Source organism: Staurois parvus, unplaced genomic scaffold, assembly GCF_062004578.1.
Source record: "Staurois parvus isolate SC_StPar_1 unplaced genomic scaffold, SC_StPar_1.0 ptg001260l, whole genome shotgun sequence".
Classification (NCBI taxonomy): Eukaryota; Metazoa; Chordata; class Amphibia; order Anura; family Ranidae; genus Staurois; species Staurois parvus.
The window spans coordinates 27,157-150,156 of NW_028319056.1; the positions used below are offsets into that span (position 1 = coordinate 27,157).

Here is a 123,000-nt window from a genome sequence, read left to right on the forward strand (position 1 = left end):
TTAAAATGTCACGTAAACTTTGCATGCATTTCAGCCATTCCTACAGCACACCCTCCTTGAGCTGCAGCGGCAGAACGGAATTCCACAGCATCGCCTGATCTGCGACGTTGCAACAAGGTGGAATTCAACCCTACATATGTTAGACCGCCTTTACGAACAGCGAAAGGCCATCACCGATTTCCTGATGTTACAAGCGGATAAAGGTACTCCCCTATGTAACTTAGATGTCAGCCATTGGCAACTCATGCGTGACACCTGCCGCTTGCTCAGGCCCTTTGAGGAGGCCACGCTGTTCGTGAGTCGGCAGGACTATGGGATGAACGACGTCATTCCTCTGTTGCACGTCCTGGAACAAATGCTGTTAACAATGGCTGGTCAGGGTGCGGTAGACGTGGCGCACAGATCTCAACGCCACATGACCCCTGTGGGGCCAGGACAGGAAGAAGAGGAGGAGGTAGAGGAGGACATTGGTGCTCAGGAATTATTGAGTGAAATGGGTGGTTTTTCCACTCAGCGGACAGGAGTGGAGGAGCAGGAGCATCTGGTAGAGGAGGAGGAGACAGAGGACCCAGATGCACCGTGGCAGTATGCTGTGGAGATGGAGGCAGGGAGTCCCTCGCATTCCTTGGCACAAATGGCCCATAGCATGCTCGGTTGCTTGCGTAGCGACAGCCGAATAATAACCATCAGACAGAGGGATGACTTTTGGCTGTCCACCTTGTTGGACCCTCGCTACCGTTCAAAAATGGTGGCCTTTTTCACACCTGCTGAGAGGGAGGCCAAAATAAAGTACTATAAAAACCACCTATGTAGTCAGTTGGTCTCTGCCTTTCTGCGCCAACGTCCATCCTCAGACACTGTGGGCCCTGTGCGCTCGCGTTCCGCTGCCATGGCAGCAGGGGAGGGGTGGGGTGGTAGGAGCAGTGGCAGCTCCACCAGCAGCAGCTGCCTCAGTCTGCAGTCGATGATGAGTAGCTTTCTTCACCAGCGCAGTGAGGAAACTACTAACCAGCCACAGCAGCAGCAGCATCAGGTGGACCTGGAGCAGGAGCTCAAACAACAGGCTTGGGCCTACTTGGACAGCACCCTGCCAACCGAGGTAGACAATCCCCTTGACTACTGGGCAACGAAACTTGACCTTTGGCCCCAACTAGCTGAATTTGCACTTGAAAGGCTGTCATGCCCGGCCAGTAGCGTGGCATCGGAGCGCGTGTTTAGTGCGGCAGGAGGTATTGTAACTCCGCGGAGTTATATTTAGTAATAACCTAGCCGTTCAAGCCGCTCACTGAACACCTCGGGAATTGCTTTGTATATCTGTCGCCTTTGAGGCCGCTGTCTGAACAGCTCATGAATTGCTTTCTATATGTGTCGCCTTTGCGGCCGCTGGCTGGACAGCTGATGAATTGATTTGTATATATGTACTTATTGTCCGCTGTCCGGACAGCTCATGAATTACTTTTTGTATATAGCCTTCCAAACCACTCTCAGAATAAGTCATGATATTCATGCTGTGTATAGCCTTATAGGCCAATGGTCAATCAAGTCATGATTGTTATAGTGTGTATAGCCTTATAGGCCGCTGTCTTTACAACTTTATAATTCCATGCAGTATATAGCCCTATCGGTCCCTTTCTGGCATCCAGTTGCTGTAGCCCCCATCACCACACTGTGCCACGGGCCCCTGTACCGCCTTCTCATACTGCTGCCAGATCCATCCTCTGCCATGTGCGTCTTTGTCGTCTGCTCACGCTGCTGGGTTCCAGTTTTAAACCTAGGCCTGTGTATGGCTTCCGAATACTGCTGCCTCCACCGCCACCCTGCGCCATGTGCCTCTGTCGTCTGCTCACGCTGCTGACGGCTTCCGCTTTTTAAACTAGTCCTGTGTATGTCTTCAGAATAATGCTGCCTCCACCGCCACCCTGCGCCATGTGCCACTTTCGGGTCTCCTCACACTGCTGCCAGGTCCATACTGATTCATGGCCCCCTGTACCGGCTCCTCATGAACGTGGTTCAGCGGGTTTGCATCACTTAACGGCAAATCGTTGACAAATGCTGGGACGTTCAGTGTTGTGCGCATTAAGCCAGACACCAAAGGGCAGCACAGACCTGTTATTACTCGCTCAAGCATGGCTGAACAAAACCAGTCTCTACCACAAATTGGACCCAGACCTGCCCAGGGTCTCGTAACTAGATTGCACGGGGGAGTAGAGTCCGTTATCGGAATTAAATAGACAAAACGCCACACCAAAAAGAGTGGCCATTTCCAACACTTATTCCAGAAAGAGGAACAACCTGTTTCATATACGGCCCGTAGACGTTTCACGTCTGCCACATTCAGCCGATTTAAGACGCAAGCTCCACTTCCTGTGGTCTCTGACCGTCGATATACCTTTAAGTGTCAGCTTTGAAGCTATATTCCCTCCGGAGCACTGACACTGGTGCCCTTCCGTCAACATGCCTTTAAGTTTCAGTTTTCAACCATATTCCCCACAGAAGCCAAACTCTTGGGTATCCCAGAAGCTGCTCAGCGGGTCAGGGCAATAAAGCTCCCGGTTCGCAGGTTGTTCCGTCTTATGGATGGAAGTACGACGGTATATGATCTTCTTCGCACCCACGGCATTACCTCATAAAATTTCTGCATTGCATCTGCAATCACAACGCTGACTTCCCGGATCGCCACTCAGCCATTGGACTCTTGATAGTCGTCTCCCCACACTGCTGCTGGGGGGACTTTTTAACCTAGGCCTGTGTATGGCCTTCAATTGAAGCTGCTTCCGCTCCGCCACTCTGCCATTGGACTCTTGATAGTCGTCTCCCCACGCTGCTGCTGGGGGGGACTTTTTAACATAGGCCTCTGTATGGCCTTTAATTGAAGCTGCTTACGCTCCGCCACTCTGCCATGGGCCCCTGTACCGCCTCCTCTTGCTGCTGCCAGGTCCAGAGTGTGTCATGGGTCCCTGTACGGCCTCCCATTGCTGCTGACTTCATCGCCAGACTCTGCCATGTGCCACTTCCAGGTCTCCTTACACTGTTGGTGGGTTCCATTTTGTGATAGGGTGCTGTATGGCCTTCCATTGCTGCTGCCTCCACCGCCACCCTGCGCCATGTGCCTCTGTCGTCTGCTCACGCTGCTGCCAGGTCCATACTGATTCATGGCCCCCTGTACCGGCTCCTCATGAACGTGGTTCAGCGGGTTTGCATCACTTAACGGCAAATCGTTGACAAACGCTGGGACATTCAGTGTTGTGCGCATTAAGCCAGACACCAAAGGGCAGCACAGACCTGTTATTACTCGCTCAAGCATGGCTGAACAAAACCAGTCTCTACCACAAATTGGACCCAGACCTTCCCAGGGTCTCGTAAGTAGATTGCACGGAGGAGTAGAGTTCGTTATTGGAATTAACTGTGAGGGACTTTTAAACCTAGGCCTGTGTATGGCCTTCAATTGAAGCTGCTTCTGCTCCGCCACTCTGCCATTGGACTCTTGATAGTCGTCTCCCCACGCTGCTGCTGGGGGGACTTTTTAACATAGGCCTCTGTATGGCCTTCAATTTTAGCTGCTTACGCCCCGCCACTCTGCCATGGGCCCCTGTACCGCCTCCTCATGCTGCTGCCAGGCCCGTAATCTGCCATGGGCCCCCGTACCGACTCCTCATGCTGCTGCCAGGTCCAGAGTGTGTCATGGGTCCCTGTACGGCCTCCCATTGCTGCTGTCTCCATCGCCACACTCTGCCATGTGCCACTTTCAGGTCTCCTCACACTGCTGGTGGGTTCCATTTTGTCATAGGGTGCTTTATGGCCTCCCATTGCTGCTGCCTCCACCGCCACACTGTGGCTCCACACTCTGGTTTTGGCCCCGTGACTGCCCAAATGAGTGAAGTGTGCAGTGATTCTAAGATCGACGGCACTCATCTGCATGTCATACTGACTGACAGTATTATTTCTCTTCCCCAGCAGACTCCAAGGGCATTTAAATTAAAGGTACAGTGTTCTGCACTAATATAAAGGCTCTCTGAAGCCTAGAAACACCCTTTTATAAGTTAAATTCGCAGCGAATATATTCGGCTCGAAGCAAATTTATTCCGCGAATTCGGCGAATCAGCCGAACCAAATTTTTGAATAATTCGCTCATCTCTAATTACAATCAAAAGGGAGGGGATAGCATTGACACTGTTGCCCAAATATAAGCACTACCCATATTTTGGCAATAATGTCACCACCATCCCCATCCCTTCCCTTCATGTAGCTGATGATAGCTGTCATTCAGCTAGTGGTTTTCTAAGGAAAAGACAAATACTCCAGGTAGCCTTTTTTTGTAATTGAGTATTCGTTCATGTGGAGGGGAACTGTGTTTTGGGACAACCTTATTAAAGGGGGGTTTACATATTTTGATAAGCCCCTATACTTGCAGACCCCTCACAACCACCAGGACAGGGTTGTGGGGAAGAGTACTACCTTGTCCTCATCAACAAGCGAAAGAGGGAAAGAGGTGCCTTTCCAGTTGTGCCCCCCCCCCGTTTATGTTGAGGGCACGTGGTCTGGTATGGTTTAGGAGGATATGCAAAGTCAAAGCTAAATCTCTCCAGCCAGCAAAGCTCGCATTTTCTGCTGATTGGAGAGACTAGTGAGTGTTTGTTTCTCTTCAGAAAGACTACTGCTTCCACAAGTAGAGCCACTGACCCTCTTTTCAGCATGCTGACAGTGGACAGGCTTGTTTACTCATGTTGTGGTTGATTTACACACCACCTATACAGGCAGCTTAAGCTCTCCAATCATCAAAGCTCACACTCCATGTTGATTGGAGAGAGTGTTGGACCTCTGTTGAGAGATAGCAGCTTTCACATAGAGGGCAAATGTCCATCTTTGCAGCATGCTTTGCAGGGGACAGGCATTTTACGTATGTTGTATCTGCTTTATACATCTTCTGTAGAGTCAGACCTAAAGCTCTCAAGAAAGCAATATATGTATATTTCTTAAAGTGTTCATGTTGTTTTGTCCCACCCGAGTGCACCACTCCATACAATATTGTAAAAGATTTATACTGGACTAAAAGGCAAGGTGTAATAACCAGGGGCGGACTGACCATTTGGAAACTCGGGCACTGCCCGAGGGCCTGTCATCAGTAGGGGGCCCCATGAGATGCCCCTGGTACCTTTTTCATAGGCTTTTTTGAGTTTAGGCAAGGACACGGGTCCCATGATCCCCTATTGCCCGGGGGCCCCAGGAGTTGTCAGTCCGCCCCTGGTAATAACCTACTATGAGTAGGTGTAAAATGTACCTGTAAAAAGTGTCAGGGTTTATACTTCTCTCACCCCAGTCTTCCACCCATGGCTCCTAGACAGAGATATCACACTGCATCTGACTAGACCCTGGAGAATACAGAACAGCTGAAACCTTGCAAGAAAAGGCTGTTGCAATGGACTGGATTGTCCTATTAGGTTTTGCCTGCTCTACATTCCCAGAAGTCTTTCCCGAAGGACGGTGTACTTGTGCCAAGCAATACAGAAGACTTCCAGAATTGCTAAACGACATTCAAGATGAAAAACTCCATTATTCCCAATCGGTCCATTCATACCTGAGCGCCTTGTTAAGCTTGGATATGTACGTGAGCTTCTTTGAACACTCAACATGTTGATAAGCCAGCGATATTGCTGTTGGTTCCGGGATTCCCATCCCGTGAGATCCTATCATGCCATATTGTTTGCGGCTGTACAACAGGTATTTCCACATGATGGGTGAAGTGGTGATATGACATGTGTGCCATTTTATCTTTTCACAAAAGAGAGAGAAACTCAGATCTCATCCTGATCTTGTGACAATGCGATTCTTGCATTAGTCACGGTATCTTCAGCCGATGTCCCCATATTCCCATTGTTTATTAATGTTTAATTATTCTTTGATCTGCCAATTAAAAAGCTCAACACAATGGAACAATTAAACCCGGCACGTAAATCATTCCATTAGAAAAGCTCACTGAAAATTTTCGGAATATACATAATAGATAATTACATAGGAGATGCGACCCATGTGCTCCATTGTTATACAGGAATGGGTGGTGTGCGCACGTGGGACGATGGGGCTGTTTGATGTATATATTGTGTATGTTTACTCAGATCTCTGCGGGTTATTACCTGCTGGAAGTCTGCGGGGCACATGTGTAAGAGATGAGAATGGAAGCTTATGTGCCGGTTGCTCCTTCCTCTCCTCCTGTGCCATGGTTGGAACTTGTTGTGTTTGTTGGGAGATTATTACAAAGATAAGAAAATATACAAGTTGACATTTTTCCATGTGAAATGCAGCATCTGATTTACAGCACGGGCTTGCAAAAACAACACAAAGTATTTCAGAAGAGGAGAGTAGCAATGAACTGAACTACCCTGGGCTCAGCAAGCTTCAAAGAAGTTCAGATGTTGAACCTGAACTCACTGAAATCAATAGAAGCTGAATCTGTTAAATTAAAAATGCCCATAGACCTCATAGGCAAGGTGGTGTCAAAAAATGAGATGGGACACTGCCCTGGGGAACATGCACATTCTGCAGCAGGAATAAAAAAATAAATGTGTAGCTTCCCCCTAAAAATCCATAGCAGACTGTCAATTGGAGCATGCAGTTTGGCTGGTCAATAAATTGTGGGGGGGGGGGGGGCTTCCTTTCTGAACCATACTAAGCCACATGATCTCAACATGGTGGATACCTTTCCAGGGGGGGTCAGACAAGGGCTTCTTCCCTACAACCTTGGCCAGTGATTGAGGATCTGCAGGCAAGGACTTATTGGAACTTGGAATCCCCCTTTAACAACAAGGGGCCCCCAAATACTAATTCCCCAGTGTTAATGAGTATTAGGTCATTCATAAGGACAAGGTCAACAAAACAACCAAATGTTTGACAAGTCCATTATGAAAGTAAAAATACACAATAAAGTCTTCCTGTAAATCCGTTGTCAATCACAATGCCCACCAACTTGCTTAAAAAAAAGCAAAAAAGCACACATGACCAATCCGGACAGTATTCATAGCTGAATGACCACTTATGAGCTGTCATCCGCTATATAGGAGAAGGGATGGGGATGGGTTACAATATTGATCTAACATGGCCATATTTGGTCAATGTCATTGGCCAGTAACCATGTCAGCACTGTCCCTGCATCTTGGGTTACATGGCAGGGATTCCTGGTGATGTCAGCAGTTCCTAGGGATGCAGGGGGTGCAAGCACCCACTGTCTCTTTAGCAACCACTGAGGAGTGAGAAGCTGCCATATATACAGGTACTGTAGATGCAGTAGAAATACTGCTTCAATACATGCGATTCAGCTCCTGCCAAATGAGCAAAAGTTTGGTCTGGACCTAGGTTTGGACTGAACCATTGTCTCTTCCTTGCAGTATTGTTAGGAGAGGAGAGTTAGGGGTATGATCTAAGCCCTCCAGCAGCACAGAATATTATATGAGAGGAGAGATAGTGGAAGGAGAAAAGTCCTCCAGCAAAACAGTGTGTTTCAGGAAAGGAGAGTTTTATATAGAGGAAGGAGAAGAGTCCTCCAGAAGCAGAGAGTATTTTAGGAGGGCAGAGTTGGAAGAATAGAGGAAAGAGAGAGGTGTGCCAGACTAAGTGCAGTAAAATCATAACAGTTTATTGCACACAAGATATTAAAACTCACAGGACGTGGGTAAATATCAGGTATAAGAAGGAGGACGTCATCTGAGCTGCACATCACGGGCGGATGGCTGCAGTGCCAGGGTATTCACAATGGCTGGCGCTCTAGGCGGGTCCCAAAGGAAGGAGCGAGGATGGCAGGCACAGTTACCGGGAGTCGCGGTGCAAGGAGGAACCGTGCTCAGGGCGGGCGCTGCTGGTCTCTCACATCAGCGTGGGTGATGGGGCCAGCTTGAGGTGCATCCAAGATGGCCACCGAGCGGAACTGACGTCAAGACGTTGCTGGGAGTCGTCCAAGGGTGCGGTGACGCGTTTCAAGGCAACCAGCCTTTTCATCAGACCTGATTGGCCACTGGAGTGTGCCAATAAATAGGGGATGGCGGGGGGTGGGGTGACTAAGGTGGCGGGCTAGTAGATCGAAAAAAGATAATACATGCGGGCTAGTAGACAGTAGTAGAAACCGTAATAAACCGCTGCAACATGAGGAACATGTGGAAAAGGGGAGGAGGATGGGCTAAGGAGCGATGTCTGGGCAGGATAAATAGCTAGTTAGGCAGAATTAACATGTATAGATAGCAATGTGTGATTGGGTTTGGGCACATATAGAAACACAGCAGGGCAGGGAAAAATGATGAAAAAGAGGAAGGAAATACCAAATAATTGGCAATAAAAAATTATTAAAAAAAAATTAGATTAGAGGTGTGTTAAATTTGAATTAAAAATGTATAATATAGTAAAAAATTATTTAAAAAATTGTTTATTATATGAAAAGAGGGGATATGGGTAAACAGAAAATTATAACATGTGAGATTAATGGAGCACATATCTGGATCTATTAGGAGGGTATAGATATGTGGTGGGACGGGACTAAAAAATGTGCGTGTCTATATATGTGCCCATTGGATGGGCATGTAGAGGATAAAAGATTAAACAAATGATATTAAATTACACATGAGATGTTAAATTACAGATGAGATGTTAAATTACACATGAGAAAACCATTGCCGTGATGTGTTGGACAATGATGACAAATGGTAATAATGATTATTAATAATGATAGTAAAAGGACCCGAGAACATGGGTTGCTGTACTGCAATATCTAAATATATAGTGGTGTGTGATGAGTGAGGGAAAGGAGTGATAGTGTGGGGTGGGTGGGTAGAGGGGGGGGGGGGGAAGGTGACAAGGTAGTGTAGGAGGTAAGTGTGTACGATGAAGGGTGGAGCAGGTATAAGGGGGGTAGGTTGTTAGATGATGGTATGTATCTCGATCTCTTCATTGAGGCCCCTAGGTGCAAGGGTATCTAAGGTGAAGATCCAATAGGTCTCCTGTCGGCATAATAATTTAAAGCGTTCGGCTAGGGAGAGGTGGTCTGGTATGGCCTCGATGACCCATACCTGCAGATGGGAAGAAGATTTTGAATGAAACTCTGAGAAGTGGCGAGGTACACTGTGTTTGGTGATGCCGTCATCAACTAGCCTACGGTGCTCACCAAATCTTTTTCGCAGTGTTCTAATGGTACGTCCCACATACAAAAAGTTGGAAGAAGAAGTAGAGTCCTCCATTAGTGTAGAATATTTTACGAGAATAGAATAAAATAAGACCAATATAAGCACACCTGACATAGCTGGTGAGTGAGAAATAATTTTTGGATCTTTACATAGAGAACATTAAATGTAATATATGAGTGCCTTACATTAAGAGTTCCTGTATTTTAACCTGGCTAACTTTATTGCAATTGTTATTCAGTGTTTGAGAAAAGCAAATTGTCCCGCCATGGCTGTAATTCTCACATGCTGTAATCACAGCACAGACATGAAATACTAAGACAGCTCATCACATATTTTATGAGAGTAGCTGTGGAAACATGGAGATCCCTGACTGCCTTGGCAGATACCTCTACTCCTTTTTCACATACTACCTGTTTGAGTGGTTCAGACGAGTACTGGGCTGTATTTAGAATAAAGTGATCAGTTGAGGTAAGACTTTTTTCCTGAAAAGGGAGATTAGATGGATATTTATGACTGATTCCTCTTTGTTCCCACTTGTGAATGTAGAGGTAAGTTATGGTTTATGGCAGGCATCAGCAACCTTGTACATACTAAGTATCAATTTACAGTCATTAAACAACTGGTGTGCCTGTGAACAACAACGCATCGTAGTTGTATTGTGTATTTTTAATTGTTGCACTCATAGTTGTACTGCTAATGGCAAGTTTAATTGCACCTGTGAACCTCGGATATGCCCCAATTCCTGCACCTGTAGACCTTAGATGAGCCCCAATTCCTGCACCTGTAGACCTTAGATGAGCCCCAAGTCCTGCACCTGTAGACCTTAGATGAGCCCCAAGTCCTGCACCTGTAGACCTTAGATGAGCCCCAAGTCCTGCACCTGTAGACCTTAGATGAGCCCCAAGTCCTGCACCTGTAGACCTTAGATGAGCCCCAAGTCCTGCACCTGTAGACCTTAGATGAGCCCCAAGTCCTGCACCTGTAGACCTTAGATGAGCCCCAAGTCCTGCACCTGCAGACCTTAGATGAGCCCCAAGTCCTGCACCTGCAGACCTTAGATGAGCCCCAAGTCCTGCACCTGCAGACCTTAGATGAGCCCCAAGTCCTGCACCTGCAGACCTTAGATGAGCCCCAAGTCCTGCACCTGCAGACCTTAGATGAGCCCCAAGTCCTGCACCTGTAGACCTTAGATGAGCCCCAAGTCCTGCACCTGTAGACCTTAGATGAGCCCCAAGTCCTGCACCTGTAGACCTTAGATGAGCCCCAAGTCCTGCACCTGTAGACCTTAGATGAGCCCCAAGTCCTGCACCTGTAGACCTTAGATGAGCCCCAAGTCCTGCACCTGTAGACCTTAGATGAGCCCCAAGTCCTGCACCTGTAGACCTCAGATGAGCCCCAATTTCTGCACCGGTAAACTTTAGATGAGCCAAAATTCCTATACCTGTAGATTTAAGATGAGCCACATTCCTGCACCTGCAGACTGCAGAATATTCATTGGTTACTGTGGACTATTCTATAACAAAGTGCAGAGCTGAAATCTATAAATTATAAATAATATACTGTGATTACAAAGAAATATTAATGTGAAACAGCATAATTTTTCAATCAAGAAAATTCCCCCCAAAAATCCAAAATTCCACTCCCTCTGATGTTCATGGTGATGAAATGCGTGGGAGGACCAGAGGAAGTGAAGCAATCATGCTGTTTGGAACTCAGAAATCGTTTACTGCTGATCATGGAAGGAGGTTTGATGCTCGGATAAGCCAATATGTAAAAGACTTCCCTGTGAATTTTATTGAAAAGGTGGTCAGACTAGCTGCTAAGGTGCCTTGTATGCACGCACTGTGGTGTTTGGTGCCAGATGATTCTCCCCTTCAGTGGAAGATTGCTTGTGGAGATCTTCATTTCTTAATTTTTCAGTTGTTATAATAATTTGGTTAATGGACATTTGGTGTTGGACTTTGCATTTTGTATTTTGTTGGGAATTTTCTTGATTGAAAAATGATGTGGTTTCACAATAATATTTCTTTCTTGTAATCACAATATACAGTATTATTTATAATGTGTATATACACTATATTGCCAAATGTATTGCGCTGCCTGCCTCTACCCGCACATGAACGTTAATGGCCCCCCAGTCTTAGTCCGTAGGGTTCAATATTGAGTTGGCTCCACCCTTTGCAGCTATAACAGCTTCAACTCTTCTGGGAAGGCCGTCCACAAGGTTTAGGAGGGTGTCTATGGGAAGGTTGGACCATTCTTCCAGAAGCACATTTGTCAGGTCAGGCACTGATGTCGGACGAAACACACAACAGACAATTCTAAGGACCAGAACATCAGCATAAAAAAAGGTAAAAAAGAGAAAAAACTTGTGTGTTGCTTCCCCCCCTCCCCCAATATTTACCTGAACTCAATCCAGCATTTGCACGGAGCTCTCCTGGGTCTCTCTCTCTTCATTGACTGAGACACAGCTGTGGGAGCCATTGGCTCCCATTGCTGTCAATCACAGCTGGTTAGGAGAGAATGAAGGGGGGGCTGAGCTATGCTCTGTGTCTTTTAGACACACAGAGCATGGCTCGGAAATGGAAGGAGTGCCGACGAGGGACCTGAGAAGGAAGAGGATCGGGGCTGCTCTGTGCAAAACTATTGCACAGAGCAGGTAAGTATGACATGTTTTATTAAAAAATGATCATTTTGTATCACTTTAATGACACTACGATGTTGATTTACTAAAGGCAAATAGGCAAGGGCATTTGCTTCAGCACTTAATGAGAGGAAGCTAACGTCCGTCATCCAATCATGTGCAAACACAAATGCTGTTTTTATTCTTTTTGTTTTCCTTGCATGTGATTGGGTTTTCTTTGCAAAATGAAGCTTCACCTCATTTACAAAGCTCTGGAACAAATGCCCCTGCAGAGTGCACAGTCTAGTTTAGTAAATCAACCACTACATATATTCATTAATATTTGGATTGTAAGCTTCTATGACCAGAGACCTCCCAATCCTCTTATATCAAATATTGGAACTGGTCTGTCTCCTCCTATTTTGTAAAGCACTGTGCAAATCTCTGGTGCTATGCAATTAATGTATACTAATAATATTAAAATGTTTATTTTCTAGGTTTCTGTGCCTTACAAGAAAAAAGAAGATTCATGATTTTATCACTTATCATTCCTTGTGACTAATTCCTCCGAAGGAATATGGAACAATAGTGGGTGTCTCCATATTTATCGGTGACTGAAATTTTCTACTCTTTCCATGTGACATGTGCCAACCTATTGTTTGTAAATATATGCTTGTAGTAGATGGAAGATGGAGTAGAGAAAACATCCATCCCTTGGGGCTCAGGAACCTGTCAATCCTCATTCCCAGAATAAGAGGACGGTCCCACATCCCTGCTGGGTCAGTGTGTCAGCAGATTCTACAGCAAAAGTACTGCAACAGAGAAGCCTAAAGCAGACGGAGCTTCAACTTCTCCATAGAGAGCTGACACCATCTTCATCTGACTCCTCACCATAAAGATCTGGCTCCATCCTCATCCAGCTCCTAGCCATAGAGGTTTGGCTCTATCCTCATCCATTTCCTAATCATACAGCTGGCACCATACTCGTCTGACTCTTCACCATAGAGAGCTGGCACTATCCTACTCCTTACCACAGAGTGCTGGAACCATACTCCTCTAACTGCGAACTATAGAGTGATATCTCATTCCCCATCCAACTGCTCACCATAGAGAGCTGGCTCTATCCTCATCCATTTCCTAACCATACAGCTGGCACCATACTCGTCTGACTCTTCACCATAGAGAGCTGGCACTATCCTACTCCTTACCACAGAGTGCTGGAACCATACTCCTCTAACTGCGAACTATAGAGTGATATCTCATTCCCCATCCAACTGCTCACCATAGAGAGCTGACTCCATCCTCATCCAAATCCTCACCATAGAGAGCTGGCATCATCCCCATCCAATTCCTCACCATAGAGAGCTGGCACCATCCTCATCCAGCTACTAACCATAGTGATCTGGCTCCATCCTCCTCCAACTACAAACCACAGACAGCTAGCACCATCCTCATCTGGCTCTACACCATAGAGAGCTGACAGCATCCTCATCCAACTCCTCACCATAGAGAGCTGACAGCATCCTCATCCAACTCCTCACCATAGAGAGCTGACAGCATCCTCATCCAACTCCTCAACGTAGAGTTCTGGCTACATCCTTATCCAGCTACTAACCACAGACAGCTGGCACCATCCTCATCTGACTCTGCACCATAGAGATCTGGCACTATCCTCATCCAACTCCTCACCATAGAGAGCTGACATCATCCTCATCCAATCCCTTACAATAGAAAGCTGGCTTCATCGTCCTCCACTCCTAACTGTAGAATGCTTACTCCATCCTCATCCAGATCACCATAAAAAGAGCTCACTCCATCCCCTCACCTGACTCTTCACCATACACAGAGCTCTTCCCATCCTCATCCAGCTCCTCACCATACAGTTGGTCATTCTGCCCTTATCCATTTCCCCACCATATAGAGAGCTAGCTTAATTCTTCTCCATTTCCTCGCCACATAGAGATTCTTCTCACCATTTGGAGAGCTGATTTCATCCTCCATTGATGCCTCACCATATGAAGAACTCTCCTCCTCCTGTTTAGACTCCTCAAGAACCAAGAGCTCTCTTCATCCTCATCTGAATCTAAAAAGAGAGCTTGCCCCATCTTCTTCCAATCCTTCACTATATAGAGTTTTGGTTTCATCCTTTTCCTGCTTATAGAAATAATAATACTGAAGTTAAAGCCTAAATGAAGACCACCACCTACCTCCTACTTATGTCCGGTAAGTCCACAACCAGCTTCCATAAGCATCCGTTAGTCTGTAACCACCTGGCATTTCCAGGACCCATGACAAAGCGCACATAAAACCCACATTTTGCCAAGTGTTTTGGGAAACGTGTTGCAAACACGTGTCACGCTTGTGGTGCCATTAATTGGTAATGCCACCCCAAGCACAGGTAGCAGGCACACATTTGTCACTCGTTTTGTCTGGCGGCAAACACTACAAATTTGTCAAAATGTGCAGTAAAAAAAAATGTGCCAAGCTCCGTCCCAAAAAAGGTTTTGGAGTTTCTTTGGGACATTAGTTATACATAGGGCAGCCCGTTCAAGTGAAAAGGCTGCCCTATGAGCGACAAGCAGAAACACTCCAAAATGCACAGAAAAAAGCAAGCGGGTACGGGATTTCTATCTCCGCTCAGGTGTGAGCCCAACCTAAACGGTCATCAGGAGTACAAGCCCCCACATCCCCAATGCCTTGATAACAAAGTGCATGCTCAGCCCATACCAGGATGATGTGGGGGTAATAGTGGGGCTCATGGGGACCCTACAAGGCAGTGTAACCACTCCAAAGATGGAAACAAAGAGAGACACTTAAAAAGCACAATGCAAAGAAGTGACAACATGCAGACAGAAAGCAAAATCCATACATTGTAAGTGCAGTATGCTGTAGTTATACACGGCACATGAAGGTCTCAGAACATTCCAAAGCACCCCAGCTTTGCTTACAGCTGCGTTCTGTGTAAAAGAGCTTGCAATCCACAGAGATATCTTTCACGTGCAGCATCCATGAGCTGAGCATGGCAAGTCTGTCTGGTTAGATGTATAGACGCCGTACATGAATCAACATGCTGGAAGTACATATATATGTCAGATACACATTGCTCACAAGGAGGGAGGGACACGCTGCTCTACATATACAGTTTATTATGTTGTTGCCTGGAACACCTGTACATCCCGTGCAGGAAAAGATGGCTCCATGCACAGGTGTGTGCTTAGCTATGTCCATGTGAATGAGAACAGAAAAGATTATCCACATCAAAAAGTGAATTCAAATCAATTGATTTGTTCTTAAATGTTGATAAGGCCGTGCTTCCTTTATACGTTTATTGTCACGAATATTTTACCTTCTATATGAATTAAATGTACTACTGTGGTGAGATATTAGAGTGTAAGCTCCTCTGGTACAGAGACTGATGTGACTGTGGGGGAGGGGACATTAGAGTGTAAGCTCCTCTGGTACAGAGACTGATGTGACTGTGGGGGAGGGGACATTAGAGTGTAAGCTCCTCTGGTACAGAGACTGATGGGACTGTGGGGGAGGGGACATTACAGTGTAAGCTCCTCTGGTACAGAGACTGATGTGACTGTGGGGGAGGGGACATTAGAGTGTAAGCTCCTCTGGTACAGAGACTGATGTGACTGTGGGGGAGGGGACATTAGAGTGTAAGCTCCTCTGGTACAGAGACTGATGGGACTGGCTCAGTGATCTCTGTACAGCACTGTGGAATATGTCAGAGCTATATAAATGTTTAATAATAATAGTGTGTGACTGTGGTGTGTATGCATTTATTTATTATTTAATCATATTTTTTATTTCAGTTTTGCCATTTTCTGTCCTCCCCATTGAAACTGTACCAAACTCTTCAGTTTGCGGGTCTCCGTCGGTGTCCAATCGTATAGTAGGTGGTACAGATGCTGCGGAGGGAATGTGGCCTTGGCAGGTCAGCCTGCGGTATAATGGACGTGCTATTTGTGGAGGATCCCTCATCTCCAATCAGTGGGTGATGTCTGCTGCTCACTGCGTCCAGTTGTGAGTCTTCTCTTTTCCTTAGCATGCAGCGTGCACTTTCTATCTCTTCTTTTTTTTTTCTCTCATCTTTCTCTCTTTCTTGCGCTCTCTCTCTCCCTCCCTCTCTCTCCCCCCTTCATTCGCTCTCTCTCTCTCCCTCCTTCATTCACTCTCTCTCTCTCTCCTTCATTCGCATGCTCTCTCCTTCATTCACTCTCTCACTCTCGCGCTCTCTCTCTCTCCTTCTCTTTCTCCTCCTCTCTTCCCCCCTCCTCTCTTCCCCCCTCCTCTCCTCCCCCCTCTCTCCTCCCCCCTCCCCCCACTCTCCTCCCCCCTCTCCTTTCCTCCCCCCTCTCCTCCCCCCTCCCCCCCCTCTCCCCCCCTCTCTCTCCCCCCTCTCTCTCCCCCCCTCTCTCTCCCCCCTCTCTCTCCCCCCTCTCTCTCCCCCCTCTCTCTCCCCCCTCTCTCTCCCCCCTCTCTCTCCCCCCTCTCTCTCCTCCCCCCTCTCTCTCTTCTCCCCCCTCTCCTCCCCCCCTCTCTCTCTCCCCTCTCTCTCCCCTCTCTCTCTCTCTCTCTCCTCCCCCCTCTCTCCCCCCTCTCTCTCTCCCCTCTCTCCCCCCCTCTCTCTCTCCCCCCCTCTCCCCCCCTCTCCTCTCCCCCTCTCTCCTCTCCCCCCCTCTCTCCCCCCCCTCTCTCTCCTCCCCCCTCTCTCCTCTCCTCCCCCCTCTCTCCTCTCCTCCCCCCTCTCTCCTCTCCTCCCCCCTCTCTCCTCTCCTCCCCCCTCTCTCCTCTCCTCCCCCCTCTCTCCTCTCCTCCCCCCTCTCTCCTCTCCCCCCCCTCTCTCTCTCCTCTCCTCCCCCTCTCTCTCTCCTCTCCTCCCCCTCTCTCTCTCCTCTCCTCCCCCTCTCTCTCTCCTCTCCTCCCCCTCTCTCTCTCCTCTCCTCCCCCTCTCTCTCTCTCCTCTACCCCCTCTCTCTCTCTCCTCTCCCCCCCTCTCTCTCTCCTCTCCCCCCCTCTCTCTCTCCTCCCCCCCCCTCTCTCTCTCTCCCCCCCCCTCTCTCTCTCTCCCCTCCTCTCTCTCCTCTCCTTCCCCCTCTCTCTCCTCTCCTTCCCCCCCTCTCTCCTCTCCTTCCCCCCCTCTCTCCTCTCCTTCCCCCCCTCTCTCCTCTCCTTCCCCTCTCTCTCCTCTCCTCCCCCTCTCTCTCCTCTCCTCCCCCTTTCTCCCCCCCCCCCTTCTCTCTCCTTCTCTCTCTCTCCTTCTCTCTCTCTCCTTCTCTCTCTCTCCTTCTCTCTCCCTCCTTCTCTCTCTCTCCTTCTCTCTCCCTCCTTCTCTCTCCCTCCTTCTCTCTCCCTCCTTCTCTCTCCCTCCTTCTCTCTCCCCCCTCTCCCCCCCCCTCTCTCGCTCTCTCTCTCTTACTCTCTCACTTAATCCTCCCTCTTACATTGTAATCTCTAATGAGCAGGGCCCTCTGATTCCTCCTGTATTGAATTGTATTGTAACTGTACTGACTGCTCTCAGGTTGTGAAGTGCAGTACAAACTGTTGGGCTATATAAATCCTGTATAATAATAATATAGGTAATCTTGTTAGACTGAGTATACAGCTCAATGTAGCAAGCATGCCTTCTATGTCCAGATGATGTAACATAAACAATGTTTGTCTTCATTTCAGTTCATCATTGCCCTCTCGTTACTCTGTATACCTTGGGGCATACAGACTGGACAGCCCAACTGCCAATGAAGTGGGGGTGAGAGTGATCAAGATCATTGTTAGTTCCAAGTTCAGTGGCATGGGAAGCAGTGGAGACATCGCTTTGCTGGGACTGGCAAATCCCATCACCTTCACCCAGTTCATTCAACCCATCTGTATCCCGCAGGCGTCTATGGTCTTCTCTCCGGGAACAAATTGTTGGGTCACCGGCTGGGGAGACACAAAGTATGGAGGTAAAAATAATTCTATGTTCTTGTATCAATGCATCTAGCCAAGTCTGAGACAAGAAAGAATCCAAAACTGTGTTATACTTGACATGTCTTAAGCTGGCCATGGATAGAATTTTAAACAAAAATTCTTAAATGTTTTAGGAATATTTGTCCAAAATTCTCAGAATGATAAGGGATGAGGGATAAAACCCTGCAGTTGAGTCACAGTTTTACTGCCCCCAATCCCTACCCCTTTTAGCTGCTGAGGCAGCAGCCAAAGATGTACACATGCCGCAGCAGGAATTACACCCCCTGTTGCTTTTTGATGGGCACTATCGCCTGTCAATCGAGACCTATTCAAGTAAATGGGGCCATTCTGCAAAGTGCCCCGCAACGACCTGCTTCTGCGGGGTCCAAGGGGTTAGAGAATGAGATGAGAACAGTGTCTACTTTAACACCTTGTTTGCTGCACTGCACAAGGTTGCAGGGCACTTGCAGAGTGGCCTCATTCACTTGAATGGGTCATACATAGCAGGGGCTACACACACCAACCATGACAGGGCGTAGGAGCCGGCACTACAGAGGAGACTTCGGCTTATGTTCCTCTTGCTCCCTACTACAGCTCCAACTTTACAAGTAGTCCCTCTGTATTGCACTCTGTTTGATGCTCTGGGATGGAGGGTCAGCCCTGACCATGATCTACCAGTCACCTGGCCGATATCTACTGGTAGATCACAATCTACTGGTTGCTGACCCCCGATCTAGAGTGTTCCTAGGCAGGTGGCACTTGTATGAAGACCTCCTTAGGTAATGCCTTATGAAACAATGGGCAGCCTCTTGGGAAGAGTTAAGTGAATACCAAAATCCCTTGATAAGTCTGGAAGAGTTCCTAGACAAGCTGTGTTTGCATGTAGTCCACCCCAGTTAATGCCCACGTGTGATGCTGAGCCTCCGTGATTGAAAGAGACAGTGAATGAAGGGATGGGTCAGGTCCAGGGGTGGACTGACCATTTGGAAACTTGGGCACTGCCCGGGGTCAGTAGGGGGCCCCATGAGATGCCCCTGGTACATTTTTCATAGGCTTTTTTGAGTTTGGGAAAGGACACAGGGGCCCCATGATCCCCTATTGCCCGGGGGCCCCATGAGTTGTCAGTCCGCCTCTGGTCAGGTCAGAAACAGTCAGGTTGACGAGGGAAGGGCTAGATGATGTGTGAGAGGTCTTCTAGCTAGGAAAAAAGGTGGGATCTATCTGACTTGCTCCAGTGAATGAACAGGTGTGCCAAGGACAGTCAGGCTGAGGTAGAAGGAGCTAGATGATGCTGAATGTTCTCCAGTCGTGAAGTGACTGATCTAGCTGACTTGCTGCAGCTTCTACTGCACATTGTGAGAAGCTCCCAGTGTGCAGTGAAATCAAGAGTAAGGCCCCTTTGAGACGGGGCAGATTAGTCAGCGTGATCCACCTGCTCAGCGGGGGATCTCTCCACTGGTCCCTGCTGAGCATCTGGATGACAGGTCTCTGTCCGCTCTGCTGCTGAAGAGCAGATACAGAAACTGCTCGCTGATTTCAATGGGACAGTCAGATGGAAATGGACCACCTGGTGGTTTCACCCTGATTGTCATCTGATCGGCCCGATCTGTTTTTGGCGTACAGGATCAGGTCAGATGTCGGTGGGTGTCAGTGGACTCTTGTCTGCTGTCACCCGCCAGTCCATAGAAGTCTATGGATCGATAAAAAACTGAGAGGGGGACCCCATCGGTCTGCTCGTGTGAAAGGGGCCAAAGTGATTTCAGTCCAGGAGAGGAGATGGTACAACTGTGCAAGACCAGAGGTCAGCTTTAAGCCCACATTTTATGAACTGCCCCTTTCTCTCAGGAAGGTTACTAGCCCTAATAATGTAGTTATTCCTGCCGCCTGTTCTAGTTTCTGGATGTGCTGATGCAGAGAACACTTCATTCACACCTCCCTTTGGAGCAATTAGCCTCAAAGATAATCTAAATAGTTCTGATGACTCCTACAATGTGACTGCCTGTTCGTCCAGGCTCACTTTCCAGTCCGGTGACTATTGCCATTGCTGCCATTCCAGTTACCTGTAAATGTATGTCATTGGGAACAAAACAATCTGTACATCCCTGCACCCTGTGCAAAGTCTCCCATTGATCTCTGTAAAAACACTGCTGAGAAATGCCAGAAATCCAGTGAGCTCCATACGTCCTGTTTTGAGCTGACAACAAGGTGTCATTGCTACACTGAAATCCCAACCTGTGTTGTCTCCCTCTCTGGCTCGTCCTTCTCCATACCACACCTACAATTATCACCTTACTGGCATTCTGTGCTCCCCTACATGACTTGATAGACCCCCCATCATCCTTCCTGAAGAAAGGGGGTGCTGTGACAACACTCAGTTGGTTAACTGGTATCGGCATAGAAGAGACCACATGTCACCAGCACACAATGGATGCAACATTTTGAGACTTGGTAGGACCTCTTCAATAAAGGGGTCCAGCATGGTGTCATAAATTACACATACATAAAAAGTGCATTTATAAATGAAATGCACAGCTATTTGTCCTGATAAGCTGCATATACATTTACTCTATGTGAATGCCAGCTAAATCAAATATTACTAGGCTATTTTCTCTCCAGGTCGAATGTCCCCCCTTCTTAACCATTTCAATACCGTGCAATTTTCCCCCTTCCTGCCCAGGCCATTTTTCACGTTTCAGCGCTCTCACACTTTGAATGACAATTGCGCGGTCATACAACATTGTACCCAAACTAAAATTTTAGCATTTTCTTCACACAACTAGAGCTTTCTTTTGGTGGTATTTAATCACCGCTGGGGTTTTTATTTTTTGCTAAATTAACAAAAAAAGACCAAAAATTTTGAAAAAAAAACACGTTTTTCTTTGTTTCTGTTATAAAAGTTTACAAATAAATAATTGTTCTTCATAAATTTAGGCCGAGATGTATTCTGCTACATGTCTTTGGTGGAAATAACCCAAATTAGGATGTATTATTTAGTTTGTAGGAAAGTTATAGAGTTCACAAACTATGGTATAGATCTGAATATTGATCAATCCTGAAGTACTGACAGCCAATCTAATTTCTTGAGGTCTAAGAATGTCAGAATAGTACAGATATCCCCAAATGACCCCTTTTTGCAGAGTAGACAGTCCGACGTACTTAGTAAGAGGCATGGCGAGTTTTTTGAAGTTGTATTTTTTTTGTCATCATTTTTCGGAAAATGAAAAAATTAAAAAAATTATTTTCACTATTTTTTTTTTTTACATACTGTCACCAGTGCAGTACAGCGTCATAATATAACTGGCATGGCGGTGAACAGGGACACTGACTGGTGACAGTATGAAAAAAAAAAAATATATATATATATTTTTTTTTTTTTTTAACTTTTTTTTTTTTTAACTTTTTTTTTCATATTTTACTATGACCAAAGTAGTACAATGTTACCATAGTAACATTGTACTACTTTGGGGAAGTGATCAGTATTTTTTTTTTTTTTTTTTTTTTTTACACAATTTGCTTATAGCAAAGAAATACTTTGCTATAAGCAAGCATTTACCTGAATGAAATGGATTCATTCAGCTTTTTTTTTTTTTTGTGCTTAGCTGTGATTTGGTCACAGCTAATCACATGACATGTGCATGTGATTAGCTGTGACCATTCACAGCTAGGCACTAGTATACAATGGATGGCATCATGAATGAAGCCATCCATTGTATACAACTGTCATGTGACCTGCTGTGATTGGTCACAGCAGGTCACATGGTACCTGCAACGGGGGACGGTACTCATATCTGTCATCGGCCGTGTCCGAGGTACACGGCCGGTGACAGATCGAGCCACTGCGCCGCTCTGCATTAGCGCAAACGGCGCATGTGCGGGAGCACGCCAAATGGCGTGCACCCGGAGTGCAGAAGCAGTTTTGAAGCCGCCAAACGGCCATTGGCCGGGGGCTAATGGTTAAGGATGGCGTGAATTGGAAAAAAATTCCCAATTATGGCCACTAGATGGAGCTGATGATGATAGAAAATAAGTACCTATTTAATAAGATTGTCAGCTCCATCTACTGACCATAATGCAGAAAAAGAATTAAATGTCTTTAGGCTATTTTCTCTCCAGGTCAGATGTTCTTCTTCATAAGGATAGCGTGGATTGGAAAAATACCCAATTATGGCCACTAGATGGAGTTAATGATGATAGAAAATAAGTAACTAGTTAATATACTTGTCACCTTCATCTATTGACCATAATGCAGAAAATAATTTAAGGTTATTAGGCTATTTTCTCTCCAGGTCAGATGTTCTTCCTTCATAAGAATAGCATGAATTAGAGAAATTCCCAATTATGGCGACTAAATAGAGCTGATAATGATAGAAAATAAGTACCTAATTAATACGATCATCAGCTCCATCTAGTGACCACAATGCAGAAAATAATTAAATGTTGTCAGGCTATTGTCTCTCCAGGTCAGATGTTCTTCCTTCATAAGGATAGCATGATTTATATGCGGTGCATGGTACCGCTACCCATTCACACAAAAAAAAAAAAGTTTAGTGTAAAAAAAAGACAGAAGACAATCTTTGACTTTTCCTTTTGTTAAAAATAAAAGTAAAAAAAAGTCCCCCAAAGTAGATCCAACGTCAATCACAATGCCCGCCGCTGCCGCTACCCAAAATATGAAAAAAAACTGCTCCATCGCAACGCAGGCTAATGGCCATCTGACAGCTGCTCCCCCGATGACCGTTCTTAAATACTGTCATGATGTCACAAGGGGTCGGGTGTTAACCCCGCCCCCTTGTGACATCATTCTAGGCTGTGATTGGCCAAAGTATTGCACATGACCTGTAGTCAAGTGTATTGCTTTGACCAATCACAATGCATTATCAGGGCGCAGTGGATTGTGAGGCGCAGCAGTCAAATAGCCGGCGAATTCCCGTACCGTTCGTGTGTTCTCCAAACACATGAATGGCCCATGTTCGAGTCGAACTTAGGCTTCACTCAAGCATGTAGCCCATCACTACACGCCACACTAACTCCGCCACACTATATATCACTGATCTCTGCCATTACCAGTATAGCATCTATATGCCCGCCGCTACCCGAAATATGAAAAAAAACTGCTCCATCGAGACGCTGGCTTCTGGCCATCTGACAGCTGCGCCCCCGATGACAGTTCTTAAATACTGTCATGGTGTCACAAGGGGGCGGGATTTAACCCCGCCCCCTTGTGACATCATTCTATGATGAGATTGGCCAAAGTATTGCACCTGACCTGTAGTCAGGTGCATTGCTTTGACCAATCACAATGCACTGTCAGGGCTCAGTGCATTGTCAGGTGCAGAGGTCAAATAGCAGGCGAATGCCCGTACCGTTCGTGTGTTCTCCAAACACACGAATGGCCCATGTTTGAGTAGAATTTAGGTTCGACTTGAGCATTTAGCCCATCACTACCCACCACACTAACTCCGCCACACTATATATCAGTGATCACTGCCATTACCAGTATAGCATCTATAGCTGAGTACCTTCCAGTATATGTACCATAGTTTGTAGATGCTATGATTTTCACACAAACCAATCAATATACACTTATTGGCATTTTTTTAATACCAAATACATGTCACAGAATATATTTTGGTCTAAATTTATGCAAAAATGTGATTTTATTGGCTATTTTACGTATATATTTTATAACCTAAAGTAGAAAATCTTCTTTTTTTTTTTTTTTCCCCCTAAATTTTCATTTCTTTTTTTTTTTTATATAATAAAAAATAAAAAACCCAGTGGTGAACAAATACCACCATAAGAAAGTTCTATTTGTGTGGAAAAAAAAAGGACTACAAGTTCATTTGAGTACAGTGTTGCATGACCGAGCAATTGCCAGTTAAAGCAGCGCAGTGCTGAATAGCAAAAAAAAATGGCCTGGTCATGAAGGCGGTAAAACTTTCCGGAGGTTAAGTGGTTAAATGTTCTTGGGATAATTGGATATCTCGTGGTTTACTTTTCTATCCTAGAGAGAACCAGGATTTTCTGTTGCAGTTGTTGAATCCAAACATCTGTCAACGCCCCGACTACAAATAAAGGGATACTTGGCGCTTAATATGCTGTGTTTAATTAAGATACTTTTGAAATATTTAGCCGATCCATTTACTTTAATCACATTAATCCATTTTCACTCTATCCTAATCCTCTGATAAACCTGGTAGTCCAGATCTCTTAATCTTTTTTTTTTTTAATAAAACAGTCCCTGACTTTGGTGGTAATGGGTTTTGTTAATCATGTGGTTGGCGCCCATCCAGGGGAAGTGTTCCGGGCACGGTGCCACTTAGTAACTGAGCCAGTTCACAGAAACCTCATGTATGTACTCTTGTACATCGGTGTGTGCTTTGGCACAGGTACAGCGTTTGATCCCTGTGGTGAATTGCTGTGAACATGTTGTTTCCAAGATCCTGACAAGTCTCGGTGATTTATTTTATTGCCGGTGGTTTGTGTGACGGGTTTTGATCGATGACTTTAAAGGTTGGCTCCAATCAAAGCTGAACTCCAGGCAAACCATTCAGTGCATGGATGAAATATATACACTGCTCAAAAAAATGAAAGGAAGACTTTTTAATCAGACTCTAGCATCAAGTCAATGAAACTCCTGGGATATGGATCTGGTCAGTTAAGTAGCAGAGCGGGTTGTTCATCAGTTTCAGCTGCTTTGGTGCTGATGAAATTAACAGGTGCACTAGATGGGCAATAATGAGATGACCCCCAAAACAGGAATGGTTTTACAGGTCTAGGCCACTGACATTTTTTTCCCTACTCATCTTTTCTGACTGTTTTTCACTAGTTTGCATTTGTCTAGGGTCAGTGTCACTATTGGTAGCATGAGGCCATACCTGGACCCTACAGAGGTTGCACAGGCAGTCCAACTCCTCCAGGATGGCACATCAATACGTACCATTGCCAGAAGGTTTGCTGTGTCTCGCAGCACAGTCTCAAGAGCATGGAGGGGATTCCAGGAGACATAAAGTTCCTCTAGGAGAGTTGGACAGGGCTGTAGAAGGTCCTTAACCCGGTATCTGTTCTTTTGTGCAAGGAGGAACAGGATGAGCACTGCCAGAGCCCTACAAAATGACCCCCAGCAGGCCACTGGTGGGAATGCCTCTGACCAAACAATCAGAAACAGACTTCATGAGGGTGGCCTGAGGGCCCATACATCCTCTAGTGGGCCCTGTGCTCACTGCCCAGCACCATAGAGCTCATGTGACAGACGTGAAAGGGTCTGGAGAAGCCGTTTAGAACATCATTCAACATGACCGTTTTGGTGGAGGGTCAGTGATGGTCTGGGGAGGCATATCCATGGAGGGATGCACAGACCTCTACAGTCTAGACAATGGCACCCTGACTGCCATTCGGTATCCGGATGAAATCCTTGGACCCATTGTCAGACCCTACACTGGTGCAGTGGGTCCTGGGTTCCTCCTGGTGCAGTGGGTCCTGGGATCCTCCTGGTGCAGTGGGTCCTGGGTTCCTCCTGGTGCAGACAATGCCCGGCCTCATGTGGTGAGAGTATGCAGGCAGTTCCTGGAGGATGAACAAATTGGTTTCATTGAATGGCCCCCCACGCTCGTGTGACCTAAATCTAATAGAACACCTCTGGGATATCATGTTTTGGTCCATCCTATGCCGCCAGGTTCACCTTTACATTGTTAGACATGCATTCAAGCACGTGGGGGCCATACACACTACTGAGTACCATTTTGAGTTGCTGCATTAAAATTTCAGCAAAATGGACTAGTCTGCTGAATCTTTTTTTTTTTTTTTTTTTTTTTTTCACTTTGATTTTCGGGGTGTCTTTGAATTCAGTCCTCTGTAGGTTGATAATTTTCATTTCCATCAAACAATGGGGCATCCTTATTTTCCTAACACATCACCCCATCCATGTCAGTATAGAGATCCAGCAGGAGATTCTTCCCTATTGAGATCTGATGGTTTTTCAAAGTATTCCTTTCATTTTTTTGAGCAGTGTATAACAAAGTCCAGGACACAGTATCCCCACTAACAGTCGGCCTTAGGCCCACCCAGTAAATGGGTGGTCCCACTCACATACAGGAGTTGCCTGCCCAAACCCCATCTCTTAATTATTTGGAGACCTCTCCTTATTTCCATTAGGGATGATCTAGTTTCTGGTGTGAACTTGGTCCGAACCCAGTTCACCAGAAACTGTAAGAAGTTTACTGCCGACCCATTCAACTGCAGCCTGGGGCATTCCCCACATACATAAAGGGGCAAAATTGTGCCTGATGATGTTGACTTAATATGGCCTCATGGTCAATGTCATCACCCTAACCCAGTTCAGAAGAACCCATGGGAAGCCATCACATGATTACATTACCACCAACCCATAAAGCTGCAGCCTGGGGCATTCCCTGCACCATAGCCACACATACATAAAGAGGCAAGTTTGCGCGTGATGTCATTGACCTAACATGGCCATATGGTCAATGCAATGAAAAACACAGTTCATAAGAACCCTTGGGAAGCTATCACATGATTGAATAATCTGTCCAAATCCCATCTCTAAATTATATGGAGACCTTTCCTCATCTCCATTAGAGATGATCTGAGTTTGGTCTGAACTTGGTCTAAACCAAGTTCAGCAGAACTTGTAGGAAGCTGTCACATGATGGTATTGCCACCGATCCATTCAGTTGCAGTGTTGGGCATTTCCTGAACCGCATTCATACATACATAAAGGGGAAAGGTTGTGTGTGATGTCATTGACCTAATATAGCCACCTGGTCAATGTCATTACCCTAACCCAGTTCAGAAGAACCCATGGGAAGCTATCACTTGATTGCATAGTCTGTCCAAATCCCATCTCTTAATTATATGGAGACCTCTCCTCATCTCCATTAGAGATGATCTGGGTTTAGTCTGAATCTACTTCAGCAGAACCCATGGAAAACTGTCACATGATGGCATTCTAGTTGTACAGGATCCTCTCCTGTACTGCATTTGCTTACTCTGATTTTAGCTACTCAAAATGTGCATTAAAAAGGTGCAACAAGTCAGAGAGATCCTGCCTCATTTCCTGAATGGAGCATATCCAACAACTTCTAGCTCTTTCCTCTCCAACCTTGTTGTCCCTGGTCCAACCTTTTTATTTATTGGATTTCAGATCTTTAAATCATGGAGGGTCAACATCACATGTGGGCATTACCTGGGGCAGTCTGCATGCAAATGCACCCTGCCTAGGAATGTCCATTCTTCCAAGCTGTCACCTGCCCTTCAAGGTGTTTTGATAATTGTATAATTCCTCCCACTGGAACCAAGAAGACAGAATATAAACAGATTAAACCTCAGCTTTAAAGGCTCCATTTTATTTATCTTATCATATCTCTACTCTCTCCAGTAAACCTAGCTTATCCAAGGACCCTCCAGCAAGTCATGGTGCCGCTGATCAGCCGGGAGTCATGTGACCAGATGTACCATATGGACTCTACGTACAGTCCCTCCCAGACCATCATCAAATATGATCAGATCTGTGCTGGGTACCAGTCTGGGCAGCAGGACGCCTGCCTGGTGAGTGCAAAAATGAAGCCACTGAAAAGTGCTTGCACCAACAGTGTTTCACATCTAAATATCATGGTCCAGTCATTTATAAAACCTGGAGCCAAACACTTCTGTGGTTTTTGATTTTTATGAAGCTTTTTTTATATATATACTGTAGAGTAAGGAATGGCTAACCAGGGGATTTACTAAAACTGGAGCATGCAGAATCTGGTGCAGCTGTGCATGGTAACCAATTAGCTTCTAACTTCAGCTTGTTTAATTAACCTTTGACAATAAAACCTGGAAGCTGATTGGTTTCTTTGCTGCACCAGATTTTTCACTCACAAGTTTTAGTAAATCAACCCTATGTGTCCCATTTTTGAGGAGACTGCTCAAGAAGTTGAAGATGTATTACTTTCTGCTGGTCTGGTGACAAATGCAAAAGATTGGATGCTCCATCAGGACTTCCAGGACAAATAGAAGTGTGGATCACACCAGCTAAACGAAGGTAGCATTTAAAACCTGACAGGGGTTCTAATGCTTTTTACAGTCTATCCAAAACTTAGAGTCTAACTAAAGGCAAAACTTTTTTTTTTTTATTTTGGATAGAATAACCCCTGTCAGTTTTTTTTTTTTGCTGTTTTGTGTTCTATTGGGGAGATTTCCCTTGTCTTCCTGTACCATAGCCACAACAGGAAGTGAGAGGTGATCCCTCCAAAGTGTGTCATCAGGGTCATCAGGGTCACCAAAACTAGTGTCTCCATTGGAAGATTTCCCCTCCTGTGTTCCGATCTCAACCCAAAATGTAGGATTTTCATTTACTTTCACTTTTGGTCATATTAGTAAACAGGACAAATCTAGAGGGTGAATCTTCTAATGGGGACACAGACAGGAATTCAAACCTGACAGGTGTTCTAATCCCTCTCCACTCTATCCAAAACTTAAAAAAAATAGCTTTTAGTAAATTTTGAAGCCTCTTCTCTCCAGCTTATGGGAGGAGGCTTAGTCTATATCTTAGTCTTATAAATCTAATCCACTGATGTGCCCCAGTAGGTCACTTCCTGCCATGATCTCATTCCCCTAAAGCCCACACCCACCACTGTCCGTAGAACAAGAATTGAGGGCAAATTTCTTACAGAGCTCCAGAAAGCAATTTTAACCTAATTATCTTCTTCCAGGGAGACTCAGGAGGACCCCTTGTGTGTCAAGCGAATGGACTGTGGTATCAAGTTGGCATTGTGAGTTGGGGAGATGACTGCGCCCTTCCAAACAGGCCTGGCGTGTACACTTCGGTTTCAGCCTACGAGTCATGGATCAACTATTTCAGGAGCTCACCTCCCAGCTCTTCCTCTGGCCTCTCAGCCTCAGTGCTTCTCTTAGTGGTCTGTTTGATTATTCACAGCTGACTTGTCCCCTGCATTGTCCTTTGCCGGGATATCATGGTTTACAAAGTTTTTTTATTTGTCTCTTCTTTTTTTTTTTTTTTTTTGTCTGGAGTGGAGTTATTAAAGCTAGTGATGTCAACGGGTTAAAACCCTTAAGGTCTGGAACTACCTTAAACTTGATGGCTCTTCTGTAAACAAGAACCTAATCTGTACTCTAACTGGTGAGCCATAATTATATCGTTGGGTTCAGGATAGAACAAAAAAAAAGCCATAAAACTCGGCTCAGTTTACAACCATGTCAAATTCCAAAGTGCTGGGACTGAAGAATTCTAATTATATTGTTCTTAAAAGAGCATGAAACTCTGCCCCAAATGTTTACAACCAATGCCAAATGTAAAAAGCATTTAAAAATAAAGTAGAACTATAGGCAATTCCTTTTTTTTGATCTTAGATAGAGTAAGGGAGGGTTGTAACCCTTGTCAGATTTGTTTTCTTGCTATCTGTGTCCCATTGGAGAGATTTCCCTTCAATTCCTGTCCCATAGCCAAAACAGAAAGTGAGAGGAAATCCCTGCAAATTAAGAGAATCTCTTGTGCCCCCCCAGATCACTGGAGCTAGTTTCATCATTAGAAGATTTCCCCTCTATTACTGTTTTAGGAACAACTCAAAATTTGTGATTTCCTTTCATTTTTAATGACAATGATAAACATGACAAATACGGAGGGTGAATTTCCCTATTGATTGGGTGCAAACAACAATTCTAGGGGTTCTAAAGTATCATCCAAAACTTTAAAAAAAATGCTTTTAGTTATACTTGAAGACTAATATGCAGTATGTGAACTCACTTAAAGGATGACTGCTAATGACTCAATTGTCTTTAAAATCCCCCTTGTGTAGCTGGGGCATTGGCAATTATTAAATCTTTTGATGTCTATAGATGAAGACGTCCAAGGTTCGAGACTATCTTGAATTTGATGACCCTTCTGTAAACCAGAACCTGATCTGTAGAACACTGGTTGTCAATGTGGCCCATGACAGCACCAAAGGGCTGCATATATTGTTCAATACACTTTGTATGTAATTTTTGTGAGGACAGTCAGAAACTGCAGACCTAATAGAGGAAAAGACGTTCAGAGAGTGCGGGCATGCTACATTTTTGTTTGGGGGTATGCTGCAGAAGACAATATAAAACTGGGAACATGTCACATGAGGTTAGTAGAGATCAACAATATTACCCTAATCAATGTTCGCACTACAAACTTCTGAGATCTGAAATGCACATCATATACTAAAGGTCCGCACACGGCCCTTAGGCCACAAGTTGGACAACAGGGCTGTAGAGTTATACAAATCTGGGACTTTAAAATCTGAATTTTGTTGTTGGCTTCAAGATGAATCACTGAAAGAAAGCTGTGAAACTGAGCTAAATATTCACAACCAATGCCATATGTAAAGAGTATTTCAAAATTAGGAAACATGCAGTATGTTAATTTTTAGATGATGGCTGCTAATGTCTTAAAAATCCCTCTGACCTTGTAATTGGGGTCTTGGTAATATATGAAACCGTATAATGTCTATAGATGAAGACATTCAAAGTATGGGACTACATTGAACTTGATGACCATTCTTTAAATCATAACCTCCTCTAAGAATGCTATGGTTCTGGGACTGAATGATCATAATAATATTGCCAGCTCCAGAATGGGGCACTCAAAGAAACCATGACACTGAGCCAACAGCAACACTAATGTCAAATGTATAGAGAATTTAAAAAAATAAGAAAAATATGCAATATGGGAACTTTTAGATAATGGCTGCTAATGGTCTTAAAATACCCTCTAAACGTATAACTAAGGCATTAAAAATGTATAAAAGCTTTAGATATCTATTGATGAAGACCTCTAAGGTCTGGGGCTTCTTTGAACATGAAGTAAAACACCTATAAACTTTGGTAAACAAGGGGGGGGGGGGCAGCCCTGTGGAAGTAGAAAATGTTGTGTGTCGGTGGATGCTACCAATGCCCTGCCATAGGTATTAGTGGGAAGAATAGTGCTCCATCATTCTTATCGATGAGAGGAATAGGGCGCTGTAGTCTGTGGGAGGAAGGGTGCCAAATCACTGGTGTCAGTTTGAGGAATAATGCCTTGTTTTAGTAGAAGAAATCGTGCCCCATTATTGGTGTTTGTGGGAGCAGTAGTGCCCCATTGATGGGGTCAGTGGGAGAAATAGGGTTCTACCATTGGTGTCAGTGGGAGGATTAGTGCTCCATCGTAGGCATCAGAGGAATAGTATCCTATCATTGGTGTCAGTGGGAGGAATAGTGCCACAAGGGCAGGATTAAGGGAAGCAAAAAGCCACACTCAGGCCCTTATGCCACATTTTGGAGACCACTGAACTAAAGTCATGGAACTGGGCCAAATGTTCTCAACCATTGTTAAGTGTATATAGTATTTAAGAAATAAAAATATGCAGTATGTACTGTAAACTTTTAAAGAATACCTACTAATGGCTTAGCGGTCTTCAAAATCCCTCAATCTTATCTGTATAATGCTACAGTTCTGGGAACGAAGAATCGGAATTATATTGTCAGCTTCAGAATGGAACACTCAAAGAATACCTTTACACTGAGCCAGACATTGACAAGCCATGCCAAATGTAAAGTGTTTAAAAATGAAGAATAACATATAGTATGTAAACTTTTAGGTGATGCAAAATCTTGAAGGTCCTCAATACCCTACAAGATTGTTTCAATATGTGGCTTCCAGAAGCTCCATAGAGACTGAACAAATTCTATTTTTTCATTTTTTTTCCTGTTTTAATATTTTATAATGTGCATTTTGTGGATATACAATGTTATGTGAAATGTGCAGCTGAGCTCTGAGAGCAGAATAGAGAAATAGTTTATTAATTGCACTTTGGTTAATCCTTATTTTGAATGTCATTTTCACCATTCTGTTAATAAAACACAACTTTTTGATTTATTTCTGTCCTTTTTTATTAACGTTTACTGTTCTCTTACCTTTTTGTTTTTTAAGCAACTATTTTTTTGAATGGGAATTACTGATGCATTGGACATTAGTTGTATTTTTTGGTGGTGTTCATTTATATATCTTTTGCACTTTTACATGTGGCAAATTGTTTAGTAATCTTGAATCACATTTTTGGCTTTGTGGTCTATATAGACATTTATAGGGAATCAAAGGTAGTGGTGGCATTCCCCCAGCTTGCAAACGTGGGTGGGGAATGCCTCCGCCACTTAGGATTCACTGTCAGCTCTGATAGCATTCAGGCAGGATAGCTGAGGTGTGTTCAGACTTGTGTCCGAACACACCTGAGCTAATATAAGGCCACCTCACCGAAGGGCCAGTAAGGCCCAATAGAGGTGACCTTTATCAAGGTATCAAATGTTCAAGGTCTTATGCTTGAAATACCATGGATTCCTTGGAAGCCTGGTACTCCTGTGGACAGGTGAATTCGGTCCAATAGAACCAGGTAGTGTGAAAGCGTGTTAGCATACTAAAAGCTGCCCAGTTAAGGTTTAGATCAATTCTAAACTGGAGAAAAGTGGGACCGTGAGAGCTTGAAATGTGCTCTGCCTCCATTGATAAATTCTGTAGAACCCAGCCCAGCTAAAGACAGCCAATTGAACATGAAAACCATTCACAATTAAATGTCACAGTCGCTCTTCTGTTATATCAGTTGCTTAGCAGGTAATTCTTCACCTGAACTGTGAATTATGCCTGGAGTCAGAGACCAACTTTTGTCCTACAGTTCTCAATGGAGTTGTCTGTTTCTATGTGGTATTGTTATGGTTATTATGCTCATGGAGGACTGTCCTTGGACAAGTCTCTCAGGTTTCAGTCTCCTTGTGCAAGCCTTTCGTTTGCTTAGTCCACAAGGTTTTCTTGGGGGGATTCAGCACCATTCAGAAGGCAGGATCTCCACCAGAATAAGTAGAAGTATCTCCACCAACTTCACCATGTCACCTGGATAAAATCTGGGGCTTAGAGAGGAAGACTGAGTTTATGGTCAGACCCAGACAACACAAGGCCTCAAGACCTGAGACATCATGACCGCCGTGCAAGTTCTGCTGGTGTTGGTTGGTAAGTAGAAGACTCTCAACTATAATCCGATCTGTAAGCTACCATTACAGGCTAATTACAACAAACACTTCAAGGATCCATTGGATTTAATTAAAGTCATATTAAATCCTGACCATAACATTCTTTCTCTCTCTTTCTGTTGGATGTCATGCAAATAGTAGTAAGTATAAAGTTCTTTCCTTTATTTTGACCCAAAGTATTTTTTATTGTTTTTGACGTTCCTTTTGCTGTTTTCCTCTCTGTAGTTTATTCCCAAACTTCCAGTCATGGAGTCCATGCTGTGTGGCTTCATGAGTTGGGACTTTGTGCCCCTTTAGGAGAATGCACATGCAGCCATATCAAATAATGTGTTAAATTGTTTTAGGTATTATTTTGCTATAGTATAATGCACTAAACCTTTTGTTTTAGAATGCACCTTGCTATCTATAAAGATTCCATAAAATGGAGTCTCTTGTTTTCAAGACTCTTGTAGGAGGGTGACTTGGGATTCAGGTCTTCTTTGGAACCTGACCACAATAATTTTTTTTTAATTGATAATTTTGTTTAGCCACTTGCCTACCGGCCACTTTAACCTCCTTCCTGCCCAGACCAATTTTCAGCTTTCAGTGCTGTTACACTTTGAATGATAATTGCGCAGTCATGCAACACTGTACCCAAACAAAATTTTTATAATTTTCTTATAGTGATATTTAGTCACTACTGGGGTTTCTATTTTTTGCTAAACAAATGAAAATAAACCAAAAAGTTTGAAAGAAAGTTTCTTAGTTTCTGTTATAAAGTTTTCTAAATAAGTGAATTTTCTCCTTCATTGATGTGCATTGATGAGGCTGCACTGATAGGTGGCACTGATGGGTGCTGATAGATGGCACTGATAGCACTGAAGGGCACTGATAGCCAGCACTGATGGGCTCTATTAGCCAGCATTGGTGGGCACTATTGGCCAGAACTGATGGGCACTATTGGCCAGCACTAATGGGCACTGATGGGGTTACACTGATAATCAGGGCAGGGTCTATCAGTGCCCTGACGATTCGCGTAGATGTCCCCTCTGAGGAATACCACTTACCAGCTGTCCTCTCCTCTCGCTGTCAGCATGAGGAGAGGACTACCAATAACCAGCATTTCCTGTTTACACTGTGATTGGACACAGCTGATCACATGGTAAAAGGCCGCTCTGATTGGCCCTTTTACCTCATTCCAAGATCAGATGTATCCAAAGGATCATGCAGGTGTGAGCCCCAGGGGGCACGTGGGGGATGTGGTTCTGGGAGGATGTCCATGTATGCCCTTCAGAACTAGCCAACCACGCTGTAGCTGTCTTTTTGGCTATAGCTCAATTGGGAACTGGATATTTATTTAAATCAGCAGGCCTAAAATAAATTGACTAGAATACAATTTACCACCTTGTAGATATTTACTTTTTCAGGTATCTTTAAGGCTGGCCATAGATGGATCTTCTTTTTTTTATTCAGCAAGTAGGCTGAAAAAAAAATGTGGATTCCTCTATCCACTCAACAAAGGTAGATTGAGAAATTCTCCCCGTTGAGATATTGTATTCTGACCACAGAGACTCCCGCTATCAGAATACGCTGACCCAGGGGCAAACTGACCATTTGGAAACTCTGGCACTGCCAGAGGGCCCGGGGTCAGTAGGGGACCTCATGAGATGACTCTGGTACCTTTTTTCATAGGTTTTTTTGAGTTTAGGCAAGGACACAGGGGCCCCATGATCTCCTATTGCTCGGGGGACCCCATGAGTTGTCAGTCCGCCCCTGCGCTGACCATTGACTGCAGCCACTGTTCAGGAAAAACTTTTCCAAGAAGCCTGCTTGACAGAAGTTGACTGTTAGATCAACTTCTCTCAAATGTGAATGGTCACACATGTCCAGCATGGACTAGCCTAACTTGGATCCATGTGCAGCTACTCTCGCGTGACAGAAGTCCATCTCGTGATCATGGGCTATAGCACGGCTGGTGCTGAACTACTTTGCACCCTAGGCAAGACCAGCTACTTTCCCCCCCCTCCCCCAAAAAAAAAACTTTTTTAAAAAAGCATAGAAAATATTACATCAACAAAACATGAAACTGCTAAATTGCTTTTAATGTTCAAACACAAGTACCATAACATGCCACCAGCACCAATATTACAGACAAAATCAGTGTCCCGGACGGACTGTATCTGTGGCTGGTAGTGGCAGGGTGACAGTTGCAGTGAGTGGAGGATGATGGATCCACACTCTGACAGATCCCAGCCTGGAATTCTCCAGGCAATGGGGGGAGGTAAAATGCTGTGACCGCAGGCAGCCCAGCCAACACACACAGAGAACACCTGAACTGAGTGATTCCACCCAGTGACAGATTCAACACAACACACCACCGACACTGACACAGATCAGCAGGCCCAGTAGGCACTAGAAGAGCAGGCTGTGGGATCAGGATGATGTCATCACTCTCTGACACATTGCACATGTGATGGATGGCTCACACCTCTCTCTCTCTCCCTCCCCCTCTCTCCCCCTCTCTCTCCTACTCTCTCCCCCCTCTCCCTCTCCCCTCTATCACTCTCCCTCCCCCCTCTCCCCCTCTCTCTCTCTCTCTCTCTCTCTCTTTATCTCTCTCCTCCCCCCCTCTCTCCCCCTCCCCCCTCTCTCTCCCCCTCCCCCTCTCTCTCTCTCCCACTCTCCCTATCTCTATTTCTCTCTACATCCCTCTCTCTGTCTATCTCTCTCTTATTTCTCTCTCTCCCCCTCTCTATCCCCCCCTCTCTCCCCTCTCTCTCTCCCCCCTCTCTTCCCATTATCTCTCTCTCCCCCCTCCCCCCCCTCTCCTCTCTCCCCTCCCTCTCTCCCCTCTCTCGTATTTCTCCCCCCTCTCTCTCTCCTCTCTTCTTTCCCCCTCTCTCTTATTTCTCTCTTCCCCTCTCTCTTATCTCTCTCTCGTTCCCTCTCTCTCTCCCCTCTCTCTCCTCTCTCTTCCCTCTTTCTCTCTTCCATCTCTCTCCTCTCTCTCTCCCCTCTCTCTCTTCCCCCTCCAGTTTCTCTTACCCCACTCTCTATCCCACTCTCTCTCCCCGCCCTCTCTATTTCTTCCCTCTCTCTTCCATCTCTCTCTCCTCTCTTCCCTCTACCCCCCCTCTCCCTCTCTCTCTCTCCCTCTCTCTCCCCCCCCCCTCCCCCCCTCTCTCTCTCCTCTCCATCCCCCTCTCTCTCCCTCTCTATCCCTCTCTCCTCTCACAGAAAAAATACCTTGATCAGTGCCAGGGTTAGGGTCAAAGGCTAAGGTCAGGATCAGTAAATTTTTGGCAGGATGTTTTTTTTTCAAGTAGTATCAGTGTCAGTTGGTGTCAGTGTCTTTTTAGATAGGACAAAAAAATAGCAAAATGTGCAGTATTGTTTTGGGGCCCTACGGGTATAAACAACTAATAACATACACATATGTGGCATCCGTGCAATCATCAGGAGCAAGAGAATTTATTTTGGATTGTTCTTTGGTGGTAGGTTATGGTAGTAATACGAAATATATATTTGAAAAAAAAATATTTATTTTTTTTACTATTTTTGGCAGTTTTCCTCTGATAAAAAAATTAAAAAAAATCAGGAGATGATATCCATTACTATTCACCACCAGCTAAAAGCCCAATTTGTCTTGAAAAAAACACAATGTAATCCACCTGGATGTACTAAGTAGTTGTGATGATATGGACAGTTTTACTAACACATGTCAACGTTGCAAAATTGTACATGGGCATTAGGATTTGTTTTACCCTTGAGTGGGAAGGGGTTAACATTGTGTGTTTAGTATCACATTAAGAGGCCAATCAATGCACCATCTCTCCAACTAAGCAAAACCAAATTCATATTTATTTTTTAGCTGAAAAGCTGTTTCAGCATTTTTATTTTACCCAATGGAAAGGAGGGGGAGAGACCAGTTTATATAGGCTCAAAAATGCCCATTTAAGGCCAAAAATAACCAAATCCCCCTCAGAAGTAGCTTGCTTTTGGATCTTCAGGTCTTAAGCTACAGGCATCTGAGCGCTCATCGGTCAACAGTCACCAGTGAAATACATGGGATCAGGGCTTTTTTTCAGTGGGAACGCAGGGGAATGCAGTTCCGGCACTTCCAGCACTGAATGTATGTAATAGCAAGAGGTGCTGGGATGTGCTGGAGGGTCTATTGATGCTGGGGGATCTATTGTTGTTGGGTGGGGGGGGATCTCTTGTGTGACGTGGAAGGGGCAGTTCCTGCATCTATTCTCGGAGGGAAAAAAAGCCCTACATGGGGGGCAGCACAGTGGCCATATATATATTCAATTGTACTAATTTATTAATTGTTATATAGTTATAGTGTTATAAATTATAAGTTTAGAATTGGATAAATATATAAATTATAATTTATCCCTTAAAAACTATATATCATTTATCATTTCCATAACTATCATCCTATTTTATTCTGAATGAGAAAAAGGTAATCAATAATAACACGTTATAAGATAATTTCCAGTTTATTAGTAAAATCAAACTTTGCGTTAGTTATATAAATTATAATTTATTCTTTTAAAGGATTTATCATTTCCATAGCTATTATCATATCTTATTCTGAATGAGAAAAAGTTAATAAATAATAACATATTTATAAGATAAATTTCCAGTTTATTTGTAAATTCAAACTTTGTAATAATTATATAAATTATATTTTTTTCCTTAAAAATTATATATGTAATTTTTTCATTTCCATAGCTTTTATCATATTTTATTCTGAATGAGAAAAAGGTAATAAATAATATGTTATAAGATCATGTATTATACATTTTTATTATTATTAATTTATTTGTAAAATCAAACTTCGTATTCGCATGGTGTGAAGTGATCACCATTATGATTTCCTCCAGCAGTTCTGCAACAATTATACAGCTCAGCCGGGCTTTCCTCGACCTGCGGATCTCCATCGGTCTCGGCTCGAATTGTTGGTGGTTCAGAGGCGGTGGAAGGGGCGTGGCCGTGGCAAGTCAGTCTGCGATACCTGGGCAGCCATGTCTGTGGAGGGTCCCTGATCAGTCGCACGTCAGTTCTCACTGCTGCTCACTGCTTTCAGTAGTAAGTTCTGGTTTTACACCATAGATACAGTGGATGGGCTCAGGACGCATTTAGTGCAAAATCTGCGCATTTTGGAATTCAAGGGGATTTTTTTTTTTTTTTACAAGAGGTTCGCAGTACATTACTGTGAACATAGTAAGGAGTAGATGAGTAGAGGGGGAGGCTTACCACTTCTGCCAGGGTTTTAATATTAAAGAATAAGGGAAGAAACACCCAACATGTTTCAGGCTCACCATCCTCTTCATCAGGGCTTGTGTTGTAGGTTGAGCCTGAAAAAATACATGATATTCAAAATAATGTATCAGCATACTTTTTTTTACTTTTTTGGACCAGCATGCTTAGTGAATTCACTGATGCACTATTCCAGACTGAGGTCAGGCCTTAAGTACTGAAGGATAGACGTGTTAGTAGAGCACTGGAACCCAAACAGGAGGGAAAAAACTGTAAAACCAGATTTTAGAGGAAACTCTCTGTCAGCTGAGTATTCAAAGGGGCTCCCGAAGTGATCGAAAGAATGTGAGAAAGATGAGAGTGCCAAGAAAAGCCAACACGTTTGGGCGCTTAGTGGTCCCCTTTCATCAGAGACCAGAAACTTGGGTGAGTTCAGGCATGTTTGGACATGAGTCTGAACCCACCTGAGCTATCCAGCCAGGAAGCTGTCACTGCGAATAGCCAATCATAAGCAGTGGAGTTATCCCCTTCCTGCAGCCGGAGCATGTATAAGTGCAGTTGTGGGACAGGGAATGTCTCTGCCACTTGTGATTGGCTGTCTCCAGTGACAGCTTCCTGGTGGGTTCAGACTCGTGTACAAACACACCTGAGCTCATCCATGTTTCAGATCGGATGTAATTATTCTGATCACAGGCTGTATGCTGGAGCTCCCTCCCCTGTCACCATTTTTCTCTTGGTGTCAGGAAAACATGTCAAAAGTGACTCATGCAGGCAGCAGGCAGAAATGACATTTAGTGATCTGGATTGAGACAAGTACACACTATAGAGGGATGTCCTTTGTTTATATTTCGTGTCTGAGGTTTACAACCACTTAAAGACCTTTGAGAGGGCCAATGGGAAGGGACGGGAGGGTGTAAAAGTGTATGCAAACCATGAAAGTTACTCTTTTGCTCCCTTTTTGGTCTTTTACATTGGAATTGGAAAAAGCCTAAGTCTAACTGTTCCTAAAAGTGTTCCCACCTCTTACCTATCCCGCCTAACCTGTATAAGAACAATCTGTGTACTTACCTATGTTTAACCCACTGTGGTCCAATCATGTGATCCTGCACCTCTGGCTCAGGGAGCACTTGAAAATAGCTGGCCCATTTCTGGGAGCAATGAAGTCACCTGTAGGATTCCGTGGCCCAGCTGCTGTTGATACTTCCTCTTCTCCCCTGCAGCAGCCGCTCACTGACACAAGGAACCTGAAGCAGTGGAATGACTTGATTGGACCAGGGTAAGCACACAGATCTTTTTTTAAGGCAGAATAGGTGGGGGAAACGGGGAGGGAATATTCCATTTTAAATTAAAGGATAAGTTCACCTTTAGGAACATGTTACACATCCCCCCGTTTTTAGGATGGATGTAACATGTTCCACTCCTGCAGCTGCTCCCCGATTTCCCCCCCCCCCCCTCTTCCTGTGACAAAAGGCCAGGGATCTTCTCCTCCCACATGGCCAACTCATTCATTCACGGAGTTCTGTGAATGAATGAACTACAAGTACCAGCAGCCTTTGCGGTTGTCGTCTTGTAGTTTTCAATGAACTACCACGGCGCTGTGGAGCACTCTAGGTAGTTCATTGATTCTTCCTGTTGGTGTGTAACTGCCTTCCTGTACGAGGCACGAGCAGACAGCTTACACCGATAGTCTGCAGAAGCCTGAGATTGCACCACTTATCTGCTGATCACAGGTGCAATACTTTCCAGACCCCTACAAATAAAAAATTGTAAATGCACATTTTTTTACCTGCAAAGAATGTGCACTTATTTATTAATTTTGTTAAGGCGACCTTATCCTTCAAAACCATTTTGCTATATCTGTTGATAAAAGTAAAAAAAAATAGCTGCTGAACCTGCCAGAAATTAAGTGTTGTCCTGGGTCCTATAACCTGTGCATTGCTATTAGCCCTGCTCAGTTCTGTATCTGAACTACATAACACCTCCCGTATGCTATGGAGATGAGCAGAGGGAAAATCCTATTCTAAGTGACAATGCAGCTCCTCCGTAGGTACAGTCCAGTGAGAGTTGTCACCCTAAGGCAGGAAATGTGTTACTGACAGTATCACCAGGCGAACATAAACTGAAAAATTGTCTGAAAAAATGAAAACAAATGCAGCTACCACGTCTAAGGATGAGTTAGTTGCAAATATCTTGTAAGTTCTTGGGTTTAGATACACTTTAATATTAGCCAGAACAATTCATGCTTCTGTAGTAGCTGAAAGATGATCCGTTATCTACTTCTGTGTATCATCATGATTTCTTCTTCCAGCTCGATGACTCCCGCTGACTACCAAGTGGCTCTCGGCACCTATAAACTGTCTCTGTATAACTCAAATGTAGTTGTCTCCAAGGTGCAAAGGATCCTTATTAATTTCACATACCAATCTTCTTCTTCCGGGGGTGACATCGCTCTGCTGAGACTCTCCAACCCCATCACCTTCACTAACTTTATCCAACCCATCTGCCTGCCCTCAGCCTCCATCACCTTCTACTCCAACATGGAATGCTGGGTAACCGGATGGGGCAATATTGCCTCTGGAGGTGAGTCTGAGAGCCCAGCTAATGGTTGCAAATATAGATGTAAAGGGGAAGGTGTGTTAGATGTTGGCCAATCCTCCTCTCTTTCACTCTGGTAGCTAATTTGCCTCTTCCTTTTTTGCAGTTTTGTATAGCCATTTAAGATGTGTATATATAGCCAAAACCTTTTTTTTTTTTTTAGTATTGAATCAGGTAATGGAGGATTGGAATCTCTGTTAAATTATGGGAATCTTGGCAAAAGTGCAGTGGTGGAGCTTTCAGCTTCTGGTTGTGAGCTCTCTGGTTCAAATCTGGAACACCCCCGAAGGGCATTAGCATTGAATGTGCCTGAAAGGTGGAGACATGACCCTTGATTTTTGTCTGACAGCCTGCTAATGTCTGAAAAAGAAAGATTGTCTTCAAAGATAATGATAGAAGAAAAGGTTTAATAGAAAATTGGGCAAAAAGTTGGGTATGGCTCAGTGGTAGATTATTTGACTGTAAGTTGAGAGGTTTATAGTTCAGTTTAGGGTGCCCTCTGTAAAACATTGGCCATGCATGGTTCAAAAATGATTAATTGCAACCTTTAATTTTTCAAACAGTGGCCAGCTGACGTCTTTAAAGGAAGAGTTTTTTCAAAGAGAAAGATAGAAAAGGTGGAAAAAATGGAATATAACTCCGAGACATCTCTCAACTACATGTCGAGAGGTCCCCAACTCAATCTAGGTGACCCCTGGAAGGCATTGTCCATGCATGCACTTGAAAAGAAAGAGTAAGATCTTTCATTTTCCAACAGCAGCACATCTATAAAATAAGAGTGTCATCAAAGAAAAAATAAATTAAAAGGATAATAAAGTTGGGTCAAAAAATGTGGAGTATAGCTCAGTGGTGGATTATTTGACTATGGATCAAGAAGTATATAGTTCAGGGTCCAATAGTTCTTTGGTAAATGCACGGCCAATGTCTTTGAGGGGTGCCTTGAACATTTGAATTATACCATTAGTTCAAAAGTTCCAGGTGCCCTTCGAAGGCATTGGTCATGCATGTACCAAAAAAGGTTCATCATGGCCTTGATGAACCTGGCACAACAAGAACAGATGGGGTATAGCTCTGAGAGAAAGAATTTTCAACTACAAATCGAGAGGTCCCCAACTCAATCCAGGTAACCCCTGGTAGGCATTGACCATGCATGTATTTGAAAGCAAAGGGCAAGATGTTTGATTTTCCAACAGCAGCACATCTATAAAATAGGAGTGTCGTCAAACGAAAAGGTTACAAAAAATGTGTCACATTTGGAGTATATTTGCAGTGATGAACTATTTGACTGTGAATTGAGAAGTCTGTAGTCCAGGGTCCAGTAGTTCAAGGTATCATTCAATAGTCCAAGGTGCCCCTTGAAGGCATTGACCACACATGTACCAAAAAGGATTTATGGATTGATGAACCCAACACTACGAAAATAGACCCAGCTGTATATCACATGGCGCATGCACCTTGCAGTGTATGCAGAAAATTTAAAAAAATCATTAGGAGCCTTAGGAATGGTTTTTCTTTTTTTCAAAAGTCTACCTTCTTGTGATTTTTGTTTAATTGACTTTTGAGCTACTGGAGTGTCAGAAGACAAAAAGCGTGTCATCACAAACAAGGAAGGCAAAAACATGGGGTATAGCTCAGTGGCAGAGCAGTGGACTACAAATTGAGAGGTCCCTGGTCCAAATCCATGTTCTCCCTGGAAGGCATTGATCTTGCATGAGATTGAAAAGACTAGAACAACTTTCTGGTGAAATTGCCAGAAGCCTCAGGGCTTGGTTCCCACCTACAGGTATAAGCAACACCGCATACGGTTCTGTGTTTTTCTGCGTGTTTTCAGTGCATTCACATGCGTCACATGTAGGGCAGCCTATTCATTTCAATGAGCTGCCCAACATGCGATAAATGCAGAAAAGACGTCACCGCTGCACATCTTCTAAAGGGCAGTGCGTTTCTCTCCATGTCAAGAAAGCATACAATTTTGCACACATTCCCAACACACACAGATGTGAACTAAGTCTCATGTAAAACCTAATAAATAAAAATGTGTAAACAGGCTGAATTCATAATGCAGAAGAGACATAATGGGGTTGATTTACTAAAGGCAAATAGGCTGCTCATCTTGTAAGTGCTGTTGCACTTTTGCAGGGGAATTTTCCCCAGAGCTTAGTGAATGTGGTGCAATTTAAATTTGCAAAGAATATCCAATTATATGCAAGGGAAATAGAAGAAACAGCATTTTTTCTTGCATGTGACAGTATGATGGAAGTTAGCAGAGCTTTACCTCATTCACTAAGCTTTGGGGAAATTTCCCTTGCAAAGTGAACAGTTTAATTACCTTTTAGTAAATCAACCCCACTATGTCTCTTCTGCATTGAAGTATTCTTGCCTCTCTGTTCACTTTGAGCTGAGCATGAGCAATTAACTTCTGCACCAGCGTGGGAGCGACATTGTCCTGGCTCAGCCAATCAAAATGGCCGAAACCCAGAAGAAGACAAGTCAACGATGCTAGAGACTGGGGAAGGTATTCGTCTACACTTGATCACTGGAGTGGAGAGGAGTATAGTTCCACTTTAATCACTAATTTCAAAGGGAGAATAAATTCATCCGTAAATTGGAGCAGTTAAAGGGATTGCACTGACAATCTTCCTATGATGTACTCATTATTATTTCTCTTTTTTATTTTCTGAGACACGCTTCATTTCTTACATTTTATCACATTGCATTTTCTTATAGAGTGGAAAATATATAAACTCTTTTATGCAGGTCGGGTCAGTGTCATATACTGTATGCCTGGAATTTGCAGGGACATTCCTGCATCGTGGCCCTTTGCCTCATCAATGTTGTGTCCCTGGCCATGCTTTGGGATTGAACTTTACTTGAGTTGTTGCACATACACAGTAACCCAAAAGGCAATAATGGTGGAGATCAAGGCCGTGACTAAGAAGTCCTTACACAAGTTTGCCCACCATTTGTATTTTCATGGACAGTCTGAAAGAATATGGTGGCCGGATGCCTAAGGTCGTCAATTGAAGATGTCTGCCACCCTCTCTGCCCAGTACCACTTCCCATTGCATGAAAAGGATGGAGGCTAAGTCACTGATTGGAAGTGAAGGATGTTTTTTTTTAATGATTAAAGGTGGAGCATTATTAAAAAATATATATACTGTTAAAATGCAGCAGATTACTAAGAGGTCCACCTTAAGATTCTATGGAGAACTGCTGGCATATAATTCATTAAAACTGTAGTCTCTTATTGAAATAATTTAACCCCATTGGCTCCCAGATACATGGATATGGATTTGGTTTTGGGTGATCATGGCCTCTAAATGATGGAATTGTGTTTCTAGAGCTGCTCAGTGTCATGCTGGGTTAATTCTGAGAACTAGCAATGGCAATAATGTCTTTCTGATCTGTTCTGCAGTTGACCTACCAGCCCCAAAGACCCTCCAGCAAGTGATGACCCCGCTGATTAGCAGAAACATCTGTGACCAGTGGTACCATGAATATACAGGATTCAGCTCCAGCAAGTCTATAATTGCATCTGATCAGATCTGTGCTGGGTATATCAATGGTCAGAAAGACTCATGCCAGGTGGGTGACAAATCCAAGTGGACATAAGCCCTATGTGAATGATCTCTACACTGTGTATCATACACTTTTGTTTTTTATAATTATTATTAGGTCCAGGTTTTAAACTACTTCATGTTACACCCATAATCAGGGTGTAACATCAAGCATGGTCACACACATAATCCCCCAAACCTGCTTTTACCCAAGTGCTTCTTCTGGCAGACATTTTATGGATGCTTTATAGCTGTATAGTGTAGCACTACCCCCGGAGGGGCCGCTGTAGATTAGCAGGTCTTTCCCAAAGCAGTGCAGAGGCAGCCGGACATGCAACAACAGTCCACTTACTCTGGCACATTGATCAATCTAGGGATTGTCTTTTTTTAAAGTGTCTTACCTAGCAGAAACTTGTGAGGGAATTTAGGGTGATGTGGGATACTCCAAAACATCAGTCATTGTTAACAGAGGACACTTCACAAGAATAGAAGTACAAGTACAGGTATGATTAAGCATGAGATGGTGTGAAACGCGTTAACAAGTCCTCTATACATGTCTTGGTGTTTTATGTGTCTAATGGATCAATACATTTTCACTATACCCATTGGTCCTCCGGTGTGCAGCTAACCCTTCTTCCTACAGATAGACTGGAACAGTCTACAGGTTCACAGCTGAGGACCATGAAGTAGATTTAGCACAGGTAAAGGCATACTGGAATGGTCTATAGGTTCCCAGCTTTGGACCATGAAGTAGCATTGGCATGGGTATAGAACAGTCTATAAGTTCATGGGTGGGGAACATAAAGTAGCTTTATCACAGGTAAAGGCTTACTGGAACACTCCACAGGTTCACGGTTTTGGACCATGAAGTATCTTTGGCACAGCTTTAGCTAGACTGGAACAGTCTATAAGTTCATGGCTGGGGACCATGAAGTAGCTTTAGCACATATAGCACTAACCTCAAAAAGTCTGCTGGATTTGGTTTGGGTCTCCTTATGCACTACATGGCCAGGCAACATACATTTTCCACACTTTGCTCACTGTAGACAGTAAACAGTTCTTGAGCTTGGTTTTGTTATTTTCTTGAGAGGTTAAACTTGGATAGACACTAGCGGTATATGGGATTCTCGAGGAACTGTAAAACTTGAGTACAACTCCTTAGCAACAGTCTTTCCTTGAAGAGCACTAAAGGCATTCTAGTGTACCTCCTCAGACCCTGGATGATTCCTCCTCTTCATCCAGCTGCCTGAGGGTATCCCTGGGCAAGGGGGCCCAGAAGCTTTAATTGAACAGTCCCAGATGAGAAGCTAGTTGGGTCTTGTACCTGACCGCCCTCTCCCCTTATCTGGCCCAAGGGGTGTAAGAGTGCTCACACTGTCCTTTCCTGTCAGCTTGGTGGGTTGGTGGCTGCCTTCAGGCCTTATCGCTGGGCTGGCTCCTTCCCTGCTGCTCAGGATGTTTTCCCTAGGAGATGGTGGTGCAGCCTTCCTTACTCCATCTTCCACCCAACCCTGCACACCTCTCCCTAGGCTCTGCCACATTTAAGGCTTGTCCTGGCCACCATGCCAAGCTTTCTGCCAGGAGATTGGCCAAGATCCCTAAAACATGCATCCCCCCCCCCTTCCACCTCTCTTCCAGAAAGTTCAGCCAGTTTCTGGAAGGGTGGGAGGGCTCCAGAAACTCTGACCTGCTAGAACCTCCCAGCCTGTTCTGAGGTAACCTCACTACCTCACTCCCAGGCTGACTCATTCCAAGGCTGCCATTCAACCTCTATCTAACAAAAACTAACAAACCTGGAGGTTGTTACACACAGGTAGAGGTAGACTGGAACAGTCCACAGGCTCACAGCTAGGGACTATAAAGTAGCTTTGATTTGCAGCACAGGAAGAAGGCTCTACTCACAGAATCTTGGAATAAGATCAGTCCATAGGTGAAACCTCTTGTATTCCAGAGTCCAGCCCAAAAGGCTTTAGAAGCAAGCCCCACCTCAGCTCACAGATCTGTCCCCTCAGAGAGAAAAAGACAGTCTCCTCAGGACTCCAGACTATTTATCAGCTTCCCAGCCACCATCTGAGAACCCCTCCCCAGGGATTAGTTGGGCCCTGCTCAGTATTCAAGCTGGTCATTTGAATTCTCCCTCCCTAAGCTCCAGAAGCTTCTTCTAGAGGCAGGGGGAAGCAATCAAACTCCCAGCCTGTGAAGCCTTGAACAGACCAGACCAGAAAGAGTCAAAAACTTAGTTTACCAAGCAGTCTAACTAGGAGGTTCCTACAATAGAATGTATGGCCTTATATTGCTACATTGTTTACATGAAATAATTACAGAATGGTTTACATTTTATCATTTTTTTGTATTATTAATAGAGATGAGCGAATTGAACCAGGCGAAGTGGAATTCGTTTCGAATTTCAGGAAAAATTTGATTCGCGTAGAATCCGAATATTTGCATAATTCGGGTGAGCGAATCGGATTTTTCCCGATCAGCCGGCAAAAGTGTCCCTGCAGAGAGCTCCGCTATTTCTGACAGTTCTCTGACAGTTCCTTCACATGTACAGCGGTTGAAACATTGTATCTATTTGTTTCCATTTAGGATACAGATGTTTTTATTCGGAAATAAATAGATACAATGTTTCAACCGCTGTAAATGTGAAGGAACTGTCAGAGAACTGTCAGAAATAGCGGAGCTCTCTGCAGATACACTTTTTGCTGTACTGGAATACTTCTTCTTTTCATTCTTCTTTTCTTTCTTCTCATTCTTCTTTTCATTCTTCTTCTCATTCTTCTTCTCATTCTTCTTTTCATTCTTCTTTTCATTCTTCTCATTCTTCTTTTCTTCTTCATGAAAAGAAGAATGAAAAGAAGAATGAAAAGAAGAATGAAAAGAAGAATGAAAAGAAGAATGAAAAGAAGAAGAAGAAGAATGAAAAGAAGAAGAATGAAAAGAAGAATGAAAAGAAGAAGAAGAATCTTTTCATTCTTCTCATTCTTCTTTTCATTCTTCTTTTCATTCTTCTTCTTCTTTTCATTCTTCTTCTTCTTTTCATTCTTCTTCTTCTTCTTTTCATTCTTCTTCTTCTTTTCATTCTTCTTCTTCTTCTTTTCATTCTTCTTTTCATTCTTCTTCTTCTTCTTCTTCTTTTCATTCTTCTCATTCTTCTTTTCATTCTTCTTCTTCTTCTTCTTTTCATTCTTCTTCTTCTTTTCATTCTTCTTCTTCTTTTCATTCTTCTCATTCTTCTTTTCATTCTTCTTTTCATTCTTCTTCGTTTCATTCTTCTTTTCATTCTTCTCATTCTTCTTTTCTTCTTCATGAGAAGAATGAAAAGAAGAATGAAAAGAAGAAGAAGAATGAAAAGAATGAGAAGAAGAATGAAAAGAAGAATGAAAGGAAGAATGAGAAGAATGAAAAGAAGAAGAATGAAAAGAAGAAGAAGAATCTTTTCATTCTTCTCATTCTTCTTTTCATTCTTCTTCTTCTTCTTTTCATTCTTCTTCTTCTTTTCATTCTTCTTTTCATTCTTCTTCTTCTTCTTTTCATTCTTCTTCTTCTTCTTTTCATTCTTCTTCTTCTTCTTTTCATTCTTCTTCTTCTTTTCATTCTTCTTCTTCTTTTCATTCTTCTTTTCATTCTTCTTCTTCTTCTTTTCATTCTTCTTTTCATTCTTCTTTTCATTGTTCTTTTCATTCTTCTTCTCATTCTTCTTTTCATTCTTCTTCTTCTTCTTTTCATTCTTTTTTTCATTCTTCTCCTTCTTCTTCTTCATGAAAAGAAGAATGAAAAGAAGAAGAATGAGAAGAAGAATGAGAAGAAGAATGAAAAGAAGAAGAATGAGAAGAAGAAGAATGAAAAGAAGAAGAATGAGAAGAAGAATGAGAAGAATGAAAAGAAGAATGAAAAGAAGAAGAAGAAGAATGAAAAGAAGAATGAAAAGAAGAAGAAGAATCTTTTCATTCTTCTCATTCTTCTCATTCTTCTTCTTCTTTTCATTCTTCTTCTTCTTTTCATTCTTCTTTTCATCCTACTTCTTCTTCTTCATCCTCATCCTCTTCTTCTTCTTCTGAGGATGAGGATGAAGAAGAAGAAGTAGGATGAAAATAAGAAGAATTCCAAGCCGGCAAAAAGTGTATCTGCAGAGCTCCTCTATTCTGCAGATACACTTAGAGGAGCTCTGCAGATACACTTTTTGCCGGCTTGGATTTCTTCTTATTTTCATCCTACTTCTTCTTCTTCTTCTTCATCCTCATCCTCATCCTCGGAAGAAGAAGAAGAGGATGAGGATGAAGAAGAAGAAGTAGGATGAAAATAAGAAGAATTCCAAGCCGTCAAAAAGTGTATCTGCAGAGCTCCTCTAAGTGTATCTGCAGAATAGAGGAGCTCTGCAGATACACTTTTTGCCGGCTTGGAATTCTTCTTATTTTCATCCTACTTCTTCTTCTTCTTCATCCTCATCCTCATCCTCAGAAGAAGAAGAAGAGGATGAGGATGAAGAAGAAGAAGAAGAAGAAGAAGAAGTAGGATGAAAATAAGAATTCCAAGCCGGCAAAAAGTGTATCTGCAGAGCTCCGCTAAGTGTATCTGCAGAGCTCCGCTATTTCTGACAGTTCTCTGACATTCACTCCATACAGCGGTTGAAACATTGTATCTATTTGTTTCCGCTATTTCTGACAGTTCTCTGACATTCAATACTCCATACAGCAGTTGAGGAGTGAATGTCAGAGAACTGTCAGAAATAGCCTATTTCTGACAGTTCTCTGACATTCACTCCATACAGCGGTTGAAACATTGTATCTATTTGTTTCCATTTATGGAAACAAATAGATACAATGTTTCAACCGCTGTATGGAGTGAATGTCAGAGAACTGTCAGAAATAGCGGAGCTCTGCAGATACACTTAGCGGAGCTCTGCAGATACACTTTTTGCCGGCTTGGAATTCTTCTTATTTTCATCCTACTTCTTCTTCTTCTTCTTCTTCTTCTTCTTCATCCTCATCCTCATCCTCATCCTCTTCTTCTTCTGAGGATGAGGATGAAGAAGAAGAAGAAGAAGAAGTAGGATGAAAATAAGAAGAATTCCAAGCCGGCAAAAAGTGTATCTGCAGAGCTCCGCTAAGTGTATCTGCAGAGCTCCGCTAAGAAATAGCGGAGCTCTGCAGATACACTTTTTGCCGGCTTGGAATTCTCCTTCTTCTCATCCTTCTTCTTCTTCTCATCCTTCTTCTTCTTCTCATCCTTCTTCTTCTTCTCATCCTTCTTCTTCTTCTCATCCTTCTTCTTCTTCTCATCCTTCTTCTTCTTCTCATCCTTCTTCTTCTTCTCATCCTTCTTCTTCTTCTCATCCTTCTTCTTCTTCTCATCCTTCTCCTTCTTCTCATCCTTCTCCTTCTTCTCATCCTTCTCCTTCTTCTCATCCTTCTTCTTCTTCTCATCCTTCTTCTTCTTCTCATCCTTCTCCTTCTTCCCACCCTTCTTCTTCTTCTCATCCTTCTTCTTCTTCTCATCCTTCTCCTTCTTCTCATCCTTCTCCTTCTTCTCATCCTTCTTCTTCTTCTTCTCATCCTTCTTCTTCTTCTCATCCTTCTTCTCCTTCTCATCCTTCTTCTTCTTCTCATCCTTCTTCTTCTTCTTCTCATCCTTCTTCTTCTTCTTCTCATCCTTCTTCTTCTTCTTCTCATCCTTCTTCTTCTTCTTCTCATCCTTCTTCTTCTTCTCATCCTTCTTCTTCTTCTTCTCATCCTTCTTCTTCTTCTTCTCATCCTTCTTCTTCTTCTTCTCATCCTCCTTCTCCTTCTTCTCATCCTTCTCCTTCTTCTCATCCTTCTCCTTCTTCTCTTCCTTCTCCTTCTTCTCATCCTTCTCCTTCTTCTCATCCTTCTCCTTTTTCTCATCCTTCTCCTTCTTCTCATCCTTCTCCTTCTCCTTCTTCTCATCCTTCTCCTTCTCCTTCTTCTCATCCTTCTCCTTCTCCTTCTTCTCATCCTTCTTCTCATCCTTCTCCTTCTTCTCATCCTTCTTCTCATCCTTCTCCTTCTTCTCATCCTTCTTCTCATCCTCCTTCTTCTCATCCTTCTTCTCATCCTTCTCCTTCTTCTCATCCTTCTTCTCATCCTTCTCCTTCTTCTCATCCTTCTCCTTCTCCTTCCTCTCTCCAAGGGCATTTAAATTAAAGGTACAGTGTTCTGCACTAATTTAAAGGCTCTCTGAAGCCTAGAAACCCTTTTTATAAGTTAAATTCGTAGCGAATAAATTTGCATTGAATCAAATTTCTTCCTCAAATTCGGCGAATCAGCCGAATCAAATTTTTGAATAATTCGCTCATCTCTAATTATCAACCCTGAAGAAGGGGGGTGTCTTTTCCCCTCTGAAACGCAGTGGTTGTATTTGTTTCTCTTAACCATTAAATGTATCAAAAATTTCTCTGCGTGAAATTACCTTTTCTACTATTCTCTGCTTTGTACATATCTGAGAGTTTACCATCTGGCAAACGCTTCATTAGTCGCTGTCAGCGAGATAGCAATCTAGGATTAGAACAAGGTCAACCCATACTTTTTTCCTCTGCTTACGGTATATCCACCAGAACCAATATTTACTTCTATCAGTCCAGTGCTATCATATACACATCAGTAACTTTCATACCTGACAGTCAATATTACATGAATTATTGTATATTAATCTGTATCCTGCAGGGTGACTCTGGAGGACCTCTGGTGTGTAAAATTTCTGGGACCTGGTACCAGGCGGGAATTGTCAGCTGGGGCAGCGGATGTGCGCAGTCATACCGACCAGGTGTCTACACATATGTGCCTCTCTATAGGGCTTGGATTGTGGAGAATGGAGTGCCAGCTCTTCTACCCAGCATATACTTATTTATTCTCACTGTGATAATACTGCTAAGCTAATTCCACAATGTGACAACTGTTTCCTGGAGGCAATTAATGAAAGTGATATTAAGGCAAAACTTTTTTTCACTTTTGCATAAACTATGGCTGGGTTATAACCCCTGTCAAATTTTTTTGCCATCTGTTTCCTATTGGGGATATTTCCCTTCACTTCCTGTCCTATATCCAAAACAGGAAGTGAGATGAAATCCCTACAAAGTGAAAGGATGCCTGGTTGTCACCAGAACTAGTGTCTTCATTGGAAGGTTTCCCCTCTTTAGCTTTTTGGTGACAACCCAAAAATTTCTTTAACTTTTTCTTTCAGTGCTAATGACCATAAGAACAAATAAAGAAGGTGGATTTCCCTAACAGAGGCACAGACAGCAGTAAAACCTGACAGGGGATCTAATCCCTTTCTACTCTATACAAATGTATAAAAAATAGGTTTTGCCTTTAGTTATACTTTAATGAAGAATTGCAGGTAGGGCATTTTAAACATAGTCCAGCTTGGTCCAATCATACTATGCATATACCATACCTGTGGGATCTAGAACAGGGGTCTCCAAGCTTTCTAAGCAAAGGACCGACTCACTGTCCTTCAGACTTTAGGGGGGGCAACATGAATAGGAAATGCCTGGCATCAATGGAAGTAGCCACTGCCCCATTATCCGTATTAATGGGAGGAATAGTGCCCCATCATTGGAGTCAGAGGGAGGAGAAGTACCCTGTCATTGGTGTCAGATGGAGGAATAGTGACCCATCATTGGTATTAGTTGGAGGAATAGTTCCCCATAATTGTTTTCAGTAGGAGGAATAGTACCCCATCATTGGTATCAGTGGGAGGAATAGTGCCCCATCATTGGTATCAGTGGGAGGAATAGTACCCCATCATTGGTATCAGTGGGAGGAATAGTGCCCCATCATTGGTATCAGTGGGAGGAATAGTGCCCCATCATTGGTGTCAGTGGGAGGAATAGTGCCCCATCATTGGTATCAGTGGGAGAAATAGTGCCACATCATTGGTATCAGTGGGAGGAATAGTGCCCCATCATTGGTGTCAGTGGGAGGAATAGTGCCCCATCATTGGTGTCAGTGGGAGGAATAGTGCCCCATCATTGGTGTCAGTGGGGGGAATAGTGCCCCATCATTGGTGTCAGTGGGAGGAATAGTGCCCCATCATTGGTGTCAGTGGGAGGAATAGTGCCCCATCATTGGTGTCAGTGGGAGGAATAGTGCCCCATCATTGGTGTCAGTGGGAGGAATAGTGCCCCATCATTGGTATCAGTGGGAGAAATAGTGCCACATCATTGGTATCAGTGGGAGGAATAGTGTCCCATCATTAGTATCAGTGGGAGGAATAGTGCCCCATCATTGGTATCAGTGGGAGCAATAGTGCCACATCATTGGTGTCAGTGGGAGGAATAGTGCCCCATCATTGGTGTCAGTGGGAGGAATAGTGCCCCATCATTGGTGTCAGTGGGAGGAATAGTGCCCCATCATTGGTGTCAGTGGGAGGAATAGTGCCGCATCATTGGTATCAGTGGGAGGAATAGTGCCCCATCATTGGTATCTGTGTCGGAACTAATGTCCCATCATCGGTATCAGTGGGAAGAATAGTGGTCCATCATTGGTGTCATTGGGAACTATGGTGCCCCATTGTTGTTATCAGTGTCAGGAATCATGCACCACTGTTGGTGTCGGTAGGAGGATTAGTGCAATAGGTAACCAAAGGGTTGCATCTGCCTTGCAGCATTCTGAACACAGGAGGTTGGCCACTCAGCAAGGGTTTCATTCAGAGGCCATTTTGCATTTTTCCAACAAATGCAAAGCAACTGGATGAGCTGGAGAAGAGATACATTGAAATCATTCCCTCCGCCTTGTCCAAGCAGAGAAATCTGCATTCATTAAGAAAACACAACAGATTCTTTAAATGATAACCATGCCAAGTGGCCAACCTCCTGTGTTCAGAATGCAACAGGGCAGCCACTGAGCACGGGACGCTGAAGCAATTGAAGATCAGTGTAGTAGCAGTGTCTAAACAGTGATTTTCATTTTCTAGCCGGATCCCACAGGTATGTTATATACAGAGTTACATTGGTCCAAGCTGGACTATGCATAAAATATCCGTATCTGGAATTCTTTAAACTCACTGTTAGAAAAATAAAACAATATTAATATTTCAAGGAGTCCTCCAGCATTTTTTTTCTTAATAAAATATTATTTTTTTATGAACTTGCTAAATAAAACATTTTATTGTAAAATAAAGTTGTTGGGTCAAGTAAAACATTACCATCCTTTACCTGGAGAATTGAAAGAAGACACAGAAACTGGAAAAAGGTTTTTTTTTCTTTTTAAATATGTTTTCAATATTTTTTTTCATTAATACAAAGTAAGTGAGTACATTTATATAATATATACATTCTCTGATACACAAAAATCCTAATATTCAAAGAGAGAGATGGAGAGTGTACAGTGGTATAATGGCCTTGATAATCCACATACCTGAAGTATAACTGTTCCCAAGGCCAAGAATATAATATATTGCAACTTACCAGTATTGAGATGTGTTGGCTGCATAAGTGTTTTTTTTTTTTTTTAAGCAAATACAGAAAATACCTGTAGATCCTGCCAGTGTCTTTGTGACTTCATGTGAGCTAAACTAAATGCAATACAATGTTATCTTCCTTCTGTAAACTACTAGTCCCATAGAAGGATGTGAGCCCTGATGGTAATAGCATCAACCTCTTTACAGGGAGGATGTGAGCCCTGTTAGTGGCAGCATGGAACTCATTGCAGGAGGAATGTAAGCCCTGTTAGTGGCAGTACTGAACTCATTGCAGGAGGGATGTGAGCCCTGTTAGTGGCATCACTAAACTCATTGCAGGAGGGATGTGAGCCCTGTTAGTGGCAGCACTGAGCTCATTGCAGGGGGATGTGAGCCCTGTTAGTGGCAGCACTGAATTCATTGCAGAGGGGATGTGAACCCTGTTAGTGGAAGCACTGAACTCATTGCAGGGGGATGTGAGTCCTGTTAGTGGAAGCACTGAACTCATTGCAGGAGGGATGTGAGACCTGTTAGTGGCAGCACTGAACTCATTGCAGTTGGGATGTGAGAACTGTTAGTGGCAGCACTGAACGCATTGCAGGAGGGATGTGAGCCCTGTTAGTGGCAGCACTGAACTCATTGCAGGGGGATGTGAGCCCTGTTAGTGGCAGCACTGAACTCATTGCAGGGGGGATGTGAGAACTGTTAGTGGCAGCACTGAACTCATTGCAGGAGGGATGTGAGCCCTGTTAGTGGCAGCACTGAACTCATTGCATGAGGGATGTGAGCCCTGTTAGTGGCAGCACTGAACTCATTGCAGGGGGATGTGAGCCCTGTTAGTGGCAGCACTGAACTCATTGCAGGAGAGATGGGAGCTCTTTTATTGGCAGCACTAAACTCATTTCAGGAGGGATGTGAGCCCTGTTAGTGGCAGCACTGAACTCATTGCAGGGGGGATGTGAGCCCTGTAATGGCAGCACTGAACTCATTGCAGGAGGCATGTGAGCCCTGTTAGTGGCAGCATGGAACTCATTGCAGGGGGGATGTGAGCCCTGTTATTGGGAGCATTAAACTCCTTGCAGGGGGGATGTGAGGCCTGTTAGTGGCAGCACTGAACTCATTGCAGGAGGGATGTGAGCCCTGTTAGTGGCAGCACTGAACTCATTGCAGGGGGGATGTGAGCCCTGTTAGTGGCAGCACTGAGCTCATTGCAGGAGGGATGTGAGCCCTGTTAGTGGCAGCACTGAATTCATTGCAGGAGGGATGTGAGCCCTGTAATGAGTTAATGAAAGGACTTAACTCATTAAAGGCAGGATGTAAGTCCTTTTAGTGGGAGCACTGAACTCATTGCAGGAAAGGTGTGAGCTTTGTTAGTAGGAGCATTGAAATCACTGCAGGAGAGATGTGATCTCTGTTAGTGGTAGACCTTAACCCACTGGAGGAAGGATGTGAACCTGTTAGTGAGAGCACTGAACTCTCAGAACACTGAATTGCAGGAGGGATGGAGACATGACAGTTAGAAGGTAAGCCATACTGGAGAAACGATAGAACTCATTTGGGAGAAGCTGTGAACTTTGGCAGGAAACATGGTGAGCATGAAAGGAAAGAAATGAGTGCTACTGGTGGAGGCAGGTGACTCACTGAAGAACCCCTTTGAAGACGGTAGAAAGTGAAGGTTAAACTCTATTTGTGGAGACAAAACACACATTGAAGAAAAGGGAGCAGTCAGGTTGTGGACCCAACAAGTGGATTGAAATAAAAACTCTTGCACTACAGTGTATATCTAAGGAAGATGACATGAAACATCAATTGAAGACGGCAGTCCCTCAGATGGAAATGCTGAGTTAGGTTTCAAAATACTACCAGACACAAGAGGATAAACAAAAGATTTCCTATAGACTAGACATAAGTTTTGGGGGCCCTGTCCATCGGTCAGTTGATTGAAGTTATCTTCAAGTCTCAACTACTCCGAAGGTGCCTTCTTTTGTTGACGATTTTATTTAGACGTAATTGGGTCCCTCCTTCACTGAACCTAATGGTTGGGATGTATTGCTGGATCCAGGACTTGTAATACTGAACCCTCGTGTAGACTCCCGGATGATTGGGCTCTGCACAGCCAAAACCCCAACTGATAATACCAAACTGCATCTTTACCCCATTTACACCGCACACCAGTGGGCCACCCGAGTCTCCCTAGAAAAATGGAATGAAAGGAGCAATGTTAAACATACTTGGAAACGTTATTGATTGACCCTCCTACAAATCATTTTCCACCTAAGTCATGCTTTCTAATTTGTCTTGGATGAGTTTTGGCCTTACACAGCCTCCTGATCACGTTATGTGCAAACTATATTTATAGATCCCTTTCATAATGCGAATCTGTGATAAGGTTAGCCAACTAACATTTTCAAAAGAAGGTCAGCATGGCCCATATATGCCTACTTTTTGAGGCTCTGACCCAAATTTCTATAGATACTTGTTACCAACAGAGCTGCAATCACAAATTTGCACTGGTTGGCACATACCTGGCATGCGTCTTTATTGCCCTGTTTTAATCCAGCACACATCATGTCATCCTCGATCAGTTTCATTCCAGAGGGCATGCCAATGCTGTACATGGTTTCACAGTGTTGGTTGTCAATCAGAGGCAGCTGAACCTCTTGTAGGGTCTTTGGAATGGGGAGGGGATCTACAGAGGATTTGGAGAATACTTTTTTAATTTATTCAATGATCATATAATGATATTGATGTTCTATTCATGCTAAAGGTTTCATTTTTAACCTAGTTGACCCTCACCATTTTCAGTAATGCTGCCCCAGCCGGTTGCCCAACAGGGGGTCCCCTCTGGCAGATTGATATTTGGAGATGGAAGGGACACAGGGAGGATAAAAATGGTATAGTTGACAGGTTGATTCAGTTCCATCAGTGCAATGTCTGAGCCGGATCCCAGGGGAGAGTATTTGGGGTGCATAAGGATTTGCTTTATTCCTCTGGACACTACGTTGGGGTCCTGAAGGTCTGTGAGCTGGTACACTCCAAGGTAGATGGTGAAATCTGAGGGGTTCACAGGCCTGGGGGACAAGCAAAAGTCAGAAATTGTTATGGCAGTCCTAGCACAAATTTGTCACAGTGTTATGGGGTGAAGAGATAAAACTTTTTTGGATTAAGGTGTCCGTTTATGGACCAGCGGTAATAGATCGCTGCTCAGTTCTCCGGCATTCTTGGAGAACACAGTTCTCCTGTGAATGCAGTTTATGAAGCAGTTCTCCAAACGAAAGGAGAACGGTCTCCAAACGCTGGAGAACGGTCTACAAACTCTGGAAAACGGCTCATTTTACTATAATCTCTCGAGATTATAGTAAAAGATCAGTTTACTAAACAGAGGTAAATTATCTCTGCTTAGTTTTCGGTCCCTCTGATTCTCCAGCTCTGGGCTGAAGAATCTGGAGGGAGAACACAGATCTCCTGAGTGTCATAAACTGTGAATGACCAGAGAATAGCTGAGATCTGTTGAATCGCAGCTATTCTGTGTGTCATAAACGGTCACCTATGGCTCCATGCACACTGTTTGTTTGCCCCGCTCTCCTCAACGCCTTTCTCCAGGCAGGAGAAAAGCTGTATCAAAAACACGCCAAAATCCACATTTTTGCAAACATTTAGATGCATTTAATTGCATCAAGCACATAGGTGCTCATTCATTTCACTGGCTGGAATATTAATTCTAGTCATTGAAATGAATCTTAAAGCATTTATCAAACCTACCGATAATGAACATTTGGACACATTAGGTATTTTCTTGCAGCAAAACTCTCCTCTCCTCCGCCTCTAGGTGCCTGTAAATGCTTACATGTGCTTGGACACATACACTAATATAGGGGGCATTTAGAGGCAGAAAAGAAAGTCAAACACCCTTAAAAGTGGAGTTTTTGAAGTCCATTGTGCACAAGGCCTAAGACTGAATACACATAAGTCTAATAAAAGTAATGTTCTGAAAGTCTCCAGGTGTGTTTTCTTCCATTTGACCAAAAATTGAACTGCTGCTTCCTGTTCATTATCTTTTAATAGACCGGCTAATAAATGTCATCTTCATTATGGGAAAGAGATTAATACTAACAGCTAATACTAACCCTTTTCCTTCTATATCTGAAGTCAAATCGCATGTAATAAAGCTTTCCAATATTGAATGGATAGATTTGTGCAACAATCTTCTTTATGGATTGCTGGAAATCCTTCCTAAATTCTCTAACTGTTCTAAAGGCTAATACGCTACTGGGCATTGCCAGAAAGCATTCCCTTTGGATCTAGTATGGTTTTTAAGAGGGACTCCACACCAAACAATTATAAAAATTGGGAACATTGAGCCCCCTGCCAGCAGACCCCCCACTACTGGGCCAGGGTTGCGAGGAAGAGGTCCTTGTCTTCTCATTAACATGGGGACAGGTTGTCTCCCCCTCCCCCTTCCTGGGCTCAGATAAGGGCCTGGTATGGATTTTGGGGGGCTTGATTTAAAGTATAACTAAAGTCGGTTGGTTTCTAATAGAGTGGAGAGGGATTAGAACCACTGACAGGTTTTTATTACTGTGCCCCCATTTGGGAAATTTGCCCTCTCTATTTGTCCTGGTTACTGCTATCACTGAAAGAGAAAGAAAATTCCCAATTTTGGGTTGTCCCAAGAAAATCAGCCAATGGGGACACTACTTCTGGTGGTCCTGGGGACACCCTGGGATTCTCTCACTTTGGATGGATTTCCTCTCACTTCCTGTTTTGGCCAAGGGACAGGAAGCTAAGGGAAATATCCTAAAAACAAAAACTGGCAAATGGTATAATTCTCCATTAATGATGAAAGGAAAAAAGGTTTGCCTTTAGTTCCACTTTTTCGTTATATATTTTCTATATTCTTCTATTTTGTTGGCTTCCATGACTCTATTTTCTGGAGTTCTTTCTATTTTTCCTATTATTTTTATAATGATTGACAAAGTGTTTTTATTCACATTTTATGTAGACAAGTATTACACTCTTTGTATATTGTTCCATTCTTTTTGCTCCTACAGGGCTCCTTGCTTATTATGTCTGTTCTATAGCATTCTTCTAACTTTGATTCTGTATTTATTTTTAAAGCTGTTTCAGCCATAAGATATTGTTATGATCCACATTCAGATTGCATTTAAGAGGTATTTGACTGGCAGTCACCTCCTGACCATCTGTTCAAACTCTGTAAATGCTGCACTGCCGCACATTGCACACGGTTGCAGTGTGTGTGGCTTGAATGGGTTGCATTTGGTGGTGGTACTGCCTGTTGAATGAATCAGGGGAGTCATTTTTACCATGGCCATGAAGCAAAACACTGTAGCCAAGGCATGTGAACATCCCTAATTCTTTGCAGCTTAAGTGGGGGCATTTAGGGGGCAGGCAGTAAAAACACAGACCAATTGTGTGTTTTACCCCCCAAATGCAAGCCCTAAAGTTATGTTTTAGTTAAAATATATATTATTTTGTATTATATTGGCATGGTTTTGAAGCAACTGTCCAGCTGTCCTCTGATCCTGGCTGTCCTTCTAGCTAGCTAGATTTCTAAAAAAAAGAGAAGTATCCTGCTCACCTCTCTGGTAGCTCATGCCTCTTACCTCCCCTCTATAAGATTCTTTAGCATTTATCATATTTGGAAATGTCAGATGCCTGTATCCCCTGTCACATGCTGTGGTTCCATCTTCTTACCTCTACCTCACTGCTGAGTCTTGTAGTGATGTAGGGGGTCGGGGGATGAAACCACGGCATTTGTCAGGAGATACAGGCATCTAGGGTTAGCCATGCAATCTTAGATTTTTCTAAACAGACAGTATGGGTGGAGAAATTTCTCCTGTTGGCTCTTGTCATTGACAGCCAGCACCAGTGGCTTTTAGAATACCTGAGAAATGGAAACAACTGATTGGCCAACAATTTTTGATTTCTGATTTTCACATTGAACGGTTTTGGGTGAAGTGGTAACAACAGGGCCACCATCTGCTCAAATTTAAGCCAGTTTCTAGGCCAGCTTAATACTTCTGTAATGCTCTCCAGTTTAGCTAGATAGGCTGTTTTTTTTTTTTTTTTCTTTTTTAGACAGAAGCTGAGTAGCAGCCTGGGAAGAGTCAGGCTGTGGCTAAGCCAGGAGTTCACCTCAGGATAGGCTGGAAGGCTCTAACAGGTCAGGGCGTCTGGAGCCTTCCCATCCTTCCAGCAAACTTTTTAGAAGAAGGGTGAGGAGGGAAGAAGGTCTAGATCTGCATGTTTGAGGGACCTTGGCCAATCCCCTGGCAGAAGGCTGGGCATTGTGACCAAGGCAACCCTTAAAAGTGGCAGAACCTGAGCAGCAGGGGAGTGTTGGGTGGAAGATGGATTGAGGAAATCTGAAGTGTGGAGCCTGGGAGGGGGCCTACTTACAGGCCACTGCTGGAAAAGAGGACCTTCACTGCACCACAGTCTCCTAAGGAAGACATTTTGAGCAGCAGGGAAGGAGGCATCCCAGCATAAAGCCTGAAGGCAGCCACACTGATCCAAGCTGACAGGGAAGCACAGTGTGAGTACTCCTACACTGTCTGGGCCAGATAAAGGGAGAAGGCAGCGAGATGGAAAACACAACTAGCTTCTCATCCGGGACTGCTGCTTTAAATTGGCAGCTTCTGGGCCCGCTTACCCAGGGGTAACCTCAAGGCAGCTGGGTGAAGAGGAGGAATCATTCAGGGTCTGAAGAGGTAAATTGAAGGGGCTTTAGCATCCCTTAAAGAGAGACTGTTGGTGTCCACATTTTTTGTACATAGTCACTAAGCAGTTTGTCCTCAGTTTCCGCAGTTCCTCAGGCGTCCCATATACCCCTAGACCCCATTCAAGTTCACTTTAAATAAGACGAAATTACATAAAGCTGCTTATTGTTACTTTAGCTGTATTTGTAAATTTCCACTTGAGCCTCTGAACTTACTTCTCAAAGCAGTGCGCCGCGGTCAGCACCCAAGAGTCAGCAATCAGGGACCCCCCGCATATTGGAAAGCCATTCTTCTGTAAGATGACCTGCCAGGGCCACTGCCCCTTCATGGCATCTTCACCTCCGACAATGCGCAATGGCTGCCCAGAGCCTGTAAATGACAGAAAATAGGCAGGACATATTGGTTTTATAGACCTAATGCACACTGAATTCTTCCTATCGCTTAAATGATTGATGTGAGAACAAGACATATTAGACATACATGTGTATATATACTGTATATATATGAAACTCTGAGGCCTAAAAATGTTCTGGTTTACACAACCCAAAGACTATAACTGTACAGTATGTATACAGAATCACAAACAAGTATCCAAAAGTGGTCAGTGAACAATATGATAAAAGTTAGATGCATATAGAACCAAAATGGAGTGGTGAGAGGTTAGTTTGTCGTAACAGTCTGTTTCCCTAATGGGGAGCTTCACCCTTTCCTTTTGACCATCTCTGGTGACCAGTGTCACAGAAAGTGATGGGAAATCCATAATGTTGCACTCTAATGAGAGCGCCACACAAAGTGTCTAGGCATCCAAAGTCTTAATATTGGTATTAAAGCCTAACTCCAATAAATACTTTGACCTTAAAGTGGACCTTCAGCTTCCCAAAGATGAGCCCACATCTCTGTCTCCTCCACCCATCCTCTGCTGTAAAAGGTTTTTTTTTCTTTTGTCTACCTTTATTTGTATAAATGAGGTCTTCCCCGCCTCCCCATGCATGTTATTCACCTAAGCTGCCCACTGTGCCTCCTGGGATATGCAAATCACATATCCCAAAAGGCATAAGCTTTTATTAAGGAAAGGAGGAGGGGGAGGGGCCTGACGCATCATCGGATGGCGGGCAGGCTGAACCTGGAACAGCCAGCAGCCTAGTGATAACATCATGTAGAAACATGGCAGTGCTGGAGTGAGCGCTGCTAGAAGAGAAGAGGTCCTCAGCTGGACAGCGCTGGATCCGCTGGGTGGGTGAGTATCAAAAGTTAGCAGAACTCACATCCAGGAAGGTAAAACTCAAAAACAAAACCGGGGGGGGGGAGATGTGGAGTTTAAAGTTCCACTTTAATTAGTTTATTTGGACCAAAGCTGGCCCAAACAGACTGTTTCCTTTTTGTTTTTCTAACAGATGTGCCCACCTGGGGCCCTGTATAAACTGTATGTAGCTTAGAGTCTATAATACTGGCTATGGTGCGGTGACTTCTTAGAACAAAGTCAAGTCAGGCTGAGTGGTGCTCAGCCATTTACAGGAAGCCTTCTATTTGTATCAGTGAATACAAGGTTTCCTCTGATTGGCTGGAGAGGTGGAGGTGAGATGAGGTGGAGAGGTAGGTGGACGATGTAACTCTCTACCTCAACCAATCAGAGGAAGCCTTGTATTAATTTATAAAATGGATTTGAGTGTCTGAGCAGTGATCAGCCCGACTCCATTTTCCAGGAATGGGGCGGGAAGACGGTGCCGCTGCCGGAACACCGCGCGGTGCGCTACGTACAGTTTATACAGCGCTGACAGCCGATGCGTTGCTTAGTAAAGGAAATTGTTTGGGCCAGCTTGGTTCATATGGACTATTTAAAGTCATAATAATCAGAATACCCTTCCGTGCTATGGTACTATAGTCTCAAATACTCAGATAAAAAAAGCGTAAGGGTTGTATTGCCAACTGAACCTGTAAAAAATAAAATAAAAAAAAAACTCAAACAAACGTTACAAAATAAATAAATAAATACAGCGCTGAAGATCAGTGCTTGTGCAAATGTTAAATGTATTTTTTATGTTATTTAAAGTCATGGGAGAGATTTACTAAAACTGGAGCACTTAGAATCTGGCGCAGCTGTGCATGGCAGCCAATCAGCTTCTAACCTCAGCTTGTTCAATTAAGGATTGGCTATAAAACCTGGAAGCTGGTTGGTTTCTATGTAGAAGTGCACGAGATTTCGCACTCTCCAATTTTTGCAAATAACCCCCATAGTATTCCTGGCGTTAAGCTTTAATTCATAACAGGGAAATTTGATACACTCAATACATTTCAGGGACTCCAAGATCTCCCCCCTTCATCAGGGCTATAAAATTAATATTAAAATGGTTTGCAAACACATGACTTCCATATGTTCATTCATATCAAAGTGTATCATTTCACATAGAAAATAAAAAAAATGTTAAAAATAAAATATTTATAAAAATATACATCACCAGTAATAATAATAGAGACCTATGGGTTGCACAAAAAGAGCAGATCTCATAAAAACATAATAGTTTTAAAAATAAAATGCACTGGAGATAGATAAAAATGAAAAAAAGGACTGGAAATGCAGACTGGATCCATAATAATATTAAATCTTTGTAAGAGTCCAATCAGCAGCAAAGCAAAAATCTCCTAAAAAAAGCCTAGAAAAATCCAACCTACAGAGTGAAAAACAAACCATTGGATGATGAACCGACAGTCAATAGATAATGAACACTGATTAGTAATACAGAATAAATATTAATTTAATAAATGTTTAATAATTAAATTGATAAATATTCATTTATAATACTTACATTTTCATATTGTAAGTCATAAATAATAAATAAAATATAATATGTTACATAATGTTTTTGTTTGAATTATAAGATAACTGAAGACCCAACTATGCAACTACGTGTAATATAAATCATAATATAAAATAATTAATTTATGTATAAAAGTAACATTATACCCATAGGTTATCATGTATTACTGACACTGTGATTATATCAGTGCACATTATGTGACATTACAAAAAAAATGTTATCTATTTTTTTCTAACACCATTTATTGCACAGCAGATACAATGACAGAATTGCAGTTATATATAAAAAAAATATTGAAAGCAGAAATTGTACATTCTCAAGTATCATAAAACAACATATTTTGTTCAGTATTTTTAAGGTGTTGATAGTGTGGTTTGGTCATCAGGATAGGAAAGAAAGGGGATTTAAGTGACTTTGAACGTGGAATGGTTGTTGGTGCCAGACGGGGAGGTCTGAGTATTTCAAAAACTGCTGATCTACTGGGATTTCCCCCCACAGCCATCTCTAGGGTTTACAGAGAATGGTCCAAAAAAGATATCCAGTGAGAGGCAGTTGTGTGGAGGAAAATGCCTTGTTGGTCAGAGGAGAATGGGCAGACTGGTTCCAGATGATAGAAAGGCAACAGTAACTCAAACAACCACTCATGCAGAATACCATCTCTGAATTCACAACATGCCCAACCTGAGCAGTACAGTGGCTAAATGGTTAGCCCTTCAGCCAGGCAGTACTAGTGTCGTTGGTTTGAATCCCAGCCACAGCACCACCTGCCTGGAGGTTGCATGTTCTCCTTCTGCCTGTGTGAGTTTCCTCCGGGTACTCCAGTTTCTTCCCCCACTCCAAAGACATGTTGGTAGGTGAATCCTGTCTAAATTGTCCCTAGTATGTGTATGTATGAATGTATGTTAGGGACCTTAGATTGTACGCCCCTTGAGGGTTAGGGACTGATGTGAATGTACAATATATATGTAAAGCTCTGTGTAAATTGACAGCCATACAAGTACCTGACATAAATATATAAAACCTTGAAGCAAATGGGCTACAGCAGCAGAAGACTACTCCGGGTAGCAAGATGTACCTAATAAAGTGGCCTGTGAGTGTATATTGTATGAATATAAATAAAGCCAATTTACAGTATATATACATCCATATACATATGGTGACTGGTTTGTGGGTGATTTTGTAGACATGAGAGGTAATTACAAATTTGCAAGACTTGTATTTTTTAAAATATGTAAAAAAAATGTAAAAACATATATATATTTGTGTGTGTATTAAAGGCACCTATGACAAAACGTAGATCCAGGTAATGTGTATCTTTCTTTTTTAAAGTGTATATAAAGCCAACACTTTTTTGGGGTATATAGAAGGGAAAGATTTAAACCCATCCATGTCTCTTTATCTGGCTGGTAACCTGTTACGGGTAATTTCCCTTTACTTGCAGTCCTGGGGACACAACAGGAATTTGAAAAAAAATACAAAAAGTGAAGGGAAATCCCCTTTTAGTTATCACCAGATCCAATGTCCCCATTAGGAGATTTCACATCTATTCCTGTTTTGCTGACAACTGTAACATTGTGACTTCTGTGTTTTGAAATACATTTTCCTTAAAGGGAAAAGTGTTTTTAAATGAAACCAGTTGTTGGTTATTTTGTACTTACTGAAGTGAAACATCATCGTAAGCAGTAAGATCTTCTGCATGATGCTTCTGTGGTTGTTATGGTCCTCTACCTTCTGTCCTCCTCCTTGCCCTCCGACCTCCTCTGTCTTCTGTCCTCCTCCTTGCCCTCCGTCCTCCTCTGTCTTCTGTCCTCCTCCTTGTCCTCCGTCCTCCTCTGCCTTCTGTCCTCCTCCTTGTCCTCCGTCCTCCTCTGCCTTCTGTCCTCCTCCTTGCCCTCCGTCCTCCTCTGTCTTCCTATCCTGATGTGACACAGGACATTAGGTCCCCTTATATAATGTTCCAAAAGCTGTCCAACTGGTTCTTGGTCAGTACCATTTAATGAAAGCAATGCTACGTCTGCAGGGACATGGGTTGTTCCATATTTTTCGTTTTACCTGCAAAAACTGGACATTAACATTTATTCTTAATTACAAATTGTACAAATTTCACTGAAATATCTTTAATTCTTCACTAATTAATTAAAGCCCAACTGGCAGTGGCTAAATATTTGCAGTGGTCTCTTCTTTCCCTTTTCTTCTGCATCTAGCTCTCAATGGGTAATGCACACTAATACTTACCTTACCTTTTGGTCCTGCGACAGCTGGTGGTCCTTATCTCTCCAGGGCTGAAATGCTGGCGGCCATCATATTCCCTATGATGGTGTGACTGCCTGTCCTGCATTGTACATGATGACTTCGGGAAGAGGGAGAGTGGACAGGGACAGACCAAAAAGAAGAGGGGCTTCTTGGGTCATCAGACCCAGGGTTTACGGGGACCATAGGAAAAGGTGAGTTCTATTGTGTGTTACCTATCCACAACCACTAGATTCTTCTTTAGGGTGGTGGGGGTTGTTTTAAATATTTCCTATCTGTCCTAAATCAGACCTAAAGTGTTACTGAATCCTGGACCCCGCATTCACTATATCCGCTCTCCCCGGACCCTGCATTCACTATATCCGCTCTCCCCGAACCCTGCATTCACTATATCCGCTCTCCCCAGACCCCGCATTCACTATATCTGGTCTCCCTGGACCCCGCATTCACTATATCCGCTCTCCCCGGACCCCTCATTCACTATATCTGGTCTCCCCGGACCCTGTATTCACTATATTCGATCTCCCAGGACCCCGCATTCACTATATCTGCTCTCCTCGGACCCTGCATTCACTATATCCGCTCTCCCCGGACCCCGCATTCACTATATCCTCTCTCCCCGGACCCTGCATTCACTATATCCGTTCTCCTCGGACCCCGCATTCACTATATCCGCTCTCCCCGGACCCCTCATTCACTATATCCGCTCTCCCCGGACCCTGCATTCACTATATCCGCTCTCCCCGGACCCTGCATTCACTATATCTGCTCTCCCCGGACCCTGCATTCACTATATCCACTCTCCCCGGACCCTGCATTCACTATATCCGTTCTCCCTGGACCACACATTTACTATATCCGTTCTCCCCGGACCCCGCATTCACTATATTCACTCTCCCTGGACCCTGCATTCACTATATCCGCTCTCCCTGGACCCCACATTCACTATATTAACTCTCCCCAGACCCTGCATTCACTATATCTGATCTCCCCGGACCCTGCATTCACTATATCTGCTCTCCCCGGACCCTGCATTCACTATATCCACTCTCCCCGGACCCTGCATTCACTATATCCGTTCTCCCTGGACCCCACATTTACTATATCCGTTCTCCCCGGACCCCGCATTCACTATATTCACTCTCCCTGGACCCTGCATTCACTATATCCGCTCTCCCTGGACCCCGCATTCACTATATCCACTCTCCCTGGACCCCATATTCACTATATTAACTCTCCCCAGACCCTGCATTCACTATATCTGATCTCCCCGGACCCCTCATTCACTATATCCGCTCTCCCCGGACCCTGCATTCACTATTTCCGCTCTCCCCAGACCCCGCATTCACTATATCCGCTCTCCCCGGACCCTGCATTCACTATATCCACTCTCCCCAGACCCTGCATTCACTATATCCACTCTCCCTGGACCCTGCATTCACTATATACGCTCTCCCTGGACCCTGCATTCACTATATTCCCAGACCCTGCATTCACTATATCTAGTCTCCCTGGACCCTGCATTCACAATATCCGCTCTCCCTGGACCCTGCATTCACTATATCCGCTCTCCCCGGACCCCGCATTCACTATATCCGCTCTCCCCGGACCCTGCATTCACTATATCCGCTCTCCCCGGACCCTGCATTCACTATATCCGCTCTCCCCGGACCCTGCATTCACTATATCCGCTCTCCCTGGACCCCGCATTCACTATATCTGCTCTCCCCTGACCCTGCATTCACTATACCCACCCTCCCCGGACCCCGCATTCACTATATCTGGTCTCCCGCAGTATACAGAACATTGAAATGCAATTATTTGAGTAAATATAACTGCTAAATAACTTTTCTCATGAGTAGTCTTGTGACTTCTATCAGTGTCCAGCAGAGCACTGGTTAAAGCTTGAAGGAGGATTTTTCATTCTCCCCTATGAGGCTGTTGGACCCCTGACCTCTGTCTGGACAGTACTGATTGGCCCTATGCTGATCACATGCACTCTCCCAAGAAAAAAAAACAACCGCTCTAGCAATACACAAGGCTCTGTTCTATTAGTAGATGGATTGGAGACTGTGGAAGAAGGGGAGGATCAGAGAAGTCAGGATCAAACATTCTTTTTACACAGCGCAGAGGATTTACCCCTTAGGTTCCACAGTGAGTATAACAAGCATGATTTACTGCATCTTCAGACTGATTGTACTGTTATGGGTTTAGTAACACTTTAGAAAAAGAAACATAGCTGTACATTGGGTTTTGCTGCCCCCTTTTCATTGGTAAATGATAGTTGTACTTTCAAAAAAAGTGAATTTATTATTTTTGCCCCCTGACCAACCTCCTCTGCAATGGTGGTGCCTGTAATGTAAATCCATAGAGATCTATGGGAGCGGCTCTGGCCATATTCAAGTCTTTGGGGATCATCACAAACCATCACAAATTCAAACAAAGTAACAATTCATGTAAGGAACAATCACAGCAAACACGAAATAACCAACAAATGTATCCATTAAAGTGTAATCAAAGGCAAAATATATTTTTTTTAATTTAGTATTTTTAAAAAAGTTTGCAATTTTCAGTTTTTTTCCCATAAAATGCAAATGTTTTTAAAGAGTCACTAAAGACAATTTTTGTTTTTTAGTTTTGGATAGCGTGGAGAGGGATTAGGACACCTGTCAGTTTTTACTGCTGAATGCCCCCCTTTCTATTTGTTGTATTTATTGTTATCATTAAAAGTGAAATTAAAAGAAAATCTTGAATTTGGGGTTGGAACACTAACAGAGGGGAAACCTTCCAATTGGGACACTAGTTTTGGTAACACATCGGGATTCCCTCTCTTTGGGTGAATTTCCTCTCACTTCCTGTTTTGGATATGGAACAGGAAGTGTAGGGAAATCCCCTCCAATGGGAAACAGATGCGAAAAAAAATGACAGGGGCTATAACTCTCACTTTATCCAAAATGTTTTTAAAAAGTTTTCTCTTTAGTTACACTTTAAAGGCTTACATGCTAGAGCTGGTATCTATGCCCCCTGTGCTGTGCCACCCCATGTTTTCTCTGCCTTTTATGTGTTCTTTTTATCTGGAAAGACAAAATATGAACATAGCACCAAAATCCAGAAAGCAGAACTTTTTTTTTCTCTAATTCATTACAATGTAGCTTAAAGCAGAACTACACTGTATCTGAGCAAAACAAATCAAAAACGCTGTTTAATCCATTTTTAATATTCAAAGCAAGCTCCCCCATCCGTCCATGTCTCCATGATTTATTTTACTGGGAAATTATTTTGAAAAACACCCCCTAGCATTTCTGGCCATCTTGAGTAAAGACAGATGATTCATGTAGAATTTACTGTACTTCCTGGAATTCATCTGCCTTTAGCTCAGGCATGCAGGCAGAAGGGTGTGCTAAGCTAAGAAAACCCCTCCTCCCCTCTATACAACTCCTGAGATGTATGACATTATTTGCCTAGGCCAGAAACCAGGAAGTAACTGAAGAAATGTAAAAAAAATGTTTAAAACAGGTAAATATAAAATACTTTTCTATCTATTTACTAATTCTAGCAGCATAAGGACTACAAATAGTAAATGTTGATGAAGAGAGTGAAGTTCCATTTTAAAGAGTATGACCGTGCACCTGCTGTGAACGCTGTAATAGGATAATGGGCCGTGTATGCGTAGACAGAAGATTATCACATGGCCAAAATGGGGGTAAACTGGACTGACCAGTTACTTCTATAGCACAATTCTACGCTTCTAATTGTGTAATTATTATCTCCTAGGATGGCCTTCTTGTTACGCAAGTCCCACATCAAGAGAGGGCAAAAAACATATATGTATACACTATATTGCCAAAAGTATTGGTCGGCCGGCCTTTCCACGCACATGAACTTTAATGGCCCCCCAGTCTTAGTCCATAGGGTTCAATATTGAGTTGGCCCCACCCCTTTCCACGCACATGACCTTTAATGGCCTCCAAGTCTTATTCCGTAGGGTTCAATATTGAGTTGGCCCCACCCCTTTCCACGCACATGAACTTTAATGGCCTCCCAGTCTTAGTCCATAGGGTTCAATATTGAGTTGGCCCCGCCCTTTGCAGCTATAACAGCTTCAACTCTTCTGGGAAGGCTGTCCACAAGGTTTAGGAGGGTGTCTATGGGAAGGTTGGACCATTCTTCCAGAAGCACATTTGTTAGGTCAGGCACTGATGTCGGGGGAGGAGGCCTGGCTCGCAGTCTCCGCTCTAATTCATCCCAAAGGTGTTCTATGGGGTTGAGGTCAGGATTCTGTGCAGGACAGTCAAATTCCTCCACCCCAAACTGGCTCCTCCATGTCTTTATGGACCTTGCTTTGTGCACTGGTGCGCAGTCATGTTGGAACAGGAAGGGGCCATCCCCAAACTCTTCCCACAAAGTTGGGAGCATGAAATCATCCAAAATGTCTTGGTATGCTGATACCTTAAGAGTTCCCTTCACTGGAACTAGGGGGCCAAGCCCAACCCCTGAAAAACAACCCCACATCATAATCCCCCCTCCACCAAACTTTACACTTGGCACAGTGCAGTCAGGCAAGCACCATTCTCTTGGCCACTGCCAAACCCAGACACATCCATCAGATTGTCAGACATAGAAGCGTGATTGGTCACTCCAGAGAACACGTCTCCATTGCTCTAGAGTCCAGTGACGGCGTGCTTTACACCACGGCATCCGACGCTTTGCATTGCACTTGGTGATGTAAGGCTTGGATGCAGCTGCTCGGCCATGGAAACCCATTCCATGAAGCTCTCTACGCACTGTTGTTGGGCTCATCTGAAGGCCACACCAAGTTTGGAGGTCTTTAGCTATTGACTCTGCAGACAGTTGGTGACTTCTGCGCACTGTGCGCTTCAGCATGCGCTGACCCCGCCCTGTCATGTGACGTGGCCTACCACTTGGTGGCTGAGTGGCTGTTGTTCCCAGTTGCTTCCACTTTGTTATAATCCCACTAACAGTTGACCGTGGAATATTTAGTAGCCAGGAAATGTCACGGATGGACTTATTGCCCAGGTGGCCACCTATCACGGGACCACGCTTGGAGTCACTGAGCTCCTGAGAGCGACCCATTCTTTCACCAATGTTTGTAGAAGCAGTCTGCATGCCTAGGGGCTTGATTGTATACACCTGTGTCCATGGAGGGGATTGGAACACCCAAATCACATGATTGGGAGGGCTGGCCCAATACTTCTGGCAATATAGTGTACATACATACATGCCTGTGTTCTGTCAAGTGGTTGTTTCAGCAAACATTAGGCTTGCATAGTCCACTGTTGTCACAATCAGAAAACCCTGAGAATTGCCATGTAGCCATTGTTGGAGTGCATGATAGATATGAAGTGACTGTAAGGAGGTAGCAGGAAATCAGCATCACTGAAATGTAGCAAAGAATGACAAAAAAATGTGAAAACAATGAGCACAAAATGTCAATTGTTGTGGAATACAGTGCACTGAGCAAACTAAGCACCATTAATTTGGGGTTTCATTTTACTTTAAAGTATAGCTAAAGGCTTCCTCCTCTTTATTTGTCCTGTTCACCTTTATCATGAAAACAAAAAAAAACACAAAAATTTTAGGGTAGTCCCCAGAACAGGAATAAATAGGAAATCTTTTAATGGGGACACGAGCTCTGGTGACAACCAGGGTTTCCCTCACTTTGGAAATCTTCCAATGGGGACACTAGCTCTGGTGACAACCAGGGTTTCCCTCACTTTGGAAATCTTCTAAATGGGGACACTAGTTCTGTGACAGCAATGGATTCCACTGGTGGCTGAGTTGCTGATGTTCCCATTCTTTCACCAATGTTTGTAGAAGCCGTCTGCATGCCTAGGTGATGATTTTATACACCTGTGTCCATGGAGGGGATTGGAACACCTGAATTGAATGATTTGGAGGGGGGCCCAATACGTTTGGCAATATAGTGTACATACACACGTCTGTGTTGTCACCCTGTCAAGTGGTTGTTTCAGCACACATTAGGTAGGCATGGTCCACTGTTGTCACAATCAAGAATTCTTTCACTTTGGAAATCTTCCACTAGGGACACTAGTTCTGGTGACAACCAGGGTTTCCCTCACTTTGGAAATCTTCCAATAGGGACACTAGTTCTGGTGACAACAAGGGATTCTCTCACTTTGGAAATCTTCCAATAGGGACGCTAGTTCTGGTGACAACAAGGGATTCTCTCACTTTGGAAATCTTTCAATTGGGGACACTAGTTCTGGTGACAACCAGGGTTTCCGTCACTTTGGAAATCTTCCAATAGGGACACTAGTCCTGGTGACAACAAGGGATTCTCTCACTTTGGAAATCTTTCAATAGGGACACTAGTTCTGGTGACACATTGGGATTCCCACACTTTGGAGGAATTTCCTCTTCTTGTTTTGACTATGGGACAGGAAGTGAAGGGAAATCTCTAGGGTTGCCACCTCATTCCTTTAAAACCGAACACATAGTAATTATACAGGTTCTGGGGCTAATCTATTGCAGATAAGACATTGAGTGTAATTACCACCTTAATCAGCCAGAGAACTTGTATAATTAATATGTGTTCGGTTTTAAAGGGATGAGGTGGCAACCCTAGAAATCTCCCCCATGGGACACAGAGGGTAAAAAAAATCTGGCAGGGGTTATAAGCCTCCCTTACTTTATCCAAAATGAAAAAAAAGGTTCTGCCTTGAGTTCTATTTTGGGTTCAGGAAAAAGTCAATATATTGTACAACATGTAATTTTGGTAAAATTAGACATCATAAGCCTTTTTCATGTAGATTTGTGTTCGGTACTGAAAGTTCCCTATAGGACTGCCATAATGAAGACATACCATGTAAGAAGACACATGAGAACAGTCCTGTGAGTCTTTCAATAGAGAAAAATCTAAGAGTGAAGGTTGATGATCTACAGACGTGACCACCATTACACGGGTTCCACCCCGTTTTACGCACCTACAACCATGAAACCTTTTAATTAACCACGAAGACAAACCCACACAACAGACGTAATTCTTCTTCTTGGATGGTCGTTTAGAATTAGTTTCGTACAACTGGATTGCTTTCACGTTAACCTGTTAGATGCTGCCTGTCCTACAGAAACACAAACCGATCCATTTGCTGAGCAAATACATAACAGGTTATTTGATGTTCTGTTGTTTCCAGCCATACTTTCCATCATATGAATATGGCACCACAGGGGTGGACTGACCATTTTGAAACTCGGGCACTGCCTGAGGGCCCGGGGTCAGTGGGAGGCCCCATGAGATGCCCCTGGTACCTTTTTCATAGGCTTTTTTGAGTTTGGGCAAGGACACAGGGGCCCCATGATCCCCTATTGCCCAGGGGCCCCATGAGTTGTCAGTCCGCCCCTGTGGCACCACCCAAATTGTTTGTATGGTGAGCACAGTGTTGGTGAACACCGGGTCAGCTTTCCTCTTCTGCTCTGTATCCCTTAACACAATAAAATGATCTCTCTTCTCATACCTTCTTTTCCTACTTTAGCCTTCCTTTGTTCTTTTGGTTTTCTTCCCGTGTATCCTCCTCTAGTTCATAATTCCTCTTCTTTTGTCTCCATCTTTAATTCTATGTCTTTTTCTTTATGTTTTTGGTGGACATCGGCCGACATCTCTATGCACCCTGCATATTCAGAAACAGATCCCACACCATGCATTTTGTAGCTTTCACTCACTTCATCATTCTTTGTTTCGAACTTTTAGATCTTTTTTTGTTTTCACTCACCTTTTATCACAATACCCCTTAGTTAACGGTCTACATCTGCTCTGGTTTGGGGATTCTCTAATCGGAATGCACCTTACTGTTCTCATGCAATGTTCTTTTTTGTAGAATGTGATTGGAGATTTCTACATCTCTATATTGACATGATATCCCTTATATGTCGCCTGTTTGTTCGCTACAATCGATGTGTCAAAAACCCAATAAATATTCTTTAAAAAAAAACATGATAAAATGAGAACCCAAAGGGTGGTCTGATCAGCTTGGTCTTGGTTTGTACAAGCATTTATGTGCGTTTACAGGCGTAGGACATTTAGAAGTTTTATTCCTCTAAATACAGATCTAAATGTCTCATGTGCATTGCCCCATAGGCTGACAATGAACTGAGTTTAAAGGCATAAACAAATATGCTGGATCCCTGTAAAAGCAGCATTTCTTCCTTCTGTGTGCACGAGACCTGCGATTCTGCCTGTGATTCCAAATCATAGATACACAATGCATTTCTGAGTGCCATTACTCTTAATGGCACCCCAAACGCAATGCGATTCTGCTTCGATTATCACAGCAAATCGTTGTTTAAACATCACACAAAGGAGGAGGAGTTATGGGAGACACACATTCATAGGGCGTCCCATTGTCATATGTGAACAGGTCCTTAGGCTGGTCAGTGGGGAGCCAACAGCCTAACACAAACAATCGCCAGCCCCCTATTGGTTACACCTGCCCTTTCAGGTCTTTTAAGGATTTTAAGTGTGACACCAAGCAAAAATAAAAATAAAAAAAAGTGTGCCTCCCCCAAAATCCATACTTGACCCTGATCCAAGCATGACAAGCAAGGAAGGGGACAAGAGTGTGCCCCCTCCCCCAAACCATACATGTCCTAATCATGGAGGGGTACCTAACGATGAAGGAAAAGGGCATCTTTCCCTCAACCCTGGTCTGGTGAAAGTTGTGGTGGTCTGTGGATGGAGGGGGGGGCTCATTGGAATCTGGAAGCCCCCTTTAACAATATGGGAGTCCAGATACCTCCCTTCTCTTTGTGAATGAGTAGGGCACATAGTACCCCAGGGCTGGATCTAGGGGGGTGCTGAGGTGGGCTGTGTCCCCAACCCAGATTTTGGTCTTGCCCCCCACTGGCCTCAGCAGGGCGGACCCCATAATGAGGCACTGAAGCCCAGCCCAACCATTACGGTGCACATAGCCACAAGGATAAAATGGAATTGTTTGCACCCCCAGATCAGACAAGCTAGATCCGGCCCTGGTACCCATACTCATTCACCAAAAAAAATGTAAATAGTAAATAAACACAATGATACTTTTTGACATTTAACAAAAAAAAGTCCCACAATGTAAATGCATTGTCAACCACGTTGTTCACACAGGTGTATTTGCCGCAAGGCTGCCTCAGGTGGCATTTTTCAGGGGGGGTGGTGGTGCTGCCCCCCAGAAGTAAATACGCTGGTTGTTCTGTGCTGGTTATTGTATGTTAATGTTGCACCAGTGACTGAGAGTGGGTGACACTGTGCATGAGGAGGCTCCAAGGGGCACCAAGAGTGGGTGACACTGTGCATGAGGAGGCTCCAAGGGGCACCAAGAGTGGGTGACACTGTGCATGAGGAGGCTCCAAGGGGCACCAAGAGTGGGTGACACTGTGCATGAGGAGGCCCCAAGGGGCACCGAGAGTGGGTGACACTGTGCATGAGGAGGCTCCAAGGGGCACCGAGAGTGGGTGACACTGTGCATGAGGAGGCTCCAAGGGGCACCGAGAGTGGGTGACACTGTGCATGAGGAGGCTCCAAGGGGCACCGAGAGTGGGTGACACTGTGCATGAGGAGGCTCCAAGGGGCACCGAGAGTGGGTGACACTGTGCATGAGGAGGCTCCAAGGGGCACCGAGAGTGGGTGACACTGTGCATGAGGAGGCTCCAAGGGGCACCAAGAGTGGGTGACACTGTGCATGAGGAGGCTCCAAGGGGCACCAAGAGTGGGTGACACTGTGAATGAGGAGGCTCCAAGGGGCACCGAGAGTGGGTGACACTGTGCATGAGGAGGCTCCAAAGGGCACCAGGGGCTGGGCTGCAGGTGGAAGAATGGAGTGAGGTGAGGGGTGCTCCCACCGGGGTGTCACTGAGAGCCCCAGGTCTTGTTCTAATGATTGTGACCCAGGACTGCTGTGATAGCTTCTGATTGGCAGTCACTGTGAAATCCGCCCCCCTTGGTTTTTTTATGTTGTGTTGTTTCTGAATGGAGGAGAGAGATACACTGTATCTCTCTCTCTCTCTCTCTCTCTCTCTCTCTCTCTCTCTCTCTCTCTCTCTCTCTCTCTCTCTCTCTCTCTCTCTCTCTCTCTCTCTCTCCTTGCAGAGAGAGAAAATAAAACAATTTGTAGAAAATAAATAAATACATAATAAATAAATATTAATAACATAAAAGAATAAATACCCAGATCAAGGTTTGATCTAGTTCAGTGTAAGGGTTACTGTTTGGGTCAAGGTCAGAGTCAAAGGTCAAGGTCAGGATCAAAGGTTGGGATTTAAAAAAAAAAATTACAATTGGTATCAGTCTCAGTTAGTGTCAGTATCAGTGTGTTTTAGGTAAAAAAAAGACAAAAAGAAAATGTACACTATTGTTTCTGGGCTGTACTATGTGTACAAACAACAAGTAACATACACATATATGGTATCGCTGCGATCGTCAACAGCTGCAGAATTTATTTTGGGTTGTTCTTTGGTGGTAGGTTATGGTAGTAACAAGAAACACACAGCTACATTAAAAAAAAAATATATTTTTTTTTTTACTCTTTTGGCCCAGTTTTCCTTTGATAATAAAATAAAAATCAGGAGATATCCATTTCCATGTACCACCAAATGAAAGCCCAATTTGTCCTGAAAAAAACGCGGTATAATTCACCTGGATGTACAAAGAAGATGTGATGACATGTGCGGTTTTACTAACACATCAAAGTTGAAAAATTTTACTTAGGCTTTAAGATTCATTTTACCCTTAGGCGTGAAGTTGTTAATATATTGAAGGGCGGAGCACATTACCTAGGGACATGATATGCTATGGCTTTGTCTTTATCTTTGGCCTGGACATTATTGTTTCCCAGGTTGCACATTGTTACAATGTAGCAGCTTTACTAAGTTGTGTAGAGATTGTCATTTGTCTAGTTTTGTGTAATTTGTTTTCTTTGCTGTATCCAACTAGAGCTAGTTTAGCCATTTTGTGATTGTTTTCAGTTTCTACTGTTTTGTACAGTTTTGTATATATAATGTTTTGTACTTTGCCTCATTCCAGCATAGCTTTGAATGTGGTTGTGCTATCCCTTTTCATCTAGTTGTGCTACAAGTGTGTGGTACCCTGCCAGGGGGAGGAATGGGGTGGTTCCTCTGTTGACACTGGGTGCTGCCCCTTTGTCCGCCCTCCTGAATCCGGCTTAGCCACTCAGTGGGCTGTTCCCACCCATACTGTCTCTGGCACCATTTTCCGGCACTGTGCATGCGTGGTCTTGGTCAACACATTTGCAATTTCAAGAGGGCAAACTTCTCTTCTTCCCCACTCCTAAAAAGCTTGGCTGAAAGGACTGGGGCCATTGGCTCCTACCACTGTCAGTCAAAACCAGTGAGGAGGAATTGGGGGGGGTGGGCAGGACCGACCTATGCTGTGTGTGTCTATGGACACACACACAGCCTGGCTTGGTAGCGACCGTACGTGTGCCCCCATTGGAATCAGCTTCTTATGACGGTACAGGAAGAGGAGGTGGAGTAGAGCACATCGGTGGGTAACCCCAGAAGAAGAGGTTCCCCCTGGAATAGGTGCACACTGTGGACACATATGAGTCTTCTCACCTATGACTGAATTTTAATCCATGAAATCAAGTCAATCCATGTCTTTGCATCTTTGTTTTTCTTTTTCAAACTTGAATTTATCTGATATGTATTATTGTCACTATTCATCTTTTTATTATTTATTTAGAATGATTTCTTGGTGCCGCTATCCCCCTGAAGAAGTGATATCACCCTCGAAACATGACAAGGAACCTTTGGATTCCCTCCATAGCTATTTCATACAGGATTCCCCCATCTCAATGTAGGAAATATAACAGGATGTGGGAAATCCCATTACAACCCGGATCTATGGTGGTGCCTCCACCCAGGGGGGGCTTTGAGGTTACCTCTGTCATTGGGTGTGCTGGTATCTATGACTATGGTCAGTTGATTTGTGATGGACTTGTTCACTGGTGTAATTTCAACATATTCTCCTGTGATTTATGGAACTCTTTGGTTTTCTTTATATTGTTTCTCATTGATGGGAATGTAGAGGTTGCAAGAGGGCTAAAGGCATTTACTATATTTTTCTCCTTTTCTCCTTTTTTCTTTTTTGTTTCCTTGTATGGCCTCCAGATTTGAGGTGAAACATGTGACCCTTGAGTAAATCTACTGTACCATCAGATCTGGTCTGATAACCATGTTTTATATTTTTGTGAAATTATCAAGATAATATAAAATAAAATATAATAAAAATATTTATTGGCTTTTTTATTACGGCAAGATTTTTTTTGCCAACCTTATCAAATATGATAAATCAACAAAAATTACTGGCTATAAATGATCAAATACAATGTGCTGACTGAAGTATATAATAATAATAATAATTATTATTATTATTAATAATAATAATAATAATAATAATAGTATAAAGACACTGGCTAGGAAGCTGTAGAAAGTGCCGTCTTTCAATGCCTATTGAAGTATGTAGGTTGCACATAATTCTTTCATGCTGGTGCCCCCTCCTGGGTACTGGAGGTATTTTTTTTTTTACTTGCATTGGATAAATTGGATCATAAAAAGGATGAAAAAAAAATAAAGCATCAATACTTGAAAAATATTTTCATATGAAATGCTTCATTAATTGATCTCAGGTGATTCAAGTCCAAAATGTTAAGAAAAAGGAAAATGCCTTTATAAATATTTTTTAGCATGCAAATGTTACTTCAGATTTCATTTTAATTTTCTAGCTTTCATGAAAATTTTTCTTAGTGATCCTGCCATGGAGGTCTTTGTTAGGCACACTGTTATAGCGTGACAACACTGTCCCTGCCTCCCAATTGTGGTCTTTAAACCTTTATTTTAGAATTAGAATGCCTAAAAAAAAATAATTTATTTGTAACCTTTGAACCAGATTGTTGCTAAAATAAGTACAACTGAGTCTAGAAAACATTTCTGTGCAAAGACCAAGATATTACAAAAGAAAAAAACTATTCACCTTTTTATTATAGCTAGAGTGTTTTTTTTTTCTTTTTTAAATCAAACTTTAATATGACAAATCCTTAAAAAAATATTGTTTTTTAATGATCAAATTCAACATGCTGATTGAAGATAAGTGTATTGTAAAGTATTATTATTATTATTATTTTACTACTACTACTAATAATAACAATAATAATAATAATAATGATAATAACAACAATAATAATTATTATTATTATTCTACTAATCATAATGATGATAATAATAATTATTATTGTTATTATTATTATTATTATTGTCACTATGAAGCAGGGGAGAAGGTAACAATGTCATTCCAATGCCTACTATTGGAGTAGGTGGGTTGCTCATAAGCCCTATGTACTGGTGCCCCCTCCTGGTCACTGGGGGTAATTCAACGCCTATTGAAGTAGCTGGGTTGCACATAACCCCTCTATGCTAGTGACCCATTCTGGGCACTGGAGGTATATCAAATATTTTATTTTCATATGATAAAAAGAATTATGTGAAATTGATGAATTCTAAAAGAAAAACTTTTAAAAAGTATAAAAAAGCAATATCGCTTGAAAAAAAGTATCTTTACAATATATGCTGGCATTATTAATTATAAAATAAAAGTGCAGCGCTAGGAATTAAATGTGACACAATAAAAAGTGATCATAAAAAGTCTCAATTGTGGTGACCTAGGGTAACAATGCACACTAACCAGAAGTGCACATAAATAGTGCAGTGTAGGAAGAATGGAGTTCATAAAGTAGTCATCAGCATGGGGAGGGTAGATGTATTCCCTTGATCAATGAAGGTCCACACGATGATACAGAGCTAGGCAGAAGAAATCCACTAGATTGCAGAAAATTATCACGGCTCCACCAAAGAAAACACTGCTCCTCCAATGTACACCAACGATATCTGAGAGAAAAGATGCTCCCATTGATTTAGTAGTGGAAATAGGTCGTTTGGTTCCAGATCTGTGCCTGAGCTGACTGGGAAGCAAACATCTTATCTGTGTGCAGGGAGACAAAAGCCTGTGTGGCCGGCCTCCAACCACTAGCAACTAGGTATAGCATCAGGCTGTACCTAGTGGGTAGCTAGGGAAAGCTGTTGGTACAGATGTACAGGTGTTGGAGATGAACTGGTCAAACGACCTATTTCCACTACTAAATCAATGGGAGCATCTTTTCTCTCAGATATCGTTGGTGTACAGTGGAGGAGCAGTGTTTTCTTTGGTGGAGCCGTGATTATTTTCTGCCATCTAGTGGATTTCTTCTGCCTAGCTCTGTATCATCGTGTGGACCTTCATTGATCAAGGGAATACATCTACCCTCTCCATGCTGATGACTACTTTATGAACTCCATTCTTCCTACACTGCACTATTTATGTGCACTTCTGGTTAGTGTGCATTGTTACCCTAGGTCACCACAATTGGGACTTTTTATGATCACTTTTTATTGTGTCTCATTTAATTCCTAGCGCTGCACTTTTATTTTATTTTCATGTGAGGATTTTTTGGTTATCCTGTGTGCCTCAGTTGCTTGTTTATTGAAAGCGCTCACTTTTTTGCTCTCTGGCATTATTGATTGAATGTGCTTCAAGCCCAAAATGTTAAATCCAAGAGAAACTCATTTTCAAGTTATTTTAATATCAATTTTCAATCTGCAGCTTTCCTTAATATAATCTCAGGTGATCCTGCCACGGATGTCTTTGTTCAGCTACTTTCTGTTATAGGATGACAAAGCTCTGCCCCATCTCCCAGCTGTGAGTTTCAAACCTTTATTTCTGAATTGGAATGCCTACAAAAATAGATTGTTTTTGACCTTTAAACCTATCAAATTGTTACTGAAATAAATACAACTGAGGGTATACAAAACATTTTTATTTATTTTTATATATAAGCATTTTGAACATTATTTAAATAAATAACAATATAATAAGAACAATTGTTGCTGAAATAAATAATAGGTCCATATTATTATATTATATATTATTTAAGTGTTTTGAACATAAATATAAAATAACAATATAGTAAGAAAATAAATATTTTTCTTCAATAAACACACATAACTTACACGCACAAGTAAAGACACTCCAAAGAGGTTAAACAATGCTAAAAATTTAGCTATTTAAAAAAAAATGAAAATAAATAAAGTCAACAATGTTTTTAAAGTGTCCATCTTTGTACCCAACACAGAGTACGTCTATCACACAGATAGGTTGGCTGCAGCTAACAAATCCGATACGTAGTTTCACATTGATTGTTTTTAGGTAAAGCCACTTCCACGATTTAAAAGGTTTTATATATAGGGAGACATGGAAGCAAACGTGTGATGGGATTTATCATGAAAAGAACATAAACCAGAGGGGGATGAAGATGGTGACCATGTACAAGGCATAAATGTGAGATGGAGCACCAGACGGCAATGCTCCCATGCTGGCATACCCTTTATACAAAGTTTCATTTCTCAGCTCTGAGGAGGATGTTAATGTGTTCCCAATTCTGTCATACATGAGAGATGGCACGTTGGTCATGAGCCAGGACATGTAATACTGGACATTTGTGTAGACTCCGGGCTGGTTTGGCTTGGCGCAGCCAAATCCCCAGCTGATAATCCCAACTTGAACCCAGGTGCCATTGACGTTGTGAACCAGAGGGCCGCCGGAGTCACCCTGCAATAATAAGGGGAGAAAGTGGCAGAGTTTTCATTAAATATATTAAGAACCCATATGGAAGAAAAATATATTTGAAATATTTTTCCCAAATATATTGACATATATTTGAAATACTACAATTTTGGCCGTATTATATATATATATATATATATATATATATATATATATATATATATACTTCATGTTGAAATGTGTTTTTATTACCAAATACATGAAAAATATAAAAACATAAAAATATAAATATTTTTAAAAATACATTTCAAATATACTGTATGTCTTTAAAAATACAAATCTACATTTTTGGAATGCCTATACAATTTTTTGTAAAAATATATGTTAAAATGACTTTTTCATATGTTAAAATAAATCTAAAGAATATATTTAAAAAAAAATATATATTTAGTGATAAGAACGCATTTCAATCTTCTATATATATATATATATATATATCTTAGATTGTAAGCTCCCAGAATCAGACCCTCCTAGCCCTCTTGTATTGAACTGAATTGTCTCCCGTTATATTGTAAAGCGCTGAGCAAACTGTTGGAGCTATATAAATCCTATATAATAATAATATTCAAATATATTTTGAAATATATTGAATATGGTCACAATTGTAGCATTTCAAATATATGGCAATATATTTGGGAGGAATATTTTTAAAATATATTTCAAATATATTTTTCTTCCACGTGGGTAGTTTTTAATAAAGACTTATTCTTGAGATGGGACCAAATAAAATAAAAAAAAATTGCCAGTAAATTTGTTACTATACATAATTCAACTCTACAGCAATCCCACATAAAATGCATTGGAAATGATTGCAGCGCTGCGCACACAATTACTAATTCGTATTCGCAAAAATACCAAAGTAAATATCCAATTCATAAATTCATGCGAGGAAAGAAGAGTCCCCATCCCTCCTGAACTTGTTAATTGCAATTTTCAATAAAACCTTTTCCATTTTTTGCTGAGTCCCAGTGCTTCTCTATGCAAATGCAAGCAGATCATGGCTGGTGGGAGGGGCCAGCAAGGTGCTGTAGGTGTTTATTGTCTGTTAGCAGGTCATCATGTTAGTATCATACCAGTATGTTGACCTACCTTGCAAGCGTCTTTTTGTCCTCCCTTGTACCCGGCACACATCATGTCTGCATGGATCAGATTCATACTAGGCCTGTACCTAAACACGGAGCGATACATGGCCTCGCAGTTCTGGTTGCTGATCACAGCCACCTGCACCTCCTGTAGGGTTGTGGGGGATGGGAGCGGAGCTGGGAAAAACAAAGAACAAAGCATTACTATTAAAGCTTCTCTATGGCGCCACCTACTGGCCATCAGCCTGAATAAAAAGGTTTTGGGAAAAATACGGAACTATAACATCTCAAACTCATGCAACGGATTGCTAAAATAACGGCACAAAATGAATGTTCTGGAGATGCAAAAAGAACCCCCTTGAGAAAAAAATTAATGACAACTAAGGCTACTTTCACACTGATCCGCCGCAAAAACGCATAGGCGTTTTTACATCACTTTTGCCGCGCTTTCCGAGCATTTTTTAAAGGACACGTGACTTCTCAGAGGCATTTTTGAAGCACTTTTCAGGCGTTTTCCATTGATTTCAATGGGAATATGCATTTTTGAGGCACTTTTTAGGCGCTTTTCAGATGTTTTTCAGGCATTTTCTATTGATTTCAATGGGAAGAAGCATATTTGAGGCTCCTTTCAGGCGCTTTTCAGATGTTTTTCAGGCATTTTTCAGGCATTTTTCAGGCGTTTTCCATTGATTTCAATGGGAAGAGGCGTATTTACCACAAGGCAAACAAGGCATTCTCCTAGGGCGGTATTTTTCAGGGGAGCAGCGTCGCCCCCTGGAATAAGGGATGGAAGAAGGGATACACGTAGCATGGGGACCAGGTGGGATCTGAGAGAGACTGTAGGCTGCTTGATGGTGTATGTGGAGCCCGTCTCTCATTCCCGGGGATGTTCGGAGCTGTGAAGGTGAGTGTCTACTCTCTCTCGCTAGGGTGTGTGTGTAGGGGGGGTGGCCAGTGTATCAGGGGTGGTGGTAGTGGAAGGCTCTCTTGGGTAGGGGGGGGGGGGGTGTTGGTCGGTGTCAGGGTCTCTGGGGAGGCAATTTTTGTGTTGCCTAGGGCAGCATGAAACCTAAATACACCACTGTCTACAGGTCAAATTCAGGGTTAATTTTACAGAAAGGTATAACTACAAATAAAATCAACTCGGGAAGCTTCAATAATTGTTGTACTTTCTGGGTAGGACGCGGGGTGGGTGGAGAGGTGCGGAATTGTATGTTTCATGTGACTAACGTTCCACTTAGCTCACGATATTAACGTGTCTTTTGACATTTTGTTACAAAGCTTACCTTTTTCTTGTAACCCTCTCCCACAATCTCATATACATAAATATAAATGTAAATGTCCACACCTCAATCCAAAAATATAAAATTGTGTAATAAAGTCCAAAAATAGAAAAATAAAATGGAAAGTAAAGTCCAAATAAATAACAATAGTCCTTTTGTGTGTAAAACATCCAAAGAATATCCAAAAATATCCAAAAATATCCAAAAATATCCAGAATCTTCCTACTCAATCCAAACGATCCTCAAAGAACGAAAAATAATATAGTGCATTATCCTTAATACATATTATTGTGAAATGATATCATGCAATCACATCAGTGATCAGGATAGATAAACGAATAAGTGATGGTGAAATCACCTCAATCCTGTGCTCTTAGTGAGAGAACACTGCATAAGTGAGAATAGAACCACACAGTGTAATCTAAATATTAACAACCGTGACATAAGTGTCAAAGCAGTGCCACACTCTGTAAAGGGATATGGTTGCAATTACCCTCTTGTTGTTTAAATAGAGGACATATAAAATACTTAAATCCCCAAGGTAGCCTTCCTGCGAGGTGCGTCTTCCTCCCAGGAATAGACAGTGGGGTCCCTTTTTCTTCCAAGGTCAAATCCCTCAAAGAGACCACGGTCCCCGTATCTCTCGGGTGGAAAATAGGAGCAAACTCAGTGGAGTGTCATAAAAGTACACTTTAATTAGGTAGACTCACATTTCAGTTAATACCGTCCATCTCCCCCTCCGTTCGTTCGTACACAGAAACAAAAATGGCCGCGCTGCTCCTTCCGGCTGCAGCGTCTGAGCGTCTGACGTCACGACCCTGACGCGTTTCGTCACTTCCGACTTTTTCCCTTGTGAAAAAGTCGGAAGTGACGAAACGCGTCAGGGTCGTGACGTCAGACGCTCAGACGCTGCAGCCGGAAGGAGCAGCGCGGCCATTTTTGTTTCTGTGTACGAACGAACGGAGGGGGAGATGGACGGTATTAACTGAAATGTGAGTCTACCTAATTAAAGTGTACTTTTATGACACTCCACTGAGTTTGCTCCTATTTTCCACCCGAGAGATACGGGGACCGTGGTCTCTTTGAGGGATTTGACCTTGGAAGAAAAAGGGACCCCACTGTCTATTCCTGGGAGGAAGACGCACCTCGCAGGAAGGCTACCTTGGGGATTTAAGTATTTTATATGTCCTCTATTTAAACAACAAGAGGGTAATTGCAACCATATCCCTTTACAGAGTGTGGCACTGCTTTGACACTTATGTCACGGTTGTTAATATTTAGATTACACTGTGTGGTTCTATTCTCACTTATGCAGTGTTCTCTCACTAAGAGCACAGGATTGAGGTGATTTCACCATCACTTATTCGTTTATCTATCCTGATCACTGATGTGATTGCATGATATCATTTCACAATAATATGTATTAAGGATAATGCACTATATTATTTTTCGTTCTTTGAGGATCGTTTGGATTGAGTAGGAAGATTCTGGATATTTTTGGATATTTTTGGATATTTTTGGATATTCTTTGGATGTTTTACACACAAAAGGACTATTGTTATTTATTTGGACTTTACTTTCCATTTTATTTTTCTATTTTTGGACTTTATTACACAATTTTATATTTTTGGATTGAGGTGTGGACATTTACATTTATATTTATGTATATGAGATTGTGGGAGAGGGTTACATTGGATTATTGAAAAGGTGTTTGTTGTTTGCACTTTCAAGGGTGAAAGTTTGACTTTTCAGAAGGGAGCTATAGAGTATTGGTTTGTATTACCTTTTTCTTGAATGTTCCCCCAGCCAGTTGCCCAGCATTGGGTCCCTTCTGGAAGTTGAAGAGTCGGAGATGGTAGGCAGATGGGAAGGATGTAGGGTGTGAATACCACAGGTTCATCTAGTACAATCAGGGCGATGTCCCCACCAGATCCATCTACGGTGTAATTCGGGTTTATGATGACATTTTGGACTTCTCTGGCCACTATGCTGCTATCCTCCAGGCTGGTGAGCCGGTGCACCCCAAGGTAGACTGAGTAAATGGAGATGTTCAAAGGCCTGTGAGAGAGGAGTTAGTATATAAACATTTACAAGATGGGTCGAGGTAGATCGAATATGACATTTCAAAGTTTTATAAAGCATTCATGGATGAAAAATATTCATCCTATTTATAACCCACCCTTGTGTCGTGCTATCTGGTCTATAATGCCTGGGGGGAGGGTGGCGGGAAGGTGTACCCAATCATGTGACCACTGTGATTGGCTATCATAGTGGTCACATGATTGGGAGCCTGGTCCCACCGACTCCTGATCATTAGCATAGATCAAGAGCTGTCTCTTGGCAGGGCCATCGTAATAGTATCATAGTCCCCTGGGCAAAGTAATGCATTGGGGCCCCTACCAGCCTGACACAATTTGCGCACCTACTCTCAAGAATGAAAGCAAAAATAGTTGTTAGAATTAAATATATATTTGTTAGTACTTTCAGTAAAATTGATTTTAAACAATAGAAGAAAATGCCATAAATCAAAGACTAATCAACACAAAGGGCACAGAATGAGGGGGGGGGGTCAGGAGGACACAGTACAGAGGGATTCAGAAGGGCACAATACTAGGACCAGGAGGGCACAATACAGGGGGAGTCAGGAGGGAACAATACAGGGGGATCAGGAGGGCACAGTACAGGGGGGATCAGGAGGGCACAATACTGGGACCAGGAGGGCACAGTACAGGGGAGGTCAGGAGGGCACAGTACATGGGGAGTCAGGAGGGCACAATACTGAGACCAGGAGGGCACAATACTGGGACCAGGAGGGCACAATACTGGGACCAGGAGGACACAGTACAGGGGGAGTCAGGAGGGCACAATACTGGGACCAGGAGGGCACAATATTGGGATCAGGAGGGCACAGTACAGAGAGAGTCAGGAGGGCACAATACTGGGACCAGGAGGACACAGTACAGGGGGAGTCAGGAGGGCACAATACTGGGACCAGGAGGACACAGTACAGGGGGAGTCAGGAGGGCACAATACTGGGACCAGGAGGGCACAATACTGGGACCAGGAGGGCACAGTACAGGGGGAGTCAGAAGGGCACAATACTGGGACCAGGAGGGCACAATACTGGGACCAGAAGGGCACAGTACAGGGGGAGTCAGGAGGGCACAATACTGGGACCAGGAGGGCACAGTACAGGGGGAGTCAGGAGGGCACAATACTGGAACCAGGAGGGCACAATACTGGGACCAGAAGGGCACAATACTGGGACCAGGAGGGCACAGTACAGGGGGAGTCAGGAGGGCACAATACTGGGACCAGGAGGGCACAATACGGGGACCAGGAGGGCACAGTGCAGAGAGAGTCAGGAGGGCACAGTACAGGTTCTAGGATGCTGCCCGGGCCATCCCAGGACAGCTTAGAAAAAAGAGCGACTGTCCCGGCAAATCTGGGACAGTTGGCAAGTATGATGTAATGTAAGATTATCATGGGGCCCCCAATGTACCTGAGGCCCCTGGGCAGTGCCCATGCATTAACACAGCTCTGTCTTCCACAACTCGGCCTCAGTGCTGGATGTGCGCTGTGAGCGTGCGTTCAGCTCGGAGACCTTTGTCTCCCATGTGGACATGAAAGCTCACCCACTTCTCTACCACACATATGGATTACAGGCTAACAACGAAAAAATATATTTTTTTCACAGTGAGTATAACAAGCATGCTTCACTGCATATACAGACTGATTGTACTGTTGGGGGTTTAGTAACACTTTAAGCATTCACACAGGCACAGTCACCATACTGTTTGTAGTATCATTGTCTCCTATGATCATCAGCTCCATCTACTGGCCATAATATAGTATTTTTCTAAAATACCTCAATCATAAAAAATGCTTTATGACCACTAGATGGAGCTGACAATTATAGGAGATAATCATATTAAAAATAATATGGCGATAGTTCACTGTGCCTGTGCGAATGCTTAGGGCACGGTAACATTTATACATAGATTCCCATGTATCTCCTTAAAGGGTAAATTCACCTTTCCACAAAAAAATAATAAAAGCATATATTTTTTGCAGGTAAAAAATTAGCATTGCACCTGTAAAGCATTGCACCAGCGATCTTCTGATCCCTGATGCCATGCAGGTCTCCTGCACACTGTCAGTGTATCTGCTTTCCTGTACATCCCATGCAGGCAAGCTGATACTTGTTGACAGGAAGACTCAATGAACTATCACAGTGCTCACAGTGCCCATTGTAGTTCACTGAGGACTACAAGCCAAGAGCCACTAAGATTTGTAGTCCATTCATTCACAGGACACTGTGAATGAATAATGTGGCTCTGTGGGCGCAGCCCCGCATGGCCGCGCTGTTTTTGAAAACTGACAGCTAGTATGGGGAACTTTTCGGCGGCTGCAGGATGAGGAACATGCTACATGCTATACTCTAAAAATGGGTGGAACATGTAACGTGTTCCCAAAGGTGAACTTATCCTTTCATTTTTACTAACCTGCTGCCTTTAGAATGAATGAGTGAATGAATGAATGAAGTGCTGTAGATTCCCTCTACTGGTCAAAAATATAATTGCAGTAATTTGAAATTCACTATATACCAAAAGTGTGCGGCCACCCGATCATCACATGAGCTTGTTGGTCATTCTAAAACAATCGGCATTAATATGGAGTTGGGAAGTTGCCTCCTTTCCTCATTTCCCTCTGCTGGCTATACCAGTTCCCACTCTTCTGGGAGGGATGTTGCAAGATTTTGGAGGGTGTCTCTGGGCATTTGTGCTCAATTGTGAGGCCAAGTGCTGAAGGTTGAAGTGAAGACCTGATGTACAGTAAGTGTTCCAATCCCTCCCAAAGGTGTTCAGTAGGGCTCTGTAGGTTGAGGTCAGGGCTCTGTGCAGGACACTCGAGTTCCTCTACACCAAACTGGTCAAACTATGTCTTTATGGAACTGGCTTTGTACACAGGGTCATCGTCATGGTGGAAAATAAAAGGGTCTTCACCAAACTGTTACTGCAAGGGAGGAAGAGCACTATTGTCTACAATGTCTTTGTATGGTGTGGTACTAACAGGACCCCTCACTGGAGACATTAAATGCAATCATTTGGAGAGGGGACACACATACTTTTGGCCATGTAGTTATTGTGATGGTTGGATGTCCACAAATGTTTGGCCATATAGTGTATGTTTTTGACCAGGTATTAACTGATTGATATCATGCCTAGAAAACAACGTATTACAGTTACTTTAGACATTTGCACATCTTACATGCAATGCCCAAAGTCAGTTTCTCTATTTCTGTTCAGTTTTGCCTTCCTTGTCTTGGCTGTGCCCCAGGCAGATGCCCCAATACTGCCTTCTCTTGTCCCCCCCCCTTCTTTCCTCGTGGGTATTCAGCACCAGTTTAACCTTGGATGGTCTGTTTCCTTACATCGCAAAGCAGTGTGCAGCAGTCAGAACTACAGACTTGGTGATGAGGGACCCGCCACATATCGACATTCCATTCATCCGTAGCTCAACCTGCCATGGCCAAGCACCCTTTCCGGCATCTCCCCCGCCGACAATGCGACCTTCCACCATTGGTCTCCCGCAGGCTGTTCAAACAGAGGAGAATAGGATTATTTTTCCATACCTGTCCTGTTGTCATATCAATAACTAGACTGAAGCTCAAATTTCTTCAAGGTGAAAGGAACTCTCCTCCAAAGCTAGCCATACATTAGTAAAATTTTGTGAAATTTTTCATTTTAGGAATCTTTGTTTGATTTTCCAAAAGTTAGTGAAGTCAAATTGATGTTCGTTTGTTTACTTCATTGATGAGAAAATTCCAAGGAACAGGACGGAATTTTTTTTTTGAAAACAAATTTCTAACAGAGTTTTCCCTCAGGAAAGTATATTCATTCCAAAATTGAATGTTGACAGCAAATACAATATTGTAGTACTTTTGGCTGACAGGTCATTTAATATTCGGAGAACTTTATGTTTGAACATTTAACAATCTACTAGTGTTGTCACCAGATCAGGTGTCCAAATTGGAAGATTTCTCCTCTGTTCCTGTTCTTGTGAGGACTGTAACATTTTGGTTTCTTATAACGTTTTATCTTAAGCAGGCCATAGATGGTTCAAATCTCAGCTGGTTCAGTTGGAACTGGCTGAGATTTGAACCATCTATGGGCAGGCTGATTGTGCCATCGATCAACTTGGGTACAACCAGCATGTTGGATTTTTACATGTAATTATTGCCAGCAGATATAGCCACTAGCAATAATCACTAATGGTGGCTCCATGCCACCACTCCTCTTCCCCCCAAACCAACCCTCACCAGGAGAACACAATAGTTTAGTGGGAGGGATTCCCCCATCAACAATTGCTGTGTTGACGGGGGAAATCAAATTATTTTCTTTCCTGCAACCCACGGTTGCAGGACAGAAAATCACATCATGTATGACTGGCTTTAGTCACAGTGGTCACCAGAACAAATGGAGAAGATAAGGATACCAACACCATTTAAAACTGAAGTGCGAGGGATAAAACCTCTTCCTTTTTCTGAACTACAGATATTAGTAAATGTCTGTTTAGTCTCTCCCAGGAGATTCTTTCCCAGAGAATATATGGCAAATTTTCTGGCAAATCATCATGCCACTTGAATGGCACGGTGGATATACGAGCGCTAGGGTAGCATAAAATAAATATAAAATAATAAAAGATCAGCCGCCAGCATAAAAAGGAAATACCTGAATCCTCTAATGTATTGTACAATAATTGAAAAAAATGCAGCGCTTCATATTGAAAAAATGACATAAATAAAAGAATGAATAAAAGTCTTTAAAAAGTGCAACGTGGCAAACGTGATTCCTTAGATGGTTGTTAAAATAACGTGACTTCCGTGGTTCATGCGGAGTGAGTATATAATGTACTAACCAGATAGCACATGGTTATGTGCGTTGGAGTAAATAAGACCTACTCCAAAGGTACTCTGGGAACCGGAACTCTGCAAACAGGTGAGGTCGTCAGGTGGGGTTGAGTCACCAGATGTCATCAGACCAAAGCAGATTCCGTTATTCCAGTGTAATGTGTGATCATCACATAGGGTACATCATGCAGTATGGATTTCAGCCACCGGGGGGATCATGTACATGGGTGTGCGTCTCCTACCATGGGACACCTTGATGGGGGGGGGGGCTCACAGTTTCCAAAAAAAAAAGGGAGACCCCCCTGTACAAGGACTCATGACCTATACACTACCCCATCACTTCTGGATGTAAGTGTCAGTTGTTTTTTCTACTCTTTATTTTTTGCTTGCAATTGTAACTCCTGTAGTTATAATAAATACTACACTATTGGAGTTTTCCTTTTTTTTTCTGGGCTCATTTTTTTTTTTTTTTTGGAAACTGTGAGCCCCCCCCCATCAAGGTGTCCCATGGTAGGAGACGCACACCCATGTACATGATCCCCCCGGTGGCTGAAATCCATACTGCATGATGTACCCTATGTGATGATCACACATTACACTGGAATAACGGAATCTGCTTTGGTCTGATGACATCTGGTGACTCAACCCCACCTGACGACCTCACCTGTTTGCAGAGTTCCGGTTCCCAGAGTACCTTTGGAGTAGGTCTTATTTACTCCAACGCACATAACCATGTGCTATCTGGTTAGTACATTATATACTCACTCCGCATGAACCACGGAAGTCACGTTATTTTAAACACCATCTAAGGAATCACGTTTGCCACGTTGCACTTTTTAAAGACTTTTATTCATTCTTTTATTTATTCTTTTTATTTATGTCATTTTTTCAATATGAAGCGCTGCATTTTTTTCAATTATTGTACATCATGCCACTTAGTTCTCCATGTCATTGATATCGTACTATGAGCATTGTCCTCTAGGGGAAATCTGGGGGATGATATGTTGACATACGACTCTACATACACACTTAGCTTTACAATCCTCATCTACACAATATCTCATGCAGTCAGTTCAGGAATTCCCTTTCTTTCATCAGCACCAGCTGACAGATAAATCAGACCTGAACAGACCTTCTAATTACCGTCTAATTAAACCCGTACATTCTCCTACATTTCTCTGAGAGCTCTAACACTTCAATAGCCACATTTAATGTCTGTATATAAGTAATATTTATATTTACCTGATTGTGCCAAAATCCCCGGGGATCCTGAGAAAAGAAGAGGTGCAGAGAGGGGAGGAGAGGAGAGGAGAGGAGAAGGGAGGGGAGGAGAAAAGAGGGGAGAAAAGGAAAAGAGAGGAGAAAATGGAAGAGAGGAGAGGAAGAGAAGGATTGAGAAAAGAGAGGAGGTGGGAAAAAGTGTGTCATGGAGAGAGAGCGAGAGAGGAAAAAAGTGAGAAGAGAGAACAATGAAAGAAAAGAAGAGAAGAGGCAGGGAGAAGAAATACAGACAGGAGAAAAATAGACATGAAAGATGGGACATACATGGGGGGTAGTAAGGGAAGAGAGAGAAAGAGAGAGAAAGAAAGAGAGAGATTGTTTAGACATACTATCAGTTCTGCAGAAAAGCTTTACTGGATACGATACAATAGATTTACTGAAAACAATACATTATGTGTAATATATAATTACATAGAAGAACCTTTCAGATATGTTTTATAGCTTTGACTGTACTGAACAGTAATGAATGGAGATATCTGGTTGCCCAAGGCAGCTATACTATGTTAGCATTGTGCTGCATGTATATCATCATCCTAATGTACAGATAATACACAGGAACTGCAATGATCAATGCAAAAAGTAATTGCAAAAAATGTTCCACCCCCAATACACTAAAGTGGTCAGGGCTTGTTTTTCCCCTGACCCCCAACATACGGAACATTTTTCCACTGGCTACCAAAGTAAGGAGCATTCTTCCCACTGACCACCAATGTAGGGAGCATGCTTCCCCCTGATCACCAATATAAGGGGCATTCTTCCTCCTGACTACCAATGTAAGGGACATTCTTCTCCCTCACTACTAATGTAAGGGACATTCTTACCAATTACCACATACATAGGGAGCATTCTTCCCATTGGCCACCAATGTAAGGGCCTTTCTTCCCCCTGACCACAACGTAAGGTGTATTCTTCCCACTGATCACCAGTGTAAGGGACATTCTTCCCACTGACCACCAATGTAAGGGACATTCTTACCACTGACCTCCAATGTAAGGGACATTCTTCCCACTGACCACCAATGTAATGAGAATTCTTCCCACTGGCCACCAATGTAAGGGACATTCTTCCCACTGACCCCCAATGTAAGGGACATTCCTCCCACTGATCACCAATGTAAGGGACATTCTTACCACTGACCTCCAATGTAATGAGAATTATTCCCACTGACCACCAATGTAAGGAGCATTCTTACCACTGACCACCAATGTAAGGGACATTCCTCCCACTGATCACCAATGTAAGGGACATTCTTCCCACTGACCCCCAATGTAAGGGACATTCTTCCCACTGACCCCCAATGTAAGGGACATTCTTCCCACTGACCCCCAATGTAAGGGACATTCTTCCCACTGACCCCCAATGTAAGGGACATTCTTCCCACTGACCCCCCAATGTAAGGGACATTCTTCTCACTGACCACCAATGTAAGGGACATTCTTCCCACTGACCACCAATGTAAGGAACATTTTTCCCACCAGCCACCAATGTAAGGATAATTGTTTCCATTGTCCACCAGTAGAAACATTCATAGTTACATAATTAGTCTGGCTGAAAAAATACAAAAGTCCATCCAGTTCAGCAGAAAAAAAAAAGTTATAATCCTAAACCCACAGTTGATCCAGAAGAAGGCAAAAACCAGCAAAGCATGATACAAGTTGCTCCTGCAGGGAAAAAATTCCTTCCTGATCCCCCGAGAGGCAATCGGATATTCCCTGGATCAACTTTACCTATAAATGTTATATCCAGTTATATTCTGTGTATCCAAGAAAGAATGTATTATACATGGAGATCATATCCCCCTTATGTATTATACATGGTGATCATATCCCCCCCCTTATGTATTATACATGGAGATCATATCCCCTCTTATGTATTATACATGGAGATCATATCCCCCTTAAGTATTATACATGGAGATCACATCCCCCCTTATGTATTATACATGGAGATCATATCCCCCCTTATGTATTATACATGGAGATCATATCCCCCCTTATGTATTATACATGGAGATCATATCCCTCTTATGTATTATACATGGAGATCATATCCCCCCTTATGTATTATACATGGTGATCATATCCCTCTTATGTATTATACATGGAGATCATATCCCCCCCTTATGTATTATACATGGAGATCATATCCCCCCTTATGTATTATACATGGAGATCATATCCCCCCTTATGTATTATACATGGAGATCATATCCCCCCTTAATCTCTTTCCTCATAGCTGAGCTCTTCTATGTCTCTTATCAGTTTGGTTGCCATTCTCTGTACTTTCTCCAGTTATTATGCCATTATTAAGCTTTTGATCTTCCAGAACCCCCAGATCCTTCTCCACCATTGACCCCCCAGTTGTACCCCCCCTAGTATGTATGGTGCATTCATATTCTTAGCCCCCAAGTGCAGAACCTTACATTTATCAACATTAAACCTCATTTGCCACATAGTTGCCCAATTACACCGTGCATTGAGGTCAGCTTGTAGTCCCATCCCTGTGACCATCACATTTATTTGTCATGATTTGTAGATACAATATATTATTATTAACAGTGATTCCTTAAGCCTTTCACAACCTTTAAAAAAAATGGTGAAGCCTTGAAATAATTTTCCGGTTTCAGCAAACCCCTGCTAACAATTTCCATATCTATGGCCAATCTAACATTAGCGGAGGGTCAGGGGGACACAAGCCCCTTACTTTTGTGGTCAGTAGGAAGAATGCCCCTTTCAGAGAGCTAAAAGATCATTAGAGTCAGTGATCTGAGAGGCAGATATTACTCATAGCTCATGAAACCCTTAGCAACTTCTGGAGGAACCTTGGATGAGGAAGACTGATGTATACATTGTAAAGTGATGTCATTATACTGAGCTGTATATCGATAAATACAGCAGTAAGAAGCATATTCTATAAGAAGATGGACAGAAGGTGTCCCTGGACTATGGTGGATGTGTTGCAGAGCTGGGATGGTTGACTGTTACTCACTTTTTTGGAAGAGCACCAGAAGAAGGGACAGAAGTCTCCACATGATAGTTCAGTGTAAAGCTGATAGCTCCTTGCTGTGGTTGGATTGCTGTGATGGTCTACTGTCACTCTGTAATACAGGGCTCTTTTATAGGACCACAAAGCTGATTAACTGGTTTCTGGTCATTGAACACGAATTAAACCAATCCTGTTTCAAACCTCCCCCAAGGTGATGAAACACTCTAATTATCAGAAGTAACCGAGGCAATAATATATAATAACATATAAAGATAGAATGGATGACAATGGAGTGATGGATGACAAAGACCAAACGGTCCATTGAGTTTACCCATTTTTTAGTTTTATGATTTTTTTATGCTTTTGTAACATTTTTGTCTTAGTATAGATTTGTTTCTTCCAAGCATTGTTCAAGAGCTACTGGAACAGTGAGAAGGTTTCTAATTTTAGATATAGCTCAAATCACATCTTATGCTGGCCATACATTGTTCAAAATTCAAAAAGTAAATGGAAAGTTGCCAAAGCGGCTACCCAATGAAAGAAGGTCAAAACAATTGAATAGTTCACTAGCTCACCAATTTTGTGGTGTGGATCAAGGTACCCCAAAAGGGTGCAGGCACATTTCAATCAGTGTGTGGTCATCCAGGCTCAACAGAAGTCAATCATTTGATCGACTTCTCTCAAAGAAGCAATGTCCTTCAATCAACTGATGCAGCCAATTAGTGTCAGATGCTGCTGCCAGAACACTATGTCCACATTGGGACACCAGTGTATGCCCAGCTTCAGACAGGTCCCCATTGGAAGATTAACCCTCTATTCCTCTTCTGGTGCCAGCTGTCACCAAGACAACTAGAGAGGTGGAATCTCCCCAACTGTAATGGAAGGGTCCTTGTTCAGGGACATCCTGTTTTAGAATGACAGCGCTCTGTCCTGGTCCATCAATTGTGCTTCTGTGTTGCCACCCTGTGACCCATAAATGAAAAAAGGTTCTGGTCCAAAACCCCCCCAAACATGTACCTGGTGACTTCACTCTGGGGTGCCAGCTTCCAAAGGCTCACCTTGTCACATGGGGCTTCTGATGAAGACTACCCTCACTCTCAGAAACCCCCTCTGAGAAAATCTATGCAGCTATTAAACGTAGACAGGAAGTGGTTGAAAGAAGGCTGCAGGGGATCAGCAACACAGGATTTTATTGGAAATGGCAGTTGTTTGTGATAAAAATTGTTTAGAAATAGAGTCAATCCCTGGCTCAAGACTTTGGTTCAATCAAACACTTGGTGCATAGCTCTCATACAACCAAACTCTCAATGCATATCCCGTCACAAAAGAAATTAGATTCAGTTCAGGGATGTTAAATGATACCAAATTTACATTGAAGTCTATAGGGGGGTGAATCTTAGTAATAAATTCTGTCCATTTTAAAGGCTAATAGGCAAGCTCTTGCCAAAAAAGGGTATGGGGATCTGGGCTCTGTACATTTTTTCTTAACTTTGTTTTTATCACATAGGGAACCAAAAGGAAGCAGTCAGGTGCTCCAAAAAATGAACTCTGATTCACCCAAGATGAAAGTTATTGTGCATGTCGGTTACAAAATTTGGTCTGGGGAATCCCTACACTAATTCAGCAGGACCATGAATTTCGAACTTGCAGGAACTACCTTGAACCCATGGTAGCAGTGATATAACAGACTTGCAATGCAGCTTAAAGCCAGACAGCATAGAGTTCCCTTGCCGGTACATCCAAAGTGCGAGCCAGCATCTCAACACAACCCAAGAATGTTAATATGCAAAGAGAATGCACATCGCTCGGACCAGCCCAATAAAGTCAGTATCAGTGTTGGACTTAGTGTTGGAGCGCTGCCACTCCAATCCCCCACTGACGCATTTCACCCCACCCACTGGGGCTTGGTCACTAAGGGGGGGTGGGTGGTGCAAAACACAATGGGGGCATGGCGGGAGTGGCAACTGAGGCCAACACTGATACTGACTTTATTAGACTGATCCAAGCAGCATCCATCCTTTTTGCATATTCACATCCACGGTAGCGGTGAACCTGAACCCTATGCTCAATGACAGGTTCTCACACATAGTCCCCTGTAGAGTGTGCAGGCAGAAAAGCTGAAGGTTTGGTCCGAACACAAGTTCATATGGAGTAGCGCAATATCTACAACTGCTATACAGTATATGACAGCTTCCTTTCAATGGTTGTTAAGGAAGTGGCGGGTGCTGCCGGCCTCTGCATCCTTAGCAACAAGTGACTTCACCTGACCCCATTCATTTCTGTGATCAAACCACATGACCATATTTGGACTGGGACTTTGATATAATCACGGCCACATTTTTATCAGTGACATCACCCAGGAGAGCAACGGGACTGGATCATGTGTGGATCATGATGGCAGTCAGCAGGAATTATTTCTTTTGGCTGGTCAGTGGAAGTCATTCATCATGACTGATGCAGATCTGCATTCCTGCATAACTTACATAGTTATATAGTTAATCTGGCTGAAAACAGACAAAAGTCTATCCAGTTCAACCATTAAAAAAAAAAAAAGTTATAATTCTACACTCACAGTTGATCCAGAGGAAGGCACAAAAACCCAGCAAAGCATGATTCCATTTGCGTCTGCAGGGGAAAAAATTCCTTCCTGATCCCCCGAGAGGCAATCGGATATTCCCTGGATCAACTTTCCCAATAAATGTTATATCCAGTTATATTCTGTGTATCCAAGAAAGAATCCAGGACTTTCCTACAGCAATCCACTGAGCTGGCCACAACCAACTCTTGAGGGAGTCGATTCCACATTTTCACGATGTACATCGTAGGACATTTGGGTTTTTAATTTTTTTTATTTTTAAGGACTTGTCCAATGTATGGTGTCATTTTTTACTGTTTACCTTTTTTCTGAATGAGTAGGGATACCATGTACTCCTTACTTGCTCACATGGGAGGAGATGATATCTGAGGACCCCCTATTTTTAAAGGAGCCTTCCAGATTCCAATAATCCTCCATTCACAGACCACCCAAACCACAGGCCAGGGTTGTGGGAAAGAGGCCCTTGCCCTAATAAGTGTGGGTGCTCTGTCTGGGGTCCCCCATGGTAAGGTCCCCACCCCCAATCGTATAGAAAAAAAATGTGCATGATCAGGAGCATAGAGCAACCCTACACTTCCTCTTCTACTACGCTAGTGTTTAGCTACAATTGCTGAGAATTTTCTAACAAGTCAATACCAGGGTTGACTGACCATTCGAGCACACGGGCACTGCCCAAGGGCCGGGGGTCAGTAGGGGCCCAATGAAATGTCCCTGGTACCTTTTATAGGCTTTTTTGGGTGTGTTTTGAGTGTGGGTGAGGACACAGGGGCCCCATGATCCCCTATTGCCTGGGGGCCCCATGTGTTGTCAGTCCGCACCTGGTCAATACCATTCCGACTACATATGCACTTACATGGAGAATCGGACGATGGTTGTCGGATTTTCTCATTAGAGTGTACTAGACTTTAAGCAGCGCCCAACCACTCCATGCCATTTATTAGCTTAGAAAATGGCCTTTACCGTTTTTTAACTTTCGCCTCCCATTGACTTCAGTGGGGTTCAGATTCTGCACCCAAACTGCAGTAAAGTTCACAAAACCTCCTCAAACCAAATTCCAACTGATGTGTTCGGCTCCTCTCTGATTACAATTGAATAGAATATGCACCTGTAGAGTCTGCTTTACAAATGACTATATTATGAATATGCACAAGATCATCCTACACCCAACCCCAATGGATGACCAGCCATGTTCAGGAACAAGAAGGCATGCCATGATCGTTGGGATCAACCTATACCCAACCACAATGGATGACCAGCCATGTTCAGGAACAAGAAGGCATGCCATGATCGTTGGGATCAACCTATACCCAACCACAATGGATGACCAGCCATGTTCAGGAACAAGAAGGCATGCCATGATCGTTGGGATCAACCTATACCCAACCACAATGGATGACCAGCCATGTTCAGGAACAAGAAGGCATGCCATGATCGTTGGGATCAACCTATACCCAACCACAATGGATGACCAGCCATGTTCAGGAACAAGAAGGCATGCCATGAATGATCATTGGGATCAACCTATACCCAACCACAATGGATGACCAACCATGTTCAGGAACAAGAAGGCATGCCATGATCATTGGGATCACGTCCATCAAGAGTTACATGGCCAATCATCAAGAGTTACATGGCCAATCAGCTAATGATCATTAGTCCGTGTGTAACAAAGCTTCCTGAGACACCATCTAATTACTGACCTCTCTCCTACGTGCCTGTCCTAGGAGAAAGTTTTCTGTTGCCTGGGGTTGTTGTGGTCTCATTTGTGAAGACATCACTCATTTCCATATCAACTGCACCCCGGAGTGATTATTTACAGGTTAGAGTAGAATTTACCAGCATTGATGGGTGCCAGAGGACCTCTGCTTGGCTGAGAACATGGATGTCCTAGGGGGATTGTCATGAAAATTGAAGTTCAGTCCTTTCATTTACAACAAAAGACATCCTGTAGAGAATGTCTTCCTTCCCAGACTACATTTTTCATGTAAATCGGTGTGTATGTGCAGAAAGTCACATAGCACCTCAGCTGGATCTTGAAGGGTTGGTTCACGGGAAATTCATTGTTCAAAGAGATTGACATGCCCTATGTTTATTTTGACAAACCAATTTTTTTTTATTGGTCCTAAGATCTTCCCAGATTTATTGAATGCATTTGCATTTTCATAGAAAGAACAAGTATATAATTACAAAAATATTTTATCTTGCATCAGACACGCTCCACATTTTTTTTTATTTTTTGACAATCTGTCTTGCATCAATACATCAATACATAAAATATATCTGAAACATTTTTATTTATTTATCCTAAGGTCCTCCAAGATTTATAAAATCTATTTGCATTTTAAGGGAAAAAACAAGTAGAAAATACTATAAAAAAGCAAAATAAAAAGTTGATATGCGTCATGCTTTTACTTGTTTTCATATTCTATCTTGCATCTATACATCAATACATAAAATATATCTGAATCAATTTTTTTGATGTATCCTAAGGTCTTCCAAGATTTATTAAATGCATTTGCATTTTAAGAAAAAAAACAAGTAGAAATTAGCAAAATAAAGTTTCATTTTATTTTGCATCATGCATGTTGCATATTTTTAGACAGCCTATCTTGCATTGATGCATCAATACATAAAATATATCTGAAGCAATTTTATTTTTTATAGATCCTAAGGTCTTCCAAGATTTATAAAATCTATTTGCATTTTAAGAAAAAAAAAACAAGTAGAAAATAGCAAAAAAGAGCGTATTTTATTTTATTTAGCATCAGACATGCTCCATGCCTTTACTTTTTTTTCACATTCCATCTTGCCTCAATACATCAATACATAAAATATATCTGAAACTATTTTTTTTATATATCCTAAGGTCCTCTAAGATTTATAACATCTACTATAACACCTTTTGAGTCACCCCTCGTCTCTGCCCCTTACCCACCCCCAAGCACCGTCCCTTGGTTTCAGCTCCTACCCACCTCCCAGTACCGCCTCTTTTAGGGAATACAGAACCAATCATCATTTTGTGGTGCTAAGTAATTTGTATGTAATGTGTTAATGATAACAAGAAAAGCAGTAAAGTACAGTAGATGCCTGGCAGCCAGCAATGCAATGGACCCCCCACAATCAGTGATTATAGACCCCAGCAGCAACAGCAGATCTCCTAGCAGCCAGCATAAATGGGCTTTCCAGCAGCCAGCAACAATAGACTCTTCCCTCAACAGGAGATCCCTCCTAACAACAACTGACCCCCCCCCCCCCGCAACATAAGACCCACCAGCAACATTAGACCTCCATGCAAAAATAGGTTCCCATCAGTGACAATAGATCCCCCACAGCAAAATACCACTCCATTGATTATAGACCCACAACACCAACAATAGATCCCCCAGCAGCCAGCATAAATAGGCTTTCCAGCAACCAGCAACAATAGACTCTTCCCTCAACAGGAGATCCCTCCTAACAACAACTGACCCCCCCCCCCCCAGCATCATAAAACCCACCAGCAACATGAGACCCCCATGCAAAAATAGATTCCCAACAGTGACAATAGATCCCCCAGTAGCCAAAATCAATAGACCCTCCAGCACACCCCAGTACGCCATTGCAATTACATACATCCAGTGCTGGAGGTTCCGGAACTGCCTTCCCCCACATTTTTTGACAATCCATCTTGCATCACTAGCTCAATACATAAAATACTGTATATACATATAAAGGTGCAGCGCTAAAATAACATAAATAAAAACAGCATATTATAGCATAAAATAAAGTGCAAAGTATCAGATCACACTGAGGTGAGCTTGAGTGAATAAAAAGTCCCAAGATAAATGAGGGCCCAACGTGGGGATCCGGTAGATCCTAATGAGTACGTGGGGCAGGGTTCCAGTGTACCACACGGTGAATCTAGGGTAAAAAAATGCGCACTCACTAGAAGTGCGTCAAAAATACGCATGTGAAATTATCCTGTTACATCAGGTAGCGGTCATCTACTGCCAAGATAAGGTCAGGGTCATACACCTTCCAATCGCAACTCAGGGTAGGTACTCCAAGAGTCTCAAACGTGTCTCAAACATGTCACCATCTGGGGTCCCTTTGAACAGGTTCTGCAAGTGGGGAGTCTCATTGAAGAGAGCCCAATAAGGGACACCACATAGCGTGATACCGTAGACACTGAGTTTATTGTATCAGAAGGTAACACAACAATGAATGGTAGGGATAAAAATGAAGGTAAACACTGACCAGATACTGTTCAGGATGGCCACCATCGGTAGTCAGACGTCCGGATACTGTAGCCCCACTGACGCGTTTCGTGCGATGCACATTATCAAAGGGTGCTGGGCTTTTTTTACCCTAGATTCACTGTGTGGTACACTGGAACCCTGCCCCACGTACTCATTAGGATCTACCAGATCCCCACGTTGGGCCCTCATTTATCTTGGGACTTTTTATTCACTCAAGTTCACCTCAGTGTGATCTGATACTTTGCACTTTATTTTATGCTGTAATATGCTGTTTTTATTTATGTTATTTTAGTGCTGCTCCTTTATATGTATGTACTCTGTTGGAAGGTTCATTCTTGGTTACCTTTTTGGTGTTCTAGCTGCTATCTTTTATATAGTTTTGGATAGCGCTCGCATATTACCTCTTTACTATAAAATACTGTATACCTGAAGCAATTTTTTTTAAGGTCCTAAACTTCTCCCAAGAGAAAAAGCAAGTAGAAAATAGCAAAAAAGTTGTATTTATTTTATTTTGTATCAGACATGCTCCATGTTTATTTTGACAAACATTCTTGAATCAATACATAAACTATATCTGAAGTTTTTTTTCTTTTAAGACAGGGGTAGGCAACCTGAGAGCCGCAGGACTACAAGTTCCATCATGCCTCTGCAAGTCATAGCAGTAACTGTCAGTTTTGTAATCTTTGCAGTGCCTCATGGGAAATGAAGTTCCACAACAGCTAGAGAGCCACAGGTTGCCTACCCCTGTTTTAAGAAAACGACTGCTGAAAAAGTGACTGCAGAGCTCAGTCTCAATCTTCACGATTGCTCAGTCTCAGTCTTCAAGCGACTGAGACTGAGCTCTGCCGTGACTTTTGCAGCAGTTGTTTTCTTATTCCGGGTCACAATCCTGCACGATGTCCTTTTGCCTCAGTCAATTGATGACCGCGCTTTTGTTTATCAGATGATAACATAACCTTTGATCCTGGACCTCATGACATGGCAAATAAATTGGCAACTTCAGTCACAGAGGCACCAGCTAAACGACACCAACAATTTGCCTTCTTTGAAGCTCAGTAAGCTCTGACATGACTCCGTATTACTAGCAGCACACGCAGTGAATGAGGAAAGTGAGGCTTCCCACCTGTTAGCTAGGTGTCTCATCACACAGCGGATGCCAAAGAACGTTATATGATTTCTACTATCAATGTGAAACATGTCATCACTTTCACACCTGCAAATCGTTCATTTCAATTTCTTGTCTAACCCCTGTATATATATATATATATTGTTTGGACATTCACCAGTGGCCTGCTTGACCCTTTCACGTCTGTCACATGTGCTCAGGGTGAACCTGCTCTCATCTGTGAAAAGCACAGGGCGCCAGTGGTGGACCTGCCAATTCTGGTGTTCAATGGCAAATGCCAATCCATCTCTATGGTGCCGAGCAGTGAGCACAGGGCCCACTAGAGGACATCAGGCTCTCAGGCCACCCTCATGAAGTCTGTTTCTGATTGTTTGGTCAGAGACATTCACTCCAGTGGCCTGCTAGAGGTCATTTTGTAGGGCTCTGGCAGGGCTCATCCTGTTCCTCCTTGCACAAAGGAGCAGATACCGGTTCTGCTGATGGGTTAAGGACCTTCTACGGCCCTGTCCAGCCCTCCTAGAGGAACTGCCTGTCTCCTGGAATCTCCTCCATGCTCTTGAGACTATGCTGGGAGGCACAGCAAACCTTCTGGCAATGGTACGTATTGATGTGCCATCCTGGAGGAGTTGGACTGCCTGTGCAACCTTTATAGGGTCCAGGTATGGCCTCATTCTATCAGTAGTGACACCGACCCTAGCCAAATGTAAAACGAGTGAAAAAAGTCAAGAGAAATTAGTAGGGAAAAAAATGTCAACTGCCTACCCCAATCTGTCCGGCTATCTCCTAATCTATCCACCTTTAGAGGATCCCTGAAAACTTTTCTCTTTAAAGAAGTCTATCCTGCTTCTACCTAGTAAACTGCCACTTATTTCCTCCATCAGCTCCTCCCCCACAGCTATCACCTTTTGTATCACTCAGCCCTCCTAGATTGTAAGCTCTGAGGAGCCGGGCCCTCTGTTTCCTCTTGTACCAAATAGTATTGTAACTGTAATGTCTGCCGTCATGTTGTAAAGCGCTGCGCAAACTGTTGGCGCCATATAAATCCTGTATAATAATAATAATGTATGTGCCATTTGGGCAAACAGCCCGCCGACTGTTAGAGGGACACCATGGCCTAATAATTAATGGACACCTAGGGGTTTATTTACTAAAGCTGGAGAGTCCAAAATCAGACTCCCTTCTGCATAGAAACCAATCAGCTTCCAGGTTTCATTGCCAAAGCTTCATTGAACAAGCTGAGGTTAGAAGCTGATTGGTTTCTATGCAGAAGGGAGTCTGATTTTGGACTCTCCAGCTTTAGTAAATAAACCCCCTAGAGTTCCGCCATACCTTCTCTGCTCTGGATATCACCACTGTGTCTCTGAGATTGATGTCTTCACATCCTGAAGAGCCTTGGCCAATACTCATCTGGGTGGATACAGCAAGATACCGGTCCCTTAACCTCTTCACACGACGGCGGTTGGGCCTTGACGCCAAGCGGCCACATATTTGCGTACCATTTGTAAACAAACGTGCTGATCAGAACATGTGTCGGTGTCCCTGTGCTAATGGCACTGGACAGGAAGGGGTTAACATGAAGGGTGAACAAAGGGTTAACTGTGTGCTGGGAGTGTTTTACTATGGAGCTGGGGGGGGGTGCTTTACTGTAATCACACTGCTGTGGATGGCTGTGCTGTGCAGTGTGCCCGAGCCGACTGAGAGGAGAACTGTTAGTAAGGAAAACAGTTCTCCTCTCCGATGGAAATCCTTAAAAATCACCGGGTGCCGGCGAGTAATTACCCACCCACCGCGAATGGCGTCGTGGGCAGGGCGCTCACATGGCTTGCGTGCCCTCTGCCCGGAAATGCAGAATCATGTATATATACGTGATATTGTGCATCGCAGCCGCCCTGTAGCAGTATTTCTGCTATAGGGAGGTCGGGAAGCTGTTAAGAACACAAGGGTATCGGAGGGAGGGAGTCACTTGGGATACATTAGGTGCCTCAGGATTAGCGATGGTGAATATGGCTTCCTGGGGAAAATAAATATCCACCCAAAAAATCTATCTTAACCACTTCAGCTCTGGAAGATTCTACCCCCTTCATGACCAAGACATTTTTTGCTCTTTAGCACTATGCTACTTTAACTGCCAATTGCGATAGTTATAAAAAAAAAAATCACACAAATAGAGCTTTCTTTAGGTGATTTTTAATCACCACTGTTTTTTTTTTTATTTTTTATTCCATAAATGAAAAAAGACTGACATTTTGGGAAAAAAAATTTATTTTCTATTTTCTGTTACAAAATATATCCAGTAGAAAAAAATAAAAAAAATGACTTAGTACAACAAGTATTCTGCTACATCTTTGGTAAACAAAACAAAAATCCCAATCAGTAAATATTATTTAGTCTGTAGGAAAGTTATAGAGTCCACAAACTATGGGATATATATCTGAAAATCGATCAATCCTAATGTAGTGACGGCCAATCTCATTTCTTGATGCCCTTAAAATGCCAGGACAGTACAAATATCCCCCAAATGACCCATTTTTGGGAAGTAGACAGCCTGGGGTATCCAGTAAGAGCAAGCAAGTTTTTTTAAGTTGTAATTTTTTTCACAATTTTTTTGGAAAATTAAGAAATCAAATAAAATTTGTATTCTTTTCACATTTTTATTAACATACTGTCACCAGCTCAGTACAGAATCATGGTGGTGGTGGTGGTGGTGGTGGTGATCAGGGACACTGACTGGTGACAGCATGTTAAAAAAAATTTAAAAAAAAAGTAAAATCATTTTTATTCAATATTTTTAATTAAATTTTTTTTTTTACTATTTTTTAAAAATACTTTCATAAGAGTAGTTAAATGTTAACATAGTAACATTGTACTACTCTGAAGGGGGGATGATCAGGTTTTTTTTTTACACTTTTTTTACGCTTTGAAGTTCACGACAGCTCTGAATACTAGTGATCTGTGTTTGGCTACAGCTAATAACATGGTACAGGGTGGTGTGATTGGCCCAGGCACCATGTGATAGCATTGGGCCAATCACAGCTCACTAGTAAAGGAATCATATTTATTCATATCAGCTTTGTTGATATTGTGATCATGCTGTCGCACGACCTCCAGGTCCCAAGTACTAGGATCTGCATTCTGTTGTATCTGCGTAGCGCCCCCCTGTGTCTGTACAGGCAAAATGACGTACGGGCACATCGCTACAGGGAGCTTTTTTTTTTCTTTCAAAAACAAGAGAGAGCGCACACAACTGCCCTAGTGTAACACAATTTTTATAAATGAATAATAAAAACCTCATCCAATGCACTCACATGGGATAGGAAACAGGCAGGGACATCAAGGTGTTCCAAAATGCCTCTCCTGGATCACCAGAGTAGTTGTTCTAAATGGAGAATGTTCCTGAAGCACTGGAAGGCAGCCTCAGTGTCACTATCTCAATGGAGCCACCGTCACTCTGCACAGCCTCCACGTCAGCCACGTACTAACGCGTTTCACCCAACCTACTGGGGCTTGACCACCAAGCTCCCAGTTGGTGGGGCAAAACACATCAGGGGCATAGCTGGTGGGGGGAATCCCTGCACTAATTCAACAAGACCAAGAATTTTGAACTTGCGGGAACTACCTTGAACCCATGGCAGCAGTGATATAGCAGATCTGCAATGCAGCTTAAAGCCAGACAGCATAGAGTTCCCCTGCCGGTACACAGAAAGAGGGAGCCAGCATCTCAACACAATCCAAGAATGTAAATATGCAAAGAGGATGGACATCGCTCGGACCAGCCCAATAAAGTTGGTATCAGTGTTGGACTCCAGCCCTCACTGACGCATTTCATCCCATCCCACACACTGTGGCTTGGTCACTAAGGGGGTGGGTGGGTGGCGTGAAACACATTAGGGACATAGCGTGAGAGGCAACTGAGGCCAACACAGATACCAACTTCATTGGACTGATCCAAGCGGCGTCCATCCTCTTTGCATATTCACATCCATGGTAGTGGTGAACCTGAACTCATACCTATACTCAATGACAGGTTCTCACACATAGTCACCTGTAGAGTGTGCAGGCAGAAAAGATGAAGGTTTGGTTTGAACACAAGTTCATATGGAGAAGCGCAATATCTACAACTGCTATACCAGCAATGGGCAAACTACGGCCCGCGGGCCGTATACGGCCCGGCGGACCTTTTAATCCGGCCCGCGGAGCGTGATACTGTCAGGATGTGTGTAGGCGGGGCAGTGTGACGAACGTGAGGGGAGGGGAGCTAGGCTCCTCTCACAGTCCACCCTGAAGACCGGAACGGCGCGGGAACACGGCGAGAGGAACGCGCTGAGCAAAGGTAAGTAAATTGACACAGGGGGGACTTGGGGACTTAATATGGGGGGTGAATTAATATGGGGAATGAATTACTATAGGGGGGATGAATTACTATATGGGGGATGAATTACTATATGGGGGATGAATTACTATGGGGGGGGTGAATTACTATATGGGGGATGAATTACTATAGGGGGGATGAATTACTATATGGGGGATGAATTAATATGGGGAATGAATTACTATAGGGGGGATGAATTACTATATGGGGGATGAATTACTATGGGGGGGATGAATTACTATATGGGGGATGAATTACTATGGGGGATGAATTACTATGGGGGATGAATTACTATATGGGGGATTAATTACTATGGGGGATGAATTACTATGGGGGATGAAATACTATGGGGGATGAATTACTATATGGGGGATTAATTACTATATGGGGGATGAATTACTATATGGGGGATGAATTACTATGGGGGATGAATTACTATATGGGGGATGAATTACTATGGGGGATGAATTACTATATGGGGATGAATTACTATATGGGGGATTAATTACTATGGGGGATGAATTACTATGGGGGATGAATTACTATATGGGGGATTAATTACTATGGGGGATGAATTACTATATGGGGGATGAATTACTATATGGGGGATTAATTACTATGCTTACTATGGGGGAATATTACTCTACTTACTATGGATGACACATACACATCATTCATCTACTCTTGGTCCGGCCCCTTGGTCCAATATATGAACCCATTGCGGCCCTCAAGTCAAAAAAGTTTGCCCACCCCTGTGCTATACAGTACTGTATATAGAGAAGAGAGACAGCAGCGCCACTCTAAGTGTAGAAGGTTCAAATCAGGCAGATTTAATGGTAAAATTGCAAGTGATGATTGAGGTCCCCATTGCTGATGGTCCATCCCCAAACGCACACATGGTAGATGCTTAAACTATGTAACAAGTGAGCACTCAATTTGAATCAGCTGCTGGCATAAGGATGAACCCCTGTATCCTAAATGAGTTAATAGTATAAAATGCAGCTTTGAATATTAAGAAAGTGACAAGTGCAAAAATAAGGCGCCGGTAAAAGCGCTAAATAGTGTAACCAAAAGTGTCGTCAGTGAGTGATGAGAAAAAAAGTGAATTATTATTATTATTATTATTATTATACAGTATTTATAAAGCGCCGATAGTTCGCTCAGCGCTGTACATTACAAAGGGGGACAGAACATGTGACAGAACAATACCAATACAATGCAAAACATGAGGGGATCGAGGGCCCTGCTCTTTCGAACTTACAATCTAGGAGGGAGGGGATGGTGGCACAGGAGGAGATAGCTGTGGGGGATGGAGTGGTAGGAAGAGTGGAGGAGGTTGGCAAGTTAGCAGGGGGTGGGGTAGGCTTCCCTGAAGAGATGGGTTTTCAGGGTGCGCCTAAAGGAGAGGAGAGTAGGTGATAATCTGATGGGTTGGGGCAGGGAGTTCCAGAGGATGGGTGACACCCTGGAGAAGTCCTGGAGGCGGGCATGGGAGGAGGAGACCAGGGAACTAGAGAGAAGGAGGTCTTGTGAGAAGCGGAGTGTGCGTGCTGGGCGGTACTTTGATATTAGGTCAGTGATGTAGTTCGGGGCAGTATGGTGGACGGCTTTGTACATCAGTGTTAGGATTTTGAATTTGATCCGTTGTGCAATCGGAAGCCAGTGGAGGGATTGGCAGAGGGGGGTGGCGGAGACGGAGCCGTTGGAAAGGTGAATGAGTCTGGCAGCCGTATTCAGGATGGACTGAAGTGGGGATAGCCAGCGGCGAGGCAGGCCAGTGAGGAGGGAGTTGCAGTAGTCGAGTCGTGATATGATGAGGGAGTGGATGAGCTGTTTAGTGGTTTCTGGGGTTAGGAACGTGCGGATTTTGGCGATGTTGCGGAGGTGGAGTCTGCACGAGCTTGTTAAAGATTGGACTTGGGGCTGGAAGGATAGGTTGGAGTCCAGAATGACACCAAGTACTCTGGCCTGCGGGGCGGGTTTGATGGTAGCGTTGTTGGACGTGATGGAGAAGTCAATGGGGGCTGGTGTCCGGGCTGGGGGGAAGACAAGAAACTCGGTTTTGGAGAGGTTCAGTTTAAGGAAGTGGAGCGACATCCGGTCTGATATGTTGCTCAGCAGGTGTGTGATTCGGGCGGAGACCAAGGGGGTGAGGTGGGGGGTTGAGAGATAGATTTGTGTGTCGTCGGCATAGAGGTGATAGTTGAAGCTGTGAAAGTGTCTGAGTTGGCCAAGGGAGGAGGTGTAGATGGAGAAGAGAAGGGGCCCGAGGACAGAGCCTTGAGGGACCCCAACAGAATGGATAATACACAAGTGAACTGAATCACATAAAAGTGATATATAGCAAATAACAAAATGTGTAAAATATATAACTGCAATAAATATTATGACAATTGGAGATATTGTGCAATTAATCAGATGTCTTGAGATAAAAGCCGTCCAGAGAAGAAATGCATCAAATTTCTGTGCTCGTGACTTCCGTGATAATGAAGCATGCTTGCACTCACCGGAAGCGCAATATTAATGCGCATGTAATAAAATATCCAGGAAGACACTGGTGGTCATCAGGGTACTGGCGGGGATAAGGGGGCTCCACTGGTACACACACAGCACACAGGAAAGGCACTCCAGACCTCACAGCTTGGACATCACAGCATACAGGGACAGCTCCTTCTATGCATCTCCACCAGGAAATCGATTGCCAAAACAATATTACTCCACCTTAACTGGCTCAAAAACAAGCCACCAAACAGAAGTATTTGGATAGTGTGGCATTTTTTATTAATCTTTGGCAAAAAGAATTTCAGGTTTTTTTGTAAATGTAAGCTTACAGGTATATGCAACCATGGTGAATTCAGCAGTAAAGATGGCCGCCAGCCTACAATGCCACCTCGGCGGCGTGACATCAGCTCAGCAAGGTTCCTCCCTGACAGGTTTCGTTTCGCTGTCAAAGGGATGGCCTGCTGCTGATGTCGTTCGCAATATATAGCCTCGTGCGCATGCGTGAAACGGGCACCATTTTGACGGAGACCAGCAAGTCTTAGCTCTCCCTCCCCCCAATCACCTCTGAAATTGGCTATACAGTATATGACAACCTCCGTCCTTTCAATGGTTGTTAAGGAAGTGGCGGGTGCTGCCGGCCTCCGCATCCTTAGCAACAAGTGACTTCACCCGACCCCATTCATTTCTGTGGTCAAACCAAGTGACCATCTTTGGACAGGGACTTTGATATAATCATGGCCACATTTTATCAATGACACCACCCAGGAGGCCCAGCTCATTTGCTTATTTTATGGGGTGGGCCGGAGAGATATCATTCAGCCTGAGAGATCAACAGGAGTGGATCATGTGTGGATCATGTGTGGATCATGATGGCGGTCAGCAAGAATTATTTCTTTTGGGTGGTCAGCAGGAGTCATTCATCATGACCGATGTGGATCTGCATTGCTACATGACTTGATCAACAATCGATGTACACCGTAGGATGTTTGGGGTTTTTATGTTTTATTTTTAAGGACTTGTCCAATGTATGATGTAATTTTTTACTGTTTACATTTTTTTCTGAATGAGTAAGTTTACCATGTACTCCTTACTTGCTCATATGGGGGGAGATGGTATCTGGGGACCCCCTTTCTTAAAGGTGCCTTCCAGATTCCAATAATCCTCCATTCACAGACCCCCCAAACCACAGGCCAGGGTTGTGGGAAAGAGGCCCTTGTCCTAATAAATATGGATGCTTTGTCTGGGGTCCCCCATGGTAAGGTCCCCACCCCCATATTCAGTGTTCTGGTATGGTTCAATAGCAGGGGAATGCTTTTCTCATTACTTTCCCGGCCTGTCAGGCCACATGCTCAGATAGAAGAAAGGAGTTGGTGGGGGGGGGGGGGTTTCATCCTTTTTTCTTCTCTTTTCAAAGGGAACCCTATACAAAAAAAAATAAAAAATAAAATGGAATGAGGTCTCTCGGAAATTCTATACCAGAGTTGGGGTTCTCCCCAAGTCTGGTATAGAATTTCCGAGAGACCTCAGTCTGTTTTATTTTTTGTTTGTTTTTTTGTATAGGGTTCCCCTTGATGTCCATACCAGGCTCCCAAGAAAGGTCCAGGATGTATTTTTAGGGGAATGAAGTTCTTTTTTTTTTTGTGGCCCATTAACATCTCTATACCAAACACACAACATTTGATTTTCATTTAATGTGTACAGTAATCATACGGAAATATTCGAATCCAAAAAAAACGTGCATGATCAGGAGCATAGAACGACCCTACACTTCCTCTTCTACTATGCTAGTACGTAGCTACATTTGCCTACATTTGCTGAGGATTGTAGTCAATTCCATTCCAACTACATCATGATACGCACTTACATGGAGAATCGGACGATTGGTTGTCAGATTTTCTCATTAGTGTGTACTAGACTTTAGGCCGTGCCCAACCACTCCATGCCATTTATTAGCTTAGAAAATGGCCTTTACCGTTTTTTTAACTTTCGCTTCCCATTGACTTCAGTGGGGTTCAGATTCTGCACCCAAACTGCAGTAAAGTTCACAAAACCTCCTCAAACCAAATTCCAACCGATATGTTCAGCTCCTCTCTGATTACAATTGAATAGAATATGCACCTGTAGAGTCTGCTTTACAAATGACTATATTATGAATATGCACAAGATCATCCTATACCCAACCACAATGGATGACCAGCCATGTTCAGGAACAAGAAAGCATGCCATGATCATTGGGATCAACCTATACCCAACCACAATGGATGACCAGCCATGTTCAGGAACAAGAAAGCATGCCATGATCCTTGGGATCAACCTATACCCAACCACAATGGATGACCAGCCATGTTCAGGAACAAGAAGGCATGCCATGATCATTGGGATCAACCTATACCCAACCACAATGGATGACCAGCCATGTTCAGGAACAAGAAGGCATGCCATGATCATTGGGATCAACCTATACCCAACCACAATGGATGACCAGCCATGTTCAGGAACAAGAAGGCATGCCATGATCATTGGGATCAACCTATACCCAACCACAATGGATGACCAGCCATGTTCAGGAACAAGAAGGCATGCCATGATCATTGGGATCACGTCCATCAAGAGTTACATGGCCAATCAGCTAATGATCATTATTATGTGTGTAACAAAGCTTCCTGAGACACCATCTAATTACTGACCTCTCTGCTACGTGCCTGTACTCTAGGTTCTCCTGGGAGAAAGTTTTCTGTTGCCTGGGGTTGTTGTGGTCTCATTTGTGAAGACATCACTCATTTCCATATCAACTGCACCCCGGAGTGATTATTTACAGGTTAGAGTAGAATTTACCAGCATTGAAGGGTGCCAGAGAACCTCTGATTGGCTGAAATCATGGATGTCCTAGGGGGATTGTCAGGAAGTTCAGTCCCTCCATTTACAACAAAAAACAGGTTTGGCCTAAACCTGTATAGAATGTCTTCCTTCCCAGACTACATTTCTCATGTAAATCGGTGTGTATGTGCAGAAAGTCACATAGCACCTTGTGCTGGATCTTGAATGGTTGGTTTAGGGGAAATTCTTCATTGTTCAAAGAGATTGACATGCCCTTTGTTTATTTTTACAATCCAACTTTTTTTGATAGGTCCTAAGATCTTCCCAGATTTATTGAATGAATTTGCATTTTCAGAGAAAAAACAAGTATATAATAGCAACATTTTTTTTTTATTTAATTTAGCATCAGCCATGCTCCATGTTTTTTTTTTACATCCTATCTTGCATCAATACATAAAATATATCTGAAGCAAATTTTTTTTTATAGATTCTAAGGTATTCCAAGATTTATTAAATGCATTTGCATTTTAAGAGAAAAAAAACAAGTAGAAAATAGTAAAAAAAAAAAAGTCTCTATTTTATTTTGCATCAAACATGCTGCATGTTATTGACAATCTTTCTCGCATCAATACATCAATACATAAAATATATCTGAAGAAATGTTTTGATAGATCCTAAAGTCTTACAAAATGTATAAAATCTATTTGCATTTTAAAGGGGAAAAAACAAGTAGAAAATAGCAAAAAAAAAAAGCTTGTTTTATTTTATTTAGTATCAGACATGCTCCGTGTTTTTTTTTCCTTTTTTGACAATCCACCTTGCATCAATAAATCAATGCATAAAAAATATTTGAAGAAATATGTTTTAGTAGATCCTACGATCTTCCAATATTTATTAAATACTTTTGTATTTTATGAGAAAAAACAAGTAGAAACTAGCAAGAAAAAGTTGTATTTTATATTTTATTTATTTATTTGTTTGTTTGTTTTTGCATCAGAAATGCTCCGTGTTTTTAACAATATATCTTACATCAGTACATCAAGACATAAAATATATCTGAAGCAATTTTTTGATAGATCCTAAGGTCTTCCATGATTTAAAAAAGTCTATTTGCATTTTAAGGTGAAAAAAAGAAGAAAATAGCAAAAACAAAGCTTTTTTAAAATTATTTTATTTAGCATCAGACACATTTTTTTGTTCTTTTTTTTTGAGAATCCATCTTATATCAATATTTCAATACATAAGCCATATCTGAAGCAATTTTTGATAGTTCCTATGGTCTTCCAAGAATTAGTAAATGCATTTGAATTTTAGGAGAAAATAGACAAGTAGAAAATAGCAAAAAAAAGTTTTTATTTTATGTTATATTATTTTATTTATCATCACTCATGCTCCATGGTTTTTGCTTTTTTTTTTTTTTTTGACAATCCATCCTCCATCAATACATAAAATATGTCTCAAGCTATTTTTTTTAAAAGATCCTAAGATCCTCCCAGATTTTTCGAACGTATTTGCATGTTAAGAGAAAAAACAAGTAGACGATAGCAAAAAAAGTTTTTTTTTTTTAATTTTATATCAGACATGCTCCATGTTTATTTTGTTGTCAATTGACCATGTCGACCGCGCTTTTGTTTATCAAACTACATTTTCCCAGAAACTGTATATGCCGTCGTAACCTTGGATCCTGGACCTCGTGACGCGACAAATAAATTGGCAGCATCAGTCACAAAGGCACCAGCTAAGCAACACCATTAATTTGCCCTCTTTGAAGCTCAGTAAGCTCTGACATGACTCCGTATTACTAGCAGCACACGCAGTGAATGAGGAAAGTGAGGCTTCCCACCTGTTAGCTAGGTGTCGCATCACACAGCGGATGCCAAAGAACATTATATCATTTCTACTATCAATGTGAAACATGTCATCACTTTCACACCTGCAAATCGTTCATTTCACACGCTAACTATATGTAACTATGTAGTTACATATAAGCTTTACCTATAAACATACATATTTGTATGTTATATGTAGTTGTATGGGCAGGGGAGGAAATATTAAAGAGGAGAATGACTGTGAAACTTCTGAAGGTGCCAACAGATTTGAATTCCTGTGGGATTGTTGGAACTCATTCTTGGGGCTGTTATGTATGGTAAAGAGTCTAGCTTGTACTCCTTTGATCCTCCTCTGAGGCCCTGTATAGAAAAAGTTAGCCCTAAGGGCGTTCTCCAAGTGTTCCATTGTGAAAATGTATGGAAGAAGTATATGGGGCAGAAATTTGGTATTTAAAAGAGTCTCCTAGGCCGATATTCATCAGGGTCAATTTAAGAAAGTCCCACTCCACCCTCTTGAATGCTTTTTCAGTAAATAGAGAGGGATTTTTTTTAGTTTGAGCATGATTGGTCAATTGTATAGTCTTTAAAGACACTCCTAACTTCCTATGTGTTACAAATCCTACCTAATCTGTGTGGATGAGAGACGGGAACAAGGGTTGGAATACAGTTTATTGTCTCCATTCAATAATAAAAGTGTCAGGGATCTCCTCGATCCCCGCCGCGATGGTCCTGGCGCAGTGCACCGCCCTGTGCAGGGACACGGCACTAGGTCCGGGCCGGCCGCGGCGTTCGAGTTCGCGCATGCGCAGTAGAAGTCGCGGCCGCCCGCTGGGCACCAATGGTGGCGCAGGGCGGGATATTTAAATGGCCCTGAGCTGTCATTCAGTGCCTTCTGGTCTTACCTGTATCCTGCGAATCTGAACCTGTTCCTAGTAAGTTATTTGACCCGGATTGCTCTTGACCTGCTGATTTCTCCTGCCCAGTCCCTTGCTTTGCCTGACCTCTCATCTGAATGCCTCTCATTAGATCTGACCTGGCGTGTGACCCGACGATTCTCTGTCCGCTCCCTTGTACCATACCGTCCTCTACGTTACCAATTCGGCCCGTCTGACTTCGCACTTGCTCAGCCATCCATCCATCCCATCGGGGTCACCCGACCTCCTCACATCTAGCTCTCCCTGGTTGGAGCCATTGGTGAACACCCCTACCACTGACAGGTGTGCTCAGTAGTTGCGACCTGGTCTCGGGGTACTCCAAGTCCATCCCCACCATCAGGGGCTCTGGTGAACAAGTACCCTGGGGCTTAGACTCCGCGCTCTGGGCACGCCTGACCGGTTGAGTGCTAGTGGTGCCGCTAGGCGGTCCCTCACAAAAAGAGTAACTGCCAGGATCTGTGATTTCTTTTCCAGGTTTCAAAATGATTGAGATGTGTGCATCTAAGGCCTGAGTAGGAAAGGGGCCAATTTTAGAGGGAAGGGGGCCAATTTTAGAAGGAAGGGGGATGATTTTAGAAGGAAGAGGGCCAACATCTGCTGGTATTGTTAATACCGTCTATTAATGAAGCCATCCGGCCTTGGTGCTTTTCCATTCGATGTTTAATGGCTAACAGAAATTTGTCTTCTGGGAAAGGGGAATTTAGAGATTGGCAGAGGGGAGGGTGGGCAAGTTAGTATTGGCTAGAGAAGTAGAGATTCCATCTGACTTGTTTTCATTGGAAGGTGCACTAAATGTATTCATTCAAATTGTTGTAAGGAGGGAGGGGGGATGAGCTAAGTATGTTAAAAGGGATCAATATTTATTGCTGTACTTATAAGATTCAGAAGACATTTTCAGAAAATAATCACAGAACCTAAAGGATTGTTGACCTTAAAGTTCAAATAGTTAGTGGTGCACCTGAACATGGTCTGCATAACTAATTCTTGTCCAGCCTATAGTCAAATGATGGACAAGTGGGAGCTCTCTGATCCTAGGTGAACGTCATTTGATGTCTTCATAGTCACACACCTTCCATCTTCCCTAGTGGCCACACTGTGACGTGGACTTTTGCCTGCTGTGTCCACAAGACACAGTGGATGACAGATCACTGTGCCAGGATGGTCCCACTACCATGTGGTCACTGTGCCCAACCATATGCTATGTATACACAATGAATAGCTTTCATTATCAGCCATTCAATGTACACTAGTGTGATGAATGCTGTGATTGGTCAGAGTAATCACATGGTACAGACAGGGCCAATCATAGTGATCACATGCCATTTATACACAATGAGTGGCTTTCATTACCAGCCATTCATTGTATACTATTGTGATGAATGCTGTGACTGGTCACAGTGATCACATGGTACAGATAGGGCTAATCACAGCCCATCTGTACCATGTGTAAACTGTGACCAATCACAGCTCTCGCAATAATACATACTGGCTATGAATGGATGCCATAGCATAGCAATCATAGTGGGAAAAACAATTCTGATCACCGCCCCAGAGGAGTACAGTGTCACTATGGTAACACTTCACTGCTCTGGCCACAGAAGGTATAAAAAAGAAAAACATGTTTAAAAAATTTTAAAAAATATTATTTTAATTTTTTTTTACATACTGTCATGAGTCAGTATCCCTGATTGCCACCCCACCTGTCATGTGATGATGCTGTACTGCTCCGGTGACAGCATGTAAAAAAAGTGAAAAAAAATTATTTAATTTCTTAATTTTCCAAAACAATTGCAATAAAAAGTAAAAAAAAAAAAACTAAACGTGCCATAAATTCCTTTGACTGTCAACTTGTGGGTCATTTGAGGGGTATTTGTACTGTCCTAGCATTGTAGGGCCTCAAGAAATGAGATCCGCCATCAGAATATATATATATATATACAGTCAGGTCCATAAATATTGGGACATCAACACAATTCTAACATTTTTGGCTCTATACACCACAATGGATTTGAAATGAAACAAACAAGATGTGCTTTAACTGCAGACTGTCAGCTTTAATTTGAGGGTATTTACATCCAAATCAGGTGAACGGTGTAGGAATTACAACAGTTTGCATATGTGCCTCCCACTTGTTAAGGGACCAAAAGTAATGGGACAGAATAATAATCATAAATCAAACTTTCACTTTTTAATACTTAGTTGCAAATCCTTTGCAGTCAATTACAGCCTGAAGTGTGGAACGCATAGACATCACCAGACGCTGGGTTTCATCCCTGGTGATGCTCTGCCAGGCCTCTACTGCAACTGTCTTCAGTTCCTGCTTGTTCTTGGGGCATTTTCCCTTCAGTTTTGTCTTCAGCAAGTGAAATGCTCAATCGGATTCAGGTCAGGTGATGGACTTGGCCATTGCAGAACATTCCACTTCTTTGGTTGCTTTTGCAGTCTGCTTTGGGTCATTGTCCATCTGCACTGTGAAGTGTCCAATGAGTTCTGAAGCATTTGGCTGAATATGAGCCGATAATATTCCCGAAACACTTCAGAATTCATCCGGCTGCTTCTGTCAGCAGTCACATCATCAATAAATACAAGAGAAGCAGTTCCATTGGCAGCCATACATGCCCACGCCATGACACTACCACCACCATGCTTCACTGATGAGGTGGTATGCTTAGGATCATGAGCAGTTCCTTCTCCATACTCTTCTCTTCCCATCACTCTGGTACAAGTTGATCTCGGTCTCATCTGTCCATAGGATGTTGTTCCAGAACTGTGAAGGCTTTTTTAGATGTCGTTTGGCAAACTCTAATCTGGCCTTCCTGTTTTTGAGGCTCACCAATGGTTTACATCTTGTGGTGAACCCTCTGTATTCACTCTGGTGAAGTCTTCTCTTGATTGGTGACTTTGACACACATACACCTACCTCCTGGAGAGTGTTCTTGATCTGCCAACTGTTGTGAAGGGTGTTTTCTTCACCAGGGAAAGAATTCTTCGCTCATCCACTACAGTTGTTTTCCGTGGTCTTCCGGGTCTTTTGGTGTTGCTGAACTCACCGTTGCGTTCCTTCTTTTTAAGAATGTTCCAAACAGTTGTTTTGGCCACGCCTAATGTTTTTGCTATCTCTCTGATGGGTTTGTTTTGTTTTTCAGCCTAATGATGGCTTCACTGATAGTGACAGCTCTTTGGATCTCTTCTTGAGAGTTGACAGCAACAGATTCCAAATGCAAATAGCACACTTGAAATGAACTCTGGACCTTTTATCTGCTCATTGTAATTGGGACAATGAGGGAATAACACACACCTGGCCATGGAACAGCTGAGAAGCCAATTGTCCCATTACTTTTGGTCCCTTAACAAGTGTGAGGCACATATGCAAACTGTTGTAATTCCTACACCGTTCACCTGATTTGGATGTAAATACCCTCAAATTAAAGCTGACAGTCTGCAGTTAAAGCACATCTTGTTAGTTTCATTTAAAATCCATTGTGGTGGTGTATAGAGCCAAAAATGTTAGAATTGTGTTGATGTCCCAATATTTATGGACCTGACTGTATATACAGTGGCCTTGTGGTTAGCACTTCTGCCTTGCAGTACTTGGGTGATGGTTCAATTCCCAACCATGGCACCTCCTGCATGGAGTTTGCATGTTCTCCCTGTGTTCGTGTGGGTTTCCTCCAGGTACTCTGGTTTCCTCCCACACTCCAAAGACATGCTGGTAGGTTAATTGTCTCCTGCCTAAATTGTCCTAGTTTCATTCCTGGCCATGTGGGATCTCCTGCATGGTGGGGGTTGGGGAAAGACCTGGCAATCTACCTTGTAAAAATAATTGCTAAAAGAATTCATGGAAAAAGTTGCTTACGAGTGACGGTCCATGCAATCACCAAGGGTCCGATACGACTTAGATATATATATATATTTAAATGTATTATTATAGGACCTCTACAGATTTTCAGATGCACAAGACGTCTTTGGGTGGCTTATGTATGCCATGGACAGCTGAGTAGTTGGATGTAGAATTCTCCAGAGGGCAAGGAGTTGTGCTAATTTGTAATTAGGTCTCAAAAGATCTTTAATTTCATGTTACATCTCATGGAGGAAGTATCTTGCAGGGAATGTAGGAGAAGATGAAAGTCTCCTCGTAGTATCACATGTTCCTCCACAAATTGTTTCAGAACAGAAGGGTATCGGAGGGAATCACTTGGGGTACATTAGGTGTATAAGGATTGGCAATGGTGAATATGGCTTCCTGGGGCAAAGAAATATCTACCCAACTAATCAACCTTAACCATTCCAGCTCTGGCAGATTTTACCCCCTTCATGACCAGGAATTTTTTATATTTAGCACTGCGCTACTTTAACTGCCAATTGCGCAGTAATGCAACACTGTATACATATATAATTTTTTTTTCAAACAAATAGAGCTTTCTTTAAATAATTTATTCATCAATGTTTTTTTTATTTTTTTATTACATAAATGAAAAAAAAGACTGACATTTTGGAAAAACAACTATATTTTCTATTTTCTGTTATAAATCATATCCAATATATTAATTACGTATTCTTATAGGACCTATACTGATTCTCAGATGCACTTCAAGAAGTATTTGTGTGGCTTATGTACGCCCTGGACATGGAGGTGTTTTGGAACACCTTGATATGTCTGTCTGCCTCGTATCCCATGTGAGTTCATTGGATGAGGTTTCTATTAATCATTTAATAAAATCACGTCACATTAGGGCGGTTGTGCGCTCTCTCTTGTTTTTTGTTTTGGTATTAGATGTGTTCCTGCCACCCGGTGGAATCATTGAGAAGTGCAGCAACCAGTGTTTCTATGGAACTGTCAGACACCACTGAGCCTTATATACTAGTATTGGACCGGATCAGCACAATTGCTAATGTAACTTTCTTCTGTGTGCTATTTTGTTTTTTAAACTTTATTTCTTTTATTTCCAAAATTACGGATACACAATCTGAAAAGGAATACAGATATCTGAATGGGTTATTCATTTGTAAGGAACATCACTGTACCAAGATGTATAAGAAATACACTGTATTGCCATAAGTATTGGGCCAGTCCTCCAAATCATGTGATTTAGGTGTTCCAATCCCCTCCAAATCATGTGATTCAGGTGTTCCAATCCCCTCCATGGACACAAGTGTATACAATCAAGCCCCTAGGCATGCAGACTGCTTCTACAAACATTGGTGAAAGAATGGGTCGCTCTCAGGAACTCAGTGACTCCAAGCGTGGTCCCGTGATAGGTGGCCACCTGGGCAATAAGTCCATCCGTGACATTTCCTGGCTACTAAATATTCCACGCTTAACTGTTAGTGGGAATATAACAAAGTGGAAGCAACTGGGAACAACAGCCACTCAGCCACCAAGTGGTAGGCCACATCACATGACAGGGCGGGGTCAGCGCATGCTGAAGCGCACAGTGCGCAGAAGTCGCCAACTGTCTGCAGAGTCAATAGCTAAAGACCTCCAAACTTGGTGTGACCTTCAGATGAGCCCAACAACAGTGCGTAGAGAGCTTCATGGAATGGGTTTCCATGGCCGAGCAGCTGCATCCAAGCCTTACATCACCAAGTGCAATGCAAAGCCGTGGTGTAAAGCACGCCGCCACTGGACTCTAGAGCAGGGGAGATGTGTTCTCTGGAGTGACCAATCATGCTTCTTTGTCTGGCATCTGATGGACATGTCTGGGTTTAGCGGTTGCCAGGAGAACGGTACTTGCCTGATTGCATTTTGCCAAGTGTAAAGTTTGGTGGAGGGGGGATTATGGTTTGGGGTTGTTTTTCAGGGGTTGGGCTTGGTCCCCTAGTTCCAGTGAAGGGAACTCTTAAGGCGTCAGCATACCAAGACATTTTGGGCAATGTCATGCACCTAAATTTGTGGGAAGAGTTTGCGGATGGCCCCTTCCTGTTCCAACATGACTGCACACCAGTGCACAAAGCAAGGTCCATAAAAAAAAAAGTTTGCCTTTAAATGAACTTTAAATACTATTTATTACAGTCTGAAAATAATGTTAATATTACAATCAGGTAGCAGAACATTAAAGGCTACGTGCAGTCAAAATCACAACCAGAAAAATCAGCACAAGGGACATAACATACAGTCAGTAGAAGAGGTCCCTTGTGCTGATTCCTCTTCTGTTAGTGAAAACCTTCCTCCGCCTTAACCCCACTACAATCTTCCAATGAGGTGTGTTGAATACAACGAACGGGCTGACACAGGATCTCTGGCTCTGTCAGGAGGAGGGAGGGATGAAGGAAGAAAAAAAATTAAGGAAGGGAGGGATGAAGAAAGAAAGGATTTAAAGGTGGAAGGGATGAAGGAAGAAGGGATTTAAGGTGGGAGGGGGAGAAAGGAAGGATTTAAGGGATGGATGACGGATTTAAGGGAGGGAGAGATGAAAGAAGGAGAGATTTAAGGGGATATAAGTAAGGAAAATAAGGGAGGGAGGGATGAAGGATGAATGATTTAAAGAAGGGAAAGATCAAGGAAGAAAGGATTTAAAAAGCAGAAGGGATGATGGAAGGAAGGATTTAGGGACGGGAGGGATGAAGGAAGAAGGATTTAAGGGAGGGGAGGATGGATGAAGTAAGGAAGGATTTAGGGACGGGAGGGATGAGGGAAGGAAGGATTTAAGGGAGGGGAGGATGGATGAAGTAAGGAAGGATTTAGGGACGGGAGGGATGAGGGAAGGAAGGATTTAGGGACGGGAGGGATGATGGAAGGAAGGATTTAGGGACGGGAGGGATGAGGGAAGGAAGGATTTAGGGACGGGAGGGATGAGGGAAGGAAGGATTTAGGGACGGGAGGGATGAGGGAAGGAAGGATTTAGGGACGGGAGGGATGATGGAAGGAAGGATTTAGGGACGGAAAGGATGATGAAAGGAAGGATTTAGGGACGGGAGGGATGAAGGAAGAAGGATTTAAGGGAGGGGGGGATGATGGAAGGAAGGATTTAGGGACGGGAGGGATGATGGAAGGAAGGATTTAGGGACGGGAGGGATGATGGAAGGAAGGATTTAGGGACGGGAGGGATGATGGCAGGAAGGATTTAGGGACGGGAGGGATGAGGGAAGGAAGGATTTAGGGACGGGAGGGATGAGGGAAGGAAGGATTTAGGGACGGGAGGGATGATGGAAGGAAGGATTTAGGGACGGAAGGGATGAAGGAAGAAGGATTTAGGGGAGAGGGGGATGGATGAAGTAAGGAAGGATTTAGGGACGGGAGGGATGAGGGAAGAAAGGATTTAGGGACGGGAGGGATGATGGAAGGAAGGATTTAGGGACGGGAGGGATGATGGCAGGAAGGATTTAGGGACGGGAGGGATGAGGGAAGGAAGGATTTAGGGACGGAAGGGATGAAGGAAGAAGGATTTAGGGGAGAGGGGGATGGATGAAGTAAGGAAGGATTTAGGGGCGGCGGGTGAAGGAAGAAAGGAAGTAAGCGGTGAAAGAAGGGTTTAAGGGAGGGAGGGGTGAAGCAAGGAATGATTTGGGGGGGGGGGGAATAAATAAAATAATAAAGGAAGGATATACAAGGGAGGTGGAAAGGGAAGGTAAATCTTTTCTTTAAATGATACAGTAATAAATATTCTTATCCATGGCAATTCTCTGTGCGAAGTGCTGCAATTAGTGCCCCTCCAGAGCTCCACTCATCACAGATAACTGACCACCTAGAAAAAGTAATTCCCTCTCAGAGGACAAGTGTAGCGCTATCATGCCCCACTCAATAAAAATATATTGGCTTCTTCTCTGCAATACAGACATTTCTCCACTGTTTGTCTCCATAAAATGCTGCAAGTAGAAAATAATTCCTATTGGTGCAAAAAGACGAACATGATGAGGTCTGCATCATACCGGACTGTTATTATGGAGGCTGCACAAGGGTCATGGATGTGCTCTGCAGGGAAGGTGCTATAAGTAAGGCTGTGT

The 123,000-nt window shown here is 43.1% G+C and overlaps 2 protein-coding genes and 1 pseudogene across 2 annotated transcripts; 1 reads left to right on the forward strand and 2 right to left on the reverse strand.

Annotated features, from left to right (window-relative positions):
• The first annotated feature begins 15,514 nt into the window (after window positions 1-15,514).
• Window positions 15,515-51,079, forward strand: LOC149437745 (transmembrane protease serine 9-like). The gene is made up of 8 exons (XM_089660665.1): window positions 15,515-15,816; window positions 17,467-17,738; window positions 27,140-27,309; window positions 28,458-28,680; window positions 37,656-37,860; window positions 40,340-40,611; window positions 44,042-44,211; window positions 50,867-51,079. Exons 1-8 carry the CDS (start codon window positions 15,515-15,517, stop codon window positions 51,077-51,079), a joined length of 1,827 nt encoding a protein of 608 aa, XP_089516791.1.
• Window positions 51,080-55,454: 4,375 nt separating this feature from the next.
• Window positions 55,455-64,878, reverse strand: LOC149437746 (serine protease 27-like; annotated as a pseudogene).
• Window positions 64,879-80,533: 15,655 nt separating this feature from the next.
• LOC149437747 (serine protease 27-like) lies at window positions 80,534-94,690 on the reverse strand. Its single transcript, XM_089660666.1, has 5 exons — window positions 94,648-94,690; window positions 88,900-89,062; window positions 85,249-85,523; window positions 82,190-82,359; window positions 80,534-81,085 (listed from the first exon to the last, which is right to left on the reverse strand). The coding sequence occupies exons 1-5, from the start codon at window positions 94,688-94,690 to the stop codon at window positions 80,756-80,758; spliced, it is 981 nt and encodes a 326-aa protein (XP_089516792.1). The 3' UTR covers window positions 80,534-80,755.
• Between the last annotated feature and the right edge of the window lie 28,310 nt (window positions 94,691-123,000).

Excerpts from the sequence above, each read along its gene's own strand:
- LOC149437745 (XM_089660665.1), top strand. The coding sequence starts at position 15,515 with ATGTCAGAGCTATATAAATGTTTAATAATAATAGTGTGTGACTGTGGT. Across the intron at positions 37,861-40,339 it reads GCTGCTCACTGCTTTCAGTA|CTCGATGACTCCCGCTGACT; the intron begins GTAAGTTCTGGT and ends TTCTTCTTCCAG. Across the intron at positions 40,612-44,041 it reads GGGCAATATTGCCTCTGGAG|TTGACCTACCAGCCCCAAAG; the intron begins GTGAGTCTGAGA and ends TCTGTTCTGCAG.
- LOC149437747 (XM_089660666.1), bottom strand. The coding sequence starts at position 94,690 with ATGTGGAGACTTCTGTCCCTTCTTCTGGTGCTCTTCCAAAAAA. Across the intron at positions 89,063-94,647 it reads TCTGGTGCTCTTCCAAAAAA|CCTGCGGGAGACCAATGGTG; the intron begins GTGAGTAACAGT and ends CTGTTTGAACAG. Across the intron at positions 81,086-82,189 it reads GACAAAAAGACGCTTGCAAG|GGTGACTCCGGCGGCCCTCT; the intron begins GTAGGTCAACAT and ends TTATTATTGCAG.